At 47.2% G+C, this 142,834-nt stretch overlaps 3 protein-coding genes across 9 annotated transcripts in view; all 3 read right to left on the minus strand.

Moving 5' to 3' along the window:
* Positions 1 to 1,446: 1,446 nt before the first annotated feature.
* PRKRIP1 (PRKR interacting protein 1) lies at positions 1,447 to 27,508 on the minus strand. 3 transcript variants are annotated; one of them, XR_012468873.1, is made up of 7 exons: positions 26,803 to 27,507; positions 26,454 to 26,532; positions 25,423 to 25,523; positions 23,074 to 23,159; positions 22,056 to 22,123; positions 2,672 to 6,510; positions 1,781 to 1,863 (listed from the first exon to the last, which is right to left on the minus strand). XR_012468873.1 is itself a non-coding variant. In XM_074189473.1 (6 exons), exons 1-6 carry the CDS (start codon positions 26,926 to 26,928, stop codon positions 1,726 to 1,728), a joined length of 594 nt encoding a protein of 197 aa, XP_074045574.1. In that variant the 5' UTR covers positions 26,929 to 27,508; the 3' UTR covers positions 1,447 to 1,725. The 3 variants fall into 3 exon arrangements, 2 of the variants coding, with proteins under 2 accessions (XP_074045574.1, XP_074045573.1); XM_074189473.1 differs by lacking the exon at positions 2,672 to 6,510 and having other exon boundaries at positions 1,447 to 1,863; positions 22,056 to 22,119; positions 26,803 to 27,508; XM_074189472.1 differs by lacking the exon at positions 2,672 to 6,510 and having other exon boundaries at positions 1,447 to 1,863; positions 26,803 to 27,498.
* Positions 27,509 to 43,621: 16,113 nt separating this feature from the next.
* Positions 43,622 to 110,749, minus strand: SH2B2 (SH2B adaptor protein 2). Of its 4 annotated transcripts, none has more exons than XM_074189477.1 (9): positions 110,694 to 110,749; positions 80,502 to 81,371; positions 72,253 to 72,354; positions 60,091 to 60,182; positions 55,790 to 55,884; positions 55,507 to 55,677; positions 54,263 to 54,459; positions 47,295 to 47,466; positions 43,622 to 44,243 (listed from the first exon to the last, which is right to left on the minus strand). In XM_074189477.1, exons 2-9 carry the CDS (start codon positions 81,339 to 81,341, stop codon positions 43,909 to 43,911), a joined length of 2,004 nt encoding a protein of 667 aa, XP_074045578.1. In that variant the 5' UTR covers positions 81,342 to 81,371; positions 110,694 to 110,749; the 3' UTR covers positions 43,622 to 43,908. The 4 variants fall into 4 exon arrangements, with proteins under 4 accessions (XP_074045578.1, XP_074045575.1, XP_074045576.1 ...); XM_074189474.1 differs by having other exon boundaries at positions 55,507 to 55,680; XM_074189475.1 differs by lacking the exon at positions 110,694 to 110,749 and adding an exon at positions 109,714 to 109,998 and having other exon boundaries at positions 55,507 to 55,680.
* A 16,175-nt stretch (positions 110,750 to 126,924) lies between these two features.
* Positions 126,925 to 142,834, minus strand: part of CUX1 (cut like homeobox 1) — a 407,456-nt gene continuing 391,546 nt past the window's right edge. For both annotated transcript variants that reach the window (XM_074189479.1, XM_074189480.1), the window contains exons 20-23: positions 140,983 to 141,039; positions 130,506 to 130,586; positions 129,664 to 129,728; positions 126,925 to 128,824 (exon numbers count right to left, since the gene is read on the minus strand). In XM_074189479.1, the coding sequence (XP_074045580.1) occupies positions 128,764 to 128,824; positions 129,664 to 129,728; positions 130,506 to 130,586; positions 140,983 to 141,039 (264 nt within the window). In that variant the 3' untranslated portion in view covers positions 126,925 to 128,763. The remainder of the gene's footprint in view (positions 128,825 to 129,663; positions 129,729 to 130,505; positions 130,587 to 140,982; positions 141,040 to 142,834) is intronic.

Here is a 142,834-nt window from a genome sequence, read left to right on the forward strand (position 1 = left end):
CCATTTTCCCGTTTGTTAATGGGGGGCAGACATATGTGATGGTGGGAGAGACCACCAGGAGACCAGGGCAACAGGAGGGATGCCAATGACCAACTTTTCCTAAAATGGTAATTTCTTTGTTACTGTGCTAAGCAACAGGGCCTTGAATGTCACTGAATACTGCACAATGCCCAGCAAACAACTGGCACTTGATAAATGCTTGCTTCCCCAGTGATGCTGGGTTGAAGAGTATCTCAAAGGAACCACGGGGCAAGGTCGGGTCAGCAAAGTCAGCAGCAGATGCCTAGAAGCTTTCTTTCATTTCAGTGTAGTTTTTAAAGGGAACTAGCCCCGGAGAAGAAAAAAAAAAAACCCAGGCCCAAAACAGGACCCTGACGAGAGAAAAATGAGTTTCGCCACTGGGGCTGGGGGATGTTTGCCAATCAGTGTAGACATTTCTGTTTTGGTTTCTTGGGAAAAGAACAAAGCAGACCCGATGACCCAAACAGCAGAGACACAGTGGTTACCCCTCCAGCTGCCCGTATAGCCTGCAAGGGGCCATGGCCTCACCAGGTGGGTATTTACTCTTAAGGAAGAAAAAAATGGCCAAGCTTCACTTTTCTTAGCCAAGCTGCTCCCTCAATGCCAGTCCATTAAGTTTCCCGATGGAGCCACTGGCCCAGCTTTTCTCCATCCATATTGCTCTATCTCCCTCTAGTCTTAGCCCACTTTCTGTGCTCTTTGGGCTTCAGCCTCAAAAAGGCCCCCGCCTCCACCCTGGCTCTTTGCTTACCTGCTGAAACAGGGTGGATCTTTTTCAAAGGCAACCATCACAGGGCTTCAGATCTTCACACACATCTATTCATCCCCATCTACTGCGTTCTTCTTTTTCCACTGTAAATCATTTTCTCCAGAGCCCAACAACCAGGATCCCCCATCCCCCTTTCAGTCCACCTGGAGTCTTAACATACACTCCCCTCCATGTACCATTTAGCTGTGTCCTATTTTCATATCCTCAATTAGGGAATAACAATTCACACTTGAATTATTAAAGGCTATCATATCCAGGCTTGTTTCCAATTAAAATGTAAAACATTTGAGATTAAAAAAAAAATTTTAATACCAGAACCTCTTATTCAGCATCTTCATCAATCTCTAATAACTAATTGTCTGGGCAACTCGTCCATCTCCAAATAGGGTAGGCAGTGGTGGGCCTGGGGGGATCCTTTGCTAGAATGTCATCTTCCCCATTTCTCTAGCAGTTGAAAGAGCTGCTGGCCAAATCAGTCATCAACCAGCTTCTAGTCGGTGCTTGAAAAACCATCTGCTTTACCGGCCATCTCTACAAATGGTCTGGATACACAGCACCCCAAGGACAGACTACTTTTCTCTTCATCTGTTTATTATGTCTAAACAAAACTCAGACTTTCTGCCCTTTACCAAAAAAGAATTTTCTACCAGAGAAACTGATCTCAAAGGTCTTTGTTAAGGAGCCTGAAAACCTGCCTCCATAACAGGAAGTCAGGTGACACTGTTCCATGCCAGGAAGGACTCTGGGATGCCCTTCATTTGTAAGCAACCCTCTTGGGTTGGTAAGCCATCCTGGTCCAGGCCATGCTCAGTCAGATTGCAGGACTATGCCATGGCCAGGTTGGAATGGCACCCTGGTACATGTGTCTTTCCCAGGCCCCTGAGCCTCAGTAATTTGCATCCAGGACTGTTCCAGATTTCTGCGGATCTGGATCATCAAGCTAGTGACACACACATCTGCCTACTGCCGCCAACAGCACCATCGTTATCTCCCCACCATAAAACTGGGCTGATCCTCCTCTTCCTCCTCTTCTTCACTGTCACTGGATGGATGCTCTTGAGAATGATCAGAGCCTGTCAATAGAACAGAATGATGCTGTAAGTAGATCAGTACCAGGAAGGCATCTCAAGTACCTTGGGGGAAAAAAAGAATGGGGCCCAAGTTCAAGCAAAACCAGGAGGCTACAGGTGGCAGGAGCTGTCACCAACACCATCTGACCTCAATGAATTATCTACTGCAGACGAGGCCCCAGTTCTGGTGCTCAGGCTAGAGGCCTCCCCGCTCAAAGGTGGACACAAGGGGCAAAAGCTTTGCAGGGTATGTGAGTACACAGGGCCTGGCAGAGCGGGCCCTTAAGGCTAGTTAACTGACTGACTGAGAGATCCAGGTCAAGAGCTCTGAGGCACTTTATGAACAGAAAAGGCCCCCTCCTATTGGGTGGATGTGGTTGTCTGACAAGGCCTCAGGGAGGAAATGGTCAAGCTGAGCTGGGCCTCCAAATGATGGAGGTGTGGGAGTACAGAACAGGAAGGACATAGGGGAAATCCACTGAGGGCACAAGATAAGAAACCTATCAGGCAAATGGCATCAAACACTCTGTCCCCCAATTCTGCAAGAAACCAGGCTAAGAGAAAGCCCTGAGGGTGCTCTGAATTCCAGCTGCCCCAGCACCTGCACCCTCCAGGCTGGGATCTCTCAGCCTCTGCCCTGGTGACTGTTGCAAACATTCAGAGTTCTGCAGATGAGAACATTCTATCCTCCACCACAACCTCATCACTGCAGATAAGCCTGAAGTAAACGGAAAATAGAAAGTCTGAAGAAAGAAGAAATGAAGAAAATATGACTCAAATTCAGGCTACAAAGTGACAGAAGCATACAAACCAGGGTTTGTGATCTTCACTCTTTGTTGTTTGCTTCTCTTTTTTCCACCATCTTCACAAAGGGAAGGGATGGCTGCTCTTGTTACACCCCATCGCCCCTTCAGAGAAGTGAACCCAAGTTAACTTGCTCTAACTGCACATTCCATGTATTAAAAAACAGAATCTAGCATCCACTCAGGTCAGAATTCAGATTTAATCAAGAGTCACAGAATTAGAAGGAGCATCAGAGATCATCTCCTTCAGCTCTTCCCTAAACAGGCATTTTCCAGAGATTCCCGACAAGTGGTTCTTTAGACTCTGCTTACAGGGGTGGTCTATCCATCATTCCCTGATTGGAAGCATCTCCTCATCTAGAACTCACATCTGGTCTCTTCCATCTTTCACATCCTTCTTAGACCCCTGGAGCCTTTTCTTTTCTACACTGGTCTCTCTGAATGGGGTTGTTTTAGCTGGTCACCATTGTCTGGAATTTACAGTGTTGGATCAGGAAGCCAGTGCAGGTCATGGAAAGAGAATCTCAGGCACTAGGGATTGAATCCCACAGCTTTATTTAACTGAATGTGTGGCCCTGGCAGATCCTGAAGGGGGAAGGATGAACTTGGGATGGAAAATGGAAAATGGACAAGCTAACAAAACAATCTGTCTTGTTTGACTGTTTGTGTTTTTGATAAGGGCTTGGTTTTTCCTTTTCCCCACAAGGGTAGCAAGGCTAGAAGGGAGCCAAGGCACCTGTTAAAATAAAATCAGAGGATTGGACAATATGATCATTGGGGTGCTCAGACCCAGGATCTTGGGGGCTTTTGGAGTTTCCCAGTTTCCAGAGGGGCATAAAGCTGGTTTCAGAAAGTCTGACATCTTTTAAATCAGGTCATACTGCCTTTAGAAACAATGCTCCCACCCACATAGAGAAAAGCCAATGCTAGCTCCTGAAACTCCCATCATTCATCAAACCAAACTACAAATACCCCACAAACTGGCAGTGGCAGCTTATGGAGTGGGAAGGATGTGGCCCCAGAGAAAGAAGCAAACGTCCCAGTGTGAACCCCATTGCAGGGGAAGTCAATATTCTCTGGATTATCAATCTTGACCTCAGAAGCTCACTGGGTAGGGCTGGGGGAGCACACACAACCCAGTGCTGTAGGGGCTACTGCAGCAGAGCCATTAACGAAAGGATTTCAAAATGGGGGAGAAAGAAACAGATTGATATGCACTTTCACGGGGTGCCAGTCAGCATCAGGGAGATGGGAAAAGCCAACAAATTGGGATTAAAGAGGTTTGGAAAATGGAGGCTGCCTGGTCACAAATTACACTAGACAATTTATAGCTTGGACAGCAGGAACATAAAAGAATTTGTCATTATGATTCCTTTCTCTGTCCTACGATTAGCCCAGAGGTATAATGGATGCTCAGTTTTAGCTTTGGCTGATGACGAAAACCAAAGAAATTCTGCCCCCCCCCCAGCTCCCATTGCTGAAAATCTCACTTTCTGAGGCAGCATTCAAGAAGACGGTTTCAAAAAGCTAGTGATGGAAAATGCTGCCCACACCAAGACAAAGAATTAAGGAGTCTGAATGCAGATGGAAGTACAGTCTATTTTTCTTTTATTTTAGTTTTTTTCCTTTTGAATGGTTTTCCCCTTTTGTTCAGATTCTTCTTTCATAACATGACTAATATGGAAAAATGTTGAACATGATTGAACATGTATAAGTGATATCAGACTGTTAGCTGTCTTAGGGAGGGGGAAGAGAGAAAAGTTTGGAACTCAAAATCTTACAAAAATAAATGTTGAAAAATGATCTTCACATGTTAACTGGAGGAAAAAAATACTATTAAGTACAAAAAAAAGAGGGTATCACTTGGAGCCCAGATGTTGGCTTTGAGCTGTGCTGGAGGAATAGGAAGATAAAGGAGGAGATGGAGCTGACAATAGAAGAGAGAGGGCAGCAGCCCACTGTCATCCTGCCTCTGCTTTCTCTACTCAGGAGAATTACTGAACTGGGAAGGACAGACAAGGATGATGAACAGGGAAGTGAAACCCATAAGTGAGGCATTGAGACGAGAAGACTCTGGCTTCCCATGCATCCCCTGATGTTGGTAGATGAACTCTCAGCAAATTCTCTAAGGAAGTGTAGAAAACAGGAGAGGCTGTGCAGGGCCAGACCATGGCAATCAGACAGAACTTACAAACCCTCGAGGTCCCCAAGCTCAGTTTTAACTGATGGCAAACTCTAGAACTCACTATTAAAAGACTAGTTTGTGAACATGAGAAGTGGAGACTCCTGGCTAAGTGTCTGCGTGGCCACATTCACGGGGGCCCACACCATGCTGACCTTAGTTCCGGCAGGAACAGACCAGGGGGACACTGTAGCCATAAGAAACAGGGGGTCCTTAATTCACTCTTGGTGGAGTTTTGAACTGATCCACTATCCTGGAGAACAATTTGGAGAGAGAAATCAAATTGTGCAAAGCCTCTGATCCAGCAATATCACTAACCAAGTCTGTATCCCAAAGAAATCATAGACAAAATGTAGAAAAATATTGATAGATCTTTTTTGTGGTGGCAAAGAATTGGAAATGGAGGGATGCCCATCAATTGGAGAAAGGCTGAACAGACTGTGCTATATTAATGTGCTAGAAGACTATTGTTCCATAAGAAATCAAGAGCAGAAAAGTCTGGGAAACTTGTATGAACTGATGCAAGTGAAGAAGAACATTTTTCATATTAATAGCAACCTTGTATGATGATCAGATATGAGGGAATACTTGAAGCCACCACCAGGCTCATTCTGACTCTTCCCTTCATCAAACAAAATATGCCTCATTCTCTCAACCAATCCTTTGATGCTATGGATTCATGAGCCTCTACTGTCCTGGTCACACTTCTCCACATGCATCAGTTTACACTGCAGATATTATGAACATATTATGTCTTATAAAATGTGCCCCAAACTAAAAACGACAGTCCAGATAACGTATGGGATCATCTCTTTTCTGATGCTAGGCTACAGATCATCAATAACATGCATGAATGTACAGATGGCACTGGAAGAGGCTTCAGTGGTCTCCCAGTTGAGGCTACACTTATGATCATGTGCCCAACTACCATGAGACAATCCATTCCATCACTGGACAAGCAGAATTATCGGCAAGCCTAAATCTCTTTCACCCACTGCTCTTCTTCCTGCTGGGTCCCCACTACAAATCAAATACCTCTCGACAGTCTCTCTGGGTTAAACAGCCCTCAGAACCCCTGATCTTCGTTGAGAACTCAGGGTCCTTCCTATCTTCCCTAGATACTCTATTAAGTCAAATTTCAGTCCCCACAGAGCAGAGCAGGACGGTTCACAAAGTCTTGATCCACACCCATCTTGAAAGGCTAAAATAATGGCTGTGTCCTCTCACTGATGCTGGTGCTTTATTGCATGACACAAACCCTAAAACATGTGGACTAGTGTATTCCACAGAGGGTTCCTCTGGCCGGCACAAGGGTCGTCTGGCCATCCAATAGTCACATGACCAACTCCAGTTTCTTTTCTGATATTTGGTCGAACAACCTTTACTGCAACTACTGAATGGAATGACTGAGTAAACACTGATTAAATGCTTGTAACTTTTACTTAATGGCTTACAGAGGGGTGTGAAAGCCAAAAGATAAGATGTATGTTAAGGATAAGCTGTTGGAATGGTGACACCCCAGAGTCATGGATAGAGGCAGGGAGGGGGAGGGGCAGAGCTGGCCGCTGTGGGCTCCAGTCCTGTCGGCAACACCTCTTGTAACTGTTCAGTGCCCAGTGCCAGGACTGGACTGTCAGAGGAGGGTCCTCAGTGGAAGCTTCCCATCTACAAAATACCAAATCCAGTTTAAAAACAATGTATAGTAATGCACTTCATAGCCTTAAAAAGCACATTTCAAGGGGCAAACCTGAAATGTTCTCTTCTTTGAGGCTTTGACAAAGTCTCAGGGGGCACAATTTTGCCCCAAATCACCCCTTTACTGTGCTCCACATAGAGGACATAGAAATTAGACAGAATTGACACTGACTCCCAGGCATTACTGAGCACCTATGGGGTTTCCTTCTTGCTCAAATGGCTGCAGTGAGCTTGCTTTCTTGAAGTTTCTTGCTTTTGATTTAAAATGGAAAAGAGAACTTGAATCCTAACCCTAATCTTTGACTGATCCCTGGCCAAGCATTCAGAGGTGCACACCCTCACTCAGAATGCAAGTCAGCCAAGCCTTCTGGTTCTCTGCCATTTATGACAAAGCCCTTCCAAAAGAGATCTCCTGAAAATGCAGGAGGCATTCCCCTGGGTTTGGTTTTATAAAATCTCATCTATAGACTGGTCTTTATGAAGTCCTCCTTTAATGCTTCTTTGCGGGGGGGTAGAAATCATAGAGAGAGCAACTGGAAATTTAAGACTCAGCCCCTCCATTCTCCAGAGATAAAGTGACCAAAGGACACGAACAAATTCCTCAAAAGAAAACCTAACATTTTAATTAGATGAAAGATTGCTCCAAATTATTTATAAGAGAAATGCAAACTGAAATAATACTGAGATTTCACTGAAGAGCTACCTGGCAAAGTTAACAAAAGATGAGGATAATTAACATTGGAGGATCTGTAGAAAGAGGATCATTAATAAACTGTTGGGAAAGCTGTTAATTGGTCCAACCACTCTGAGAGGCAGTTAGAAATCATGCTAAGACATGACAAAAATGTCCAAACTAGATCTAGATCCTACTGTTAAGCATTTGTTTCAATGAGGTCAAAGCCTTAAAGGTCTCAAGTATTTCCAAATATTCATAGCAACACTTCCAGTCATAGCAAATTCCTGGAAAAAGTCGATGCTCGTCTGATGGGGTATTAGCTCAACAAAACCACCGCTCAGGAAAGTGATAGAATATTACTATACCATTAAAAACAATGAACATATTTATTCCCAAGGAGGCATGGGAAAACTTAAATGAACTGATGCAAAACAAGGAAAACAATATCCATTCTTACTAAAACAATAGAGGTGGGAAAACAAGAATCAAAATCAGTCACTGAGTAACACAAATGACTAAGCTGGCTTATGGTGGGTCCTAAATTCCCCTTTAATTGTTTGGTCTCTCCTTCTGAATGAGGGAAAGAGAAGAAAATGGATGAAGAACATTAGGTAAAAACAAAACAATTTCAAAACAGATTTAAAAATGAGAAAAGGAATGTGTAAAGAAGTGAGGGAAAGGGACTAGGCATTTTCGATAGAACTTCCTATGTGCGGGATCCTCTGCTAGGTCTGTGAAAAATTACCGTCTCATTTGATCCTCAGGAAAACCCTGGGAGGGAGGGGCCATTATTATCCCCATTTACTGGGGAGGAATCTGAAGCAAACAGGTTAAGGGACTTGCCCAGAGCCAAACAACTGGGAAATGTTGAGGTCGGATTTGAACTTGGGTCTTCCTGACTCCAGAGCTCTCTTCTCTGCACCTCCAGCTGCTGATTTCCTAAGCCCATCCATCCAAAATTGTCATCTCTCCACAAAAACCAGAGTGCACTTTAGTCTAAATTACAGGTAGAAGATTTCCTGATCATCCCTGGTCTAGAGAACTTAGGGAATTGCTTATTAACTACAATAAATAAAGCATTTGGTTTGGTAGAGCAATGCATCCCCGCTGCTGCAAAACATCTCCCCCAAACAGATGACAAGACCACCAAGATTCCTTGAAGTCTATAGCTGAGATTCCTCTGAAAGTTCCCAGAGGCTCTTAAGCACAGAGCTGTCCCAGCCAAGATTCTCTGTGGACAGTGAGACTCAAGTTGGAAACTGGTTTGAAAAGTGGCTTGGAACTGGATCCTCCCTGTCAGTCAGCTGCACCTACTCTCTGACCTAGTGACTTCAAACCAATACTTGATTTCTCCCCCCCAAAGAGAGCAAAGGAAGGGGGAAAGGGACCCGTGAAGACCCAAATACTTTTAGCAGCTCTTTTGGTGTGGAAACTAAAGGGGATATGACTCTCAATTGGGGAATGAATGAATTTTGGCACATAAATGGGATGACACACCACTGTGCTGAAAGAAATGATGAATGGGGATGGTTTCAAAGAAACCAGAGAAGACTTGAATGAACTGTTACAGAGTGAAGGAAGCAGAACCAGGAGAGCAAGTTATATCAATAGCAACACTGTAAGACTCAAGAACTCTTTGACCAACAACTCATGAAGGATGCTACTCTCTCCTACCAGAGAGATAAATGGACCAAGATATGGACTGAGACACATTGTTTGGACAGTCAATTAGGGAATCTGTGTCTGACTACATACATTTGTTACAAGATTTTGTTTTTGTTCTTTTTCCAATGGAGATGGGGAGGTTTGGGTGAGAAGAATGATTGTTTTTAACTTGAAACACAGCATAAAGCATTTTTTAAAAGATGTTTCTGTTTCTGAATGATTTGGTATTGATTGCATGAAGCCCTGAAACACCATAACGCCTTCCAAATGAGTCCACAATTATTCAAAAGTTTGGCCTGTATATCCCCACAAGAAAAAACAAAGAGGATGAAGAATGCCCATAGTCTAGACCCTAATATGAAGCTGGACAGAGCTGTACATACATCTTGGCCGAGATACTGCCAAAGGTCAAGGAACTAAACCCAGAATTAAACAGAAGAGGCTGGAATACTTTGAGGAAAGTCAGTGTTTCTAACCTCACTCACAACACTGAATCAACTAGAGTTGGAAAGAACCTGGCTATCTAGTTCAATCATTTTGCAGATGAAGAGCTGAGGCCCTGAGAGGTTAAGATACTTACAAGATCACACAGGAGGTCCAGAGCAGAACTGGGGTTTAAATTCAAGTCCTCTGACCCCAAAGATAAGATACCAAGGTTTATCATGTTCATGTCAATATTCTTATAGTGAATTGTGGAATACTAGTCTCCAAAGAATGATATGACTAATATAGAAATACATTTTACATCAAGGCTGTCCAAAATGCGACCTGCAATTTTATGTGGCCACCTGTGGGTTTACTAAATGTTTTAGTAAACAAAGCCGAGCTCTCACCAATGACAAATCAAAATATATTCTCTATTGTTTCAATAAAAACTTTTAAAAGTACGGTTGCAAAGTCCTGTTTTACATGATTATATATAGCATAATCCATATCAAAGTGCTTACCATCTTAGGGAGGAAGTGGTAATGGAGGAAGTAAGATAATTTAGAACTCAAAAATTTTTTTAAATGAATGTTAAAAAAATTGTCTTTACATGTAATTGAAAAAATAAAAAACTATTAAAAACAATCAGATAGAATAATCAGAAAGGTTCATGGTGGATGTGAGCAGCCTGCAACAAGCTGCTCCAAAGCACCATGCAGACCAAACAGAGGGACATAAGACCAGAAAAGGTAGGCCACAAAAACCCAGGGTAACCAATGGACAGTAATGTCACATAAATGCAAGTTACTGAACAACTTTAGTTGTTTCTGTTGGTGTTCAGGATTAAGCCGCTGATACAACATTACTTTCAAAGGTGATTAGAGGAAGACCCTTTGCAGGTACGGCCCCTCTAAGATGGGCAGGAACCCACAGGTGCACTGTCTGCACCAACATGGCAGACATCAACACTGCCCAATTTACAGATGGATCCTTGAATCATCTCTCACATTCAATAATACACGGACAGACCCAGTGTTTTCTTTCTGATCACAAATATTCTCCCTGACTTAAAATCTGGACAACACATGTTCTTCATAATTACTGTTATTGGGGTGGCTAGGTGGCACAGTGGATAAAGCACCAGCCCTGGAGTCAGAAGTACCTGAGTTCAAATATGGCCTCAGACACTTAATAATTACCTGGCTGTGTGGCCTTGGGCAAGTCACTAAACCCCACTGCCTTGCAAAAAAAAAAAAAACTTTAAAAAAACCCAATTACTGTTATCTATGGATTATGCCAATTTCTTTTTTCTCTTCTTTTAAAATATTTATTTGTATAATATCACTGTCACTCTCAATGACTCCCTCTGTTCTTGCTCCCCCCATAATGAATGAATAAATCAACACAGTGGCCATGTCTGACAAGGCAGCTTGCCAGTTTCTTTGGCCTTACTTGGAGTCGCATTGCTTTGAGGGCTGTCCTGCACAGACTGGAGCATCTGAGAATCTCGCTATGGATCAGAACTTCTCTTCCATGTAACTTTGACAAAACCCCATTCGTGCCAGGCACATTAATGAATACATTTCTCCCTATTTCATGTCTTGCCTGACTGCCAATCAAATGTCTGCCACACAGTCTCAGTAACTACAGGCACACAGCAAGATTTTACTGAGACAAAAAAGCAGCACAACTGGTAGTTATGGATGTCTTCCCAATTGCCTTTTAAAAAATAATCCTAACACCATTCAAACATTCATTTGGAATCTTTCCCTCTTTTGTGAATGCCTGAAAACAGATGCTCACAGAGCCTTGCCAACTGCATCACCCCCAATTTAATGTATTGGTCTCCTCAACTTCCCTTACCTCATTTCCATGCCATCATATACAGAGGTGTTGGAGCCCAAATGGGGCTAGTTCCAGAGCAAACAATCAAAAACAGATTGCCAGAGAAAGATTGGTAGAGCATCTCTCAGTCTCCTCCTATTTCACCCATCAATGCACCTGGAATGATCTGGTTTACCTGGCTCACGCACCCAGCTTTTTGCACTTTTGCAAGACAACACTCTGAAGATATTCTCCCACTGTCCTCTTTTGGGATATTCTAAAGAATGTCTACTTAGAGGTCATGTTGTCTCTTGGCTAGCTGTTTCTGGTTTTTCTTGGCCTCCTTCCCGTGGCAATTATTTTATGTCCAAAACTTTTCTCTAACAAACATGATTCATCAGTCAGCAGTCTGCCTCCCCCAGACCTGGCCCATATAGATACTTAATAAATACTGAAGAGATGGATAATGAAGACCTAGGTGAGAGCAGAGCCCCTAGAACTACAGGCACACCCTACTTACTGTGGTCCTTCCCAGAGGGGGTGTGTAGATGTGAATGTGCACGCGATTATGGGTGCAGTGTCCCTGGATTCCACAGCCTGACCCTCTCAAAGGCCTTTTCCAAGAATGACTGTGGCCCAAAAGCCCAAGGCTACTGCCTCTTCCACCATCCTCTGGCCTCACCCATCACTAAATATGGACTCAGTTTTCCCAACATGTGTTTATGAGTTTGTGTGTCTATTTGTGACTTTGTCTGATGAGTATGACGTCCACAGAAGGGCTACATCCAGCCCCCATCAACTCTATATCCAGAGTCAGCTCCTGAGAACAACTCATCCAATTGAACAAAAGAGGAGACCAGGTCAGACTCAAACACACAGGCACCATCTTCTGAAAGGCAAAGCCCATCCTTCCTGGTAACAGTCACAAGTGGAGAGTGGCACATCCTGCCACATTCACAATCACTCTGCTAAGTCTTTTGGCTTGTTTTTAGGGAATATAGTTTACAAGGAGGCATGGAAGGTGCTCATTCAGAAGAGTTATGTCAAAAACAGAATGAATCAATAAAATACTTCAAAAACATATAACCACCAGGACAAAAATGTTTCTACTTCTAAAAAAAAAGCTAGCAGCAAGTTCCTATTGTTTTCTAGAATATAGAATTAGAGCTAGAAAGAACTCGAGGCAGTCAAGTTCAGTCTCTTTCATTTCACAGATGAGGGAACTGAGACACCAAGGGCCTGAATGACTAACCCAGTTAGCATCTGAGATTGGATTTGGACTGGGGCTTTGTGCTGGGGCAAATTTTGCTCCCCCCTCCCCACTAATGGAGGGCAAGCCCTACTTAGTTCTTGATGTGAGGGATAGAAATAGGTGCAAATGTTTTCTAGTTTCAATAGCATGTCAATGAATTTCTACTAAATGGAACTGAACAATGTATCCTAATTGTGGGAGGGACAAGAAGGAAAGGGCAATAGATGCCATCTTTCTGTCCCCTTTTCCTCTTTAGAGAGAAAAACTTGTGGACTACAGCTGTGTACTGAGTCCACATCTCTGCTGGTATTTCAAGGTGTAGTCTTAGGGCCTAGTAAAAAAGAAATCACTGTAGGAAGAGCATGGGGCCCCCAAGTGGCCCAACTGTGTGTGGGCACATCCTCTTCTCTTTTGCTAACAACACAGATATGAGGAAGTATCTCCTCAAAACAACAAAAATATGGGTCTGTCTCAGCAACAGAAACCTGAGATTGAAGGACCTAGAGGACAGGAAGAGGCCAAAGGTGAAGGGGAAAGCCATAGCCCTTACTGGCAGCAAAAAACACTTGCAAATCCATCATTAATCGTCCACCAATCTCTTTGCAATCTCATCTACCTAACCCCTGAATGAGAATAACATTTTCAAGAATGATATTTCACAGTGGATCACATCTCTACAGTCACATCACTAATTAAAAAGTACAAGAATATAAGATCTCACTGTGCTCCTCACCTGAGAGGCTCTTCCCCCGCAAGTCTGAAATCACACTCAGTTACTTGAAAGGTACAACAGAGTGAACTCTTTGATTATTATTAATATAAGAGGCAGCATAAAACAAGGAGGAAGTTTTCCAGTGGCGTGTAGCATGGAAGAAGGGTGCCCTAGAGATGGTGAAGTCTGTTGGATGGTCTTGTTTCAGGGCGACACCATGCCAATTGCATTAGGCTCCAAAATAACAAATAATTTCCTAAATAAAATAAAATCTATAACCACTCAAAAGAGCTGCACCTAACTCTTCTGATTGGAAGATGAACAATTTTGATTACATAAAATTGAGTTTTTATACAAACAAAACCAATGAATCTGAAATGAGAAGAGAACACATTTCTCTGATAAAGGTCTCAATTCTAGTAAGAAAATCAGAGCCATCTCCTAACTGGTAAACAGTGAAAGGATATGAATAGACAGTTTTCAGAAGAAGAAAACCAAACTAGCAATAGTCACAGGACAAAATGCTCCATATCACTAATAACTAAGAGAAATGCAAATTAAAACAACTTTATGGTACCACTTCACACTTGTGAGGTTGGCAAAGCTGAGGACAGATGCTGGAGGAGTTGTAGGAAAACAATTTGAAACCATGCCCCCAAAGCTATTAAACTGCAGACCCTTTGCCCCAGTGGGAGGACTACTTGGTCTGTACCCCAAAGAGAACAAAGATAGAGCATTAGGACCCATTAATTGAGGGAAACACTTATCCATCCGTGGAGGAATATGGTTGAACAAGTACAAAGCGAGGTGAGCAGAACAAACATTTCTGGAAGACTTGAGAATATGACTAAGTGACACAACTCCAGAGGATTTGCAGCTGACCAAAATAATGTACTCAGAGGACAGACTGGTATGTATCCGTCCATGGGGGTCTTGTTTTCATCACTTTCTCAAAGGGTGGAAAGACACAGGTGGGAGGGAGAGAACTGAGAACTGATAGTAATTTAAAATGAACTTTTTCAAACAAAGAAATGGACGGAGATTCCCTTTTGTACATCTGGGATGTGCGAGTGGTGTTTTCTCACCACATCTGCTAGTCCATGACCACACAATGCTTCCAGTCCCCTAAGCTTCCCCCAAAGTTTGAGCACCTACATTTTTCTGCTAAGACTCTGGCTGTCAGTCCCAGAAGCTGAGGATCTCCCAAAAGGAGACATCCATGGTGTAGGCTGCATTATATTGAGAAAGGATGTGCCTGAAGAAGGGGGGATGGGAGACATCTCCAGAGAATCAGAGCAGAAGGGCCAAGACATAGTGTGAGCACAGGACAAACAAGGCAGGGCCCAGGAGTTTCTCAAATGCCCACAAGAGATCAAGAGAGCCTGAGAAGGCACTGTGACTAAGAGGCAGCATGGGTGGGCTATGACACATCTCACTTGGGTAGCTCACTGATCCCCTGGATGGTTTCAGAGTGGCAAGATGATTATTTTGGCACTTATTGGGTTGTTCATCTTCGGAGGCAGGTGTGCCATCTCTCCAGTTAGATGAGAGACTTTGTAAGGGTAGGGACTATACCCACACTTCTCTATGTATCCTCAAGCACAAGGAACAAAAGAAAATTGAAAACCAAGGGAAGAGAGAAAATAGTAAGAAAAGAACTGATGACTTTAGATAAGCTCAACTCTCCATAAAGAGATTCCAGTGTACTGAAAGATCTTGAAAAATGGTCACAAGACCACTCTCTCTAATCTTTGTGAATTCCCAGGAACCCATACAAATTTTGGAATTTTTTTTAATAAAGGAAAAAGAGACAGAAGCTACAGAGCGGTAAATCTGAACAGAAGGGAAATTCTAGAATAGAATATTAAATAAGTATTTAGAAATGTGAACATTTAAGGGAAAAAGAAAAAACCCAAACTTTTGATTTGTAGGAGCTGGCAGGGGTTCATTAACTCAAGTACAACTAACCTGACCTCTCTTAAAAAGGAAAAAAAAAAACCAAAAAGATGAGGCCACAGGACCAGGAGATGAGAAGGATCAAACAGAAATGGAACCTTGTCCTCAGCAATGGGAAGCAGGCTCACCAGTCCTATAATGAAGTACATCACAGTGGTGCTGAGGCGACCTCTGGCCTTCTTGAAGGCAATGCCAGTGGGTGTGCTGGAGGGAATTCTGGCAGCTTCTACTGCCAGTCTTTCTAGTTGTAAAAGCTTTGAGGTTAGCTCTGGGAAGAAATGTGGTCTGTTTTCCAAAGACCAACCTTGGTCCCAATCAGAAACAAGCAACAGTCACTAGGCTAGTCACATGATGATTTTTGGTTTTGTCCACAGCAACCCATGAATCAAAGAAAAATTCTGACATGGCCTTCAGTCCTTTGCATCACTGTTCCATTTTGATAGCAGAGTTGGAGAAAAGGGAGCAGTAGATCACAGTTCCTTGACATTCACCAAAATCTGAATTCAGATAAGTGCTGGTTGTCTAAGTGTGGGATCCTTGCCCAAAGACCAATGAGTCGACCACTACTGCAGTAGGACGAATTCCTATCAATCTGGCATTCTTGCCATCAACAAACCAGAAGAAAGCAGTCACAATTAAATGAAAAGCTGGCTCGCAGGTAGTCCTTGAAGAAGTAAAGGAATTGGCAGAATGGTTTTATTCCACACCCCAAAGTTATAAGAAATATTTCAGGGGACACTTGCTCATTACATATTCAATACTAAAGAAAAGTACATGAGAAAAAAGACCAATATAGAAAATAACTGCACCAACAAGGGGCGATGCTCCACCTTGACGGACTCGCTCCTTCCATCAGGGCAACAATCAGGGACAATTCGGGACTATCTGCCATGGAGAATGCCGTCTGTATCCAGAGAAAGAGCCGTGGGGTTTGAACAAAGACCAAGGACAATGACCTTCTATTTAGAAAAAAAAAGGTTTCTTATTGTGTAATTTTGCTATCTCTTATACTTTATGTTTCTTCCTTAAGGATATGATTTCTCTCTCGTCACATTCAACTTAGATCATTTATAGCACGGAAACAATGTAAAGACTAACAGAATGCCTTTTGGGGGGGTGAGGGGGAAAGGAAGCAAGAATGGGGGGGGGAATCGTAAAACTCAAAATAAATAAAATCTGTTTTTAGAAAAACCAAAAAAAAAAAAAAAGAGAGAAAATAAGTGCACAAAAGTGTTAAATGCTGTGGAAAACTTGGTGGGGGTTGTTTGGATGTTCATTCTTGTCCAACTCTCTCTTGGCAGAGATGATGATGATGCTTGTCCTTCATTCTCAAAGAAGACCATGACATCAGGGAGGTTATGTCATGACAAGCACATGGATTGGATTTGAGTCGGGGGGGGGGAACGGACGCTATGCTAAGTCACTTTCTCCTCCAGGGCCATCTGGGTCCAGTGGCCAGATATGATCAGGATGGCTGGAGATGGCCCTGGATGTGGGGCAGTCAGTGCTAATGACTTGCCCAAAGTCACACAGCTAGTAAGTGGCAAGTGTCTGAGGCTGGATTCGAACTCCTGTCCTCTTGACTCGAAGATCAATGCTCTATCCACTGTGGTGGTTTTGCTATTTCCTTATCCAGCTCATTTTATAGATGAGGAAACTCAGGCCAACAAGCCAAGTGACTAGCCCAAGATTATACTTATTAAGAGCTCAACGCACTGCACCACCTTGCCCAGAAAACTTGCTAAGAACCTCCAAATCAAAACAATATATCCTCTGATTCCTGGTCACTTAAAGGAAATGGTGGGAAGAAACATGGGAAAGTGTAGTTCAAGAGAAAGAAATAAGTGAGGCAATTCTCCAGCCCAAGGTTCCCCCTGGAAAATCGGGGTGGGGAAAACTGTTCCACAGGGGTGGAAGGGGTGGCAGCACAACCAGGATTATTGCATTAGAATGAAGGAGCTCCAGTCTTCCCAGAACAGCCCGCTGGGTGCCTAGACAGCTGGATCTCATGGTGCACTAGCTCCCAGCACCAAAAGTAGTTTCCTGACCTGGCAACCCAGGGAACACCAGTCACAACTTCCAAAATCAGCAGGGAAACCTCTGCCAGAGTGAGTGGGAGCCAACATGTCCCTCAGTGCAGCCCAGATTCCAGGAAACAGAAGCAGGCACACAGAGACCCCCTGGCAGCTGTGACCAGAGTGCTCAGTCTACAGAAGGCAAGGGGGTGGGGGGAGACTATCGAGGTCTGTCCTCTGTCCCTCAGACAGAACTCTGGGGCTTTGCCCATATTCAGACCCTGGTCGCAGTCTGGGAATCCCCTATTGCCATCCACAGACCAGAGCACAGGCAGGAGAGCAGTCAGAGCCTCACATACTGAGGTCTTTGTGGGGGTGTCCCAATAATACTCAAAAGCTCAAGAAGCACCCCAAACCAGTCACAGGCTGGAGAAATGAGTAAATTGAAAAAAAAAAAGGAAACTGATCACAGACAATTACTTTGGTCCCATGGAGGACCAAAACACACAATCAGAAGACAAGAAAAGTTCCAGCTTCTGCATCTAAATCCTCCAAGAAAAATAGAAGTTGGTGTCAGGCTATTTCAGAGCTCAAAAAAGATTTTCAAAATCAAGTAAGGGAGGTAGGAGGAAAATTGAGAAGAGAAATGAGGGAAAAGCAGGAAAAACATGAAAACCAACTCACAACTTAGTCAAGGAGATCCAAAACAATGCTGAAGAAATAATATACTAAAAACTAGTTTAGGTCAAATGAAAAAAAACAATTCAAAAATTAATGAAAAAAATACCTTACAAAGCAGAATTGGCTAGATGGAAAAGGAGATAAGAGCTCTCTAAAGAAAACAAATAAAAAAAAAATAAAAAACCTAAAAAAAAATCCTTCAAATGTAGAATGAAGCTAAAGGAAGCTGATGAGGAATCAAGACACAATAAAACAATATCAAAAGAATGAAAAACTAGAAGAAAACATGAAATACAGAAATAGAAGAAAACAGATCCAGTAGAGATCATTTAAAAATTATTGGACTACCTGGAAGTCATAATCAGGAAAAGAGCCTTGACCTCATTTTTAAAGAATTTCTAATGGAAAATTATCCTGCTATCCTAGCAGCAGAGGGAAATGTACAAATTGAGAGAATTTATCGATCTCTTAATGAAAAAGATCCAAAAACCCCCCAAAACTCCCAGGAACTGCCAAGTTCCAGAACTCCCAAGTCAAAGAAAATACTACAAGCAGCCAGAACAAAACAATCCAAATATTATGGCACTTCAGTCAGGATTACCCAGGACTTTTTAGTAGTATTCACATTAAGGGCTTGTAGAGCTTGAAGTATAATATTCTGGAAGGCCAAAGAGCTCAGAATGCAACCGAGAATCAACTACCCAGAAAAACTGAACATCCTCTTCCAGGGGAAAAGATGAACTTTCAGTGAACCAAGGGAATTTCAAATGTTCCTATTGAAACGACCAGAGCTGAACAGAAAGTTTGATCTTCAAGTACAGGACTCAGGTGAAGCATAGAGAGGGTGGATGAGAAGGGTAAATTATGAAGGACTTAATGATGAGAGTGTATTCTTGCATGGAAAGATGATACTGATAATACTCATATGAACCTTCTCATTTACTAGAGCATTTAGAAGGAGCATATGTAGACAAGGCACAGGAGGGAGCTGAATTTGGAGATATAATATATTGTAAAAATGGAGTCAATGGGTGAATAGGAAATGTACTGGGAGACGGGAAAATAGAGTAGGAATAGACTAAGATAGAGTAGGAATAGACTAAGATACTTCATGTAAGAGTCAAGAAATAGCTATTGCAATGGTATGGAAGGGGGGGAAAGGTGAGGGGGAATGAGGGAGCATCATTCCATCAGAAATGACTCAGAAAGGAAATAACACACACACACACACACACACACACACACACACACACACACACACAGAGGCATAGAAATCTAGAAGAAAAAGGAGAGAAAGGGGATGAGAGAAAGGGGGGAGGAGGGAGGTAGGGGACAGAGGAGAGGGTAGATCATGGGAGAGAATAATTAGAAAACATTTTCTTTTTTACTTTTTGCAAGGTGGTGGGACTGAATGGCCTGTTTGGGACCATGGGGCTGGGTGGGTGCTGGGTCTCTGGGGTAGGATGTAGGCTTGGGGCCTCTTGGCCGCAGGGTCAGTGCTCTGTCCACTGCGCCACTGTAACCCACAACACTTTTGATGAGGGACAGGGTGAAAAGAGAGAGTAAATATAATAATTGTTAGTGGGGAGAAATGGATGGAGGGAATTATAATCAGCAACATCAACTGTGGAAGGAACTTCTCTAATGGACTCGTGATAAAGAATGTGATTCACCACAAGACAGAGCTGAAGGTATCGAAACACAGACTGAAGCACTTTTTTTTTCTTTTTCACTTTATTTCTCGTGAGATTTCTTTTTATTTTTTGGGCGGAGGGAGATTATGTTTACTCTTATAACAAGACCATTTTAGTAATGTATAAATACATTTTTAAAATGGAAAAAAAAAGAGAAAGAAATAAGGGGCAGCTAAGTGGCACAGAAGGTAGAGCACTGGTTCTGACCTTGGGCAAGTCACTTAAAACTCACTACCCCACAAAAAGCAACCCTCCCCCAAAAAAAGATGAGAGAGAAAGAAATAAGAGAGGTCAAAAATTTGTAGATTATACAGAAGCCTCATGTCTATCATGAACACTTTCTCCAAAAAAGAAATTTGGCATGGAACACTATTGTTTTATTAGAAACCAGGAGGGATGGGAATTCAGAGAAGCCTGGAGGGATTTGCATGAACTGATGCTGAGTGAGATGAGCAGAACCACAAGAACATCCTAACAGCAACATGGGGGCAATGATCAACCTCGATGGACTCACTCATTCCATCAGTGCAACAATGAGGGACGATTTGGGATTGTCTGCAATGGAGAATACCATCTGTATCCAGAGAAACAACTGGGAAGTTTGAACAAAGACCAAGGACTATTACCTTAAATTAAAAAAAAACAAAACATTGATATCTTATTGTCTGATCTTGCTATCTCTTATACTTTAGGTTTCTTCCTTAAGGATATGATTTCTCTCTCATCACATTCAATTTGGATCAATGTACATGGAAACAATGTAAAAACTGGCAAATTTCCTTCTGTGGGGGACAGGGGGAGGGAAGTAAGATTAGGGGAAACTCAAAATAAATGAAATCTTTAAGAAATTAAAAAAATAAAATGCCATCCATCTCTAGATAGTGAAAATAGATGGACTCAACAATGCAAAAAAAAAATAAAAATAAAAAAATAAAAAATAAAAAAAAGAGACTTGGTAGGTACCAAACATCACCACAAATGATGTAACTGACTACATTTAACAGACAGAAAAAGACTTATAGATATTAGATTTATCCCTGAGCAAATTGTCTGACCAGACACACATACCATCGATTTGTTAGAGCCAAGATGAAAACTGATAATAAAAAAGAAAGGATGGTAATTAAAATACATACATACAGACATATCTCATAGAATTCGAATATAAATTCATCTGTAAAATCTTATGATGTGGAAGCACACAGACAATTAAAGTAGCAGACTCTCATAAAGCAGGAACAGGGAAAGTAAAGTCAGGAAGCCTGACATTGCAGAAGCCTCAATATGGCAGCAGATGCAAGGTGTTTACAAAAAATGCAAGAGGCACTTATGAACCATCAATTCAATTAAATACCACAAGCTCAAGGAAGAGATGGAGAACATCACCAATGACAAACTAGATGATTTTGATTACATTAAATTAAAAAGCTTTTGCACAGACAAAACCACTGTAACCAAGATCAAAAGAAATGTAGTAAACTGGGAAACAATCTTCACAATTAATGTTTCTGACAAAGGACTCATTTCTAAAATATACAGAGAGCTGAGTCATATTGAAAAAAAAAAGCCATTCCTCAATTGACAAATGGTCAAAGGATATATAAAGGCAATTTACAGACAAGGAAATCAAAGTGATCCATTGTCATATGAAATACTAGTCTAAATCACTACTTATTAGAGAAATATACATTAAAGCATCTCTGAGGTACCACGCCTCACACCTCTCAGACTGGCCAATATGGCCAGAAAGGACAATGATCATTGTTGGAAGGGCTGTGGGAAATCTGGGACACTAAGGCATTGTTGGTAGAGTTGTGAACTCATCCAACCTTTCTGGAGAACAGTCTGGAACTATGCCAAAAGGGCAAAAAAAAATGTTCATACCCTTTGATACAGCAATACCACTACTGGGTCTATAACCTGAAGAAATCATGAAAAAAGGGTAAAAACATCACTTGTACAAATATTCATAGCAGCCCTGTTTGTGGTGGCAAAGAATTAGAAATCAAGTGACTGTCCTTCCATTAGGGAATGGCTAAACAAACTGTGATATATGTATGTCATGGAACACTATTATCTATTAGAAACCAGGAGGGATGGGAATTCAGGGAAGCCTGGAGAGATTTGCAACCAGAAAAACACTGTACACTCTAACAGCAACATGGGGGTGATGATCAACCTTGGATGGACTTGCTCATTCCATCAATGCAACAATCAGGGACAATTTGGGTCTGTCTGCGATGGGAAATACCATCTGTATCCAGAGAAAGAACTGTGGAGTTTGAACAAAGACCAAGGACTATTACCTTTAATTTAGGGGGAAAAAACCTGCTATCTTATTGTCTGATCTTGCTATCTCTTATACTTTATGTTTCTTCCTTAAGGATATTATTTCCCTCTCATCACATTCAATTTGGATCAATGTATACCATGGAAACAACGTAAAGACTGACAGATTGCCTTCTGTGGGGGGGTAGGGGGAGGGAAGTAAAATAAATAAGAAAGATAGTAAAATCGTTTTTTTTAAAAAAAACTACAAGCTCTCAGCTCTCCTTAGGAACGTGTGCTTGGCTCCCTGCCCCACAAGAAGCAGCCCCTGCCCCCCACCACCTACCTTCCTTTGACTTCTGCTGCTCCTGCTTAGCCTTCTTAGCCAGTAATTTCTTCTCTTTAAACTTCTGCCTGGAAAGAAAAAGACAAATTCTCTATGGGTCATTAGTATCTTTTTTTTTTTAAGGCTTTTGCAAGGCAATGGACTTAAGTAGCTTGCCCAAGGTCACACAGCTAGGTAATTATTAAGTGTCTGAGGTCAGATTTGAACCCAGGTCCTCCTGACTCCAGGGCCAGTGAGGTCATTGGTATCTTAAAAAACTTCTTAAGCCTTTCATAAAGAGGGATCCTGCACCTGCACTCTTTCCATATGGAAACTCAGAACATCAAATGTAGATACAAGATGACACGGTCAGGAGGGGTTTCCCAAAATGTCCCAAGCCAGAACAAGTAGCCTCGGAGTCTTTCGCTAAGGGGATCCATGTCCAGGCTGAGGGTCCCTGGTCTGATTTCTCACAACCATGGCAGTTTCCTTCTTTTCTTGGATAATTAAGTAAAAATTGAGGTGAAAATGGGGCCCCTGAGGTATTTTTAAGTATCAAAAGTCTTCTGGTTTGACATTTGGGACTTGCCTGTTAATGACTGAAGTCTACATTTTAAAAACACAACAATGAAGAGAATACAGAAGTAAGTGTGCATGAATAGGGAGTAAATGCACAAACCGTTCAAAATTCTGTTTCCTGATTTAATAAAAGTAGAGACCAGTTGAGGGGGGGCTTTGCCCACTCAGAGGTTTGGACACAAAATTACAAGGATAACTACCCTTGATTTTTGTGTCCTCAGCACAATGATCGATACACAGTAAGTGCCTAATAACAGTTCACATTTATATCAATCAATTTATTAAGCATCTACTGAATCAAAAGACTGGCTTCCAGTCCAGCCCCGCTGTGAGAATTGTCTCACTTACTGTTTACTGCTGGTGTGATCCCAGTCACTGCCCTGAGAGGTTTCTAGGAGCCACCTCAACAGCTCTGGACTTCCCAGCCCTAAACCCCACCATCTGATGGGAAGCATCTCACCGCTTCTTCCGACGTTTTGCAGTTTGTTCCTCTGCTGCTATTTTATTCTTCTGCAGTCTCTCCTGGAACTCGGCATCCATTTTTTGCTGCAAAGAAAATGTGACTTTAGAAACATCTTTCTCTGGCCAAATTGAGGGGTCTCTTGTATAGGCAGCAGTCAGGCACACTGTGGTGATTATTACAGGTGCCTCCTCAACACTGCCCTGGGAGATAAGCGATGCATGTGTTATTATCACCTGTTTTATAGATTTGGAAATTGAGGCTCAGGGAGGAAGAGGGACTTGCTCACAGTGGGGGAAACAAGGACTAGATTGCAAAATGAAGTGCTGACTTCCAATGTGGGACTGCCTACCTCTAATATGATGTCTTTTTAAGGACACTGCTCTAGTAATTTGAGGGGACTCATACAAAAAGTAGCTTTGGGGGCCAAGTCTTTTCTTAATTCTTTCAAGTCACCAGAATACTACTTAGCAGATGAGTATTTCCTGTTAGTGAGATGACTTGATGGGTAAAGAACTCAGGAAAACTTGCCTCAGAGTCTTATGGTAAGTACTTAACCTCTGTCTCAATTTCTTCATCTGTAAAAAGGGAATAGTAGAATCAGAGTGATTCTGTAAATTAAATGAGATAACAAGAAAGCTATGTAATCACTTAGCTTTTACTAACAAACATACAAGAAAAGATACAAAAGGCAAAATGAACCAGAGGGACCAAGGGCAGGGGCTGGGGAGTCCCCAAGCTATTTCTATCTCTAGGCTGGCTCAGGAGGAAGAGAATGGCTTGAATTCCATTTAGAAAGAGTGTAGCAATGCTTTTGCCAAGAGTTCCAGGTGATGCTGGTTGAGAATCTCTGACCCAAGACCAGTGGATGGGGAAAAGCTGAGGCTAGGTGCAAATATATGAATAAGAAGAACCTATGATCTGCTATAATGTGTGTGTACTAAGACATCCTTGATGAGCTCAGAGGAGGCAACTCGGCTGTGGAATGAGACCACAAGTGACTACAGTGATGGTCTCTGTCTGGGCCTCTGCACTGACCCCTGTGCTGAGGCTTTCCCTCTTGAATACTGCTGCCTCTTGGAAGTACTGATTTCCTTCAAGGTTTAGCTCAAAGATCACCTTCTGCATGAAGTTTTTTCTAATGGCCCCCACAGCTAGCATCCCCACCCCAAATAATTTTGCCATTTCGCTATATATGTGCTTCTTGTGTCCTCAAATGAAAGACCTGGACCACCAGGTCTGCCCCGTGTCTGCCTTTGTCTCCCCAGCTCACAGGCAGAATAATGGTCATTCAGCAAGTGGTGAACGAGTATTTTCCAGCTGACAGCTGGAGGGTGGCACTGCCACCCAAAGATAGACAAAGTTCTCCAACACACTGAACAGGGTCTTTCAAAAAGGACTGGGGAAAATCTCAAGAGAATTTCCCAGGATGGAGATCCCAAATCCACCCTTGTATTAGCTCATCCCCAGCTCTAGCTAAGGAATAATTCAGGAGGAGGTCCAGGGTCTTTTCTCCTGGAGGTCCCCCCCCACCCCTAACCTCCATTTTAAGGAGAACCTGCCTTCATTCCCCTCCATGACCCATTCCTGACTGTCTAGACTTCAAAACCATGGTGCTCCCCATTAGATGAACTCATACTAACTTGATCATGAGCAATTATAGACACCTTTGATACCTGGCACAATGTTTGGCCCACAGTAAATACAGAGCAAATGCTTTTTCATTCAAAGAAAAAGGAATGCTTCTAATAGGGTCTTCTCTTCCCCTCAGCTTTGGGGGTCTTCCCATCCTGACCTGCTTCCCAACTCTGGCATATCTTTCCCACTGGGGACCCTCCCAGAGACCCCACATTGGGTGGTCCAGACCAGTCAGTCTGTCCTCCTCTCCTAGCCTTGCTTCTCTGTATGTGACTCCCCAGTCCCTGGGGGAGGCAGGGCTAGACCGTCTTTCTTTTGGATTGGATCATACCCCAGTATTTAGCTTGTCAATTGGCCTGGAACCTGCTTCTTTCTACAAGTGGACCCAGTGAAGCTCCCCTCCTTGTGCTTCCATCAGAGGCAGAGAAGGTGCCAACACAACCCAATGTGGGCAGCTCGCACCCACACCTGCTTCTCCATCATTCTGAGACCTCTTCCCAACTGATCTCCCTAGAGCAGACAAGATCTGTTCCTCTTCCTGAGACAGCCCTTCAGATACTGACAGAGGCATGACTTCCCCCACCCCATCTAAGTTCCAGATTCTTCAACTGGTTAGTGTCTTTCCCAAAATGTGAGGCCTGGAAATTGAGGAACTTCCCCCAGACACCTTGGCTTCCCAGACACAGGCCTCCCAGATGAGCCACAACCAACCTTCTCAGCCATGGCGTCCATGAAGTCCTGTCTCTGATACTCCCTGCGCCGAAGATGCCTGTAGACGTGGAATTCCCCACTGCCGGCACCAGCACTCGAACCTGCGGCAAGAAAGAAACCTTACTGAAACCAAGCTGTCAATGTAGCAGAACTCATATTACATGCAGGCTCATAGTTTGGTGGCCAGAAAGTAGATGGGAGACTGGGGATGTTGGAAATTTAAAAGAATCTTCCACTCAACTTGAATGAGGGTGATAGGCAAAGACTCAAAAGGTGTGGGCGACTGAGTCATGGAAAAGAAACTGGATGCCTGGCAAAACAGTGGTGTTAGCACAGTCTAAGCAACATCCAATATCAATTATCAATGGATATGGATCAATAGCAATTAAAGAGCAATGGCTTTAGGATTAAGAAAGTCAGGCTGGAATTCTGGCAATGACATTTACTGGTGGTGACTCTAAATTTCTCTTGTGATCTCAAACCAGAGAATGCTTAGAAGTGGGTCCAACCCCCATATTCAGAGGGGGGAAAGCAAACAGGAGGCAAAGGGGGGGATAATTACGATTCCAAAACCTACAGTACCAGACAGTTGTGAGGAAAGGGCTTTGAAAACTCTAGCACACTAGATAACCATGAGTCCCTGTGATTGTGTCCTGTGTCTCCTATTTCATTAACAGTTTGAGGTCAAGAAGCATCAAAATCAAAGGGGGAAGCCAGGTGGCACAGTGGATAGGGCACCGGCCCTGGAGTCAGGAGGACCCGAGTTCAAATGTGGCCTCAGACACTTAATAATGACCTAGCTGTGTGGCCTTGGGCGAGTCACTCAGCCCCGTTGCCTTGCAAAACACCCAAATAAACAAGAAGCATGAGGCCAGGTCTGCCCGGTCCGGCTCTGGGGCCCGCGGGGTCAGGCACCCCGCACCCTGGCCTTTGGGATCTGGCTGGCCAAGGCCTCCCGGCGGCGCCAGGCTGAACTGACCCTGCGGAGGGGCAGGTGCGGGCTCCGGGGTCCCCGCCCCCCCGGTCATTACCCATAACGTCTCTGACGAATTCGGGGGGCGGCCTCGGGGCCCACTCGTTGATCTTCTCTGGAATGGGCACGGTCTTGTCCTGCAACATGGAGGCGCCCGATTAGACGTTTCTGGGCCCCCCGCCCCGGAAAGCCCGACTGCCTGGAGCTCCGGCGTGGCCGCCCGGGGGGGGGGGGTCTCCCGGACCGTAAATGACGGAGGCTGGACTCCAACCCTCGGCCAACCCGCTTCCTGGCGCCCCCCCATATAAGGCTGACCTCTGACCTCCCCGAAGCCCAAGGCTCTTCTGCCCCCCGCCCCCCAGTCCGGGGCAATGGAGGCGGCGTCTCCCCGGCCCGCCTCCCCTCACCGGGTTCTTCATGAGCCGCTCCAGCTTGAGCCGCTGCTCCTCGGCCGCGTTCTTGGGGATGACGAGCGGCTGGGGCTCCTTCTTGGGCCGCGGGGCCCGCACCGACGACGCCGCCGAGCCCGCCATGGCGCGGGCGCTCTCCTTCCGTGCTCGCGCGCAGAGATGACGTCGGAGGCGCGCCACCGACCCCTCCTTTCTTTCCTTCCGTACGCGCCCCGGACGCGTTCACGCGTCCTAGCAACCAGGAAGGCCGGCACTCGGGTCCCGCCCACCACCGGGAGGAACGTCATTGGTTGCCCTCCGAGGGGCGGGCGGGGCCAAGATCGTCCAACCACACCGGCGGTTCCCGGAGCCCGTCCCCTTCCCCCTTTGTGGTTGGTCGAGAGGTCTGTCCGCGGGCTCCGGCGGAGCCGAACCAGGAACCGGCGACAATCAGACCGGCGGGTCCCCACGCCGCGTCCGGACTGAATAAACCCAAGCCGCCGCGGCGCCCCGAGGGCCTGAGTTCGAGGCTGCCCACAAACTCCAGGCCCAAAGGCAGCTGGTGAAACCAGAGAATAACGGGAGGGAGCCCTGGGTCCGGGGCGCCGCCCCGCTGCCGGCCTGGGGCGGGTTTCAAAAGGAACCGGGGGAAACAACGATTGGGCCCCGGGGGTCTGGCGAGGCAGAGCGGTAAGCGGCTTGTGCGCGGGCCCGCGGCCGGGGAGGATGGAGCGCCTGAGGGCGGACTGGAACTCGGCTCCTGCAGGCTCCGCGCGGCTGCCCCAAGGGGGCGGGGAGGGGCGGGGCCTCCGCCTGCCCATCAGCCGGAGGGGGCGGGGCCCGGGCGGGGCCCGCCCCCGAGCCCGCGCCTGCGCGCAGCCCGGGCCGGGCGGGGGAGGGGGCCTTCTCCCTGCAGCCCACTCCCACCCTTCCCTGGGACTCCCCCTGCCCCTTCCCCGGGCCTGAAAGGGCTTACCGCCACCCCCCGGCTCCCCACCCGATAAGGGGCGCCCCGGTGCCCCTGCCGGAAGACTTGCCCAAACTGGTGCCCTGCCATCTCTCCCCAGCCAGAAGGAAGCGGTCTCTGGACCCCCCAGAAGAATGAACAAAACAACATGGAGCGTGACAACGGAAACCATTCTAGTGAAACACCATGATCGGTTTTTTAAGAGTTCCCAGATACGGGTTTCTAAGTGGCCTCATGCGAAGAGAGTGATGCCAGTGCCCACGGCCTCCGTCTCTGCAGGAGGGCGCAACCTCCCAAGGCTCCGGGGACCACACCAAGGGAGACCGAGCCAAGAAGCGGCCGGGTCTGCTCATGGACTGGCCATCTTAAGAGGAACGTTGAACTTCAAAGAAAGCAGATGGTACCAGGGCATAAAACCTCCCCTCACTCAGACCCTGGTTTTGCTGGGGGTTGACTCTCTTACCTACCGGCACAAGTCTGTGGGACATCGTGATCATTTGCCTATGGGGGCTAAGGACCATCTAGCGCTTGAATTTTCCCTCGCTTGTCTTTTCTCTGTTTTCCAATTTGGACTCAAATTCAGTGCTTTGCTATTTTGACTTATGGTCCCGGCTCGATCCTCTTTGCAGAGTAAGCAGATGGAGAAAGGTTTGAATGGTGTTTACCCCCCATACTGAACTCAAGTGACCTGTGATTCCACAGTTGAGTGGGATACATCCATTCAAATTGCTATTACTTTGCTCTCATGTTCCAGTTCAGTTCTGGGCTCAGCTCATCTTTCTCTTTAGTGCCTGGCCAAGATTTACATCCTGATGAACCAGCTCAACAGCCTGGCCCTCCGACTTCATGTATAGTCTAGACAAGAGGCATTTTTCATTCATTCAAATTTTTATAAGTGGTTGACCTTTCAGAAACCATGGAACTCATCTGAGGAGTCACGATGCTATCAGCACAACAGTATCCAGAATAGAAGCATCTGGGAGACTTTATTATTCCCCAAGGATCTCCACCCATTCAGTATCAAAATTGGGCAGTGCTTTCCATGCTTCCAAGATGGCACTTGACCCCTAATTCCATCATTTGAACTCCAAGGTACTGGAGTTAACTCCAAGGTTCATACTACATTCTGGAACATCATATGAAGAATCAAAGTTGGGAATGAGCCAGAGAGCAATGGAGAGATACATGGTAGGGTATAAGGTTGTAGTATATTTCTAGCAAGTGACTTGCTCAAGGTCACACAACGAGTCAGTGGTCAAATCAGGATTTAAATCCAGATCTTCAAATGGTAAATCAAGTCCATCGTTTTAAGCATGATTAGAGTTAAGACCTATTGCTTTGGGGCTGGCATTGAGGGATAAAAGGAAGTCATAGCCTTTTGCTAGATTGTGCCCATTAACCCAGCATAGCATCCAGGGTTCACAAGAGAGCAACCGTGTTCCTCAATACCATTGATATAGATAATGACCCTCATTTGAAGGGTACCAGGAAGTCTCCTCTGATACTCCCCAAATTGTCCCCCCCAGTACTTGACACATTATCTGTCAACTCCACCATTACCAATTCATTCTTTTGGATTTTAAAGGTTTTCCCTCTCCAATATATATATATATATATATATATATATATATATATATATATATATATATCCCTTAGATGGAGGAGCTGCCTTGTATAGCCTGGCAGGTTGGAGGGGCAGAGGCAGTCAGTAAATCTTTATTAAACACTTTCTATGCACTAAGCACTAGGAATACAAAGAAAGACATAAATTGTTCCTTGCCTTCAAGGAGATTTCAGTCTAACAGGAGACACAAACATAAGCTGAAAAGGGGAGGAATATGATGAAGTCCCTCATCCAGGGTGGGAAATGATCAGAGACTGGGATCATACATCTAGATAGAACTGGAAAGGACCTCAGAGGCCAGAGAGTCCAAACCTTGGTTTACAAAGAAGGAAACTGAGGCCAAGGAGGGGAAATAAACTATGAAGCTAGATTCTGATTTTTCATGGTTTTCTATCATCTCCTACTGGAGAACAGGACACAGGACAGATACCTGGGCTGGGGCAGGGGGTGGGGGGAGCAGAGGACAGGAAGGAGCCCCCATCCAACTGGGTAAGGACAGCACAACTTTGATGAGGGTCTGCTCTGGTTCTTCATCCTGTGCAGGAGTAGGGCAGCACCTCTGATCCTGGGTCTGGGCTACTCTGCTCCTCTCTCCTGGCAGGAAGGGCCCTTTTCATCTCTCCAGATCTTTCCGCTGTATGAGGGATCTGACATCTGTTCATTCATAGCAGTAATTAGCCCTCCCTCTTCCACTTCTCCAAGATGCTAAAAGATCAAGAGGAAGCAGTATATAAAGAAACTGGGCATCTGGAAATCTGGCTTTGAATCCCAGCGTTACCACTTCTCTGAAGCTTAGCTTCCTCTTCTGTGAAATGAAGGGGTTGGAGGAGATGATCTCCAAGGCCCCTGCTAGCTCTGAGATTTCATGAGAGCCCCTGCCATGTTGGCTAGAAAGAGATGGACCTGAACTCTGCCAGGCGAGGTATCCTGCAGGGGTTGGAACTGGCTCTGACAAAATCACAGATCTGTGAAGCTTCCAATGAGACCTGGCTTCCCACCCACACCCAGCTCCAAGTCACAGACTTTGGGCACTGAACAGTGATGAATTAGAGATGAAGGGTTTCCACAGGCCCCCCCCCCTTTTCCTCTACCGCCACCTCCATCAGACCTGAGGCTGAGAGTGGGGAGCATCCTGGGGAGGGGCATCTCATCAGGCCCACCCTCTTCACTCTGGACTAGGCTACCCATTCCAAAACAGCCCAAGCTGTGAATGCTAGGACCAACTGAGAGAGATAACTGTCTTGGAAGAAGTTGATCGGATGCAGGCCAACCTCCTTCCTGGGGAGGCTTCCCCAGGGTGTCATGAAGGAGGGCAAGGGTTGGAGACAAAGAAAGCAAAAGTCAAATTCTCCCTTTCAACTCCCTCTCCCTAGATCCTGGCTCCAGCCTCCTCCCTTGCATCCCAGCCCATCTCCTTGGTACCCATTCCTTTAGGACCCCCCCTTTCTAGGCTATTTTCTAAGAGCTGGAGGTATTTCCTCTCTCAAGGGATTTTTGGTAAAGATGGAGTTAGGGTTGTATCAGAAAAGGCCCTGAATGGTGTCATTTCCAGGCTTCATAGAATTCACAGATCACAGAACATCAGAGCCGAACGAACCCTTAAAGACCATGGTGGGGCAGCTAGGTGGCAAGGTAGATAGAACACTGACCCTGTAGTCAGGAGGACCCGAATTCAAATCCAGCTTCAGACACTTAATAATTGCCTAGCTGTGTGGCCTTAGGCAAGTCACTCTTAACCCCATTACCTTAAATAAAATAAAATTAAAGACCAGGGTGGGAAGCAGCTAGGTGGCAGCTAAGTGGTATAGTGGATAGAGCACCAGCCCTGGAATCAAATGTGACCTCAGACACTTAATAATGACCTAGCTGTGTGGCCTTGGGCAAGCCACTTAACCCCACTGTCTTGCAAAAAGAAAAAATAAAAGGGGGGGGTCACCTAGGTGATGCAGTGGATAGAGCACCGGCCCTGGAGTCAGGAGGACCTGAGTTCAAATGTGACCTCGGACACTTAAAATTACCTAACTGTATGACCTTGGCAAGTCACTTAACCCCATTGCCTTGCAAAAACTAAAATAAAAATAGCGAAAAAGTAAAGACCATTTAGGCTGCCTCCACTCCCTCATTTTAGAGATGACCATGGGGGAGATGATTTTGGTCTTCCTTCCCAAGCCGGAGTTCTTTCCATCCCATCACCCCAAGCATCTTGGTCCTGGCCCACCATCTGAGGAAGCCAGGGGCTGCCAATCCTCAAAGCATCCTGTCCCTGGCAGCTGGTGAGCCAGCTACAAGCCAACAACCTGGAGAAAGACACAGATCCCTAAATTAACCTCACTCCAGGATGGCAGTTAATCTTAGGCTGGTCTGGAGTCTGCCAGCAGAGGGCAGGAAAGACTTACTATGAGCCCTTTTGGGGGAAGTTTGTTCCAGACGTGTCCCCCCCCCCCAACTGCCCCCTGGAGCCAGACCCCTTTAGACTGAGATGTGGGCCTCGATCCTGAAGCCACAGTAGATGGGAAGCAGTTGCCCCATCCCCTTTCATTAATACACACCCCATGTTCACAGCCTTCAGAATCCCCACATTCTTCAAATCCATACGTGCTGAATGAATGAATATGTGGGAATTTCATTCATTTAAATCTTCTTGGCAGGTTACTTGGACTGGAGACAGGGATGAAGGGATTTTAGCAGTCATTGAGTTTAATTCCCTCATTTTACAGATGAGGAAACTAAGACTCAAAACAGCTACCATTCATCTGGCTCTTTAAGGATTAAATGACTCTTTAACACATTAACTCACTTTATTCTTACAACAATCTGATGAGGAAGGTGGTATTATGATCCCCATTTTACAGATGGGGAAAACAGGGCCTGAAGGAAGTTAAGAGACTTGCCCAAGGCTACAAAAGGGGATTCAGGCAGGAGGCAGGTCTTGAAGCCAGGTCTTCTTGCCCCTAGATCCTTTACCTGCTCCACCATACTGTCTAATCAAAAGACATCCTAAAGGCTTGTCCTTGATAGTGGGCATCTGGTTCCAGGGGCTTGGAGCACCCAAAACTGAGAGTTGTATGCTTAGGGTCTTCTTGCCCACCTCCAAGCCTGGCCCTGAATGGTGTCATTTCCAGGCTTCATAGCATTCAGAGATCAGAGAATATCAGAGCTGAACGGACTCTTAGAGAGCATCTAGGCTGACCTCTAAGCCCTCATTTTAGAGATGAAACTGAGGTCCAGAGAGATCTGAGATCATACAATGAGTTAACAGTGGAGTTGAAACTCAAGCCTTGGTCTCCTGGGTACTAGGCCCTTTCCTCTATATTGTACTGCCTCTTGCTTAGTCTTTGGCAGGATTTGGAAGCTTTTGGAGTTTGTTTCTGGCCTTCCTCCTTCACTTCTTGGCCTCCTTCACCTCCACCCCCATCCCCACCCCAGGGTCTTTTCTCTGCCATGTGAAAGGTGCCTAGTTCCCTCATGTTGTTCACCTATCAGAGAAGAAAATACTTAGCAAACTGGGTCCCACCTACTGTACAAGGACAGAATGTGCCTCCCCTCAAAGGGGACATGGGTTACATTTTGAGAGAGACGCCTAGGGAGGGAAATGCTCAACCCTAGAACCCATCAGCAGCCAAATCTTGATGTGCCTCCACATCTCTATTCTCCAAACCCTTCTCTCTTATTCCCAAAGAGTTTTCTACCTGCACAGGCCCTCCTTACTATATCTATGCTCACATATCCTTGTTTCTGTCATGAAACCCCATGGGCAGTCTAGAGGACTCTGACAGTGCCTATGGTAGACCCTTCTCTGTACTGTGTTTTGTTTTGGGGGGTTTTTGCAAGGCAATGGGGGTTAAGTGGCTTGCCCAAGGTCACACAGGTCATTATTAAGTGTCTGAGGCTGGATTTGAACTCAGATCCTCCTGACTCTCTCCTCTGCTGCCTCTCTTGGTATTGTGTTTGTAAATAGTGTAAGAAAATACTAAACTGCAATTATAGGATAGTCATATTTTTTTCCATTCAAATTTGCAGACACATGATATCTATCCATGGGTCTCTCGGGGAGCTGAGGACCTCTTGTACCTCTTTGTGGGCCTTCCCATCTTCCCTTTCTTCTTCTTTCAATCCAAAAAACTGCCAAGATGAGCTTTCTCTGGAACTGACCTTGCTGCTTCTGTGCTCAAAAATCAGTGGCTCCCTATTGCTTGTTATGTTCATGCTTCTCTGCTTGGCAGTCAAGGCTTCCAAGGAGGGTGGCCCCAGCTTCATCTCACGGAACATTCCTGCAAAGTCTCTCAGCTTTAGGACAGAGATAGGATGTGTGGCTGGGCCTGGAGGCAAGAAGACCTGAGTTCAATCAGAATTCACACAGCTTACTAGTTGTGTGACCCTGGACAAGTCACTGAACTTGTTTGCCTCAGTTTCCTCATCTGTAAAATAGGAACAATAATAGCACCTACTTTGCAGGGCTGTCATGAAGATCAAATGTGATCATGTTTGTTTTAAAAAAACCTACTTTTATCAGGCCTGCCCCATAGCAGACACCTGATAAATGTTTACTCTCCTTCCCTTCCCTTTGGTCCAACTGTTCTCTGCCTACTGGATATACAGTAAGGTGTCACTGTGGTCTTTGCCTGAAATGACCTACTTCTCCATCTCTGTATGTTGAATTTATTGAACCTATGATTTTCTTGGTGTAAGAACATCCCATGGAGAAATCCCTTCTCCCGATGCAGATCAGTGTCTCCTCTGTTCTTTCTCTTGGAGAACTGCCTGGGCACTCTGAGAGATTGAATTGACCAAGGCTACCCAGCTTGCTCACCTCAGGGGCTGGATCTGAACCTGGATTTCCCTGACCCTGAGGCCAGATCTCCATCCATTACTTCTCACTGTTTCCCATTTCATTCTGGTTCCTCAGCCAAATGGTCCCTTCAGTAGGAAGCCCTCTCTGAACCTTCCAGACAGTCTTCCCCTTCCTGCCACCTACCAACTTCCAACTCTCTGATGCACTCCTATTATATAGATAGCTCTTTGTCAGTTCATCCTCAAAGTAGCTGGCAAGCTCTGGATGGGGAGGGACTATCTCTTTTCTAAATGTCACATTTCTCCCAGTGTCTGATATAATGCTTTGTATACAGTGGGCACTTAATAAAAACCTGTGATTTTTTTTCCTGGTTTTTTTTTTCTGCTTCTGTCCATTCTAGGTTATGGACTTCTTCCAATAGAATGTAAGCTCACCGAGGACATGGAGTATTTCCTTTTTGTCTCTGTTGCCAAAGTTGAACAAGGTGCTTGGCATAGAAATACTTGTATTTTAATGAACATTTCAATATTTTAAATGTCAATATTTGATAAATTTTTTTAGACCACTTCATAAATACAAGATGGGGGAGGCATAGCTATTGAACAGTTTGGATGAAAAAAGACCTGGGTGAGGGAAAGTCTGGAGTGAACTGCAACTCCAAATTGGTCATGGCGGTCAAAAAACCATATGGGACCTTAGACTGCACAGAGAACATGGGATCCAGATTACCCAGGACAGGCAACACCTATAATAGAGTGTTAACTAATCAATAAATACTTATTAAGCACCTTCTGTGTGCATGTCATTCTCACACATGTGACTTGACTCATCACTAAAAAAAAAAAATCTGCTCTCCATGGAGAGCTGGCATCAAAGAAGGCACATTTCTGGCATGAAAGTATGTACATTAATCAAAAGCAACCTAGAAAGGGTCATTTGTTGCTCCCTAGTGGATGCTACTCTCAAAGCGGCTCTCCATGTTGCCTACCCTTAGTCCTGGCTTTGATAGAACACTAAGCTTTTTGGAGTGTTTTGTTGCTGGTGTGATGATAGTGATGAAGGCTGATGAGCAGAAAAAAATTCCAAGATGAACAGGAGTAAGTCATCTCATATGATGTGTGTGAATGGGTGTGGGGGTGTCTTTGCTTTTCACAAAACGTCAAGATGTGAGCTCTTACTGGGGAACCATCCTTTCAGCACCACCAGGGCCTTCCAGTAGAGTAAGGGCTAGGGTTTTTTTTGTTTGTTTGTTTGTTTTTGATCATTCCTTGTATCCCCAGAGAGTATTGCACATAGTAGGGGCTCAATAAATGTTCATTGAAGAGGCAAACCAAGTACAGCTGGGTAGCAAAACTATACCTCTCTCTCCTCCCCGTATCCTGTCTTTTCTTTTTTACACATTCCAGACATGGGAGGGGTCCTCCCTGGATATGTCATAAGAATTTCAAAAATAACCTTGGGATTGGTGAGTCCTCTACAAGGTAATGGAGACTTCAGATCTCCCTTCTTGCCAATAAGCCCTTCAGGTTTCTCCTCACTTCTGTTGTCCATAGTGACTGAATAAAGCTACCTTCTCCCCCACTCATTGCTTCCCAGGGTCCTTCTCCTCTTCCCCCTGCCACCTCTAAATTCTGCGTCTGATTTTTGGTGTGCTCTCTCACAAGCAAAACTCAGATATGTACACAATTTTCACATGCTGCCTTACCACTTCTCATCTCAATCTCAAGCAATTATTTCTGAATAAGCCACTGACTTTTCTAAGGGAGATCCTTTCCCACCCAAGAGGCAGGCTCCTTTTGCTCCCCATTTTCCTCCTGTCCAGTTTGGAGGATTGAGTTCCATTCAGCTATCTTTAATTGACAACCTCTCTTCTTTTTACATTGATAGAAGGTAAGTTCAATGGAAGCAGGGACTTTCTTGTCTTTTTGCTCCTAGCAGCTAGTAAAATTTCTAACACACGGGAGATGATTAAGAAATGTTCATAGAATGACTAATTAATTTTTTTATTCCACCTCATCCATTCTACCATTATCTATAAAACCCCCCAGAATTAGCCCTTCCTTTGTTTTTAATGAACTCAACATCTGGCTTAGTTTTCCCTCTCACATTTCCTAAATATTATTCAATATCAAAAGCTTTTGCTTATGTGGGCTATATCCATGAATAGTTACATTAGAATTTAAAACATTTGTATTATTATGAAAATAGTTTCAACCTGACAGATCCCCTAAAAGGGTCTTGGGAACCCTTAGATTTCCTTGGACCATATTCTGAGAATCATTCCTCTAGATTGCCCAACCTCTCCCTAGGTTTCCAGGCTCTCCGCCAACTTTAGTCTTTCCTAATGTCCCCACCCAGGATAGACTCCATTGTCACAATTATTTCAGGGATTACATCATGAAGACCTAGAATCCATCGTTCCCTTGACCTTTCCCTTCCTAAATTTTGTTAATCTTGCACCTTTCCCCATGACCCATTCTGTTACATTTCTTCTGCTTGTCAGGCCCATAAGAAATGGCATTGATTATGCTCACCACAAATTCATGCGATACAATTGCAATTGGTTTTTCCTTGAAGCATGGAAATCTGATTTCTCTCTGGTGGCCTCCCAATCACATTTGCCACAGTAGCTGCTCCAAACACTTTCAACTTCCACCCTAATCCCCACTCCTCTTCAGCAGATTACCTCAGATTCTGATTTTATTAAGACAAGAGGCCATTTGTTGTAGTTACTTTCTCTTTACCATTTTACCTTGACATTATTTTTTTTTTTAGTTTTTTTTCCAAGGCAGTGGGGTTAAGTGGCTTGCCCAAGGCCATACAGCTAGGTCATTATTAAGTGTCTAAGGCCGGATTTGAACTCCGGGACTCCTGATTCCAGGGCCGGTGCTCTATCCACTGTGCCACCTAGCTGGCCCTTGACATTTCTTTCAACTGTCTATTTACCTTGTAGTCCCAGCCTTCCCAAGGCTAACCCTTCCATGACTGCTTTTGACTTAATTTCCATCTTCCTTCCTCTACCCTTGAGAAGTCCCAAAGGCATGTCAAACTCAACATGTGCTAAACAGAACTCACTGTCTTCTTTCTCCCTAAGTATAACTCTCTTCCATATTTCTGTCAAGGGCACCATCCTCCTTCCAGTCATTCAGGTTCATGACCTCATTGTAATTTCCAACTCCTTACTCTTCTCTTGCATATGTCCCTTTTTTTCCATTCACACAGCCAACACCCAGTTCAAGCCCTCATCTCTCACTTGGACTCTTGCCAAAGCTTCCCAAGTGGTCTCCTTGTCTCAAGCCTCTCCCCATTCCAATCCACTCTCCACACTGCTGCCAAAGGATCAAATATAAACTCTTCTGTCTGGCATCTGAAGACCTTCACAATTTGCCACCTGCCCACCTTTCCAAACTCATTACATACAAATCCCCTTCAGGTCTTTGATCACTCATCTATCATTGTTTCCATGCTCAAGATTCTGTTTCCTGTCTCCTTGACTTGTCCAGATCATTTCCCCCATGTCTGGAATTCACTCACTCCCTTCTTACCTCCATTTCTTTGAAACTCTAGCTTCCTCTAGAGTTTGTCTCAAATGCTTCCTCCTATATGAAATCTTTCCTATGCTTCCCTCCCCAATTATTAGTCTCTCTTGAAATTAGTTTATATATTCATCTTCTGTGTAAGGACATTTTTATATGTGGGTGAGGAAGTCATTGAGCCTCTCACTATATACCTAAAATGGCTCTCCAGTACCCTAAGATGCTGATGTGATTGGTCAAGAGAATTTCTCACTTGGCAGTACCTGGACTAGTCCCTAGCCTTTATATTTGGTATTTACCTTTCGTGGACTTCCATGTGCCATGTTATCTTCACTACTTCCTGCTCCTTGAGGGCAGGAAATTTCAATTTTGACGTTTGACCCTAGTTGGGGCTTAATAAACTCATGTTGATTGCTTATAGCCAACCCTTCTCTATTGTGGGTTGTTTCTCACTTTAGAACATCAGCTCCCTGAAGGCAGGGGCAGGGGATGTCTCAATTTTGTTTTTGAAATCTCATACCTGAGCAACACAGTTCCTGGCATATCTCAGGCTCTTAATAAATCCTTGATTAATCCTAAAAGCCCCAAACACACTTCTCTCTATTCCTACCCTTCTCCAGCTCCCATTTCATACTTCTTTCACTGCCAAGTGTATAGACATTTCTGGCTGAAAATGCCAACAGGGCCTCTTGTAAAACCAAATCTTCCACCTTCCCCTCCCCTTCCCAACTTCACTATTTTTATCATCCTAAACCATTCCCCCGTCACCCAGGTTCAAAATTCTGAGTCATCTTCATTTCCTTCCTCTCCCCGGACAGCCAATTACTGTCTATGGACAGTTAATTCTACCTACAAAAGCCTAATCCAATTTTCCTTCCCTCTCCACTCCTACTGCCTCCGCTCTGGTTCAAACACCCATTACCTCTGACCTAAGACTATTGCAATAGCTTCCTAATTGGTCTCCCTCCTCTCAGTCTTGTCCTCCCTGCAAGCCATCCCAGATTCCACTGCCAATTAATCTTCTCTAATTATAGCTCGGCTCACAACCCCTTCCTGCTCAAAAGCCTTCCATCGTTTCCCAAAGCCTCCCAAAGAAATTGGAAACTTCTTAATCTGGTTTTTAAGACCCTCAAGAGCTGGGCCAGATGTCGAGGTTCATCTCACACCATTCCCTGCTCCCAGGCTCGGCCTTGCTCCACATGGTTGTCAAAATAATCTTCCTACAACCCAGGTCTGGCTGAGGGGAGCCACAGTTGGTTTCTACTCTATTTTTCCCATCCTCTACTCAAACATTTATTTGTAACTTCCCCTATCAGTCTGGCCTGGAGTGATTTAACTTTGGGGGGGAACCTCCCCCAAACTTCATCTCTCTTGCCCAGGAATCTTTAGCACTCCTTTCTTTCTTACCTCTGGGATAAACTGCAAATTCCTCATTGTGAAAGCTAAAGCCCTCCACAGGGCTGTTTTTTCCCAAATCCATGATTTATTCCAACCAAAATGGCATCCTGGAGGTTCCCTGAATGCGCTATTTTGTTTCCCACCTCCATGACTTTGCTCTGACTAGAAATTTCTTATAGATTTGACAGGCAGAAGGAAAGTAAGAGAATGGGCCATGGGGAAGGGTGCAAGATTAACAAGATGAAGGAAGGGAAAGGTCATGGGAATGATGTGTACTCTTTCCATCTTAGAATCCTTAGTTCCCTTCAAGCTTCAACTCAATGACCTCCTCTTCTGTGTGTTTCCAGTGATTATCTTTTCCTTCTCAAATGATCTCTTATTTATTCATCTGTGAATATGTTTCATCCTTTAGTAGAATGCGATATCCCTGCAGGCAGGACTTGCTTCTTTTTTGTGTCCTTAGTACCTTGCTCATAGTATGGACCTATTAAATATTGACTGATTTGAAATCCTTGTAATCAGTCTTCCAGAGGAAGCTAAGAAGATCCAAGTTCAAAAACTAATTAAAAAAAAAAATTTTAGGGTTGTTTTTTTTTTTGCAAGGCAATGGGGTTAAGTGGCTTACCCAAGGCCACACAGCTAGGTAATTATTAAGTGCCTGAGGCTGGATTTGAACTCAGGTCCTTCTGCCTCCGGGGTCAGTGCTCTATCCACTGCACCACCTAGCTGCCCCTAAAAACTATTTCTGACAGATACTGGCTAGGTCATCCTGGGGAGTTTACTTGCAGTGTCCCATGTAATTTTCTTTTCTTTTTTTTTGCAAGGCAAATGGGGTTAAGTGACTTGCCCAAGGCCACACAGCTAGGTAATTATTAAGTGTCTGAGACCAGATTTGAACCCAGGTACTCCTGACTCCAAGGCTGGTGCTCTATCCACTGCGCCCCCTAGCCGCCCTCCCCATGTAATTTTCTGTGACTGAAAGTTGTAAAGCAGGAGCTACTGTGAATTGGTGGAGGGACTTTCCTCACCTGGAAATATCTTAGACCATTGAAATCCCAGCTCCGGGCCATATTACCAATTCAGGGCACAATCTGTTTGCTGGCTTACAGTATAGTCCACTGGGGTCATGTCCAAATGTAGGAAGAAGGCAGGCCAGGGGCTATTATTCTCCATTTGGCTCCTAGCACTGGGCAGGGTCACATTTTGGAAAAGGTCACATTTGCTTCATTAAAAACCCAGTTGCTCAAATATGAGGCACAGATTCTAAACCAGGTTGTTCCCTCTATCTAAATTATCCACCCCCCCATCCCACAGTTTGTTGATCCAAGAGATCTGTTGGAAATGACTTAGAGATGTAAAAGGTTCTTGAGTTGCAAGTCTGGGATGTGGCTTCAAACTCACTTCTTACTACTCCTGTCTTTGAGCAGGTCACTTGGCAGGAAAGCTAAAGTCCCAATGACCCCCCAGACTTGCTTTCCTATGTCAGCTAGCATGAGTGACCATGTGGTCTGGAAGGCAAAGATGGTCCCAAATAGTTCAAGGGGTCAAAGGTGAAAACTCTGGCCAGGGTTTGCTGCGGAACGTGGGGGTCCGTTGACCTTTCCCAAAGCCCCATTCTCTCCAGACTTTGTGGAGGAGCTCATTCTGAAGGACTATTTCCAGGAGCTGGCCTCCCTAGGGACACAGCCCCTCCACAGTTTCGGTGGCTGCTTGAGGGGAACAGCTGGCTCCAATCAAACCCCTCCCAACCCAGTCTTCTCTCTGCATCCGGAGGCAAAGACTGGTTCAGCCCCTCCCTGTTCCCAGACCCTCTTCTCAGACGAAGGCTCTTGGGGGACGTTTCTGGAGAAAGCCTGCCCTGGATTCCTCTAGATGTAAATGGGGATGAGGAAGAGGGCTGGAAACACCCAGATCCTGTGTAATGGGCAGGGAAAGTCCCTGGGGAGGATGTGGGGCAGGAGCCCCTGGAGAGTCAGAATCCTGGCTCTGCCGCTTCTGGCTGCTCATCTCGGGGAAGCCAGTGCCTCAGCTTCCCCTTCCAAAAGCTCAGGGGTGAGGACTAGGGAGCCTCCAAGGGCCTTACCAGTCAGACACCTGGGGATCTTTGTTCTATAATTTTTACCTCCTTAAGCATGACATTATTCCCATTATTTGAGTTAAGATACCCAGAGGCTGAGGGGAGCCACAGTTGGTTTCTACTCTATTTTTGCCAATAGTTATTTGCAACTTCTATCAGTCTGGTCTGGAGTGATTTAACTTTGGGGGGAACCTCCCCCAAACTTCAGCAAACAAAAATATCCAAATAAAAACCATCCTTCTGTCCTCTGATTCTTCCTTTGTTGTCTCAGATCTCTCCTCTAAAGCAGGCCAGGACCTCCACCAAGTCTAAGAGAAAGGAGGAAGGACTCACTGTGAGTGGTAAGGACAGCTCCCTGGCCTTGAGCAGGAGGCTCTGAGATTGGAGGCTGAAAAGGGGGAGGAGGGCGGGGAAGACAGGTAGGAAAGCAGCTGGAAGGTCCACCCCCGAGACCACTCTACTCCTGTTGACTTGGGGGCTCCTAACATAGTGTCTGTGGTGAAATTCCAAGGGGTCCTTGAACTTGGGTGGCAAAAAAATCCAATTATGACTTTTGCTAAACAGAGCTTTTCCATGAAGTAGGCAACAAATAGGTTTTTCTGAGAAAGGGCTTCACCAGACCCTCAAAGAGGTTCAGATTTCACCAAAAGGCTAAGGAATACTTTGATAGGTGGACAAAGGGGAACCTTCAAAATGGCGAATTCAACTCAGATGCCAACCTCTACACGAAGACTTGTCTGACCCCCCCTTCAATCTCCCCAATTATCTTGTTTTAATTTCATATACGTTATGCATATGTGTATACATGTCCATATCATCTCTCTCTCTTCCCCACCACCCTTTGAACTTAAGATCCTTGTGGTCAGGGCCTGGCCACTTTTGTCTTTGTATGGCTAACCCAGGGAAGGGCTTAATAGAGGCTCATGGATCGAGTGGTTTATCTCATAGACCAATTTGTGTTCTGGCTCCTCAATGACACTCAGAGCTGGGGGTTCAGCTCATCTCTCATGACTCTACCTTCTTCACCCTCTTTCAATCATTCCCCACCCCACCCCCATCTAGTCTGGATTGAGGTATTAGAAAATCACTTTCATATTCAGCTAATTATTGGCTCTAAAAGATCTGCTCAAGAAGGTCATAGAGCATCAAGTTCATAGGAACCAGGAGGTCCTAGAGTCATCCCCAGGCTCCATCACGGTAGAGCCAAGGAAGTCAAGATCCAGTCGGACTAAGGCAACTTTCTCAGGATCACATCTGATGTGGATCCAGGGTGAGAATCCAAGTTTTCTTCCTCTGAATCTACTTCCTCTGAATCCCCCCCCCAACAGAGTCCCTTGTATGGGAATGGACAGAATGGGCTATTCAGGTCACATTTGTTGACTGAATAACTGATCATAACCACTCAACCAGGTAGTTTAACCTTGGCCATCAGGCTCATCCATTTCTACTGGATTTGGGTTAAACTTGGATAGGGCTTCTCTGGATTTGGGAAGTGCAGGAATCCAAACTCCCCCATTTAAGGACTCCATTGGGAAGTATCCCCCGAGATCAACAGATGAGATCAGAAGAACTGGGAGGGAGACCCCAGAAGTCATTCCAACCAACCCTCTTCTTCTACAGGAATGGAAGGCCATGATGATGTTTCAATGGCTTGCCCAAAGTCACACAGCTACTAAATGACTGAGCAAGGATTTGAAGCAGGTCTCCAAATCTCAATGATTCATGGTTGAAGGCTAGACTTGGGAACCAGAAAAACCCAAGTTTGAATCCTGCCTCAGAGGCTTACCAACTGCCCATCCCTGGCAAATCACTAAAGCTCCCTGGGCCTTGGGTTCCTCCCCTGAGAAAAAGAAGGGATGAAGCTCAGGGGGGCCTCCAAGGTCCCAATCACTAGGATTGTCTGTCACCACTTCTATATCAGGTGCTTTTCTTTTGTCCTCCTCAACCAAACTCCAGGCTCCCCCCAAGGGAGGGACCTTCTCTTTCCCCCCCCCCCCCACCCGGCTAGCTTCAGACATGATTCTGGCAGATGCCCGGCACCTGGCCTGGCCTCTCTATTTTACAGAGCAGGAGCTGGAGGCCCAGAAAGCAGGCAGGGGAAAGGAGTTGGTGTCTGAGGGTGCCTGTTTCTGGCTCCTGGCCTCCACAGCTTCTCCCCTTGCTCAGACTGCAGGGATCTGGAGGAGACTCGGGATAAGGGGGGAAGAAGAACGGAAAAGATGGGGCGAGCAAAGAAGGAGGCCCGGAGTCCCGGGATAGCTGCAGTCCCTAAAACAGGCTCTTTTAATCACATCAATATCTTCACTGAAGAGCTTCTGATAGAGCACTCAATCTCACAGCCCATGGGCCACTCCATGGGGGGGAGGACTGGGAGAGGGGAGGGGAGGACTGGGGGAGGGGAGGACTGGGGGAGGGGAGGGGGGAGGACTGGGAGAGGGAGGGAAATGGGATCCTGGCCACTGGAAAGTGGCCCATACCCCCTCCCCCCAGACTGGGTTAGCGGGTAGGTTTCCAGAGCAGTAACCAAGGGAGGTGGGACCAAGGCAGAGAGAAACATGGGAAAGGGAAGGAAAAGGAAGAAGAGAGACCATGGCCAGCTCAGAAATTCCAGCCAGACTCAGAGGGATTCCTCCGGAGCCACGAGGGGTCCACAAATCCCTACACCCATTGGTGAAGGGGGTGTCCTGGCCCCAAAGCCCCAGGGGTCTCTGCTCCCTGGGGATGGGAGGCCTAGTAGAATGAGTACTGGTTCTCTACTGCCCGGGTCCTGTTGCGGGCCCCCTCACTGTCATGGTAGTCCTCGGTCCCAGGGCCTGGAGGCTCCAGGAGACGCTCAGCACTGTTGCTCCGGCTTCTGGCGCTCAATGTTCCCTCCGTGCGATGGTACTGTGACTGTGGGGCAGTGCCCGAGGAGGAGGAGGCTGAAGAGGAAGAGGCGCCCCCGCCCTCCGAGGGAGAAGCCGGCTGGAAGGGCCCAGGGCCGAAGCTGGAGAAATAATGCTGGGTGGGGGGCTCGTTCCAGCAGCTGGGAGGCGGGGGGACCGTGCCGGGAGCCGGGCCGGGGTCTGCCAAAGCAAACGCAGAGCACGTCAGTGGGCCCAGGACAAGACAGGCCGGAACCACTGACCCAGGCCTCATTCTCCATCCCTCCACCTGGAGCTCTGACTGTTGCCCAACTCCAGGCCACCATTTTGGGCAAAGACATCCACTCTTTGTCTGCTACATGCCCACCCCCATGAATTTGTTCAAGTAGCCTGAAATGTTTCCTCCAATCATCTCAGCTTTCATGAAGCATCCTTCAATCGCCTTGGACATCTGAATTACTCTAGCAGCCAATCAATCAGCATCTATTAAGCACCTACTGTTTAACAGACATTGGAATAATCAAATGCAAAAGCAAAACTCTCCTTGCCCTCATGAAGCTTATGTTCTATGTGTCAGAGTCCAGGTACCAGGAAATGGGGGGACCAGGAAAGGAGATGGCCCTGGAAGGAAGCGAGGGATGGAGATGGATTTAGAGTTCAAATTCTGCCTCTGAAACTTACAACCTGTGTGATCACCTCTCTACCTCAACTGGCTCATCTGTAAAATGAGAGGCCTTTATATTCTCTCTATCATTCAGTCTATGAGCTGGCATTGCTATTTGTCTTTTGTGTTTGGGTTCATTCTGCCCCTGAGCCCCAGTGAGGATAGGGACCTTATCTTTAAGTCCCCAACCCGGTGACGGCACTCATGGGTTACTTATTGATGCTCATGTCACAAGGTGGATTATTAGGAGCAACATTCATAAGAATACAAATTCACCGGCTCCAGAGCACTTTCTTCCCAGCAACCCCATGAGGCAGCAGTAAAACGATTATTCCCATTTTCCAGGTGAGGAAGGGCTAGTTCAGAGTTAAATGGCTAATTCATGGGAAAAACCTTGGACTGGAAGCCAGAAGTTTACCAAGTCTTGTTGCCTGAGGCTCCCTGCCAGCTTCCATGCAAGGATGCCTGGGACCGCCCCCCCCCCCCCCAGGATGAAAGCAGGGAGCTGGGATAGTCCTTAATGTGAAGGCAGCCCAACCTCTCCCATAAGTCATTCAGTCCCAGAATGGCCATAATGTGCTTCCCCCCAAGTCAATAATCCCATTTCCCTCTACGGGTTTCTCCCAAAGGAACTTGTTTTGTCTTAGGATGTAGATTGAAACTTGAGAGAAGGTCAGATGTTAGATGGTGGAGAAACTGAGGGCATAAGCTGGCAGCAACTTAGAGGTCATCGGGTGCAACCTGTATCCCCTCCTAACCATCTCTAACCCAAATGATTATCTGTCCTTGGCTCAAAGACATTCAAGGAGGAGAAATCCATTAGCTAAGGAAGAGCCTGGACCTGGGACTCAACTGGCAAAGGAAATCCTTCCCCTAATGCAGCATAGTATCTTCTCAGAAACTTTTTTTTATTTGTTTTTGTTTTTGCAGAACAATTGGGTTAAGTGACTTGCTCAAGGTCACACAGCTAGATAATTATTAAGTATTTGAGGTTGCATCTGAACTCAGGTCCTCCTGCCTCCAGGGCCAGGGCTCTATTTACTGTGCCACCTGGCTGTCCCATCTTCGCAGAAACTTAAGGGTATTAGAGAATAACTTAGAAGGTTAAGAAGTAAAGTTGGTATGTCCAGGGATGTGTCAAAGGCATGCCATCTGGTTGCCTCTGATAACATAAAATTCAATTCAGAAACAAAAAAGTAACTTCACAAGCCCAAAATGGCAGAGCCACAACTAAATAGTAAATTTTCTGGAAAAGATCTGGGGGTCTTAGTGGACCCTAAGCTCAATAGGAATCAGATCCCTTGGGGACACAGGATTCGGTTTAAGGGAGACAAGAATGTTCCTGAACTCTGTCCTGGCCAGACAACATTTATAACAGATGATACTCAGTTCTGGATTCTCCAGTTTAGGGAGTATGGGACACCCCCAAAATCTTCAAGCTTAAAAGCTGCACTAAGACTGAATATTGATTAGCTGGTAGCACCTAGAGAGGAGTGATCAAGACAATAAAGGGACCTGAATTTGTGCCCTTGAAAGTTTGGTGGAAGGAACTTGGGGTGTTGAGACTGGAGAAAACTCAGGGAAGAGAAGAGCCATCTACAGGGGGGAAAATGCAATTTCCAGGATGGCTGAGAGTTGACCCTCCCCTGGCTCCAGGATATGCCAGAATTCCCTCTCCCAGGGGGCAAGAAGGCCTCCCGCCTCCAGAGGCTGCCCCCTCCCCAGCTCTGCTCCCCAGAAGCCCTTTGTGCTGTTTGATGGCTCCCATGGCTTAGATGAGATAGGAGTCACCCACTGCCATGGAAGATCAGCAGGGGCTGCTAGGTGGGCCAGTGGGTAGAACCCTGGGCTTGGAACCAGGAAGACGAGTTCAAATCTAGCTTTAAACACTCCCTAGATGTGTGACCCTCTTGCTAGGGTTAATCTCTGCTTGCCTCAGTTTCTTCTTTTGTAAAGTGGGAATAATAATAGTTCCTGACTCCCAGGGTTGTTGTGAGGCTCCAAGGAGATAATGTTTGTAATGTGCTTAGCCCTCTATTAATGCTCCATCTCACGAGGCTGAGTTGGAGGTGGTCCAAGCATCCCCACTTTCCTTTTACATAAGAGGAAGGGTCACCCAAGCAGTGCCTTTCTCCTCAGCCCTGCTGTCTCCCAGGGTTCCTGGGCCAGAAGTCTGCACCTGCAGGTTCACTTTGGAAACCTCCACATACCAGCCTTTCAAACTTATGTTTCTCTCTTTACTTTGCTGGGACCTGAGGGGCAGGGGGAGATTTAAGCTCCCCCCAAGATCATGGTCCAGGAAAGGACTTTGGATATGAAGTATTGGGTGGGTGGATGCTTGAAACAGTCCGGGGAGAATATTCAGGGTTCCCACAGACATTGCCAACTCCTGTTCCTCCCATACCCACATGTGCTCCCTTGTCCATGAGCCCCAGTCTCCCCGGGGTGGGGGGAGGAAAGCAACTGAGTCAGACCAGCTACCCATCCTGATAGGGCACTGTCTGCTGACTGCCTCAGCACAGCCCAGGCTGAGGAGGAGAGGCCCTGGACCCTCAGCAGGGGCAGGAGCAAAGGGAGGTAACTCTTACCGGGCAAGGGGGCCTGGGCCAACACGTAGCTGCGAAGGGTGATGTCGGCTGCACCCCCAGACTCCAGGGGGATGGGATGGGTGTGGAAGTGCCTCAACATGTCAAAGATGGACTGGAACCAGAGGTGCTGGACATGACATTGACCGTTCTCATTCAAGGACAGGCGCAGGTGCTGTGGGAAAAGGCAAGGGTCAATAAAGAGGCAATGACAAGAAGGAAGGGAAGGGGGAAGGGAGGAAAGAAGAAAAGGGAAAGGGAGGAAAGGAGAGAGGAAGGAGGAAGGGAGAGAGTGAGGAGGGAAGAAAGGAGAGAGGAAGGAAAAAAAGGGAATGAGGAAGGAGGAAAGAAAGGAAAAAGGAAGGAAAGGAGGGAGGGAGGAAGGAGAGAATGAAGGAGGGAGGGAAGGGAAGGAGGAAGGAAGGAAACAAGAAAGGAAAGAAGAGAGAAAGGAAGGTAGAAGGGAAGGAGGGAGGAAAGGGGGAAGGAAGAAAGGAAAAAGAGAAGGGCAGGGAAGAAAGGAGAGGGGAGGAAGGGAAGGAAGTTGGGAAGGAAAGAAAGGATTGAGGAAGGAGGGAAGGAAGGGAAGGAGGAAGAAAGGATGGGAAGGAGGAAGGATCGAAAAAAAGGAAGAAAGAAAGGAAGGAGTTGGTGTGGTTTAGTAGCAGAAGTCCTGACTCTGGAGCCAAGAGGCTCTGGGTTCAAATCCTGCCTCAGGTTGCCTGCCTTTGTGACCTTGGGCAAGTAATTTAACTTCCATGAATTTTAGTTGCCTCATACATAAAATGGGCAGAGGTGGCGCTGACTCACTGCAGCTCTAGGTACTATGGTCCTAATTACAGCCCAAAGTCTCTGACATCATCATCTCTGTCTCCCCTCAATTTTTCTGATTTCAAACTATCTACCCCCATGGGGGAATCACAGTCCCCTTGAAAATGAGGGAGGTAAAGTACATAAGCATAATTGATATAAGGACACTTGGTAATGAAGAAAATGTGTGTTGGGTCACAAGACTACATAAGAGTGAATTGAGGGACAAGGAGTCAGAGATCAATTATTCTGGAACCTTGAAAGCTGACTCCCTCTCAGAGCCTCAGTTTCCCTTCTTGTAAAATAAGGAAGTTGACTAAGGTGCCTTCTAGGGTTTCCTTCAGTTATTCAATTGTGATCCTTTTGTCCAATAATGATCAGGAGGTCAGAGAAAGTTTTCTGGGGAAAGTAAGTCTGGAGCCAGTTAGTCTGGAATGACAGTGAGTGAAGGAAAGGGAAACAGGCAGCTGTGTGGATGAATGAGGAGGGAGAGTGAGCAGCAGCCCACACCTGCAGAATGGTCAGCTTGACTGGCATGTTTTTGTTTATTTTATTTTGATTGATTGATTGATTGCAAGGCAATGGGGTTAAGTGACATGCCCAAGGTCACACAACTAGGTCATTAGGTGTCTGAGGCCGGATTTCAACTCAGGTCCTCCTGACTCCAGGGCTGGTGCTCTATCCACTATACCACCTAACTGCCCCATTGGCTGGCATGTCTGACATGAAAGGGGAGGCCTTCTAGCCGGACTCTGTGGGCCCAGCTGGGCAAGCTAAGTCACTCCCATGGGCTGCTCTGAATGAGTGGGGTTCTTTCACTTTAGCCACTTGAACTTCCTCTCATCTCTTCTGGGTGGAGGCTGAAGGAAGGTCAGCTGGACCTTGGGTCAAGTCCAGCTTGGACAATGGGACCCTAAATGCTGCCAGCCTGCCTCATGTCCCTAAGCCAAAGCCTCTCTGAGCTCTCTTTGGGGTTCCTCCTAGGCCCAATCCTCCTTTAGTTTTTTAAGGGCCTTTCCCCCTTCCACCCAAGCCCTTAACTCTACTGTAGAATACCAGCCCTGCCCACTCCACTGCAACCCCCCCACACAGAGAAAAACAAATTACTCCATTTCCGCCTGGGAATTCATTAATCACCTGGTTATCAGAGAAGTTGCCTTGTAAGTTGGCTGGCAAGGGTGCCTTGGCTTCCAAGAGAAGAGCCCCTGGGGGGGAAAGGCATTAACTCTGAGATGATCTTTAAGATATGCAAACATCTCCAGAGCTGCCAAGAGGCTGGTGCAGCTGCACAGCAAAAGCGGGTAATGCCCACAGAGGGTGCCCCAGTCATGGGGAAAAATACTCCTTCCCAAGGAGAAGATGGGAGCATCTGAAGGGCAGAGGGCCAGATTGCAGCCATCAGGGAGGCCAGTGGACACAGCATCTACCAGCTCCTTCCCCTTCTGCTGGGAGGCTCCAGGGCTGCCATCTGTGGTTGCCCACAGAAACGCCTGTGCCCTCATTATGATCGACTAGGACGAGATGGCTTCTCAAGGGCCCTTCCCACTCCAGGTCAATGACTCGACATACTCACATACTCAATTAGCCTCAATAATGGGGGAAAGCATTAGTAAAGAAAAATGCAAAGAAAACCCAAGAAACCCCTGAGTCATTTAGGAAGTAGACCTAAGAAAGCAATGATGGTAGGCATTATCTACTCCCAAGGGACCAGCTCAGTGGACAGAGGGGCTCAGCATCAGCCAGTCAACCCCTATGTGATTGACCTGGGAAGCATTTTGCAAAAATACAAATAGTAACTCAGTGGGAAGGACTATAAGGATGATCTAGGCCAACCCCCACATTTATGAAGAAACTGAGGCCCCAGAGAGGGGAAGCAACCTGGACAGTGACTCTAGATAACAGCAGAGCCAAATTTGAGCCTGGACTTTGGACTCCATGCCACTATTTTTCCCATCATAGACACCCCATACAGTTCCTTTCTGCTCCTGCAGTGATGGTGGCAGAAATGGGGCAGAGGATGGGAAGAAGCAAAGGGTTTTTTGACTATCTCCAAATATTAATTTAACACTCATGATTCCAAATGTGAAACCCTTAACCAACAACAACCTCAACCACCACCACCACCACAATGCACATTTACACAGCACCTTCTATTTGCCAGTGCTTTATGATACAGTAGCTCATTTGATCCTTACACAATTAAGTTAATGCCTTCTGGGAGAAACTGAGGCACATCCATGTTGACGTTCTCATTAGGAATCATGAAATTAGGAATTTCATCAAAAATGAAACGCGAAGTTCAGGTTCTCCACAAGGGGGTGAGAAAAGGAGCTGGGCAAATTAACTTCTCATTGGGCCTCAGGGCAATGAACGCCTGAAGTCACAGAATACTTGGTCACCTCATTCCAGAGTGTTCATGATGAGCACAGGATGGTGCAGGGGAAGGGCTCAGAGACTGGGAAGCAGATACTGGGAACAGCAGAGGCACCAATAGGAACGGCACAACCAGCAGCAGCAGAAGCAGTAGCAATACCACCACGAGCAGCAGCAACACCACCACCAACATTACCACCAACACCAATTACCAGTAACATTACTACCAACATAACCACCACCACCAACATTACCACCACCAACAACATTACCACCACCACCACCACCACCAACATTACCAGTAACACTGCCACCAACATTACCACCACCACCACCACCACCACCACCACCACCACCACCACCACCACCACCACCAACATTACCACCACCACCACCACCACCACCAACATTACCACCACCACCACCACCACCACCACCACCACCACCACCACCACCACACCACCAACATTACCAGTAACACTGCCACCAACATTACCACCACCACCACCACCAACACCACCACCACCACCACCAACATTACCACCACCACCACCACCACCATTACCAGTAACACTGCCACCAACATTACCACCATCACCACCAACAACATTACCACCACCACCACCACCACCAACATTACTACCACCACCACCACCACCACCAACATTACCACCACCACCACCACCAACATTACCACCACCACCACCACCACCAACATTACCACCACCACCACCACCACCACCACCACCACCAACATTACCAATAACACTGCCACCAACATTACCACCACCACCACCACCACCACCACCACCACCAACATTACCACCACCACCACCACCACCACCAACATTACCACCACCACCACCACCACCACCACCACCACCACCACCACCACCACCACCACCACCACCACCACCACCACCACCACCACCAACATTACCAGTAACACTGCCACCAACATTACCACCACCACCACCACCACCAACATAACCACCACCACCAACATTACCACCACCACCACCACCGCCACCACCACCACCAATATTAAAAACAACAGCAGCAATAACAGAAGGTAGCAGCACAGCAATAGCAGGAACAACAACAGTAATAACAACACCAGTAACAGCAGTGACAAAAATAGTGACAATACCACCACTAACAGTAATGTTTGTCCTCCATTTTGTACGAAGACCACAACATCAGGGAGGTGATGCCACGATAAGCACATGTACTGGATTTGAGTGGGGGCGAGGTGGGCTAAGTCCCCAGCCTCACTTTCTCCTCCAGAGCCACCTGGGTCCAAGATACGAATCAGGACCACCAGAGATGGCCCTGGATGCGAGGCAATCAGAGTTAAGTGATTTGTCCAAGGTCATACAGCTAGTAAGAGTCAAGTGTCTGAGGCTGGATTCGAACTCCTGTCCTCCTGATTCCGGGGCCAGTGCTCTAACCACTGCATCCCCAGCTGCCAGCAACAGTAGAAACAACAGTAACACCAACCACTACCACCATCAACAGCAACAACAGAAACAACAATGACACCACCACCACTTGCAGTAGCAGCAGTACCAACAGCAGCAGTAGCACCAGTATCACAAATACTAGTAATAATACTAGCAGTAATACTAGTAATAATGATACTAGTGCTAATACCAGTAGTAATCCTAGTAGCTGGACAAGGATGAGCTAGCATTTACATGATATTTCAAAGATTCCAAAGCTCTTTACACATTTCCTCATTTGATCCTCACAACTTGCCCTATGAGTGCAGAGTCTTTCCATTTTACAGATGAGGAAACTGAAGCGGAACTCAGAGCAAAAGTCCACAATGAAATTTAGACGATAGGATAAAAATGAGAAGACAATGCAGCATGATTGCATGTTTACAACAGCCCTCAAAGAGACCTACTTAAAAGAACTGATAACTGTAAAATAGGAACTGGATAAAGACACTGACACTGATTTTTCTTCTTTCTTGACAGAAGCTAAACTCATGTAAAAAGAGTCACCACAATGGGGAAGTGAAGAGGCCCCTGTCTGATATCCCTGCTAATTTGAGTGACACGTCGGTAAAGGGCAACTCCAGCTTAGAATTCTAGCTTAGTTGTGGCCAAATGTTGGGGAGGAAAGGTATTGGGCAGGGGGTCAACCTTAGAGTCCACTGCATGACCCTGGGAGAGTCATTTAACCTGCGTCCGCCTCAATTTCTTCCACTATAAATGGACTTCAGAACAACTTGCTGTGAGGATGAAATAAATATTGTCATTGTTTGTCCCTGGTCCCGGAAGAGGACTATGACATCAGGGAGGTGATGTCATGATATGCAAGTGAACTGGATTTAAGCAAGGGAGGGCCATGCCTTAAACCCAAATCACTCTGGAAGATGAATTGAGATAATATTTGGACAGTTCTTGGCTTCTTTGTAACGGATTGTTTTGGGGTGAGAGGCAGGAGACGCCTAAAGGACATTTTTGTAATAAGATCAAGGGAAGGAGAATGTGTGTTTGAACTCAAGGACATTCTTCCTTGCCTCCCAATGGATTTTTATTCATGCAGCAGTTTTTAAATGGAGAGAGAAAAAATTATCTAATTATTGGGCTGTTTAGTTGTATCTGACTCTCTGGGACTCCATTTAGGGTTTTCTCAGCAGAGAAGGAGGGATTTTCCATTTTCTTTTCCGGCTCATTCGACTGCTGAGGAAACTGAGTCAAACAGTGACCTGCCTAGAGTCACTCAGGTAATAAGAGATGGAGGCCAGATCTGAGTTCAGCAAGATGAGTGTTCCTGAACTCTATCCATGGGTCACTGAACTGTCCTCTCCAATTATGTGTACTCATTAATTACAGGTTTGTGATTTTCTTTTTGGGGGTGAAGGGGTGGCACAAGATTTCTATCTCTCTCTTGGGTCAATATTGATAAAAAAAAAACTTGGCTTCTCTGAGCACATTATTGGCTGGGCAGTGGGTAGGACTAGACTTCTATAAAATATTCACCATATATAGAGCTTTCTATGGTCAGCCAAGAGATGACTGCATCTGATAGTCTCAGTCATCCTGCTCATATGCGACCAGTTGGCTGAGTCGGAGTTGGCTTCTGGGACCTGAGAGCTCCTGAAGAGGCCTGAAGTAACGCCAGCAAGAATCAGAGAAGACGAGAGCTCGACAGGGGTGAAAGCAGAGTTGTACTTAGAGTTCTCCTCCTCCCCTCCTGTGGATCACTGGAAGCATCTCTAGTACCAGGCAGACCACTTCAGTCAAGCCATGATCTCAGGGATAGAGATTAAAGCTGGAAGGGACCTCAGAAGCCAAATTTTATGTTTTACAGATAAGGAAATTGAGGCACAGATACCTCATAGGATCACAGAAGAGACAGTAGAGTTCACTGAGTCTAAGCCCCACATTTTACAGATGAGCAAACTAAGGCTGGGAGGCGTACAATGACTTGCCCAGGATCATAAACTGGGGATGGTCTGAGGTAGAATTTGAGCCCTGGTTTTCCTGACTCCACACCCCATGTTCTACTCATTGTTCTACCTGGCTGCCTGAGTATTTGGAGAAATCTTAATTTGAAGAGTCTCAGAGGAGGAGGTCCTAGCCTCACATTCCTGGTCAATCCCATTAAGTCTTCTCCCAGTCGGGAAGAGAAAATGATGGCTGCCCAGGGCCGTCCAGGCCCCTTTGTATTCCAGAGAAGATGGCCTTTCTCTCACTACACCCTGTCCCTTATCACCCTCCACCCCCAAACTCCAACACACACATCCCATATACCACCGACCCATACACACTTGCCTTGGCTTTGCCCTGGAAGTTGAAGGTCAGCACGTACTCGCCTGGCCGAGTTTCGCTCTGACGAATGACGAAGAGGCCATGGTTCCGGGCTCCTCCTGCCAGTACCAGCTGGGCTGCCTTGATCCTGGACAGCGTCCCATGGAACCAGGGGTAGTCCGAAAGGACGACCTCCAGATCCACCTGGCTGCATTCCTCTCCTGGAGAGAGAGATATGGTGCCATGAATCATCCCTCACGAGGATCCCAAGGAAGGGTTGTCTTGACTGGCCCAGTTAGGACAGACACAGATATGGAGTGAAGTGTGTGGCCAAGGACATCAGTTTGGCAGGGAGGGGAAGACAGGAAATCAGGAGAATCTAGGGTATTTAAGGTAATGAAGAAGTGCCATACAAACTCTGGGTGTGAGGAAGCAGACAAGGGGTGAGAGAGCTGGCCTAAGAGTGAAGGTGAGCTGGGTTCAAGGGCTCCTGGCGGTGAGGTCAGGCCCTGGGGAACTCTGGGAGACTATAGCTGCAGAGCAAGTGGTTGATCTGTCTTGGAGTGCTCCCTATAAGCCGTCATGTCCTCGATCTGGTCTAAAAAACATGGGGGGAACTGCGAGGAGACCAGGCTAATGAAACCTGGTGAGTAGTGGGAGAAGCCTAGGGTTAGAACCCAGAGGACTCTGAAGGCCAGGTCTCTATCATTGGAACTTTATCCACGGAAGATGACTTGTGAGGCCAGAGGAAAGCTGTAGGAATAATTGCCAGCAACTTGCAATAATAGTCTAGGAAGGCATTGTGCTATAGTGGAGACAGTTGGCTTCATAAACCAGAAGAGCTGGGTTCTGGTGACCCTGGACAAGTCATTTCATTTTCTAAGGTCCATGGAAGCCCAAGGGGAATGTGGACAGATATGAGGGGATCCCTGAACTGAGATGGGAAGAAAAAAAGGCCATCCGAATTTTCATAAGCTAGTTCCTTCATTTATGAATGTAGGGCTCCATGGGTTTCACCAGTCTGTCAAAGGGTCTCATAATACCAAAACCATTTGGAGGCCCTGCTATAAATAAGGCTCGGGGTGGTTGAGCAGGCACTATGGCACCTAGATCAGTCTGTGCAGATGAGAACCCAGGTGTGGCCCCTCCACTGCCCTCAAAGAGGAGTCCCCGTGTGAGGTGATGAGTCCAGAGTGATGGCCACAGGTGAGGAAAGGAAAAAGAGAGGTCATAGACTGCTAGCAATCCCAAGAAGGTGCAGTGGGTACCTGTGTGGCTGGTGCTGGCAGGAGACTCCAAGGTTTGAAGGAAGTTCTCTAGAGGGACATGGGTCAGGTGTTCCCCGGTGGAGTCCCTGGCCCTGCCATGAGGGGCCGTGACCACTGCACCCAATGAAGACTCAGGGACTCCCGAGCACCTCTCCGGGGGCCGGGGGACATCTGCTAATGTAAAGACGGAGAATGGCAGGTGAGCTTGAGATCATGGTGGAGCCTACCACCTTCTAACCCCACCAGCTCCCATAGGCTGCCACAGGGCTGCCCTTTCACGTACCCTCAGTGAGGAATTCACAGCTGCAAGAAGACACTCGGCCTGGGAGGCAGCCTCCCTGGGCACAGGAAGAAAGCTCGATGTCATCCCCGCTGTCTCTGCAAAGGAAAAGCAGGGACTAGATTCAGGCTCCCATCCTACTTTCTCCCAAGGCTCACACAAGCAGCCACTTCTTGTGTTAGCAGAGTAGGACTATGGCCAGGACTTGGGGGAAAGAGCTGCCTCCACCATCATGCCTTCCTGCACACCTTTGTTCAACCAGCCTCCTACCAGAATTCCCTCTCCAATCATGTTGTTGAGTCATTTTCAGTTGTCTTTGACTCTTCATGATCCCATTCGGGGTTTTCTTGGCAAAGATACTGATTTCCTTCTCCAGCTTATTTGACATATGAGGAAACTGAGGCAAGCAGGGTTATGTGACTTGCCCAGGGACTCACAGCTAGGAAATCTTTTCGATTTCAGGCCTGGTGCTCTAATGTACCATGGCACCATCTATCTACCCACTCTTTGATCACAGAAGCGCAGAAGTAGAACTGGAAGGGATCTCTGAGGTCTCTGGTCCTGTTCCTTCATTTTACAAGTAAAGAAACTAAGGCCCAGAGAGATTATAGGACTTTATATTTGAAGTTGGAAGAGGTCACTGAGGACATCTCATCCTATCTTCTTATTTTACAAATAAGGAAATAGAGGCATAGGAAGTTAAGTGATTTTCCCAAGGTCTTTCTTCTATGTATATCACAATTTGGAGCCTACTGTCATTTCTGGAAAGGCAAACTGCTTGTCTGTGTGTGTCCGTGTGTGTGTGTGTGTGTGTGTGTGTGTGTTTGTGTGTGTGTGTGTGTGTGTGTGTGTGTGTGTGTGTGTGTATGTGTGCTATATTGCTATATATTCTGCTATATTGACCAGGGTCAAATCCTTGCCCCAACACTTCCTCTGTGATGGTTTGTTACTTCCCCATACAATGAAGGGGTTGGGCTGCATGGTCTTCAAGCTCTGACTCTCTGATCCTGTTTTCTAACCCCACCAATATCTCCCATCACACACACACACACACACACACACACACACACACACACACACACACACACAAGCAGACTGAGGATAGGAAAAACTGATGCTAGGGATCCAAAAGGTGGGCGATTGACCCAAAGCTCTCCAGGGCCAGGCTGCACCATCTTAGCAGACCATGGCAGTTTTTCTCATCCTGATGCAGACACTTAAACTCCTCAGTTTCTAGAAGAGCAGGGGGTTGAGGAGTGGCTCCCACTCTCCCTGCCCTCTGAGTTTCCGGAGGTCACTCTCTCCTGGTTCTCCTGTTGGCCATGCCTGCTAACCATAAGCATCCCTCAAGGCTCTGTCCTGGGCTCTCTCCTCTTCGATCTCCATACTATCTCACCATCATCAGTTTTCTTGGATTCATTTATTATCTCCATGCAACTCACTTTTGACATCCATAGCCAGCCTCACGGCAAACATCTCTAACTGGTTACATCCCCTTCCCAAATCCTTCCCTCTTCTGAACCTTCTCCCTAGCCTGCTGGCCCCTCACTTCCCCCTCTGATTCATCCCCAATAGTCCATCTAGTGTCAAATTTTGCTTCCATCTTTAATCATCCCTTAAAACATGCGGCCCCTTCTCTCTATTCACCCGGACACAATCCCCTCTTGCTTGAATTGTGAATAGCCCTCTCTTTCTGATGCTAATATTTCCCCCCCTTCACTCTTTCACTCAGTTGCCAAAGTGGTTTTTCTAAAGTATGGGTTTAATCATGTTCCTCAAACTGCAGTGGCTCCCTATTACCCCTCAGAATCCAAAGGGTATCCCCAAAGTCTTAGTGTGCCCTTAAATCTGCCCCGAGACATTTCGGACCCCTATAAAAATGCTCAGCTTGGAATTGAAATCCCCTCACAACCTTTCCAATTTTTTTAATTCTTAACTCTCTGACCAACTACACCAGTCCATTTGCTGTTTGGGATAGCCCAATCTCATCTTTGTCCTGGCTTTCCCCTTACTCCCGCAATGTTTTCGTCCCTGGCTTCTTTTGAGATTCCATTTAAATTCTCCCTTCTATAAGAGACCTCTCCCTGACTTCCTTGGGCCTAATGCCACCCCCTAAGACTAGATGGTTATCTTGTCTGTATGGCTAGTTACATGTTTTTCCCATTAGAATGGGAGCTCTTTGAAGGCAGGGAACATGTTTTTTGCCTTTCTCTGCGTCCCCTGCCCTTAGCACAGGATTTGAATACACTGGACATGTTTCATAAATCTTTGTTGACTTCCTCTTCTGGGTCACACTCTGTGGTTGTTGCCTTTTCTCCCACTGAGGTTTCCCAGTAGACAATTAGAGGGAGAGTCTGCTCAGAACTGGTGACATTTAAATGAAGATTAAATCACTTAATAAAACTCACTGGGTGGCAACATTGCAGAGCCAGGGAGGGCTCTGATTTGGCTTTTCTGCCTCCCAGTTAGAAAAGGAGCATTGGTGGACAGGATGTTGGACGTGACATCAAGAAGACATGGGTTCAATTTCTACCTAGGCAAACCACTTAAAAAAATATTATGCCTCAGTTTCCTCATCTGTAAAATGAGACTGTTAGACCCAGTGACTTCTGAGATTTTTTTCAACTCTAAAAACTAGGACCCAGAGATATATTACACCCTATCATCACTCTAAATGTGTTCTGGAATCTCTTTCCTGAGCTCCAATCTCACACCATCAACTGATGACTGGATTTCTCCAAGTGGATGTTGGGCAGTGGGGCTCAGACTCAATCGAGTCCCTCTCTGGACATTCTAGGTATCACAGTAGGGAGTGTCCTGGATATTAAATGGCAGTGTGACCCTGAAGAAGTCATCCAAGTTCTCTCAGCCTCAGTTTTTCTAATCTGTAAAATATGGATTATAATTGCTCCACAGGATTGTGAGGATCAAGTCAGAAAATGGATGGAAAGCACAATTACTAGAGATGGAATGATTTCCCTCTCCCTTTTTCTAGACTGAATCTCTCCCATCATCTTTTCAAGCTCAATATCAGGAAACACCTTTTCTATAGATTTGCTTGATTACTCAGGTGGTTCATGACCTTTTTCACTTATTACTCACATGCCACTTTTCTTACATCCAATATTTTGTCAATATTGGGACCTATCTTCCTTTCTTCCTTTCTTTCTTCTTTCCTTCCTTCCTTCCTTTCCTTCCCTTCATTCTTTCTTCTTCCCTCCCTTCCTCCTTCCTTCCTCCCTTCCTTCCTTTCTTTCTTTCTTTCTTCCTTCCTTCCTTCCTTCCTTCCTTCCTTCCTTCCTTCCTTCCTTCCTTCCTTCCTTCCTTCCTTTCTTTGCTTTCTTTCATTTTTGGAAAAGCAATTAGGGTTAAGTGACTTGGCCAGGTTCATACAACTATTAAGTTTCAAGTATCTGAGGTCAGATTGGAAGTCAGGTCCTCCTGATTCCAGAGCACTTTAACTACTTTGTCACCTTATAGATTTATAACTGGAAGTTTTGAAGTCATTTAGTCAAGTCCCTTCTTGTTTTACAAAGAAGGAAACTGAGGCCCGGAGAAGTGACTTGTCCAAAGTTAGATGGTTGCTTGAAAAAAAATAGCATTATTTCCATCATTGAGTCAGCATTTATTGGGCACCTCAAGCACCATGGACCAGGCCCCATGCTATAAAAAATCTATAGCGTAGATGGGCCTCAGTCCTTGATCAGAACAAAGTTTGTGAGATTTGGGAAATTCGGCTGCTGAGCTCATTCTTAGGGAGGCCTCCCTCTCATCTGACTCTTTGTGGGCAAAGGGAGTTGTGAGAGAGTCAGGGTGGAGTCTGTCCCAGAGGCTGGGTTACAAAAAATCGTTGGCTTCTGGCATGTGGCGGACAAGAAAAAGGGAAGGAGCAAATTTTGCCCTACAGAACTCAGCTTGCCCTGCCCCCCCCAAAAAGAGTCCAGCTCCCCTCTAAGCCTCTTCCTCAGCCTATGGGCAAATGGCATGTCTGCCCCCAAACGTCAAAGTGACGGGAAGGATGAGTGTGTCCGGATGGGGTCTTGCCCATACCGGCCCAACATGACACAGCTGGTCTAACGTCACAGGAAATGTGAAATTCACTGAGGCCCAGGAGCTCGGAGGGAAATGAGAAGCATTCTCACTCTTAAGTGGGGGCCAAAGAGCTCTGGTCCTACCCATCTGTCTCAAGCCCAGGCACAGGGGCGTTGTCGCACTGACTAATGACCCCTTTCCTTATGCGTCTCCAAATGGGAACCCCCCCCCCACCTCCCTCCTGTCTCTGGCTCCCACCACCTGATGCTCACCCTGGATCTGTGCAGTCCTGGATATCGGCCACCCACGAGTGCTTCTGGAGGGAATCAATGGTTTCCAAGATGTATTCAGCTCCATTCTCCACCTAAGACCAATGGGAAAAAGAAGATGAAGGAATAAGAACAGCAGCGGCCGTGGCAGCAACAACTAGCATTTATGAAGTGCCTCCTATGGGCCAAGCACTGTGACACAGGCTTTACAAATATTGTCACCTCTGATTCTTGCAACGATAACCCTGGGAGGGAGATGCTATTATCAATCTCATTTTTACCGATAAGGAAATTAAGGCAAATAGAGTTAGTGATTAGCCCTGCACCTCAGGGTCTAAGTTTGACTTTGATCTCAGGTCTTCCTGATGCCAGATGCTGTGTCTGATCCCCTGAACCTCCTTAGCTTAATCGCCAGAGCATCCCAGTCCCCTCTTAATACAGAGTCACAAGGGACAAGGGGGAGGAAAACAGCCAGAGAGGGCGGCTGAAACCCATTCCTTGACCTTAACCACTGCTTTTTGATTCCTACAAATTACTGGACTGGATTGAGCTAGACAGTCTCTAGCCCTCCAGTTCTAAAATCCTGCAGTTTAATGAGGTTACCAACAAATCAGGAGAGGCAAGAGTCTACACCCAAGGCACCGTCAGGAAGTCATAATCATAGCTAAGATTTACTTGTGCCTAAAGGTTGCAAAGCACTTAACATTTATTATCTGATCCAAACCATATAACTGAAAAAGTTATCCCCATTTCACAGATGGGGAAACAGACTTAGAGAGATTCTATGACTTGTCCCGGGTCACACAGTCAACTAAGAATCTGAGACTGGATTGGAACTCATGTCTTCTTGCCTCTTGGAGTCCTACACTCCAGCAAAAGACTCCCACCGCTCCCATCCCCCAGTGCTACTATGAGCATCTCTCCAATGTCTTCAGGCTGTCTAAGAAATGGTGATTGTGACCTTGGAGGCCCCCGGGGGCTCTCTCAGGGGATAAGGATGAGGACAAGTCTGTTTTGAGAAAAGAAGGGAGCTGTGTTGTCTGGGTTGACTGCAGGCTGCCCAAAGTGAGGCGGGGCCTCTGGGAGGGAAATGGTTCTGGAGCCAGGGGCATGGGCTTGGGGCTTAATCATGAATGTCTCTGGCTGGGGACTAGGGGGCTGAGCGGTAACTAGGGCCTGGTGACCAAGGTTGTGGCTCAGGATGCCAAAATTTAGACAGTGTTGATGGTACTTGTAGTCCATCTGCTGCCTAGAAACAATTGAGTTTAGCACCTAATTAGCAAAAATAAATAGTTAACAGAGGGAGCTACCAGATGGCATCCTTGGGCATATCCAGGTGAGCTCTTCTTCCCCTTCCTACTTCATGGGGGGGGGGGCTCCCTTTTTTTTTTTTTGACTGCTCTTCCCAACAGAGTCTGAAACCACATTTGATTGTGTTTGGCTCAGGCACAATGGTTTCATTCTGGCTCCGATCGGGTGGCATCTAATCCAAGCTGGTCCTGAAGCTTTTTGCCCTCAGTCCTGAACAGGGGTCTTGCCCTGTGGCTGAGCCCTGGGAAAGGGAACAGCTGGGGGAGCATGCAGCCAGGAGGGGCCTGTTCACAAACAACCCTTTATCCGAGGGCCATAAGAAGGAGGAAGATGAGGAGGATGAGGATGAGGAGGAATAGCAGCAGCCACTGCCAGGACCACAGGGAGTCTGCCCCATTCAACAGGAAGTCCCATCACCATGGCAACTCGAGCCTGTCCAGGGATACCCCAGAAATAGCAAAGACAGGAAGATTCAGTGGTAGCCTGGGAAAGGGGGTGGATGGGCAACAAGAGGCAGCGGTCGCCAGCCTCCCAGAAGTCCCCTCCCCCTTTCAGTTGGGTCTTTTTTTACTCTTCAAGGCTGAGCTGCCGCCTCGCTCCTCTTCCTTGTCCCACTTCTGGGGGAGGAAGGGGGCTCAGGGCTGGCAAAAGCCTGGGAGGTTCCCACACTCTGGTGACCTGCAATAGGAACATTTGCATATCAGACGCTTTGTGGGTTCATAAACAGCATGCTGGCCTCCCTCTCCCGGACCCCACACTCCCCCATCAGCACCATCTTGGTTGACTTGCCTGGGAGAGCAGAGGAGCTAGGGAGCAAGAGGAACTTAGAGCTCTCAGTGGTTTTCTCCAATAGAACAAGTCGGAAATGGGCACCAAGAGGGAGCCCATGGGAACCTCAGCAACATCAACTGTGGCATCACAGTTAGCCCATATTACTCCATCAGGCTGTGACGCTGGGGAAGTTCCTTTTCTGGGTTACATTGGAGAGCTCTGAGTCGATCAATCACAAGTATTAAGCAGCTAATGTATATCAGACACCTACTATGTGCTAACCAAGCCCTAGGGACACAAAGAAGGGCAAAAGAAAGTCCTGCTGAAGGGTCTTATATGCAACAAATAACCTATACATGAGATAAATACAGGATAAACCAGAGATAATCAATAGAGGGAAGGTATTAGAGTAAGATCAGGGTTGAACTCTCTCCTCCAGGAGAGAATCGGCTTGATGGGGAATGGAAATGTCCTAGCCACACCCAACATTACCTCACAAGAACCAACTAGCTCTGGAGTTGGCACGCCACCTGGGCCACCAATGGTGCCAGGGAAGGGAGACAGGCTGGCGAAGTTTCAAACTCAAATAGAATTGGGAGCCGAGAGCTGTTCTTTAAGTTTCAAGAACTGTGTGTTAATTAAGAAAAGGCAAATATTAATATTAACTATGATTTATTATATTTTTATTTATTTTGTTAAATATTTTCCAATTACATTTGAATCTGGTTTGGGCAGCACTACAAAATGTTGCAGGCTACGTGTGACTCATGGGCTGATTTTATGACATGTCTGATGTAGGGGATGCAGGGCTGACCCGGAGTCATGACGACCTGGGTTCAAATCCTGCCTCAGACATTTGCTAACTGTGTAATCCTGTCCCCTTAGTTCCCTCATTAACAAAATGAGGAAATTAGGTTTGATGACCTTTGTGATTCCTTTCAGCTCTGAATCTGTGGTGCTATGACTCTATGGGTGAGCCAGATAGGCAGAATTTAGAGGTCAGTCTTGGGGCCCCAGTCAAGGAAATGGCCCAAAGGAAACAAAAATGGATCATGTATAGAATTTGAAGGGATCCCAGGGATTACCTAGTCCAATACCTAGTCCAACCTTCCCATTTTACATATGAGGAACCTCTGAGGCTCAGAGAGATAAAGAGACTCACCCATGGTCATACAGCTAGAGTGTCAAAAGTTAGCATTTGAACTCTGCTTGTCCTGACTCCCACTATCACTATCATGCTGTCTCTCCCGGTAAGCACTGAGGGTGGTTGGAGCTAAGAAGGTAGCCAGTCATCAGAGATAGGCCTGAGCCTTCACATCCTTTCTCCAATGTTCACTTCAATGCCCCTTTCTTGGGAGAAAAGGGAAATTTAAAAAAATGATAAGAATTTTAAACTGTCTGATTTCTCTCCTTACCACCCTAAATTGAAAAAGAAAAGAAAAATAAAACCCCTATTACAAACTTGCTTAGTCAAGCAAAACAAATTCCTACATTGGCAGTGGCCAAATGAAAAAAAAATATGAGTCTGCCCTGAGTTCATCACCTCAGGAAGTAGACAGCAGGTTTCATCATTAGTCACTCCTGGGACATGTCTCCCAGGTCTTTCAGAGTTGTCTTGGTTTATTTGTTTGTTTTGTTTGTTTTTGCAAGGCAATGGGGTTAAAGTGACTTGCCCAAGATCTCACAGCTTAGGCAATTATTAAATGTCTGAGGCTGGATTTGAACTCAGGTCCTCCTGACTCCAGGGCTAGTATTTTATCCACTGTATCACCTAGTTGCCCCAGTGTCTTTCTTTACAATACTGTCATTGTATAAACATTTCCTCTGGTTCTGCTCAATCTCCTCTATCTGTTCATACAAGTTTTCCTAAGTTTCTCTGAAGCCATCATCCCCTTCATCATTTACCTTAGCACAATATTTCATCACATTCATTCCCTTAGTTGTGGAGTTTTTCTTACCACAAAAGAAACTATTAGAATAATTTTTGTCTATATGGGTCCTTTCCCTCTTCCTTTGATGTCTTGGGGATATAGATCTAAGAGAATTATCCCTGAATTATCCCTGAACTTCCCTGGAATTTCACAATTATTTTCCAAAATAGCTTGGAACAGTTCCCAGAACCACAATGTACCTATTTTCCCACAACTCAAAAGAGGGATCATTCTAAAGCATCGCTTCTTGAGGGCAGGAGAGAATGGCCTCCCTGGTACATTCACATCCCCAGTCAGGGAGAGTGGGAACCGAGAGAGAGAGAGAGAGAGAGAGAGAGAGAGAGAGAGAGAGAGAGAGAGAGAGAGAGAGAGAGAGAGAAACAGAGAGACAGAGACAGAAAAGGAAGGGGGTTCCAGTCATAGTCTCATGTTGACCGTAAACTTCAGAAGGCTGGACTTCCACAAGGAAGTTCTGGAATGAGGGTCTGAAAGAGGATGTTGATTCAAGAGAGAAGAAATGAAATTTCGGTGACTGTAAATAATTCATGGGGGGGGAGGGAAATAGTTCGAGAGGCCACCGTTGCAAGTCGAGGGAGCTCCTCAATGAATTCCAATTTGAGAGAAAATAGTTTCTGCTATTGAGGAGAGAGGTCCAGCTGCTGACAGCAGCTTGGCCTTAGGGACTTCCAGTTGCATTACCTTTGGAAATTCTTTTCTTATCAGGAAGGTAAGGGCCAGCTTGGGAGGCTGAAGTAAAGCACCACTGTCCTGTGCTGACCCAGGCAAACAGGAAAAGCATCACAGGACTGGAGATGGGTCGCTACTGGCTTCTATTCAGAGGACCTGGTGTCTCAGCTTCCTCCCACATAGAATTGACTTTTCACTGGCTTCAGTACCTTACCCAAGTGACCTCTGTGGGGACAGAACCAACCCCAGGTAGATGCCAGTCCCCTTTCCTTCAGGTCTGGGGCAGCCTCCTTTCCTCCCTGCACATACTGTGCCCCAGATCCCTTTGTTCTTGGGGCAGTTGGGTGGTGCAGTGGAGAAAGTGGAGTCAAGAAGACCTGGGTTCAAATCTGAATGACCCTGGGTGAGTCCCTTAATCCCTGCTTGCCTTGGTTTCCTTATCTGAAAATGGTAATAATAATAGTTCCTACCTCCCAGGGTGGTTGTGAGAATCAATTGAGATGATAATTGGAGAGCACTTAGCTATTTAAGTACTTTTTTGTTTTTTTTATTTTTATAAAGCAACGGGGTTAAGTGACTTGCCCAACATCACACAGCTAGGTAATTATTAAATGTCTGAGGCCGGATTTGAACTTAGGCCCTCCTGACTCCAGGGCCAGTGCACTGTCCACTGTGCCACGTAGCTGCCCCAAGCCCTTAGCTATTTAAATGATAGCTACTTATTATTATAATTAGGAGATAATTAAAAATGCTTGGCACAGTGTCAGGCCCATTATAGGTACTATATAAATGCTAGATGCTATCAGAATCATCATCACCATCATCATCATTATCATCATTATCCTCATCATTTAGCTCGGCTATCCCAGGCAGAACATATTTCCTCTTTTTCTATATTTTCATCTTCTCTGAACTGGGAGTAGTTGGTGGGCAGAGCTGAGTTCTATTGCTTGCTGCCACAGAATGACGGGGAGGGGGCAAGACTTGGATTAACTGAGGTTGTAGCATCAGCACAGAAACTGCTCAGCAGATCCCCAATTCACAAGTATAGGAGTGGGCAGGGAGGGGATGCTGAAGGAGTCCCTTGGGGATCAGCCTTTTCTGCTTTTAAATCATCAATCTGCTCTTTTATTAGACAACTTTGTATCTTGACCTGCTGAGACAGCTGCAATTACTTTACTTGTTATGTATAAGTCTTCTTTGGGGGAATTTGGGGAGATTGGATGAGACAATGCAGGATGCAAAAAGGTCTCCAGAGAGTCCACCGATCCCTATAAAATGGCAACGTCCCAAGCTTGGCTTCCAAAAACTGAAATCAAAGGTATGGTGAGCAGGTGGTACAGGCCACAAAAAAGTTAACACCTGGGGCATGAGAGGTGAGGCTCTAGAGAAGGCTGAAAAGAACTCATTTGATTTGAGGTTCTAATAGGGCAGGCCAAGATGAAGAGGGTCCTGCCTACACCCTACTGCGGTGGGGACTGGGGAAAATATTATCCAGACCACACTGGGGGGGTGGCAGCAGGTAGAAGGCTCCTTCCTCACTCAGGAATCACTGCTGAGGAGGGGCAGATGCCCTTCCCTGGCCCTATCCCAACAGAGAGGGGGAAGATTTTAGAACAGGGGAGACTCTCAGAGCGGGCACACATAAATGCCATCCTTGCCAAAAAGGCTGGCCCAAGCAAAGGAATGTGATAGAAGAGTTGACAATAGGGACATTTCCTTACTGTGTGGAACACCCAGTCAGTCACAAGATGTGGGCACCGCATTTTAAGGAGGACACAGACAAATGAGGATAATATGACCAAGATCATAGAGAGACTACAAACAACATCACATGTTACAAGGAGGGGTCAGCGTAAGGAACAGAGGACCCCTAGCATGAAGAAGAAAGAGGCTGGGACACAGTGACATCTTCAAAACCATGAAACGTGGTTGGTCATCATCAGGCGGAAGGGTTAGACTCATGACAACTAGTAGAAGTTATAGGGAGGCAGGTGTCTGTTTAGCATGAAAAAACTCTTTAACAATTACAGTTATCCAAAAATAGAATGGGGGCATCTAGGTGGCTCAGTGGATACAGCACCAGATCTGGGGTCAGGAAGATTCTTACTGAGTTCAAATCTGGCCTCAGATACTTCTTGTGTACCTCAGTTTCCTCTTCTGTACAAGGAACTGGAGAAGGAAATGGAAAAGCATCGAGTGGAGTCCCAAAGACTCAGACAGGACTGAAACTACTGAACAACATCAGCAACAACAACATAAATAGAATGAGATGCCTCTGGGAGTAACAAATGGGCATTGAGTTCTCCATTACTGCACGTCTTCAGGGAGAGGCTGGAGAGCCAGTTGAAAGTGGGATGCAAGATCTGAGGATGGATTAGAATGAGGTTATGAATTTTGAGGTATTCTCCAACCCTTTTTTGTTTAAAATGGTTTTTTTTAGGTTTTTGCAAGGCAATGGAGTTAAGTGGCTTGCCCAAGGCCACACAGCTAGGTCATTATTAAGTGTCTGAGACCGGATTTGAACCTAGGTACTCCTGACTCCAGGGACGGTGCTTTATCCACTGCGCCACCTAGCCACCCTTAAATTTTTTTTTATTTGCAAGGCAATGGGGTTAAGTGACTTGACCAAGGTCACACGGCTAGGTCATTATTAAGTGTCTGAGGCTGGATTTGAACTCAGGTCCTCCTGACTCCAGGGATGGTGCTCTATCCACTAGCTGTTCCTTTTCTCCAACTCTTTAGGATTCTGTGACTTAGGGATTCTGTTAGCCAGACCCTTGTGACCCCCAAGAGATGATCATTTGGGAGTCCTGAGCTCATCAACAAGTTTTCATTGAGTACCTATATAAAACACATAGAAAGACCAACAAATCTACAAGTCTGTGTAGAATGAATGTATGACCACTGGCACATATAAGGCATGATGGAACTAGGGCTGAAGCAGAAAGAATGGATAACCTGGGTGGAAAGACTTGGCACAGTCTTCAAAGGGTGGCAATGGTTGGAAGAATCCTTGCTCACTCATGAGGGACAGATGTACCTCCCAAGTCCTTTATCCCAACAAGAGGGAAAGATTCTAGAATAGGAGAGACTATCAGAATGAGTATTCACAAAGGTTATCCTCACCCAAGAAGGCAGGTCCAGGGAAGGGAAAATGACTGAACAGAGCCTACAATTGGAATGTTTCATTATTGGGTGGCACACCCCAGCCTCAAGGTCTGATGCAAACACTATTTCCCTTTTTTCATAAGGTTGCTTTCACTCTGAGAGGTCCTTTTTGGGGGCTGGTGGTGTTGTCTGGGGAATTCTGGGCAACGCTAACTATGGATGCCTGAACCGGGGAGGAAAGTGACTTCCTCTCAGAGGTAACAGATGTTCCAGGATGGGGTAGCCTGCGGGGAGCATAATGTGAGAATGGGCGGGAGCCATCTAGTCTAACCTAACCTTTTCACAAGTGGTGAAACTGAGGCCTGGAGAGGTGATTTGTTCAAGGCTACATAGGGAATAACTGGCAGACTCTGGGATTTGAATTCAAGTCTCTTGACTCCAAAATCCATACAGCATCTTCAGTCATGCCATCTCCACCCCTTCCCCAATGGAAAACTACATCCTGCTCATGAACTTCCCTAGGCTTTAACAGATCTTATGCTCAGTTTCAGGACTATACCAAGCATCAAAAGACCATGCGTCATTGTGCATGGATGGGTCTCTCCATCCCTCATTTTCGTGTTCCCCTTCATATAGTGTCTTCTTTAAAATGCAATTTCCTTGAGGGCAGTGAGGGGTCTAGCTTGCTGTTATTTATCAGCTTAGTGCTTAGCATAGTGTGACTTTTTAATTAATGCTCTCTCCATCTATCCATCAATCTAGGAACCCTCCCCTTGACTGTTTTTGCTGGCTTGAAGTTACAGGGAGGAACATCAGAGGTTTAAATCCCTGGACACTCTGTCCAGAAGCCTGGCAGATAGCAGAACACAGATTCATCTGGGTCAGAAACTGGGACCCAAGTCAAGTGGATGGTTGAAGCTTTGATGGACAAAGAAGGGTGGATCTAGGCTCTCAGAAGCACCAAATTCAATGATGCCCAGTAAAAGGGAGCATATCCATGAAACCCACCAAACAATGACTTTCTCCTACTCTCCTCCAGTTTCTCTCAGCCACTTCTCCTAGCCCTCATCTTCAAAAAAGTGGCAGTTGTAACCTAGAATCTGTAAGGGAGGTTCTTTTTTTGGTCCGTTTAAATTTTATTATTTATTATTAATATTTATTATTTATTAAAGATTATTTTTAATTAATCTTTTTTGATTTTTATTTATTTGTGCCTTTTAAAATTATAACAATACTCAGAAAGTCAAACTGGTAGACATAGGAAACCCAGAGACACATCAGAGAATTTCCTTTGGTGGGAAAGGGAAGGATCAGTACAAGTGACCATCAAGTCCCAACCTCTCATTTTACAGAGGAAGAACCTAAAGCTAAGAGAGAACATAGAATTACAGAGTTAGAAGAGATCTTACAGATAGTTTTTTTAAATAAGTGAACAGATGAAGAAACTGAGGTGAGGTTAAGTGACTTACATAGAGTCACAAAGCTAGCAAGTATCAAAGGTGGGATTTGAACCCGGGTCTTTCTGTCTCCAAGGCAAGGCCCCTCACTCCAACACCAGTGGGCTAAATAAGCTGCATGAGATGGAAAAACCACCTTCTACATCTTCTGCTTTGCTCTTTCCCAAAGTTATTTTCACATCCATTTTCAGATCTAATCCTCCCCATTCCCAGAAGAGATGAGGAAGACCTAGCACTCAGAGAAAAACCATGATGCCTGCCCTTCCTATAGCAGCTCCTTTCTGCTAGTTAATGTGACCCACACAATGGCCCTGGGAGGAAGATAGTATAAAATATTATCATTGTGGTTTAGTTTTTTTCAGTCATGTCCGACTCTGTGACTTTCGTTGGGATTTTCTTGGCAAAAATATTAGTGATTTACCATTTCCCTCTCCAATTCATTTTACAGGTGAGGAAACTGAGGTAAGCAGGTGAAGTGACTTGCCCAGGGTCAAATAAGTATCTGAGGTCAGAATTGAACTCAGGTCTTCCTACCTTCAGGCCCTGTACTCTATTCAATGTACCACTTAGCTTACTATAAGCTATCATTATCCCCATTTTATAGATGAGTTAACTAAGGTTCATACAGGGAAATGAGGTATCTAAAGTTACAGAGCCATGGAACTTGAACTCCAGTCTCCCCACTCTCTTCTCTTTCTCCAGCACTCCCTATATCCATTGGTTGTCAGGTGTTCACACCTTCACAACATGTCACACAGCGATGCCTTGCCTGGGCTCCCACAGCCACCATCCTAGTCCAGGTCCTCATCAGCTCTCGGACTTTCGGCCTCCTAGCTGGCCTCCTTGCCTCCAGTCCTTCCCCCTCCAAACCTGCCCTTGATGTGGCCGCCAAAGCGATATTCCTAAAGTACCAGTCTGATCACATTGCTTCCCTGTTCAAGAAATCCCCATGGCTCCCTGCTTTTAAGATAATACACTAGGCCCCTTGGATAGTAATTTAAGTCCTTTCTGGGCTTTGTTTTACATCATCTCTCATCCCAGGCTCTATGGTCCAGCCAAGTCAGCTTCCTCGCTGCTTCCTGTACCCAACCTTCTGTCACTTAGCCTTGGCTGAGTTTGTCCTCCATGCTTGGAATGACTTCCCTTTTCACCTCCCTTTTTGAATCCCTAGCTTCCTTCACAGCAGAGCCCAGGGTGCCACCTGCCTCGGTGGCCTTTCCTCAGCCCACTAGCTGCCAGTGCCCATGCCTAGAAGGAAGTTTGAACTTGGATCCAATGTATGAACAGCCAGGATTATAGAGGACCAGAGAGGAAACACTGCCCACCTCCTGACAGTGTGGCCAGAGGCCCAGGATGCAGAACCAGAGCCACAATCTTGGAGCTGGCCAATGCACTTGACTATGCATATTTATTACAAGGGTTTTCTTTTTCCCCCCAAAGGGAGAGGAATATGGGAGAAAATAAATGCTCACTGGCTGAAAATACTAAATACAAATTAAATATAGGCAAACATTTTATATCTCTCTTATATTTAGGTACATTAGGTTCATCTTATATTTACTTAGGCAACATAAACTTAGACGTTTAGAGTATAAGCTCTCTGAGAACACAGAAGGTTTCATTTTGACTTTGGATACCCAGATCCTGGCATAGTGTCTGGCTCAGAGTAGGTGCTTAAGGATTGCTTGCTCAATGAATGAATGATTGTCCCCAAAGGACTGTTTTTGCTTTATCTTTGTGGCTCTAATGATTACTATAGTGCTGACCATCCCTTCATCCCTCTTGCCTTCTTTTTCTTTCTTCTTTCCTCCCTTCCCTTTTTCTACCTTCTCACCTTTCCTTTCCTCCTTTCATCCATATATCTCCTTCCTTCCTTTTTACCTTTCTTCTTTCCTTTTCTTCCTTTCCTCCTTCCTTCTCTTTCCCTTCCTTCCCTCTTTCCTTCCTTCTTTTCTCCTTTCCTTCCCTCCCTCCTTTTTATCATCCTTCTCTTTCCCTTCCTTCCTTCCCTTTCTCTTTTCTCTTCTTTCCTTGTCTCCTTCCTTCCTCCTCTCCTTCTCATCTTCCTTTTCTTTTCTTCCCTCCCTCCTACTCCACACTCACATCCAGCTTTGGTTTGGGTATAAATGGAGAAGCCTGGTCAGTGGATCTGGGCTCAGTTTCAGGTACCTCATAGGCGGTGAGGTAGCAAAGTTGATAGAGTGCTGGTTTGGAGTCAAAGGACCTGGATTCAAATTCTGCCCCTATCACCATCTCACACTCATGCGTGTGACCTTGGGCTAGACTTTCTGTGCCTCAGTTAACTCCTCTGTAAAAATGGTAGGATGAACCAGACTGCCTCTGAGGACCCTTCCAGCTTTAGAGCTCTGATATTCTTTGCTCTATAAGAACTTTCTGTCAATCAGTAAGCAAACATTTATTAAACATCTAATGTTTGCCAAGCAATGTCCAACAATGGTAATATATATCCCTGCTATTGAGGACCTTGCAATCTAACTCTCCCCCTTAATATCCTTGAGGAAGGGCAAGGAAAAGAGGCAAGAGAGGTATTGTACAAACGACGAGGAAGAATAGCTGAGGATTCAGAAACCTGGACCCTGTAGGATTTAGGGCATCAACACCCCCCAACATCTCCATTCTAGAAAGATGCCTTAGTTGAGGCTTTCCAAGGTCCTTCACAGAAGCTCAAAGCCCTTTCTAAGCAATTCTCCCCATTTCACAGATGGAGAGAGGGAACTCCAACAGGCTGGAGTTTGATTCATAGGAATGGGGCCCAGATTAGGATCTACATTCTTTGATTCTGTTAATTGTAAATGAGAAAGAGTGGTACAATGGAAATAGCATCAGACCCCCTTCTGATCCTCCCCTCCACCTCTCCCTCTCCCCAAAGGCCTCACCTTTAACACAAAAGTGTTGTCTTTGTCTGGCATCTCCAGGGGCATGGTGGTCCGGACCTCGATGATTGCAGAGAGGGGGATGCTCACCTTGGGTTTGGAGGCCTGAAAAGGGACACAGGAAATTATTAATGAGAGACACATCCCCGGTCATTCAGCTGTCCGACACATGTGTGCATGCACACCCACATGCTCACCCACCCATACCCTCTCTTTTATCCACATCTCCTTTTACCTTAGAAACCTTGCCCAGCATCACCTAATTTCTAAGGGACCCTTCTTAGACCAAAACCCATAGGATTTCAATCACTGCAACCTTGCCGTCTCTCCAATTTTCACACATCTTTTTATTCTGAACACATACGATACAAATGAGGGCAGATCTGTGATCAAACTCCCAGCAGGCCAGGTGCTGTGACCACATCCCTGTGGACAAAGAGATCACCAGATCAAAGAGTTCCCTGAGGGCAAGGGTTGGATCCTCCCTTCCAATTTTTAGAGCATCCAGCCCAAGGCTGCCCCTGTTCTTACTCAACTCATATAGGTCAGACCTCAAACCATCAGCTGCCATAATTCTAATGGAAAGACTTGGGGGAGAAAAAGAGACCAGCACACTCCTAATTTCCCCTGTGTCCCCATAACTCTACAGTCTTTTAATTAAACAGTACAGGGCCCCAATGGAAGACATTAAAGTTAATGTCTTTTGTTCTACATCCACAGCTTTGCTCTGCCTCTAGAGTCCTGTCTGATCCTTCAAATATTTCTTGGGCAGATCTCAGTCAATGCACTGGGCCCCCAGATCTAGCCTCTCTGCTCCATCACTGGTCACCCACTCCACTCATTGGGCATTCTAGCTGGGAATCCCAGGCAGTGGAGGCAAAGGGAACCAGTTTTCACAAAAAGGCTCTGTCCTTCAGTAGCTATTGGGTGGCCAACGCTTGTAGCAATTGGAGGCAACTATGGAAGCCATCACCAATCAAGATGACCCAAGGTAGACTCTGGAGACCTCTCTTAGGAATGGGGGGCAGTAGAGGTCTGGATCCCTAGATACTTGGTTCCCCAGGGAAAGGAGGGAGGACACAGACTATCCACTCCCCTCCCTTCTCTCTGGAAGAGTGTCCGACCCTCTCTGAAGTATGGAGAGTGATGAGGGAACCAATATGACCAATGTCCCAGAAAGCAACTCATCGAGGCTGGAGCCTTCCTGAGAGGCACCAGCCAGTTCACAAGAATATATTAAGCACCTACTGTTGACCAAGTCCCACCATGTGCTTCATGATGAAGATACAAGGACAAAAAGAAAGCAGGCTCTGCCCCCTAGAAGCTTATGTTTCCATGGCGGAAGTAGCACATACATATAGGGGCACATATAAGAAACACAAAACAGAAGGGAATGGGGGGAGAGGAGAGAGGTAACCTGTGGGGACCAGAGGCTCCTACACACACCCTTGTCCTGATGCACACTGTGCTTCCTCACCTCCTCCAACTTTTGTCTCTAGGACAATCTAACACTGGACCCGTCCTAAGGAAAGTCTTAGGAGCCTGGAGGAAGACATCCTGTGTCCTAGGCTCCTCTGACTGACCAGAGGGAGCTAGAGAATGATCCATGTCTTAAAAAAATCCTCAAAGACCAAAATGAACATAGGCCCAGATGGTAATCAGCCCCAGTCCCTCCCCCTCTCCCATCTTCCATCCCCACCCATTAAATCGGGAAGGTGTATGTAGACACATACTCCCACCCACATACACACAGACACACACAGACACACACACACACACACACACACACACACACACACACCAGCTATCTGCTGTCTGAGATCTGATGCTGACAGTGTATCACTGCATTAGAAAGTACAGGGTGACAAGAGGAAGAGACCAGATCTTAAAAGAAAAAAATCATCAGACCATTCATAAATCAATAGAATGGAAGCATGGTGACCATCGAGTCCCAGGGTCCATGGATAGATTTCAGAGAATCCATAAACTTCAATAGGAAAAAAATGACAACTTTATTTTCACTCACCTGTAATTGCAATTGAACGTTTCCTTTAGTTCTGAACATAAGCCACAAATGGAATTGTGAGTGGGGGTTCGCCATACACGGCCCGTGGGGCTCAGGACATAGGAAAGATTGAACCCTGTTCTACCCCTATGTCCTCTCTTCATGGGTACAGAGGTTAAACAACAACTCACCTATGGTTACACAGGCAGGGGACACCAGATGTGAAATTTGAACCCAGGACTTTCCTCTAGGTGCGAAATTCCCACCCAGAGGGAGAGGGTTGGTTTTAAGGGCCTCCAATATTTGCCTCAGTGATTCTCTCCCTCACTGATGGGAGCAGCTAACTGCTATATGACTTCAAATCTAATTAAGGAAAAAAAGAAGTCTCTCCTCTCAGTTGACAAAGGTGACTGTCTCTTTGTCCCCAGTCAGCTGCATCTCTGGATCCTACCCAGGTCCCAGCAGCAAAGGGCCCCCTCCAAAGGCTTGGAGACTGTTGTGTCACAGGAAGGGAGGAGGGTCCCCTCTGCTCTTCATCTTTGTCACTGGGTTTGATGTTGGTTTTGACCCAGTTCTTGGGGATGGAGAGTTGAATGCTTTCTCTGGAGGGCACTTTTGAAGTGGTTCAATTGCTCAGGGATTTGTCTCATGGAGCTAGGGGAGGCAGGAGATAGCTATGCTCTTGGGGGACACAGGACCCCAAGAATGAAGTGCAGCGAGGAAGCCTCTTGATCACTGGCTGATATGGACTTCCTGGTCATTGCCCTGATCCCTATCATTAAATGAGATCCTCTTGTAAAATATGCTTGGCATCACACCTGTACCTACTAAGTGATACAGAAAATGCTTTACTTTTCTTTCTCCTCCATCAGAAAACCCACCGCCACATGTTGACATTTCTGTAAATACCATTTCTTTGGGAGAGGGAGACCATATATTCAAGGTCAGCATCTGGTTCCACTGGGAAGGAGTCAGAGAAGGTGTTGGAAGAGCATTGTCCAGTGGGTCAAGCATTGTCTCTCTGGTCTCTGGTTCAGAGGACTAAAACCCTTCTTCTCTACTTACTATCTACAGGACCTTAAACTTTCTGGGCCTAAGTTTCCTTCTATGAAAGAGAAAAGGATTGGACTAGGTGTATGATTTTGGACAAATCACTAAAACTTCAGAGACCTCAGTTTCCTTATCTGTAAAACAAGAGGCTGATCCCTTAGCTGGCCCCTGAAGTCACTCCTGGCTTCAGAGTCCCAGCCCAACAGGATCCCCATCACCCCACCTGGCTGTCTTATTTAGCACATACCTGGGATCACGATATTTCCTCCTAAATAAAATGTAAGTTCCTTGAGAGGGAGCTTTACAAATTGTTCTCTATCTACCATCAGTACCGAGGACAGTGTCAGCCACATATCTAGGAGGCAATTCATCATAGAAGTAGAAACTTTAAGCTGGAAGGGGATCTCAAAGGTCATTAAGCCCAACCCCCTTCATTTGACATCTGAGGAAACTAAGACCTAAGGGACTTGCCCACTCAGGTGGCAAAGCCAGGATTTGTCTTCAAACCCCCATTCCCTTTAGAGTGTTTGTTGGTGGAGCCATTGAACATCTTCTCAGTGTACAAATCTTGTATCTCTAAACTAGCCCACAAGCTTCTTGAAGGCAGGGACTAGCTCAAATGAGGCACGAGGGCTCAGTAGACAATTTGATTTGATGGATAAGATGACTACAAAGTAGCAGTGGATTTTGTAATGAAGAAAATCATAACTTACAAAATGAAACCAATGGGGTCTCCTCCAAGTAGTCACCCTGAAGGGACACATACTTATTCCCTTTGCTGCTTTACTCAGAGGCTGGTGGTAGTCCTCTCTGGGAATTCTGTTTGGAGCCCTGGCATACCTACAATATATTTATTTATACCATGCTCATAGTATGCCGCATAAAGAGTGCACAAGTCTCCATCTAAGCCAAGAGCAGCTGAAGAGACAAGACTCATACATTCTTGATGGAGGCCAGTCTTTGCCCTCTGAGGCTAGAAGTGATTTTTGAAGCTGAAAAAATGATCAATAGCTACTGGAAAGGGACAGAGAATAGAGCGCCAGTTCTGGAGAGACCTGTGTTCAAATCTGGATTCAGTCACTTGCTATCCACTAGCTATGTGACCCTAGGCAAGTCACTTAACCCAACTGCCTTCAAAAAAAAGTCACTGGGAATCATCCTTGGATACTAAAGTGGGTAGATCAGGAAAAAAGGAAGATGGAGTTTCTTGTGGGATTGTTCTGGAGGGCCATGCCATGTCCTCTTTGGAGTAAGTGTGGAGGTGCCCACACCACAGGCATAAGGATGTATCCTCCTAAGAAGACAGAGCCAGCTTTAGACAATAGCTCTAACTGGAATGGGGAAGTGAAGATGTTGACTTCGGAGACTGGAAGCTCCTTGAGGGCAGGGCATGCTTCTGTTTGTACCCTTTGTGCCTTGGACCAGAGTGGTGATGTTCGTCCTTCAGTATTGAAGAAGACCATACCATTAGGGAGATGATGCCATGACAAGCACATGAATTGGATTTGAGCGTGGGGGGGGGGGCTGTGCTGTCACCGGTCTCACTTTCTCCTCCAGAGCCATCTGGGTCCTGTGGCCAGATATGAATCAGACCGACTGGAGATGGCCTTGGATGGGAGGCAATCAGGATAAAATGACTTGCCCAAGGTCACACAGCTAGCAAGTGTTCAATGTCTGAGGTCAGATTTGAGCTCTCATCCTCCTGACTCCAAGGCCAGTGTTCTATCCACTGCACCACATAGCTGCCCTGGATCAGGGCAGTCTCTTAACAGATGCATTTTACATTAAATTAATAGATTTTCTTAGGATTGCAGATGTTAAGAGAGAAGGGACCTTTGGCATTATCTCATTTTACTGAGGAGGAAACCAAGACACAGAAAGGTTAAGTGACTGCCTAAGGAATCCCCATTCTATTGAGTTCACTTAGATCTTTACTTTGGAGATGGGAGATGGAGAAGAAAAAGCATCTGCCTGTAGGGATCCCACAGTCAGGGCAAGGAAACAAGAATCCAAATCCTGAGGCAGAGCTAGGAAATGAATATGACTGGTTATTAAATGTGAATTATGAGTTGACACCAATGAATCTGGGTACAACCAGGCCTCCCAAGGGCACCTGTGGTCTGGTGTACACAGGGCTGACTAGATTCGGAAGACTTGTGGTCATATTCCTCCACTGTATCCTGTCCCATTTATTTCTTGTATTATTGTGGGCAAGTCACTCCACACCTCCCTGAGCCTCAGTTTCTTCCTCACTAAAATGAAGGGGTTGGAGGAGATGCTCTATAAACTCACTTAAAATAAAAGATTTAGAGCTGGAAGAGAGACCATCTCATCTGACCCCCTTATTTTACAAAGGAGGAAACTGAGGCTCAGGGAGATATGAAATGACTTACCTCTGGTTTACAGAAGGGAAGTGGTACAGGTGAGAGATGAATTCTAGTCCTCTGACTTCTAATTTTTAAAGATACTAATAATGAGTCCATAAGTCTAGGGCATAAATACCTCCATGAGTAAGGTCCTATTCTGGTCCAGCTGTGGAGGGAATTGGGAGAAGAAAAGGACCAGCTTCTGTCTGTGGAGATCCCACAATCAGGAGAGGGGGACAAGACATGAATGCTCCCTCATAACCCCGGAGTGGGGTGGAGTAGTATAAATATTTCCCACTTTATAGAATCCCAAAGGTGAAGTGACTTATCTAGGGTCACTGGGCTGGGAAGAGTTAGAGCCACATGGCCCACTCAGGTCTTCTGATTCCAGGTTCTTAATGAGCTGAGCATATACCCCTGAGTGGTTGGTCCATGGGGTTCTCTCCCAAGACACCCACACTACTGGTACTCCAGTCCTCCCTCCAGCTGGGATCTCCAGAGGCTCCTTCCTCTCACTCTGCTTTTCCAGTTACAGAGAACAGAGGCTAGGAAGATGAGAAGGACTGAATAGAGAGCAATCTGATCCCTCCCTTGTTTGACAACACCCAGCATCCCCTGCTGTGACGAGAGGCTCTTCTTGCCTTAACAGGTGGCCCCAATGGGATCAATGCCGAGCATCCTTCCCGAGTTTGCTCACCCAGAATGCCTGCTTGCCTCTCCTCTCTCCTCTCCATCATGCCTTTCTTTCCAGTTTGTATGGGCCCTCCCTGCCTGAGCCCACCCCATGCCAATAACTCCCCCTCATTTCTGCACCCCCTTCAGCTTCTCCTGTTTCCTCCTGCACCCACTTACAAGCATGCCTCAGGATTTGGCGTCTTGTTTTCCTGCCCTGCCTGTGGGATCCCTTCAGGCAGATGCTATTTCTTCTCCATCTCCCATCTCCAAAGCAGCTTCAAAACAGGTCTATGTCAGCTCAAGAGGATGGTGATTCCTAAATCATCTTAGTGAATTTTTAAAAATGTGCATTATTGTTTCTTCCTCATACCATCCTCACACCACAGATGGGCCTGTCTGAGAATACCTACAGAGTGCTACCTGGGGCAAGGGGTGAGAGAGCACTGTGCTGGGGTGCGGAGTGGGGGGAGGGTTGTAGAGAGGACGGAGGAAACCTGAAAGGATTTGCTTTTTCATTCAGTTCTCAACCACTCATTCATTCATTAAGTCATTCCTTACTTCATTCAACTATTTCTTCCTTACTTCATTGAGTTTTCCATTCATTTTTTCTTTCCCTCCTATCTGTTCCTTCCTTTCCCCCCTCTGTCCTCCCTCCCTCCCTTCCTCTTTCCTCCCCTTTCCTTCCTTCCTTCCTTCTCTCCTCTCTCCCTCTTTCCCCCTTCCTTCTCTACTCCCTCCTATCTCCCTTTCTTCTTCCCCCTTCTTTCTCCCTTCCTTCCTTCTTTCCCTCCTTCCCCTCCTTGCTTCTTTCCTCCCTCCCTCCCCTTTTCCCTCCTCCCACCCTCCCTCCCTCCCTCCCCCTCCCTCCCCTTTTCCCTCCCTCCCTCCCTCCCTTCCTTCCTTCCTTCCTTCCTTCCTTCCTTCCTTCCTCCCTCCCTCCTTCCCCTCCCTCCCTCCCTCCCTTCCTTCCTTCCTTCCTTCTTTCCTCCCTTCCTTCCTCCTTCCCCTTCCCCCTTCCTCCCCCCTTCCTCCCTTCCTTCCTTCCTTCCTTCCTTCCTTCCTTCCTTCCTTCCTTCTTTCCTCCCTTCCTTCCTCCCTTCCTCCCTTCCTTCCTTCCACCATTGAGCCAATGAGAGAGAAGCAAACTAGAACACTGGACTGAGAGTGAAGCCCTCCAGAGTGCTCAAGGCCCGCTTCAGCCACTGATGTGTAGACAGAGTGGGGCGGGCAGCTCACCAGACCCTCTTCCATTTCTGAAGACTTTACTTTTCTCCCCGAAGCACCTCCTATTTGTTCAGCCCTGTTCTGGTTGCCACTTAGCTCTCAGATCCCTCTGAGAAGTCCTCCTTGGTTAGTCCCACTCCATGAACATAAGAAGGTTCCAGATCCAGGACCCCGGAGAGCCTCATGATGAACACACTTCCTCAGTCTGCTATTCCCAAGCTTTAAGACAGAATTCTGTTTCACAGAGAGTGAGGGAGAAGGATCTTGTGCCCAAAGAGGGCCAAGACCGGCTCTTGGTCCCTGTCTCCAGCCCATCTGGGATCCTTCTGCTCTCCCTCACCCCATTTAACCCACCCCCCTTTTTTGGTTTTTGCAAGGCAACAGGGTTAAGTGACTTGTCCAAGGTCACCTAGCTAAGTATTATTATGTGTCTGAGGTTAGATTTGAACTCAGGTCCTTCTGCCTCCAGGGTCAGTGCTCTATCCACTGCACCACCTAGCTGCCTGTCATTCAATCCTTTTGTATGGCTGGACACCAGCCCTTCCTGGCTCTAGAGCTGAAAGGGAACCAAGAGACTTTTTAGTCCAGTTGAGGAAAATGGCACCTAGAGAGTTTACTTATCCAGAGTCCAAGGTGGTAGAGACAAGATTCAAGCCCACATTCTCTGACTCAGATTTGGAGCCAGTAGGGCCCTTGGAAGACCCTTCAATCCTGGTGTTTATATATGAACAAAACAAAGAGCAGAGAGAGAAAGTCACTTGTCCAAGGTTGCAAGTGACTGAGGCAGATTTGAACATAGAGCCTTGGAGTCTAAAGGGAAAGCCCCAGTTGGACTCCAGTGTCCATTCATGATGAGCCCCCTCCCCGGCAGACCATCCTCATCCCTTACTGCTTTCCCCATGAAGTTCCCTCACTCATGTTTTCCTCCTCACCTTGGGGGGGACGTAGAATTCCAAGAGAAATCTCTCGCCCTCCACCTTCACCGCCTTCCGGAGCATCAGCCGGCATTTCTGCCACTGGGAACCCCCTACACAACTGGAGTCGTCGGCCACCATGTAGCGGAGCGTCCCCTCTCTCTGGATGTCCGCCAGCTCCACCTTGGAGGCTGGGCTCCGGGAGAGCCTCAACCGGTGCGCCCACTTCTCCCGGGGTTCTGCCGGAGGCTCTCCCCCTCGAAGCCCTGATGACTGACTGGCATCAGGCTCTGGGGATGCCCTCCGGTGCCACATCTCCTTCACACCATCCACCACACACAGGCTCATATTGCGCAGTGAAAAGCCTTTCTTGAATCTTGGTTTGGCCGTGGAACGGAAGGACACATCCTCCGAACTTCGAGAGTGACCGTAGGAAGAAACCTTGTGGGCCTGAGCTTGTTGAGCCTGGCTCAGGTAGCGGGCCGGGGGCGCCCCAGCCACAGGGTCCATACTGTCAAGTGACTCGGTTGAGGTCTCTTCTCTGCAGGGCAGTGGCCCCCTGGCACTGGGCATGTGACAAGGTTGAAGCCCCACAAAAGGGACAATGTTGTACTTGGTGGGTGAGTCAGAGATGAAGACCCGGCTCACCTCGACGCTAAATACATCCAGGAAGTTGGCAGCGAAGTGGTGGGAGAAGGAGGCCTCGGCTCCCGGTGTGTCGTACTGCGGGTTCTCCCGGAGGAACCTACAGAATTTCTGGGCAAAGTCCACCGCAGCCGCCTGGGCGTGCAGCTCACAGAACTCCCGCCAGTCAGGGACCTGGGAGGAGGTGTCCTGACAAGGGGCATCACCATTCATGGCTCACATCCCATTCCAACTTCTGGTTAGCTGGAAAGGCAAGAAGGAGATGAGTTAGGGCAGCTGGCAAACAGTAGGTGCTAAATAAATGCTTACTTCCTTCACTAAATCCTGAGAGAAGTGAAGGCAGAGGGACCAGGCAAGGAGAGAGAATTCAGAGAAGAGGATCAATAGCATTTCTTGATTCCCAGGCCTCTTGGAATACCTAGATACCAATTCCTCTGGACGTATTTGCCCCCATCTTTCCTTCCCTTTCTTTCTTTTCTTTTTCTTCTTTTTTTTTGAAAGGCAATGGGGTTAAGTGACTTGCCCAAGGCCACACAGCTAGGTAATTACTAAGTATCTGAGGCTGGATTTGAACTCAGGTACTCCTGACTCCAGGGCCGGTGATCTATCCACTATGCCACAGGTTGCCCACTTCCCTTCCCTTTCAATTCCCTTGCATTTCTGGATATCTGGCCCTCTGGCACCTCAGCAGCTCACTAAACTGTACCTGAAAGGGTTAGGGTCCAGTCCTCTTCTTTTTCAGATGAGGAGGGTGAAGTCTGGGGAGGTTACTTGTCCAAGGTCACCTGGGCAGTGACAGATTCAAACTCAGGGCCTCTAACTCAAACATTTAGAGCAGAGAGGGAACATTGCCCCAGCCCGCAGTTTACAGATGAGGAAAGGCCAGGAGAGATAGAATGTTTTGTCTAAGAGTACTGGACAGTCTCAGATAGGGAACAAGTGACTTTCTTCCCTCACAGGCTGAGTCCAAATCCAGCTTTCTATCCTCTGCCACCTTGGACCCTACTGCCCTTTTCTTTCCATCTTCGCCTCTTTAATCCCTGGCATATCCTGGCACATGGGACCACATGGAGGCTGTCTTCTCTTCCCCAAATAGTTATTACTCTGCACTTCTGGAAATTTCACTTCAACCTCTTCCCCTTCCCCCCAAGAATCCTGCCTCTGGTTATCAAGAAAGTGAAAAGGTTAAGGGCACCGGAGTTGGGCTTGACCCAACCCATTCCTCTGCCAGGGCTGGGCCTTCCTAGGGGTAGCAGGACAGCCCTTTGCTTCCTGTTCTCCCTCCTGATCTCCGGCTTTCCCAGCTCCTCCCCAGATACATGCCTCCAAGAACAAGTAAGTTTTAACCAGCCACTAATATATTATTAGCCTCCACTCGGACTGAGTTGGCAAGGTTGCTAAGAGCCTTTACGCAGAAGGGAACTGGTGCCCAGAGACTTTCCTTTTCATTACGTGAAGCCTCCCCTTCAACTCACCCTCTTCCCCTGGCAGAGACAGCTAGGGGCGGGGGAGGAAGCAGCTGGGCAGTGCAGGGCTGGTCCCGTCTCCCCAGGTGCCAGGACAGGCCGGCAGCAGGGCCCATCCAACAGCCACATGGGGGAGGATGCCTTGGCCACCTCCGGCCAGAGGACAGATCCTCAATCCACCCAGTGTTGGGAGGGAATAACAGTTCCGACATTAATCATCCTAGCCACAAGATTCTCTCTGTGGGGGACTGGGTGGTGCTGGGCTCCCTGGTCCTAGAGAGAAAGAGAAGGATTCATTCTAACCTGAAGAGAAGATGTTCTGCCCATCATCTCTACTTGACAGGCCACCCGGGACAGAGAACAAGGAAGGGGTTTGAGTAGATCTCTTAGAGACACTTGCCAGCTTGAACCCCCAAGAGTTTTGGGGGGTGGAGAAGCAGAGCAATGACTTCCAGGGTCACAAGTCAACCAGAGCCAACAAGGGATGTTAGGCGGCAAGACCTCCATGACCTCCATGTCCACCACTGTGGACATCATTTCTATCTCCAACCTTGGATCCATGGGAAGGAGGCAAGCCAATCAATTGTGAGTCTGGGAAGACTTGCTCTGAGAGCAAAGCTATCTGATAAGGAAGATCTGAAAACTGTCCCCTCTACGAGAGAAAACAATTTAATTCAATAAAAAGCAAGGAACCCTCCTCTCAAGGAGCTTCCCTTCTAACGGGGAGATTCCATCTGCAGGGGAGTGGTGAGCAGATGGGCCTGGCTGCCGGCAGCAAGCTCACCGGGGGAGCCCTTCCCTACTACTGCATGTGGGAGGGAAGGGAGAGCTACCTGAGCCTGGCTGCCGGAATTCTGGCTCTGTGGCTTAGCAATTTGTTCCTCTGTCTCTGATCGGGGAATTGGAGAACTAAGATGGCACAGGGGACAGAGGCCTGGGCTTGGAATTTGGGAGATTCCTCATCCTGAGTTCAGCTCTAGTCTCAGACCCTTACAAGCTGGGTCACCCTGGGCAAGTCCCTTCACCCTGTCTGTCTCGGTTTCCTCATCTGTAAAATGAGCCAGAGAAGAAAATGACAAATCCCTCCAGTATCTCTGCCAAGAGAACCCCAACTGAAGAATAATGAAAGAGTGACTATGGAACTGGTTGTAGTTCTCATAGCTACCCCGAAAAGAGAAAATAGGGGATGGTAACAGTTGAGACCGTGATCAATCAAGAATCAAGTAGTTAAGGGCCTACGCTGTGCCAGGCCCTGAGAGTGCCAAAGTCAAAAAATGAGTCTGTTCTCAAGGAGCTTTGACCCCCTCCTGCCCTCTGGGAGAGCTTGTATCCAATGGAATGATGCTCATAAAGTGTTTAGCCAGGGGGTACACCCTTAGCTCCCTGTCACTCCCCCCATCGGTCCCTTGAATGAGGAAGCTGCAAGCTCCCCTCTATTCTTTGGCCCCCATTCTTCCTGTAAAGCCAAGCCAGGGCCAGAGGACAACATGTTCTCCCAAGGAGCAGCAAGTCTGATGAGTTAATTAAAAGCAGAGTGTTAAGAGCCAATTTTGTGGTGACTGAATTGTCCTCTGATGGACCTGCTACCTCTAAGGCACTAAAAAATATGTTTTTAATAATCAATTGCTATTGATTGAGTTTAAATCAGCACAAGTTGGACACAAATTCCTACCAGAAATTCAGCCACTCCCTAGAAATGAAGGCAGGTGCCCCCCCCCATGCCCCTGCCTCTGCCCAGCCAGGACTTTTGCAGACAGCTACAGGCTGTAGCTTCAGGGAGCCAGGGTTATCTTTGGGATCACCTTGCAGTCAAAGTCCCCAGTGGGCAGGGGGACCCTGAGTATACCACTTGCAGGTTGGCATATGGTTAGCTTGTCATTAAAGGGTCAGCCAAGCTGCTCTTGTATTTCTAGGCCCCATCCTCACAATGACCTGAAACCTTTTCTTCCCCAGCATGGTCAGCTGCAGATGGAGGGAGTCTTCATTTGGGGTAGTTGCCCGGGAGGTGGGGTTCTTTGCCTGGATAGACTCTCTTGTCAAAAGGACATATCAAGTCAATTCTGGAGAGAGCATTATGGAGGAGGGTGGTCAAGAGAGGGGTCATGGAGGAGAGCAGTGAGATTCCCTCTCTATAAGAGACTGAGTTGAGTAATGGGAGATAAGGAAAGGTAGGTTGAGGCCAGATTTAAGAGGGCCTTAAATGTCAGGTCCAGAGCAGGGGTGTGATCAGTGGTGTTCTAAGAAGATGAACCAATATCTTTCCTCATTTTGGACAGCGAGTCTTCAGATTGTGCCCTACTGAACATCATGATGCCCCCCAACCCCCCAAGGAGAGAAGTTGAGTTTTTCCTTGAAGGAGCCTAAGGTGGGAGCACCCCAAGGTCACCCACCCAGCTCAAACCCGGGAGTCCTGACACCCAGGCTTCTGCTGAAACCAGGCTCCTTGGGCCCAGCTCCCCACTCCCCCACAAGCCCAAGTGTGGGAGATCAGGTTGAGCACCACGTTGGCTTCACTTCCAAAGAAGGACCCATGGGAAGCAGGTGGCTTCTTGTCCGGGGGCCAGGGCACAGTTCTCAGTCTGACCTGGCGCCACTTTAACACCCCCACTGGGTGGAGGAGGAGCAGGGGGGTGAGGGCAGCTGCAGGCCACCCTGGCCAAGGAGTCTGGAGCCAGCAGAAACTAGAGCCCCTGGGGGACAGGTGGTTAGAGCCGCCTCAGTCCCCCGGCCTTGAGGCAGAGGCAAGAGGAGGAGGAAAACAAGGCGAGGTGAGCGATGAGGCCTGCAGGCCCCAAAGAGAAGCTAAAGATTTTCCTTCTGCAGAATGGGCTCATTGCTGGCACTGCCCCTACAGGAGTTGGGCAAAACTGGAAGGGGCAGACCCAGGGGTGGTGCCCCAGCAAGGCCTGGCTCCCATACTCCTCTCCTCCTTTCCCTGCCCTAGGCTTTCCCTTCTTTTCTCCCCTTCTCTGAATATACCCCTTCCCCTCTCCTCCCCTCCCCCTCCCCAGTGCAGGCTGCGGGATTCTCAGACACTCCAGAAATAAGGGGATGGGGGTCAGGGGGTGGGAAAGCCTTTCACAAGCCTGGAGAGAACAAATACACAAAGATGTTGACTTCTAGCCAAGTCAATTGTTTGCACCAACAAAAGGCTCCAAGCTGAAAGGAAGTGAGCAGAAATACCCAGCCCTCCATCTTCTCTGCCCCCCCCCTCACTTTGGGAAAACCCTTTTGCCGGAGGAAGCCTCTGCTAGGCCAGGCTTGTGCCCAGAAAATACCCAAGAGATGGCCTTCTCTGCCTTTAATGGAGGCGGCGTCCACATCCATCCTCTGAGGTTTCCTCTGAGTTCACTAAGGGGGAGAAAAGCAGTAGGTTGGGCCCAAATACTTGTGTGGGATGCATGGTCAAGGTCACTCCTGTTAGAGAAGGGTGTATGTGAATGTGTGTAGGCCCACTGGTAGGGATAAGAGAATCACAAATCTAGAGCCAGAGGGATCACAGAGGTCCTCAGGTCCCCTCCCCCCAAATTTTACAAGTAAGGAAACTGAGACCTAGGGAGAAGTGATTTGTCCAGGGTCACACTAAGTAACTGAAGTAGGAGTGAACTCGGCCTTCTTGCCTCCAAATCCAGTGTTCTAGCCCTACCCCATCAAACCTCTCAGAAATAGCGTTGTTGAATGTCAATTAAAGATGCCAAAACTCCAAGGATAAAGGGTGAAGGGGGCCCCAAATCTGGTAGAAAAGGGTTTGCAAATTGGCATTATGAAAGAAAGGCTTATCAAGTCCAGAGGAGGCTATTTTGGGGGATTACTAGAAGAAGCCTTCACTGAAGGGTGGTTGGACCCAGCCCAGTTGGGGAACCAACTCCCTAAAGTTCCACTGAAGGAAGGTGGGCCTTCCAGTGCCATTCTTAAAGGAAAATGCTTTTCAAGGAGAGTGTCATAGGGTGTTGGGGCTCCCCCACCCCCTCCATGGATTCCTTGAATATGGTTAACCAAAAATGATCCCAAAGGGAAGTCCCACAATCCCTTACCACTTGACTAGAGCAGTGAAAGATAAGACTAGACAGAGAAGAACTGGCATCCTCCATCCCTACGAGCGCCATTCCCTTCCCAGCAATGGCCCCAAGTGAAATCAACTCAAGGAATATTTCCTAGGGACCTACTATGTGCACAGAGCTATTTAATGGATCCATCATTCATCTCCATTTATGGATCTGCCTTGTAAGTCAAGATTTGTTGGTATTCATCTGTCTTACCCAACTGTTCTAGATCATTCATTACCCCCATTCCAATCCCTTGGTGCGGGAGGGGGTTGCTCAAGGCTGTGTCCTGGGTCCTCTCAATAAACCTACACCAGATGAGCTTCTCAGTCTCCAAGGGTTCAATTATTTGCAGTTGACTCCAGGGGCTTTGTATTCAGACCCATCTCTCTCTCTTGAGCTATTTGACTCTTTCAACAACTTGTGGGAATCTCTGACCCAATAATGAACATTCTCTTGTCCCCATTCCCCCTTTTCTCTGAACTTTGCTCTTTACTGTCCATTTTTCAGCCCCCCCCCCATAGTCACAGACTCAGTGTCTTCTTCAGTTCCTCATTCCAAACATCTCCTCCTTTCCACTCAGATGGCCACGACTTCATGTCAGGCCTTCATTACCTCTTGCCTAGATGTCCCAGCAGCTTCTTAATGGGCTCTTGTCTCAAATCTCTCCCCTTTCCAATCCAACCTCACATAGCTGCTTGGATTCAGGAAGACCCAGTTTCAAATCAGACCCTTACAGAATAAGTGGGACCCCGGGCAAGTCACTTAACTTAGTGTCTGGCATATGAGGATGATGATGATGATGATGATGATTACCTAAGATACTTGCTAGTTGAATACCTCTGGACAAGTCACTTAAAATCTCTCAGACTCAGTTTCCTCATCTATTAATGGGGATAACAGCACCTCCTTCACCCAGTGGTGAAACTTAAATGAATTATTATGGAAGGTACCTTGCAAACCTTCTAAGTGCTAAAATAAAATTCATTCATCCATTTACTTGGTGTCCACATATGCTCAGCAACATAGTAGGTCCTTAAGACATAGTCATTGTGTTGATTTTACTTGGGGTCATTGCTGGGGAGGGAATGGCTTACTGGGGTGGAGGATGCTGGCCCTTCTCTGTCCCAGTCTCATCTTTGTTGAGATGTTGAGCCAAGTGGGAGGGATGGTGAAGATCCCTTCTGGGATCATTTCTGGTTACCATACTGAAGGGGTCCATGGGGGGAGCCCTGACATTCTATGACACTCTCCCTGAAATAAACTGATGGAGGAGCTAGGGTCCCTATCCTCAGGTCACTTATTTAGGCACATTCCCCTTCGGACTTTATTTAAATGACTAGTGAAAAATGTGGAATGTCCCCATGGCCAATGAGAGCTCTCTCTGGGGTATTCCCTTAGAGATCTCTCCTGAGTCAGGGGTCTGAGGATAAATTTTTGGAAGTTCAGGACTTTGGATGGGGAAAAACATATGCTTATGTGTGTTTATATACATATATGTTTATATGTGCATAAACACAGATGTTTGCATACATAAAATGTGTCTCCTTATTTTCACTAACCTATTACTGAGATGTAGCACTTCCCCCAAGTATTTAAAATGTCATCCTAAAGAGGAGGTTCAGAGATTTCACCAGACTTCCAGGTGGGTGCAGGGAAGGAGAACCCTCCCTCTAAGTGGACCAGCCAGTCGCCTAGCTAGCCAATCCCCGTCCTGCCGGTCCTACTCTCTAGGACATGTCTTTCCATCTTGTCTCTCTAGATGCCACCATAGGATTTCTTCAATGCTTTGCTAAAACCCAGTATCTACAGTATTCCCCTGACCTGCCAATCCAGGGTTCTTTGGTTCACATTCTGGCTAGTGATATCATTGGTACGACACAGGGATAAGGAGGTCCCTGTACTGGTGCCCTCTCTGTAACTTAGTACATTTCCCGGAGCACTAAGAGTGCCCTAAGAAGTGACTTGTTCAGGGTCACGCAGCCAGCGCATATATTGGTAAAACTTAAACCCAGGTCTTCCTGATCTAACTTGAACCCTGATCTAATTTCTCTACCCACCATCCCAGCTATCCCATCCCAAGAAGGAAATGAGTCTCTGGCATGGGCCTTTTTTGAAGACACACTGGCTCTGAGTGACCGCCGCTTCACTTTCCAAATGTCTGCACAGCAAGTCTGCCACAGAAGATAAGTGAGTTTAGGAGGCTAGAACTGGAAATGACCTCAGAGATGAGCCCCCTTTGATCCGCTCATTTTGCAGATCATAAGACGACCGAGGCTCCGAGAGGGACAGTTGGCTGTTGACGGAACTGGATGAGAGAACAGCTGAATTTGAACAAAGGACTGAAACATGACATAACAGAATGGGGGGGAGTAGCTGTGCTAGAAGCAGTCAGCATCCATGAAGCACCTCTAGGCCAGGCACGGTCCTGGGAATACAAGGGCCAAAAAAGAAACAGTTCCTGCTCCCAAAGAATCCTGTCTAACAGGCATGAAACAAACTCCCTCTTCCCACCACACACACACACACACACACACACACACACGCACGCACGCACGCGCGTGTGCCCTCATTGATGGATGCTGAATGGGTAGCCCCTCTACCAGGCTGACCTTTGTTCCTAGGACTCTACTTCCTTGAGGTCAATATCCTTAATCTCCCCCCATCCAAGTGCCTTAGGACCTTTAAGATCCAGAGCTAGAAGACCCTCAGAGCCCATCTAGTCCTTTGTTTTTGTTTTTACAGATAAGGAAACTGAGGCCCAAGGGCACATAGGCAGTAATCCTCAGAGGTGGGACTGAACCATGGTCTTCCGATTCCTAAGTCAGTGCGCTTTCTGGGGTACCCTGGGAAGGGACTTGAAGCGTTGCCATGTCTTCTTGGGGGAGGACAGCTTTCAGACTTGTCTCCCACCCCCTCTCAGGGCAGAGAATCCATTCTTCCCCCACCCACCCACTAGGGAAGCCTCTAAGCAGGGAAAACAGGCTGGGCACCGGCATCCAAGAATCTCTATGGAAACACCGTATTTACCCAGAGAGCCTCAGCCTTGGGATCCCAGCAGCATCCCTCTCCGTGGGACGGCCAGGATGGCATAAGGAACAGACCATCGCTGGGAGGAAACGGGTCACCTGCCTCTACCAGAGAGCTTACCCTCCTCCAGACTAACCCTGTCTCCTGGAATGGCTCGGGACCAGCTTTTTTTTTTTATTTTGCCTTTATATTATGTCATTATTTGTTTGGCTTTTTCCTCTTCTTTTTCTTTCCTTTTTTTGTCAATGGATCTGCCTTCCTCATCATGCCTCACTAAGGCTAATTTTAAAGTCTGTTCGCATCTCGGAACACATGATGCTTGACAGCTGGGGGGGAGGGCCAGCAGGGGAGACCGAGGGGAGGGGCCCCATCCCTAAGTCACAATGGGACTGAGGCCTTTCCTGGTCTGCTCCAAAGGCACATAATCAAATACTGCTGGTAAACGGAGGAACTGAAGGAGGAGGCTGGGGGCCGAGGAGCAAGATCCTCCATTCTCCAGAGCAGGGGCTGTCTGACTTCCCCTTGGATCAGATGCAAGCTGAGCCCTCCCATTCTGGTTCTGGTGTTCTGCCTTTGTTCTCTTTCCTCTCCTACCTTCACCATCCCCCTTGTCTTTCAAGACCAGCCTGGAAACTCAGACCCTTCCTCCTCCTCCTCTTCCTCCTCCTCCTCCTCCTCCTCCTCCTAGTCTTCCATCCTTGGTCAGGACCTTAGCCATCCCTTATTGCCTGTACCCCTTTTTTGGTCTTATGTCATTACAGGCTCCACATATCCAAGTCTTTTCTCCTCAAGTAAGGGTCAACTGCCAACAGTTAGGGAAAAATCCTGTTTTCTCCCCCCCAATATATATTCACACATACACACCATAATAGCTAGTATTTATGTACTCTTTAAGGCTTACAAAGTGCCCTCGCAACAACCCTGGGAGGTATGTGTTATTATGAGACTCATTTTACAGATGAAGAAACTGAGGCAGACAGAGATGAAATGATTTGTCCAAAGTCAAATAGCCAGTTACTATGCTAGTCTGGATTTGAACTCATGTCTTGCTGCCTTCAGGTCTGGTGTTCTATCCAGTGAGCCACCTTTTGAAACTGCCTTTACTGATCATGGATGCATATAGAAATATTAGATATTTAGACAGGGAGAAAACAAGGGAAATAATCATTCCCTCTCTAGATGCACATTAATATGTTTTTCTCTAGAAGCATAGAGATAGGGTCTAGGTCTGGGAAATCACAGACCTCGAGAATTCCTAAAGGAGAATGCTCCCTCTCCTAATGTATCCCGGGACCTTCTCTCCCATTTAGAGTCTGAAGAGAATTGTCTGGGGCCTGCCAGGGAAAGTCACTTGCTCAGAGTCCCCCAGGACCCCCAGACTGAATTCTTCCTTACCTGAGGGGGCACCTATTATGTGGGCAGGTTCTCCTTCCTGAGAACATGAGTAAGTGAAAGGAGATAGGATCTGGGAATCAGAGGATCTCACTTTGAATTCTGGTTTCCCTATGCGCCTGACCAAACCACTTTGCTCTCTTGGGCCTCAGTTTCCTCAGTTGAAAGATGGGGGTGAGATAGTTAAGTCAGTAAAGGCAAACTCCATATGGAAACATCCTTACATAGTATGTCTGATTTTGAAAACTACATATTAAAATCACCTATGTTTATTGTATTTTATTTACTTTGTCCAATATCTTCCAGATACATTTTAATTTGGTTCAGGCCACACTTGGGCATGTTTGACACGCCTGGCCCAGATGAATCCCAGCTTCCTTTCAACTCTCAATCCTACATATGCATGAAATGCCATATGACTTCAAACATGCAAGCCTCACAGAGAGACCCCTAGCTCTTGCCTCATCCCAATAACACATTTGAGAAGGGAGCCAGAGATATTTCTGAGGCCAGACATAACCAGACAAGAAGATGGACCAGAAATGAAAGGATCCAGAAGGAAAGTTCCCATGCCTCATGACTGACACCATGCCTCTCTGAAACTCAACTTTTCTCTCTATAAAGTGGGGAGAAGAAGCTTGCCCCACAGCATGATACAGTGGAAGTGGTCCCGGGGTTAGAATCCCTGCTCAGCAGCTTATGACCTGGGCCTCAGTTTTCTTATCTGTAAAATGAGGGTTGAATTGGAGAGGTTTGGGGGTCCTTTTCAGTTCTGGTTTATGATTGTAAATCTCTCTTAGGATTCTAAGAGATGCAGAGAAAGGAGCCCAGTTCAAAGAGGAAACCCTTAAAGGAGGATGTACCAAGAGCCATGGACAAGAATCCCCCAGGAGAATCCATATTGGCTGGGGTGGGCACCAGTGGCAGGAGGGAAGGCCCACACTGTTGAATGATATCACCAAGACACTCTGTGTGGGGAAAGGTCTGTTCTTGCTACTACTCACGAGAAAGACTGGGAAACAAAGGAAGAAACACCACAGAGATCCCTGGCTTTTGTTCCTTTGAAAGAGAAGTGGCAGCAGCTCAACTGTCTAGTTCCCCCATTCCCCCCATACCTCATCCTGGGAACCCCCCAAGTCCCTGTCCTATAGAACTGAGAGAAGGCATACAGACAGAAAGGCTATAGCCCTCCCTCTCCATCCATCCATCCATCCATCCATCCATCCATCCATCCATCCATCCATCCATCCATCCATCCTCCCCAGGAACCAGGGCAGGAGAGCAAGGAGGGATGGGGAGACAGGCTAATTCTTCCTAGCTACTGTTTGACCTTGCTCCTTGCTCTTAAAGAGAAATGTTTATTCTTTTTGTTCCAAAAATCAACTGGGCACAAGATGGATGTGAGACATGATGGCAACTGATGGAGGGGGAGGGAAGGGGAAGGCAGTTGTCTCCCTGGGCCAGGAAGCATCTATAGATATAAACATACACACATACAGAAGCAGGCCCTCCCTCCTTCTGCTGCAAAGAGCTGAGACCCCCAGGCAGTCAGCTCTGCCAGAATCTGTGTTTGTTTAGGGGAGGAGGCAGAGCCCAGAAAGCTAGCTACCTGCTACTGATTCTCTCTTTTTAAAAATCTGTTGTTGTCGCTGGGATCTTTTGTTTTTGCATCACCTTCCTTCTAAATATATCCCTTGCCCCTCCTTTCTCCAGAAAGCTGCCTAGAAACATCTCATGGTGCCTGTGAAGGGATGGGCAGGATGCTAACTGCATGGAGGGGGTGATGGAGAAGAACAGCCCCCTCCCATCCCACCCTGAACTGGGATCAGTCTGAGGAAAAGGGAGAACAATAGGAAAAAGAAATCTCATGCCAGATGCCCACCAGATGCCTGTCGACAATGGCTCCCACTGTGCCCCAGGGAGCTTCTCCTGTCCTACCCAGGAGCTGCAAGCATCCCCTCTCTCCTCTGAAGACTGGGGCCAGACATGTTCAGAAGCTCACCATCCCGGCCCCAACCCTGCCCCTAAGAGAATGGCAATGATGACTAATATCTAATATCTAACACATTAAAATTTACCAAGTACCAGATGTGGGGGTATCCCATTTGATCCTCACAGCTGGCCTATGGGGTAACTGCTGGGGAACCACACAGCTAGAAAGGAAATGAAGCAGAATCTGATTTCAGGTCTTCCCAGCTTGAGTCCCAAATGCTGTACACATGGTAACGCAGCTGTCTCAGGAAAAGAGGTCAAGCCCCTGGGCAAGCATCCTGCAACAGGAAGTGCCAGGGAAGTTAGACCCATCATCGATTCCAGAACTGGCCTTAGGGTATTGTAAGGGAGCCACAGCAAAGGGGCTTGACCTGTAAAAGCCAGGCTCCTTTCTCAACCCTGCCACTTACTAGGGAGATAACTAACTACCTCAACCTCCTCTTCCAAAAAAGCGGGCCCAATAATATTGGTCCTAGCCACTTCCAAAGGTCATAGATCGATGGAAAGCATGCGCAAGATCCAGCTTTAGAATTCAGAAGGACCTGTGTCCAGGCCCATCCTTTGTCTGACAAGACCACTGATGTCGAGAGAGAGGGAAGTCACCTGCCCAGGGTCCCTTGGTGATGGAAGAGATCATTTGAGTGACTGAGACTCTAGAGGCACGACTTCCTCCTCTCCTAGAGGCTCTGGGTGGTTGACTCCCCTGGCTCCCAGTGCTCTGGACCACAGCCACGCTCCGGGCCACACTCGAGGCTCCAGCTAATGCTGAGGCTTTAAGGCCCAGAGAAGGGGCTGGTCTGTTTCCTCTGAGGGGCTTCTTCACCCAGGAGCTCCCTGTCCATACCAAGAACACTATAGGCCCACAACAAAGAAAAATGTTAGACTATAAGACCCTTGAAGTCAGGGATCACATTTGAAGTCATCCCTTTCCAAAAGAGCCAGCCACAGGGTGGTTTTTGCCAGAGCTGGTGTTGCAAAGGGTCTAAGTCAAAGAGTTTGTGCACGTGCGCATGGTGTACACACGCGCACACGTGTGTGTGTGTAATGCATATGTGTATAGGGACTGGGGTGCTATGGGTGAGGGTAAGTGTATATGGGGTGGTGTGGCAGTGGCAAGCAACATCTCTGAAGGGCAGCCCTTCCAGGCTGTGAGCTCTATCCTCTGGAGATGACCTTGAGGGTGAGGCCGGTGCCCAATCTCCCCTGAATTGATCACCAAATCCTATCACTCAAAAGGTCTCCTGGAATTCTCCCCCTCCCACCCCCTCCCTAGCCATTAGATTCTCATTTGGATCAGCATTTTTCTATTGGAATCATGTCCCAAGTCCCAATACATCCTGGTGAAAGAATCTCCCTCAAGTGACCCTTCCACCCCCCACCCCACCCCCACCCCCCATTCTGGCTCATGACATCAAGTCTAGGCTCTTGGCTAGCATTCAAGGAAGGAACAAAGATGAATAAAACACCTACCACGTACATTGTGCAAATATTATGTTCTATGATCCTCACAACAATCCTACAAAGTAGGTGCTGTAATTAGTATTCTCATTTTACAGATGAGGAAACCGAGGTAGACAGTGATAAAATGACTTGCCCAGGGTCACCCACCTAGGAAGTTTCTGAACAGAAATCTTCAGATTCCAGGTCCACTGGTCTATCCACTTTGCCACCTAGTTGCCTTCAAACAGCATTCAACTATTATTAATCAATCATCCTTCCCGCACCTCCGTTCATTCCTACCCTACCCAAACCTCCTTTTAAAAATGTTCAATGAACAAGCATGACTTAAAACAAATAATAGTGAGTTCCTCCACTAATCACACCCCCTAATCAAATAAATGAAAATAGCTGCAGAGTCCTTCAGAACAAATGGCCATGAGAACCATGAGGAATTAGCATTTCAAGCTCATCCCTGCTCTGGCTGGATCAGACCTCAGGTCTTTCAGAGTTGGTCTTCTCATAATATTGTCATCATGAAATTGGTCTTCCAGTTCTGCCTACTTCACCCTGTGTCCAGTTTCCTCCAGCATTGTCCATTTCATCATTTCTTTCGGTACAGTAATATTCCACTTTATTCATATACAACGTATTTAGGCATTCTCCAAAAGGACACTGCTTTAATTTCCCATTTTTGGCTAGCACAAAAAAGAGCTGCTCTACATAGTTTTGAGTCTATAGATGCTTCCTTTCTTTCCTTCCTCCTTTCCTTTTCTTTCTTAATTCCTTCCTTTCTGCTTTTTTTGTTTTTCCTTTTCCTTTGTATTCCTTCTTTCTTCCTTTTTTCTTTCTCTTTATTCCTTTCCTTTCTTCCTTTCTTCCTCCCTTCCTCCTCCCTCCCTTCCTTCCTTCCCTCCCTCCCTCCCTTCCTTCCCTCCTTCCCTCCCTCCCTCTCTCCTTCCTTCCTTCCCTCCTTCCTCCCTCCCTCCCTTCCTTCCTTCCTCCCTTCCTTCCTTGTTTCTTTTCTACTAAAAGCTTCGACTTTATTCAATTGGGACTCCTTAATTACACCTCTACAAACATACCCTGCTCATTCTCCCTCTTGTGCTCCCTCCCTTTCCTGGAGAAGACCGTCTCCTCTCCACCAACCTAACTTCTATCTATCCTTCAGGGCCCAAACTTAACTCTCACCTCTTCCAAAGTGCCTTCTTTCACTGCTAGAGATCCCTACAGTGAACTCCTTTCAGGCTGACCATACCATTGATCTGGCCCTTAACTGAGGCCTCAGTAGGACCCTTTCCAGCTGTTTCAGGGCTATGGGCCTTGTCCATGAGCAGGATGGACACCTGGCCATGAGCAGAGTCTCAGGACAAGCAAGTCAGCCTCATGTGTCCTCCAATCTCCCATGAGCCTGAAGAGACAGAAGATCCTTCATAAAGATCTGCTGAGTGACTGGTATCAGGATGTGGCCCAGGGAACGCCACTCCAAGCCCGGCTCCAATGATGTCATGGATGACATTCTTGCCCTGCCTTCCCCCACCAAGGCCGCAGCTGTCCTACCCATAAGATGCAGAGGAGAGGGAGTGGGCTGCCCTGAACCAGCTGCCCAGGCTAGGGATTAGAGGAGCTGCAAGAGACCTTGGAGGCCATCTCATCTAAACCTCTTATTTGTTGTAGGAAGAAACTGAGGCCTAAAGGCCAGTTATTTGTCCTAGGTCACAAACCCATTGCCTCTTCACAAAAGAGAAGAGAATGGGAGAATCACACAAAATTGGGGTGGGAATGGACTCCAGAGGTCATCAGCTAAACTTCCTTACTTCACATAGATGGAGAAACTGAGACCTGGAGAGACAAAATAACTTCCTTCCAGAAAAAGAGGGGCAGACAGAAGAGGCACCTGTGACATCCTTGTGCTGATCCCAGTCTTCAAGAACCACCCAGTATACTGTGCTCCCCCTATCCTCAGTTGGTGATGGGAACCAAAGCTTATTTCTATCACCTTTGGGGTGATAAATAGTAGGGGGCAGGGTAAAGACCCAAGATTTGGAGTTAGGAAACCCATTTCTGTAACTCCTTGTGCTGTTTCGGTGGAGGGGCTGCTTCCTCATCTGTAAAGAGACAGGTTGGATGGAGTCTCTTGAGTCCTTCTGACCTCACTCAACACACATAGCCACCATACTTGGCCATTGAGCATCTAATCACATCATTATCTGTCCTAACTCATGAGTTTGAGACTATTGCATCTGGGGGAAAAAGTATATGACCATTGATCAATAAACCTTTCCAGGCTTATTACTGATTACTTCCCCAATGGACTCTACATGTTCTGGCCAAACGGGCCAATTTGCTGTTCTGCAATCAATCTCCAACCTATGGACTCTTGCACCTGCCGCTCCCATGTCTGACATGTATTCCCTCTTCACCTCCCCAGCAGAATTCCACCTTCAATGCTCAGCTCAGATGCCAACTCCTTCTCCCAGGCTCCCCTGGGGTTTACCCTCTCCCTATGACTATTTTGTAATATTACTATCAATATAATAACGTAACATATCATATTACTATATATTATATTTATAATATATAACATATTATATTACTATCCATGTTGACCTAATCCCCTCCTCCCACAGAAAGGAAGCTTCTAGAAGGCAGGGCAGCCTTGGTTCCTGTTCAGTATTCAGCATGGGGTGAGCTCTGTAGTCATATTGGGTGGTGCCCAGAGACCCTCACCAGCTGGTAGGTAAGGCTCCACTCATCTGGAAGTCTCTATTTGTTCTAGGACACAAACCCATTGCCTTGTCACAAAAAATATGGGAGAATCACACAAAATTGGGGTGGGAAGGGATTCCAGAGGCGATCAGCTAAACCTCCTTACTTTGCACAGATGGAGAAACTGAGGCCTGGAGAGGCAAAGTAACTGCCTTCCAGAAAAGGGGGGCAGATAGAAGAGGCCATGTTTTCTTACTATGTAAAATGAGGGGATCAGGTGAGAAGATGGCAAAGGTTCAATTCCTTCAGAGTGTAAGCTCCCTGAGGGCAAGAGGTGTTTTTGCCTCTTTTTGGGCCTACCCAGAGTTCAGCACAGGCCTTGCCTCTTAGTACTTCCTAAAGATTGACTGAGGAATATTAAAGGGGTCTATGAGGAGTTGGGCTAGGTGATCTCTCCAGGCCAGGGGCCCTTGGGAGGTAGAGGGCACAGGAGATCTCCTCAGTCACAAGATCTGGGGGGGTGGGGGAAGAGGGGCTGCGGGGCTGTCAGAGTCGTGGAGGAGAGACGAGGAGCCCACGGCCCTGGCTGGCTCAGGACCCAGGAGTTCTTTCCTGGGTAAAAATAGCTTCAGTCCCAAGCTGAATGAGCAATTCCGGGCCAGCCCCTCCGGATGGGCCAGCCTCAAGGTCTGTCCCTTAAAATATTCATTAAGCCGCCTCCTGTCTTCCCTTTTAATGGGCAGGCTGCTCTCCCAGGGATCAATCACACGCTAAATGTTGGTTTGAGTCTTTGCCCAAGCTTCCTTAAAGGGCCAGCTCCGGATGAAGGGCAGCAGGGAGACGAAGGGGAAACTATCCAGGCCAGGAAGGAAGAGGTCTTGTTAGCTGGGAGGCAGAGACCCCAGTAGGCAGCCCTCCAGCTGATGACCAGATGGCCCGCTCTGCCCACTCTGGTCAGTTGGGAGGGCACAAGCCCAGATGCCATTTCCATAGGGCCTGACCATCTCTCCATCTTAGGGGGAGGGGGAGAACTGCACTGTCAATCTGAGGATCTTCCACTCCCTCTACCCAACTGGTGAATGGACGGGGTCATGTGACTCAAACATTCACAAAAACCGTCCATTTTTCAAAAGGTGTTTTTCCTCCCAAGGAGTAGTCGAAGAGCTGATTCATAAGCCAGGGAGCCATACAATGCCAGAACTGGAAGGGAACTTAGCAACTGGTTCATCCGATCCCCTTGTGTTTTTACAGAGGGGGAAACTGAGGCACAGGATGATGTGGGGTTTTTTTCCCAAGGACTTGGTAAAGGGCACAGAATGAGTTTGCAGTAAAAACCAAGGGGAGGACCCAAGACCTCTTGATTCATTGCTGAATGCTTCTTCATCTTCAGGAAGGAAGATTCAGAAGTAAGTCAAGTCACAACAGCAAAAAAAAAAAAAAAAAATCCACCAAGCTGAAACATTTAAGGAACGTTCCAGGTAATGGTCCATGGGAGGCACCATAGGAGACATGAAGATGACTAAGATGCAGCCCTTACTCTCTCCAGCTCCACCTTAATTTCTGAGTCACAGCTCCACTTGGGGAAGTGGGAGGCCAGGACTGGGGATGACTGATCCTCCTGCACACAGGCTGGGGGTGGGGAGGGACTTAAGTCACTAAGAGAGTCTCATGACTGGTGGAGATGTCATGAGCCCCTTTCTTTTTCTGGCTCTACTACTGAATATAGAGGTGTGGTGAATGGAGAGAGAGAGAGAGCACTGATTTGGAGGTCAGAAGACTGAGGTTTAAATCTCAGCTCTGCCACTCAAGGCCCAAGTCAGTGCTCAGTGCCTCAGTTTCCCCATCTGTAAAATGAGAGGTTGGACTAATTGGCCTCTGAGATCCCTTTCAGTTCTGCCTCCATGATCTTGGCTTCCCAGAGTCTCAATTCCTTCTGGAGACTCAACAATGATCCCCCACCCCCACCCCCAAGGGTGTTGATCTAGCTTCTCTGTGTATGTAGCCTGGTTAAGTTTAAGGAGAAAAAGAACAAAGGAAAAAGATTTCTACCTTATGGGCATTTAGTCTGATTCATGAGATCATCATTGATTTGGAATTAGAAAACCCCTAAATATCTCTCTCTCTCTCTCTCTCTCTCTCTCTCTCTCTCTCTCTCTCTCTCCTCATTTTACAGATGAGGAAACTGAGGCTCAGGAGTGCTTTGTCCTAAAGTGTTAGAGGTCCTAGCTGGACATCCCACTCTATCTATTCTTCCGTGTCAGCAGGGGAGACAGGACCCCGTGAAGACACACACACACACACACACACACACACACACACACACACACACGCACATGCACACACGCACAGGCACACACACACACGCAATATAACCAATTGTGTTCATGTTGCGAATGATTAGGTCAAAGAATGGCTGGTCTAGTCAACCTCCAGGAGGGTGAACTTGGCAACGATCCCACCACAAGTGAAAGGTAACCCCCCCCCCCCAGCTCAGCTGATCCTCACTGAGCTCACACTTGTTTTTCCATCTAGGCTGACAAGCAAACACAGAAACTCTTCAGGCTAGGAGGACTGGCGCTTGCACCATGGACCCCAACCACTCTCCAAAAGGGGCTTTGAGGTACTTTGGGTCCTAGCAGCTAGCCTAGAGTCAGGACAGGGAGGGTGAGGAATATCAACAGAGAGCAACCCCCACCTCTGGGAGTTGGGGAGGAAACAAGCAGAGTATGAAGCAGCCCGGTGCCATGATAGCACGTCCAGGTTTGGAGTCGGAAGTCCTGTATTCAAATCCTGGCTGTCACAGACTACCTGTAAGAGTGTGGGCAAGGCCCTTTCTTGGGCCTCAGTGAGAAGCCTGGACTAAATCAAATGGAAGATCCTTGAGAGAAGGGGATCATTTCATTTTTGTGCTTTGTCCCATCCTAATAGGAGAGTGCTGCCTGGCTAGCTTGAGCCCTTTTATTTTCTGAAACTGTGAGGTTCTAGCTCCATAATCCACCAATACTAGTCCTGCTAGAAGCAGAAGGGGGCAATCCCCTGGCTCCAGTCACCCTCCCGGAGCTTTCCAAACCAAAATGGCCTGCCCTGGCCAAGGTTTCCTTCTATGAGCTCTCTCTCTCTGTCTCTCTGTCTCTCTGTCTCTCTCTGTCTCTCTCTGTCTCTCTCTGTCTCTCTCTGTCTCTGTCTCTCTCTCTCTCATAAAATATAAGCTCTTTGAGGGAAGACACTGCTTTCCATTTTGTATTTTTATTTATTTTATGTTTGCTCCATAATCAATTCTTGTTTTTTCATTCATTCTTCATCCCATCACTCACTTACTATAGAGTCTGGCATATAGTAGGTGCATACTAAATGCTTTCTAACTGATTGATAAGATAGTCTCCAAAGTTCCATCAAGCTCTAAAAAGGGATGCTATAGCCCAGAAAGCAAAGCATAGACAATTTTCCTAATTCCCTTTCTTCCCATTATAACACACACACACACACACACACACACACACACACACTCTTAACACAGACACACAGATACCCACACCGCACATACAGACACGGATGCACACTCACATACATACACACACTCCAGACAGACCAGGAGCTGCCAGTCTCATTCTCTTGGCCACCATCCCTTCTCAATCTCCTTGGGATCGAACCCCCTGCCCTTATTCATTGAGGCCCTCCCCCAATGCCCACTCCCACATCTAGTACTCACATCATCTAGAATTTAGGAGCACACACAGTTCAAACACTGTTCCAGATCATGCCCCTGACCCAAGGGCTGCCCTCAAGACCTTCACTGTCACAGAAATAACCCTTTCACCCATGGCTGAGCTCCACAGCCCTGTTTGGTAGATGAACAAGGGATCTACCTTGATGGAGGATGTTCCATCACCTGAGAGTACCTTCTCATGAATCCCCAGGTCCAATTTCTATGCCTACATCATCTCAATTTCTATCCCTATAACCTCCCAATAGAATATAGGCTTCCTGAGGGCAGGGCCTCCTTATATCAATCATTTATTCTGTCCCAGACAATGCCCTAAGCTGGAGATACAAAGACAAAAACAATGTTTTCCATCAACGAACCTTTCTGGGCCTCAGTCTCCTCATCTGTCAGATGACAGGTTGAGGCCGAGTTCCGAGGTTCTCCTCATTCTAAATCTAAAATCCTACGGTTGGTTCCATTTCAAAAGAAGAGCTTAGAAAGACTACTGTTCAAACCGGAGAACAGATTTAAGCCTACAATGTGAGACTGGTTGGGTTTGGGCCAGATGTGATGAGATGATATACAAGCAAAAGGATACAGATAAGAAAGAAGACTGAGTGGATGGAGCACAATCTGGGAGGGGAAGGAGCTAGTATCTGGAGGGATGAGAGAAGGCTTTGCTTTTGTTATTGCCCAGTTATATTCGATACTCGCATGGTTCACCATTTCTTTCTCCAGGAAGGAAGGAACTGAGGCAAATGGGGTTAAGTGACTTGCCCACGGTCACACAACTTGTTAAGTGTCTGAGGCCAGATTTGAATTCAAGAAAATGACAGTCTTTCAAAGGAAGGATTTCCTTCCAGGATGCCTCCAGCCCACGACAACTTCTTCCTCTAATCTCCCCTTGCTCTGGAATGCTATTCCTCACCTGGGTACTTGCCTCACCCTCACTTCATATCTGAATATCTGGAGCTCCTCGAGAGCATTGGGCACTGCACAGATTTCTCTCCTCTCTTCCAAGACACAGACTGGCATGAAGAAGGTGTTCCATTAATATGGGGGGAGCACTGATATCTGCCACCTCCTCCAACACTCTGCCTGTGCCAATCACTTTGGTACCTTTCATTTTCAAACCCCTGGGGGACCTGTAGGATCATTTGGCAACAGCCTTTTCTTGGAGAGTGGAAAGAATGTGGATCTGGGTTCAAATTTCACCATTCCCTGTTCCCTTTTCTGTAAGAATGACCTCTTAGATTTCTTCAGGTTCTCGTCTATGACTCTCTGATCTCCTTAATTAGGCTTAATTAACTCCCTGAGGGCATGCCCCACAGTGGCTTCTTCTGCCTAACCCAGGTGAGACAGGAAGCAGGCAGAAACACACCTAGGCCAGAAGACACTAGTCAAGGGCTACTTCACCTGAAGCCTGCGCCTGATAACTGCACTGTATAATTGGTTTCTTTCATAAATGTGCATTATACTGAAGAACACAACACTGAGAATTGGTCCATAGACTTTGCCACCAATGCCAAAGGGCTCTATGATACAAAAGGTAAGAACCCCTGATTCTGTCTGATTCACCCCCTCACCATAGATGTTGGCAAAGAACCCAGAGATCTCCTAGTTCAATCCCCTCTTTTGACAGGTGGGGAAACTGAAATCTAGAAAATGAAGGTCAGAATATGAGAAGTATGCGGCAGAGAAGGATTTGGACCTAAGGCCTTGGCCTCCCAACCCAATGCTCTTGTCCTCTCTTTTATGGATGAAAAGTCTAGAGTTCAGAGAAGGGAATGAGTTCCCGTTGATCCACCAGCTAATAAGTGGCAGATTTGGGTCTTGAATCCCCTATTTTCAAGCCTTATGTGTTTGTATTCAATATATCTTTCTTTGGCTTTTTTCATAAGTATCCCCCTAGCCAACAGAGGGTCCTATGTACCTGCCCTATCCACAGCAAAACACTCTTGCCCTACCCACAGCAAGACACTCGTTTTTCTGCACAGGAAACTGTGGTTAGATGAGGAAAAAGAGACTGATGGCCAGGCCTGGTGACCTGAATAAACTGGGCCAACCAGCCAAGGTCTCTTAATGCCAATGATCTCTCCCACTAAATCTTTAGGTCACACTGAGCCTGGATAAGCTCAATTTGGAGATGGGCTCAATGCTAAGGTATAACATAAGGGATGAGGGAGTGTGATGGAAAAGAGATGGGAAACCCAATAATATTGAAGTCTGCTCAGGTCTGAAGGCTGACCTCGTTTCTCTTAGATCTGCAAGGTTTGCGGAATCCTCGAGTGTTTCTAGGTCCCCTGGGGCCCCAAATACAAGCTTAGGCATCTTGCTGCTAAATGGAACAGTCCTTTCCTTTCATCCTTCCCATCCCCTTTTTTAGAGAAATAGTATTGAGGGAATAATGAAAGAGATGGTTTTTCAACTTGATAAAAGTCAATAATACTCATGGCTGTAGACCCTCTGCCCTGGGGATGCCAAGGAACTCTATAGCCAATCTGTGGGCACAATCAGCTATATCAGTAGAAAGAAAAAATAGTCTCCTATAAGGGTTTCCTGAAAAACCATTCACCCCTTGTGATTCCCTTTGGAGCCCAAATTGACTCAGTTTCTTATGGTATTCTTAAAATATTTCTCTGATTTGAACAGTATTCTTTCTAAGTTCTTTTTAAATGGAATCAACCATAGGGTCTTCAATTTAGAATGAGGAGGAGGCCAGCTGTCCTCAACCTGTCATCTTACATCTTAACTTGCTCAAGATCACACCCTTCAAAATCAGCAGAGTTGAATTGGAATCCAGGTCTTCTGATTCAAATGTAACGGACTTGGGAGTCAGGAAGAAAGATCTGGGTTCAAAATTTGACTGATATTTCTTAGCTGTGTAACTTTACAAGAATACTCTTTCCTGGGCCTTCAATTCTTCTCTTATAAAAAGGAAGGTCTGGACACCATGATCTCTAAGGCTCCTTGTTGTCCCTCTGGGGTCTCTCCTGAAGGAAGTTCATATACTTAACTTCACTCACACTCCAACATTGGAGACTTGGAGATCTTACTTCTAAGAGGGCACCCAGAAGTTGGGTGAACATGGAATGGGGAAAGAAATGTCCAAGGAAGGGTGAATGGGAGCCCTAGAAACAATGGTTTCATGGGTCCCTGAAGAGTGATGATCACCACTGTTCTTTAAAAAAATATATACTGGGGGCGGCTAGGTGGTGCAGTAGATAAAACACCGGCCCTGAAGTCAGGAGGAACTGGGTTCAAATCCAACCTCAGACATTTAATTATTACCTAGCTGTGTGGCCTTGGGTAAGCCACTTAACCCTATTTGCCTTACAAAAACCTAAAAAAAATCAAAACAAAAAAATTAGACTGATAGCCTTTGTTATTTTCCAGTTTCCCCTCCCAGAGAACCACTCTAGCATCTCTTTATAACAAAGAAGAAAAGAGAAGGGAAAAAAACAGTTCAGCAAAACTAAACAACACATAAAAAACCCCACCAAAAATAATAGTGATATTACAAATAGTGTTTTACACCCATAATCCTCCCCTCCTGCAAAAAAGGGGAAGAAAATCACTTTGAGTTTTATCCATGCTGCCTCCCCCTCTCTCCAGCAACAACTTTGATTTTCCGTGTGTATAGTTAACTAAACCCTTGGCATTTCAGTCCTCATTTATGTAAAAAAGCATTGGTTGAGGACCAGATCAGTTGGTGGCCCAACCCTGTACTAGAACATCCAGAGCAGAGAGAGAGAGGGAGAGAGAGGGAGCCTGCCCACAGGAAGCTCATCTTCTGGTTTCGAGGGCAAGAAGACAAACCAGACAAAAAGAGCAACAAATCCACAGCAGGATGTAAGAAAACAACGCCAAGCACCACATTCCATGACTGAGTTTGAGGAACTAAGTAGAAGGAAGTTTGAGGAACTGCGGTAGAAATTCCAAGGAGAAAATGAGGAAGGGGGGGGGGCTGAAGCACCAGGAGGTTTCATGGTGGGGATGTAGGACCTCCCCTCCCCTTTAAATGATGGAAAGGATTTGATTAGCCAGCAGGAGGAAGGGCATGGAAAAGGGAGCAACTCAAGATTTGAAATGATCAAGGCATTCATAGGAATACCATGCCCTCTGCCAGGGTCACTGAGGCTTGCCAATCTGGGTGGACCGTGAAGGAATGCCATAGGATGGAGACTGAGGCAGTGAATGGGATCTGGGCTCTGACCATAAAGGTCCATTGCTTCAGCACCTGGATTCTATTGGACAGTTCCAGGCAGCAGTTTGAAAGGAAAGGGAAACTGTCTTGGAGCCAAGGATGGGAATTTCCTGTCCAAATCACCCTTGATGGGGGCTCTGGCTCCCTCTCCAGATGATACCTTGCACATGCCCGGTCTTCTTCAGGGGTCTTGGGGGAGGGGGACAAGGGAGGAGGAAGGGAGAGGCTTGAGTCCATCCCTTTACACAGCTCCTCCCGTAATGCTCTCAGGTGGCTTGGGATAGTTCTTTCTCACAGTTACATTCTGTTGGGTCAGTCAAGGAAGATGACAGGTGAACCAAGATGGGGCTGAAACAGGGCTGGGCAATATCTCTGTTCTGGCTAGTGTCAGGGGATACTACATCTCATCACTTTCTCAACTTTTTCTTCATCCCCCTCGGGGCTTAACCAACAGTTCCAAGGGGTCACTCCTCAACCCCACCTTTGGCCTCCAATGCGGACGCCCTAGGCTGAAGGTAAAGGGATGGGTTAATTCTTTCTCCATTCCCAGGCTCCAGTGTTGCTGCAGGAAGGCTTAGAACTCTGCTGCTGACTGGATCCATGTCAAATTCCTATCTTCAAGGCCCTTGCTGACAGTAATCCTTACATTGGCTTCTTGATTTCCCATAATTGCTGTTCCAGAGTTTTTCCATTGTCCTGGAATGGAAACTTACTGCTGCCCCATGAGCTCCTTGCAGATAGCCTCACACAGTGAAGAGATATGCTGCCACTCTCAACTCTTCCCCCACCCAAACACTTTATATCTTCACCCAGCCTCGCTTCCTTCCCTGCTCTATCTTATGAAGAGGGTCCCCCCCCCATTTTTCCCAAGGCCAGCTGCCTCTCTTTTTCTAGGCTCTTCTGGGATTCCACTCCACCAATTATCCTCTCAATCACTTAACTAGCAGCATCCCTGCCTTTAGAGATGTCTCCCATCCATTCTACACTCTGCTACGAGATTAATTAAAGCGATAGTTTGGAGCATGTTACTTCCCTTGTTCTAAAAATCCTCAGTAGCTCCTCATTGCCTACCGAAAGAAGTCCACATTTCTTAACCTGGTGTTCAAAACTCTCCAGAATCTTGCCCCAACCGAACCTCCCAGATTAGAGTGCAGCTCAGTTTGACTGCTCATCATGCCCTGAACGTGTCTTGTAACATCTCCAGTGCCAAACACAAACACAGATGCACACACATGTAACAGAGTTCATTTCAGATGAAAGGTCATTCTCCCATCTCCACTCAGCAAAATTCCTATTTAGAAAGCTTTCCCTGATTTCCACCCAGATCGAATCCCCCACACTTTCCTCCTATCGACACTTCATTCTTTTATCCCAGAGAATTACCATTATTTCTATTATTTGCCCTATCAGATTCATCAATAGTAAGGGATTTCTCTTTTTCCTGAGTCCCTTTTCTCTTCTCCCAGGCAGTCTAAAATGAAATCTGACACATACTAGTATTTTGTTTTGTTTTTTCAAATCAATGAACTAACTTGATTTCCCTAGGGTTAACAAAGGGCAGTGAGGAAGTCCAGAAGTTGCCTTTTGGGGAAGCAAAATTAAATGTGAATGCTCCTGTAGGGGGAAGGGTTTACGGATTGGACAATCCAGCACAGACCAGCATCAGGAGTCTTGAGTCTTTACTCCTTCTACAAAGTGAGCTCAGATGGAGAGCTGAAAGAGAGCTGGGGGAGGAGGGGGCATCTGGTACCACCTCGGATCAACTGATGATTGCCCAAGATTATACATGCACATAGAATGAGGCTAAACTGGGTCATCTGACTCCAAATTCAGCCTTCTTTCCCCAGTACCATAATTCAACAGGTAGGACAAAGGCTTTCAAGGCCAGACCGGGGGTTGGTCACAGTTTTCCGCAGCACCCATTGTGGCCTGGGGCTCCCCCTTCCTCCTCCTTCCTCTGCTCTGGGGGTTTCCATCCCCAGAGTCATCAGAGACCTGAGCCAGTCCTCAGGCCATGACCCAGAAGACTGTGGGTCCTATCAGGATTGTGCTGAGGATAGGGGAGAGACCAGAAAAGGAGATCAAATCACAGAGGGGCCTCACTGAGGAAGGAAGCCTCACCCCCAGAATGGTGAGCAAGAACAGGGAGTCTACAAATGCTATGCTGAGGGGCACAGGTAGTAAAAACAAGAGTCCACAGGACTGAGGCAGTCAGAGAAGTCTTCCTGGAGGAAGCAGCATCCTCTGGCAACAAAACAAAACATGGGGGGGGGGGTGAGAGAGAGCCAGTTTTTCTGTTTCTGCTTTCCTTCCCTCCCATAAACACTTTCCCCTTGCAGCCAAAGCACTAGTTCTCTAAAAACAGTTCCATGAGTTAATAAAACCAAGCTCTGGCAGAGGTGGAAGTGGTTTTCCCTCCACTCACCTCTAGCGTCAAAATCCTTCCCAACGGCCCACAGGAGCCTTGGGCAGTTGGCTGCCTTGCCTTCTCCTCTGCTTGGACACTTCCATTTTTTTTTTCTTTTCTGACTTCTCTATTCTTGCCAAGAAGGCATACTGGCCCGGGCTCCTCTGCAGGGCAAGAGCTGAGCGGAAACTGAGCCTGGTGCCTCCCCTGCTGGTGCCACGGCCCCCCTCCTTCCTGACCTCCTCCTATCCCCTTCCTGAGGATCTGCCTCCACACATCACCCATCTCCGAGAGAGAGACAGAGAGAGAGAGAGAGAGAGAGAGAGAGAGAGAGAGAGAGAGAGAGAGAGAGAGAAGAGATGAATGAAAGAGATGAGAAAGAGAGATGTGTGTGTGAGAGAGAGAAGGAAAGAGAGGGAGGAGAGAATGTGTGTGGGAGGGAGAAAGAAAGAAAAGGAGAGGGAGAGAGAGAAATGAGAGATGAGAGAGAATGCCTGTGTGTGTGTGTGTGTGTGTGTGTGTGTGTGAGAGAGAGAGAGAGAGAGAGAGAGAGAGAGAGAGAGAGAGAGACAGAGAGAGAGACAGACAGACAGAGAGACAGAGAGATAGAGAGAAAGGAAAGAGAGAGACAGGGAGAGAGAGAGGGAGGGAGATGGCTATTTGGGACCCTTCCGTCCACTCAGCCATGAGCCCCCCTTCCCTCCCTGCAGGCCAGCATCTCCCCTCCCCCCACCCCGAGTCCAGCCTCGTGACCGAGATCCAGATGTCGTCCATTTGTGAGCCACAAAGAAGGAACGCCCCCATCAGTCCTCAGAGGTAGCAGGGAACTCCCCGGGGACAGCCGGAGGTCAGAGGTCAAGCCAGCCACCAGGGCTTGAATTAAATCAAGATCCTTCCTCTGAGCCCAGGGCCAGGCCAGGGCCCCTTAGGTCTGTCTCTAAGTGGGGAGGCTTATTAAAGCAAGGGCACCTTCAGCAGAGGACTTCCTGGCAGGGCCTTTCTGCTTTGGTCACTGAAGTTCAGGAACATCTTGAGCTAGAACCCAGTGGAACAGGATGCTTTTCACTGAAATATACTTTTAGGAGCAAGGAAGATGGAAGTCAGGAAAAGCAGTAGGTGAAGGCAGCCCTTTAGTCTGGGGGTTCTGTCCCCAAGATCACCAGAGACCTGAGCCAGTCCGAAGCAGCCTCTAACCTCTCACTCTATCACCACACCTGGCTTGGGAGAACAGGAGGCTCCTGGGACCCTGAGATGCGCCTCAGATTTTTCTGAAGCAGAGACATGGAAATGATGGGAAAGGAAGACTTCCTAGTTAAAACAGCAGCAGCAGTTTGGAGTTCACTTAGTTTCCCAGAATTCCTGATGAAACCCCACCGGGTGCTCCTCACTTAGTCTTAGTGGTCATTCCAGAGCTTTTAGGTTGGCCAGTGACCAGTGGAGGATGTCCTTTACATTCATCCTTCCTCCTAGGCCCCATTGGCCTAGCTGGAGTTCCCCAGCTCCTTCCAACTCCTTCATTCATGTTTTTGCCCAGACCTGGGATATTTTCTCTCCTTTCTCTCTGTCTCTCTGTCTCTTTGTCTCTCTCTCTCTGTCTCTCTGTCTCTCTGTCTCTCTGTCTCTCTCTCTCTCTCTCTCTCTCTCTCTCTCTCTCTCTCTCTCTCTCTCTCTCTCTCTCTGTCTCTCTCTCTCTCTCTCTCTCTCTCTCTCTCTCTCTCTCTCTCTCTCTCTCTCTCTCTCTTGTCCTTCTTGCTCTCTTTGAGATCTACTTCAGAGGTGCCCTCCACCAGGGACCTTCCCTGATTTTGCCTCCTGGAAAGCATGGAAGTTTTATATTGACTTCTCTGTGTCTGTCCTCTCCTCCTCCCAAGCCGTCTCCCCCAGCGATTGCCAGTAAACTCCTTGCTGGAGGGCTTCATCTCTGACTCGGTTTCCCCAGCACCTAACCCAGAGGAGTAGGAACAGTCTGACACACAGCAGGAGCTCAATAAATGCTTGCTGAATCCGATGACTCACTTCCCCCTACCTCTGCCACCCTGAGTCCAGTTCACACAGTCACACATTCCTGAGGATGCCCTGTGGGTCCACTCCCTGGGGCCACCCCGAGACCTCTCCGTGACCCCTCGGACTCGGGGATCCGAGTCCTTAATGAAAGGTCTGTCCTCTCTGGGGACCCAAGTCAAAGGGACAGAGACTCACCACTGTTGGTCCCGAGTCGGAGAAGGAAGCAGTGGGAGGGGGCACCTCCTGACCTCCCCAGGGCTCCGGCCTTAAAGATGAGGGTCCAAACAGAAGGTGGGGCCGCGCTCACCCCTTTCCTCTCCAGGCTTTGCCACTCGGCCCATCAGTTAGAAAAAGGGCAACATTTGTTTTGGGGGCTCGGGGCTCCTGGACCTCGCTTCTCTCCTCTCCTCTAGGAGAGGGCTCTGGGAAAGCTGTGGAGGAGAACCGAAGCGCCTCCAGCCTCACCCAAGGGCCCGCTGCCCTCCCATGCCGGCTCCTTGTCTCAGCCCCCGGACCCAGCATCCAAAACACCACCTCAGGAAGGTGGGATCTGGGGAGGGAGGCGTGAGCCGCGGCCTCCTCTCAGACCTCCCCCACCTTTGTCCTCCTGGCCGGGCCAGCTGCCCCGGCGCCCCGCTTCACAAAAGGGGGTGCTCGGCCGCCGCCGACTCTCAGCCACTGACACCAAGATCTCTGCCCGCTGCCCCCTCCCCATGCCTGGCACAGTCCTGGACCCAGTCTTCCTTCTCCCTCCCCCCAGTCTCACACACGCACACACACACACATGCACACACACACACACGCACACACACGCACACACACACACATGCACACACACACGCACACGAACGCACGCACACAAACACACATGCACACACACGCGCACACACACGCACACACACACACGCACACACAGCAGTCTCTGGCGAATTTAAACTCTTTGGAGCACTGAGGCACGCCAGTGGGCACGGAGAGGAAGGGGAGAGGGTCCCGGTGCCCCCCGCTGGGCACCTGGGCTGCCAGCCCCGCTGCGGCTCGCAAGCCCCCGGGATGCTCGGGGAAGGCTGGGGGAGGGGCAGCCCGGGGTCCCCGCGCCCCATTGTCCCCTCGGCCGCGCCCCGGCCCCCGACACGCGCCCGGGCACAAAGGCGGCCCCGGGCCGGAGCGGCGCCTACCTCCGCGGCTGCGGCAGTCCTGGGCCCAGGCTGCGGGGCCCGGCCCGGCCCGGCTCCTCCGCGCCTCCGCTCCGCCAGGCGGCCCCGCCCCGCGCCCCGCGCCCCGCCGGGGTGCGAGGGGGACGGAGGAGGGAGGGGCGGCAGGGGGCGGGGAGGGGAGGGGGAGGGCGGGCGGAGCCTTAAAGGGGCCCCGGACCCGGCCCCCGCGGCCCGGGCTGCAGCCCCCACTGGCCCTGGGGCAGGGCTGCGGCCGGGGGCGGCTGGGCCCGGGCCGGGCCGCCCCAGCGTCTCCCGGGCCAGCCGAGAGGCTCGGGTCCTAAACGGACCTGGGTTCGAATGGCACCTGCCGGCGCCCGGCTGCCCCCTGCCTCCTTGGGCCCAGCAGGTGGCCCGCTCAGCGCCAGGCTGGCCCCGGTGCCCCCGGGCCCCGTGAGCTCGAAGGCCGAGCACCCCCTTCCCCAGGCAAGAAGGCCGGGCGTCAGGCGGGCGCGGCCGTGCCCAGCCCCTGGCCGAGCCCCCGGCCTCACTTGCTCCTCCAGGACCGCCCGGATGCAGTGGCCGGCTAGGAATCCTGGGCGAGGGGTGACTTGTCCAAGGTCACACAAGGAGGCATCAACTGCCTGAGGTCGCATTCCAACTCCTGGCCTCCTGACTTGGAGGCCAGCGCCATCCATGGGGCCACCCTTCACAGGCCCCTAGTCCGGACCCCGTGGCAGAGACCTAATGCGGGGCCCGGACCAGGCTCCTACCCGGGCGTCCTCAAGGGGACAGAGGCCTGGGCACAAATCTATGGAGAGACACACCTGTTGGGAAAAAAGGAAACACAAGCCAAGCGGGGGCCTCCTGCGGTAAAAGTGGGGCGAAGCCGGGAGGTGGGCTCCCACCAAAGGTCCAGGCTCAGCAGGATTCCGGAGTAGGTAGACCACCTCAGTCACTGCCCCCCACCCCATACCCCAAACCCGACCCTGAGCTCCATAGTCCTTTCCTAGAGTAGGTGAGTTTAAGGGCAGCTAGGTCGCTGGTGGATAGCGCATGGGCCCTGTAGTCAGGAGGACCTGAGTTCAAATGTGACCTCAGACACTTAATGATTAGCTGTGTGACCTTGGCCAAGTCATTTAACCCCACTGCTTTGCAAAAAAAACAAACCCAAAAATCTCATGAAGGTGAGTTTAGGAGGCTGCGGGCAAGGGGTGGCAATAGGGTTCCATTCCAACTGCAGGGGCAGCTGGCTCAGGGGGAGGCTACTCACTTTTTTGGAGCTCAGCTAGGATGCCTGTTCTTGTTTTGTCCCAATTTTTCCAAAAGCCTTCTCACAAATTTCTCACAGACCTCCCCAAAGCAGTGCAGAGGTTCTGGGGAGCTGAGAAATTCTGTAAGGGTGACTCACTTGCAATCTAATGTGACTTGTGCCCTCTTTTCTACTTCCCCCTCTGTCCTTTTCTTCCTTTCCCTCTCCTTCCCACGTTCTTCCTCTCCTTTTCCTTCTCTTTTTTCTCCTTCCAGTCTCCCCCCCCACCTTACCTCCTCTCTCTTTCCCCTCTCTACTCCCTTTCTCCTCCCTTCTCCTCTTCCTTCCCTCCTTCCCCCTCCTCCAATCCCTAGAGAAAAGTCTTGTTTCCCCTGAACATTGCTTTAAAATGAGAGGATTGGACTAAATGACCTTTAAAATCCTTTTCTCTCTGGCAGTGATCTTAAGGTTTTGTTGAAGGCCTACTGTGTGTCTTAGCCCTCTACTAGGCTGTGAGAGAGAGGAGACAGGAAAGGGGGTGGGAAGAGGAGAGAAACAGTGAGCAGTGGCCAGACTAGCCAGGCTGGAACAGAGGATAGCTATCTAGGGAGTGGTAGGGGATATTATTGGAAAGGCACCGTTTCCCTGGGGCTGTAGAGATGAGCCATGTTGCTAAAACTGTGACTGAGGCCACTGTCCGATCCAGGTGTCTCTGATGCCAATGGAGTGTTGGGAGTGGTGAGACCTGGTTGCTTTGCCCCAGCCCAAGCAGAGTGAGGGCTACCACCTTTCTGTACTGAGGGCTTCCTGCTCTGAGCTCTGGACAGCCGATGTAGCCAAGGGCTATTTGTAAACTGGCAAAGGTGCCCAACAGTCTAGGCATGTTGTTCTCTGCAAGTTATGGGCGAGAGGAGAAGTGCCCAGCTGGGTGACTTGGGCCGCTGGAATGAAACCTCCCTCGCCACTCCAGCCCACTATGTTCTCCAGCTACCATGACCTTCTTCTCCTCCATCTTCTCTCACCCGCCCCCCACCTCCCACCTATGTCCTCTAGATCCTGGAGCCCAAATGGCTCCTCGTCCCTTCCACATATCTGCTGTTTTCTCCCTCCAGACGTTTACTCTTGCTGTTTCCTTTCTCTTTGGAAAGCTTACCCACCTTCCAAGGTCCAGCTTAAATGATCCTCGCTGTGTGAAGCCTTCCAGGGTCCCCTTTCCCTTCTGCACCCAGCAAAAGAGCTTACTTATCTATCACAATTTCCACGACCCCTGTCACCCTCTGCTTTGTATTTCCATCATTGGCCTTTCTGTCTCATCTCCCTTAATAGATCATCAGCTCTGAAACAGGAGAAACTAAATATTATTCATCTTTTTGTTCCTAATTGCAACTCAGTCATCTGAAGAGAGGGAACATATTTTTTGGAAGACAGAACAAAGTTCTCTAACCCCATACGTCAGCCCCCAGGATCACAGACTCACCAGTGCAAAAGAGAAGAGTATCTTGTCCAACCCCTTCATTTTCCCTAGGAGGAAACTGAGGTCCAGAGAAGCAAAACCCCACAGAGATATAGCGTTGGAGGAGCCCGAAACACCCCCCTCATTTTACAATAGAGGAAGAGTGGCTAAATGACCTGTCCAGAGCAGTGAGGTAGTAATTGGCAGGCTGGATTCGAACCCATGTCTTATGACTTCCAAATCTAGCACTGTTTGACAGCCCCAGGCTGTCTCATCCATTTAGTCAATGATCATGTGATCTAACCTCATCCCCAACACTATCCCACAATTTCACACCCATAATAATGAGCAAGGTGACAACTTCTATTTTGATCAAATTTGCCTCCTCATCGGGTTCCCACATGCCTAATCCCATTTGATTCTTTGATGAGGCCATATGGTACAATGACTAGTGCGGAGGACTTGGAATCACAGAGTCTGGGGTTCGAATCCTATCGTAGACACTGTGTATCCCTGGGCTAGTCACTCTGCTAGAAAGATGTGATGGGGATCAGTCATTACAAGGCCTCCGAGGCAGGGATGCTTCCTGTGGTGTTCTGCTCTCTCCCCTAATTAATATGTGAACCAACTTGGTTTTCCCTTTGTTTCTGTAGCGCTTGGGTTGTTGTTCAATCCAAAACTTTCGTGCTCTAGTAAGCATATAATTAATGCTTTTTTTTAAATATCACTCTATTATTCTTCCGATTTTAAAACGGGGAAGACAAAATAAATGTGATACAGTTCATTCTTGTTTCCCAGAGTCTAATGTACATTCTAATTCAACTGAGTTCAGTTCAACATACAATTATTAAGTACCGACTGTATACTTTTGGGAGGCAGCCTAGGCAGAGAGTGAGGGACACAGGACCAAATCTGTCCTCAGAGACATACATCATGGCCCTGTAGAACTCTTGGAGTTTTAGTCAAGTCTGTAAGGCTTGTAACTCAGCCACCATCGAGTCACTGTATAAAGCTGGGTAAATAAAAAGAGACTATAGGCAGTCCCTGCCTTCAAGGGGATCCCAGTCTAACGGGGGAGACAACCTGTAGACAAATCGATACAAACAAGATGCAGACAGGATCCACTGGAAATCCTTAACAGAAGGGAGGCATCAAGGACCATTGGGAAAGCCTTTGGGGAGTTTAGCAGGGACTTGAAGGAAGCAAAGTCCTGAGGTGAAGGAGAGAGAACATTCCAGGGCTGATATTTCACAGCCAGCAAGAAGGCAGGGAATGTTTTGTTTGAGGAAGGGCCAGAAGGTCAAGGTTCATGGTTTGGAGAGTGAGGATGGCAGGGATGGGAGTAAAGTATAAAGAAGGAGACTGAGAAGGATCAATCTGATGGAAACTGAGGAAAACCTTGAGACCAGAGAGCTCCGAAGACAAGAGGGCATCAACAATGTCAAAGGCTTCAACTAAGCTCCAGAACAGTTTCCAATCTGCATTGGCAAAGGCAGCTTCTTCACCTGGAGCTCCTTACATCCATAAAACCATGGATCTAATACAAAGAAAAATGTGCCAGACACTGTACTAAGTTTACAAAGGAAAGATTTTTCTTCCCTCAAGGAGCTCATGCTCCATTGTGGAAAACAACATATAAGTAGAAAATGAAATATAAAATATAGATGAAATTAATTAGAAAACATAAATGATGCATCCGACTGAGGGAAAAGGGGGAAGAGATTAAATGGCCTCCTGTCCTTGGGCCTAAATTAGGTTAAAAACTGGACCCCACTCTTTTTTTTTTGCTTTTTGCAAGGCAGTGGGGTTAAAGACTTACCTAAGATCACACAGCTAGAGGACCACACTCTTTTGTGACAACTCCTTCTACCTTTGGGATTCTAGGGTCCCAAGGATCCACCTCTTGCCTTTTTATTCCTTTTTTAAAAAAATAATATTTTCTTTTTCCCTGGTTACATGTAAAAAAAAGTTTAGCTTTTGTTTTTTAAACTATGAGTTCTCATTTCTCCTTCCTCTTCCCCCTTCCCTTTGAGAAAGCAAGCAATTTGACATAGCTCATAAATGTGAAGTCATGCAAAACATCTCCATCATAAGTCATTATAAACCAATTATCTCTTCTAGGTTCCCTCTCCCCCTACTCAGATACCCCTCAGACTTACCAGCCTACAGTCCCAGTCGACCTCCTTCCTGATTTCTGTTTGGGGCCTGTACTCCATCCCAGCAGGAATCTGGACTCAGTACACTCAACCCCAGCCTTTCATAAACGTGTGGCTGTGTGGTGGGAAGAACCTGTCTGCCCCCCAATTCTATTGTTTACAGTACCAGTATCTCTTGATGTCCTTGCCCACTCTCCAAGCAGAAGCTTCAAAGACATGGAGTTTAAGAGTCCAGGAGACAGCGGTTGAATGACTGTGCCTTCTGGGAATGTGTGTGTGTGTGTGTGTGATTCTGTCAACAGGATTTATTAAACATTTTACTATGAGCTAAGCAGAGGGGATGGGGATAAGAAGAGAGATCCCATAGACATAGGATCCTTGGGAATGAGCGGGTGGACAGCATTCAAGTCTTCAGTCCATTGCCCGGGCCATTGATTCTCTTTCTCCCTTCTCTGCACTCTTCCCTCCCTCCCTCCCTCCTTCCAGCCCAACTTTCTGCTCTCATTCATGTGGCTTCTTATTAAGACTCAGACCTAATCAATAGCCTGGCTGCCTGCCCAAGGTTTCATTAAAGGTTTTCACAGATTCTATTGTGTCATATTGAAGGTGCCACTGGTATGGTCCTCACCTAAGCTTTTTGGGGGGAATAGGGGAGGAACAGGGAGGAGGAGGGAAGGGCAGGCTTAGAAGAGGGGCTATCTTCTTTCCCTACAAGTTTATTGGGCTGAAAAAACTCTTGGACGTCATCTGTTCCAGCCCTCTTATTATTTTGGGAAGGAGAGATTTAGGGTTATATCTCTAGAGCTCCCAGGGACCACAGAATTCATCTAATCTTTATTTTATAGAAAAAGAAACTGAGGCCTGGGAAAGCTAAGTGATTTGTTCAAGGTCACCTAGCTAAATGGATCCCAGGAATGGGATCTGAACCCAGATGCTTTAACTCCAGATCCCAGGTAAAGTCAGGAATCCCCAAGGGGGCCCTCCACAGAATGATGAGGTAGGGGCGGCTAGGTGGCGCAGTGGATAGACCACTGGCCCTGGAGTCAGGAGGACCTGAGTTCAAATTTGACCTCAGACACTTCATAATGACCTAGCTGTGTGGCCTTGGGCAAGCCACTTAACCCCATTGCCTTGCAAAAAAACCCTTAAACCCCCCCCCCCCAAAAAACCCCAGAATGATGAGGTAGAAAAAGCCCTAATCTGATAGATAATACATGCTAGCTGATTGATCAGGAGTTGGAAGACCTGGGTTTCCCCAGTTTTCAAGATGAAGAAGAAAGCAAACTCATCAAACTCCAGGCTGGTGAATCTGACTCCAGTCTTGGCAAAATTCTAGGATGAATCATTAAAGAACTCATTTGTAAAGCCTTGGAAACGGAAGCAGTGGTCACTGAAAGCCACTGTGGGTCCATTAAGAACAAGCCATCTCAAACTAATCTCATTTCCACCACCATCACCACCACCCTTTTTTTCCTTTTTTTTTTTTTTTGACGTTATTACTAGACGATTGGAGATGTCAGATACATCATATAGTCAGCATCTGGCAAGGCATCGACAAAGTCTCCTTAACCTCCTCATAGCCAATTCAATGAAGTGGGATCATCACTAGCTGACCAATACGGTGGCCACAGCTACTGGATGTGTGGGTACGCTTTGGGGAACATTCCATTGATCTCTCCCTTTCCCCTGGCAAGGAGCATCTTGAAGCAGTAAGGCACCTTGAGACAGAGATGTGCCATTAGACTGTGAGCTCCTTATGGGCAGGAACTGTCTTTTGCCTCTTTTTGTATTTTCTGCATAAGGCTTGGAACTTGAGTCCTTAATAACAGTTTATTGTTTAATCGATTGTTCTCTCCTAATTCTATCAATCTGTAAATCATAGTTATCAGAAATCTAAAGTTGGAAGAAACTCCAGGGACCACATAGGTCAAACCCTTTTGTTTTACATATGAGGAAACTGAGGCCTCACAAGGCTAAGTGACTCGCCCAACATCATATAAATAGTAAACGTCAGAGGCAGGATTTGAACCCAGGTTCTTGGCACTCTCAACACTCTAATACTAAGGAACAAAGTTTGTCTTCAGTCTTTGAGAAGAAAGAATAGTCTGGTGAGAGAACAAACCATCAGAAGGATGCTGTGTACCTCAAGCTTCCCCTTGAATTGGAGTGGGAGGACCCCTCCTCCAAACTTCTGCTTCTTCATTTTGAGTTCATTCTCCAAGATTGTCCTTTGTCCCTTGAGAATAAGGGTGATTTCATCTTTGGCACCTCACACATAGTAAATATTGGGTCAGATGAAAGTCAATAAATCTAAAAGAGAATTCAAATATTTATCTACTAAAACTGCCCTCCCTCCCAATTGCACTCGATCCAACAAGGGTAACAGGGTTCCCCCAGTCTTCTAGATTCAATCAATCAACTCAACCAATAACTGCTAAGCATTTTTCTAAGTGTCAGGCATACGAAAAGAGGCAAAAGATGGTTCCTGCCCTTAAAGAGCTTACAATCTAGTTGGGAGACAAGATGCAAACAGATATAAAACAAGCTACCTACAGGATAAATCAGAAATAATGAACAGAGCGTGGGCACTAGAACCTGGAGTGGGAAAGGTTTCCCTTAGGAGGTGGCATTTTAATTGGGGCTTAAAGGAAGCTGGGGAGGTCAGTAATGGCAGCAAATGAAGGAAAGCTTTCCAGACTTGGGGGACAGGGTCAAAATCTGGAGCTTAGATGTTATTTGGGGAATAGCTTGGAAGTCAGTGTCACTAGATCAGAGTATGTGTGGGGAGTAGGTGCCAGAAGCTTGGAAAGGTAGGAGGGGGATGGGTTTATGAAGAGCTCTGAAGCCATGAAGAACATTTTGTATCTGAGCCAAGTCATCTTTGTCTCTTATTCCCCATTCATCCAAATAGATGTCTCCACCCTCCACAGGACTAGCAAAATCACCTTTCTTCCTCAAGTCCACCTCTGAACACACCACTCTTCTACTCGCTGATCTCCAGTGCTCTCACTTCCTTTGCCAGACATTACCCATTACTTCCTTTCACATTGACCGTTCCAGCCAAACTGGCCCATTTGCTGCTCCCCAAAGTTGGCATTCTATTTCCCACTTGCCTTTGTTTTGGCATTTTTGCTTAGCTAAGTGCCTTGGCACATAGTAAGCCCTTAATAAATACTCATTCATGCAGCCATTCAACTTCCTTTGTACAGGCTGCCCTGAATGCTTGGGATGCATTTTTCACTTCCTACTCTTAGAATCCTTAACTTTTTTCTAGGCTCATCTTGGGTGTCACATGAGTCTGGGAGGGGAAGAGCCTCAGGGGTTCTGTAGAAGGAAGAGAAAGGAAGGGAGGGAAGAAGGAAGGAAGAAAGGAAGGAAGGAGGGAGGGAAGGAGAAAGGAAGAAAAGAAAGGAAGGAAATAGGGAGGGAGAAGGGAAGGAAAGAGAAAGAAAAAGGAAGGAAGGAAGGAAAGAAAGAAGGAAGGAAGGAAAGGGAGGGAGAAAGGAAAGAGACAGGAAAGAAGGAGGGAAAGAGAAAGGGAGGGAAAAAGAAAGGAAGGAAAGAGGGAGGGAGAAAGGAAGAAAAGAAAAAGGAAGGAAGAAGGAAGAAAAGAGGGAGAAAGGAAGAAAAGAGAAAAGAAGAAAGAAAAGAAGGAAAAAAGAAGGAAGGAAGGAAGGAAGCGAGGAAGGAAGGAAGGAAGGAGTTGTCTAATTAGCCTGCCTATTATTTATATATTGATGTTTTTTTTGAACTAGGTAATAGAGGCCATTCTATGCTTCATTTCTTTCTTACCTAACCTGGATCACTGAATGGTCATTGTTTCAGTCAAACTGAGACCTGTTAGACTTTAACTTAAGAAGGCCAAAGTCTCCTACTGCATCCAGGGCCATCTCCAGTCATCCTGATTCCTATCTGGCCACTGGACCCAACTGACTCCAGAGGAGAAAGTGAGTCTGGTGACTTTGCACAGCACCCCTCCCCCAATAAATCCAATTCATGTGCTTGCCATGGCCCTCTTCAAGAATGAGGAACAAACAAGAAAATGTCACATCCTATGGGAAATACTTTTTTAATCTTTTCTTTTCTCATTTCTTCTTCTTCTTCTTCTTCTTCTTCTTCTTCTTCTTCTTTTTAAGAAGACCCTGGGACTTCAACGGTTAAGGAAACTCTCAACGAGAAAGCTATTTCTACTCATATTTATTGGCAACTGCTTGCAATTTATGGTCTTAATGATGTACCTGGGAAGCTGAGAGACTAAGTGACTTGCCCAGGGTCACAGCCAGTAGGAGTCAAACACAACCTGATATATTGTGGATAATTCACAGATATTTATTGAATTGAGTATTTAGCTAGGGGAGATGAGCATAACTGTAATTCTTTTGCATAGTTTATGTATACAGTGCCTGTATGGCTGAGGTGGTATATGAGTTTGGGTTTTACTCATTCTGAGACCAGCTCTATTCTCTAGGGCTTCCTTAATAATAATTATTATTATTATTAATAAATGATGATGATGATGATGATGTTTAATATTGATACAGTAATTTTATGTGCTAGGTACAATGCTAAGCTCTTTACAAACATTATCTCTTTTATTTTCACCACAATTTAGCTAGGTGGATACTATTGTTATCCTTAATTTTTTACAGGTAAGGAAACTGAGACAGAGAGAGGTTAAGTGACTTGCTCAGGGTCACACAGCTAGGAAGCATCTGAGGTCACATTTGAACTCAGGTCTTCCTGACTTGAGGCCCAGCGCTCTGCCCACTCTGCCACCCAGCTGCCTCCAATGAAAGGAGATTGCTCCCCTTTGAAATGCAGACAAATTTCCTCGGTTCCAGTATGCTAAAGGACATTCTCCCCGTGGCTCCCTGCCACCACCAGGGCATTCCCAATAGAATTCTAAACAGCACCCTGCTTCCTGGGCAGTTCTTTGGATGATGCTCCTCATTGTTCTTGTTCGTTCATCCTCGGATTATTTCACCCCTGGTGAGCTGTCTCAGGGGAACGTAACCTTCTGGAGGTAAAGAATTCTATTTCATTTTTGTCTTTGCTTTGCCAGTTTCTAGCATGGTACCTTGTAAACAGTAGGTGATTCATATATATATGTCAAATGAATGGATGAGTGGGATCAAGGAGCAACAGCTCTCTGGCCTCTAACCTTTTTACTCTCAAAGATCACATACAGTCCTCTTCGCCCATGGCTTCACAATGCACAAGGGGGGTGGGAGTCAATCATGACCCCCCTCCCTGCCCCGGTTCAGACAGGGAAGCAGTCTAAGTGACTTTTCCAGAGTTAGCAATCAGGTCTGCCTGGGCACAGGGGCTTCTTGGGATGCCAGCTGTACCCAGAGAACTGCTCTTGGGATGCCAGCCAGAGCATCATTTCTGAGGGGGTTGGGTTTAAGGATACAGCCTCATTGGGTTTGTGTGTACCTGGATCCTGCAGGCACTCTCCCCAGGTTGTTCTGTTCCAGCATCCTTGGTGCTGAATGGGGAAGGGGGCAGGGGGAGGGTGGGACCTGGGGAATGAAGCTCTAGGCATCAGGAAAGATGGTCCATTCTGGAGTGCCCCAGACCATGGAGGGGAGCTTTGAGCTGAAGGAAATTGGTCCTAATAAAGAAAAGCTTCCAGTGATTCTCTTATGTTGCCAGAAGGATGTTCTCCCTCTTCTCAGGGTGGCCTGGCCTGTAACCATGGAAACCAATGAACTCCCCAGCTGGGGCCTGATTGTCTAGGCTGGCATCTGGCCTTCTTCCCCAGCCCCCCACGCCTCCTCCCTGGTCCCATTCATCCCTCTGCCAGTCCCCGCCCCCTGCACCATGCTCCAGAGCTCTTTCTAGCCTGGGGGGATTGGGGGTTTGGGACTCTCTGCCCCCTCAGCAAGCCGGGTTCTCTCCCCTTGGGGGGGGCAGCCATGTTTCGGCTCCACTGTGCAGGGTCCAAGTCTCTAGATTTAGAGCAGCAAGGGATCTCCCAGATCATCCAGGGCAATTCTCAGACTTTACAGAGGAGAAAACAGTCCTGAAGATCTGGGATTTGAACTTGCAGCCTCTGTCTACAAATCCGATGCTTCTTACCATTGTATAAGACCCTATTTAATCTCTTTAAGCTCACCACCACCCTCCCTCAGCTCCTCTTTCAAAATACAAATCCCCCAGGGAAGAGGGACCCGAGACCCTAAAATGTGATGAGGAGGGTTTGCCTTGAGTCTCCAATGAGATAATTTTCATAAGGTACTTTGCAAAGGTGGCACAGGATAAATGGCCACCATTATTAGAGAACACTGCATGCTGGAAAGGACCCTAGAGACCCCAGACTTCGACCCCCTTATTTTATTGAGACAGAAACTGAGGCCCAGAGATTAGTGGCAGAGCTGGGGGGAGACCTTGGCTTGCTGCCTCCCAGCTTCTGACTTTCAGAGATTCTCCTTGGAGGTTATTAGATAGTCTGAAGGAGGGGGGATGTGGAAGGGAGGTGTGAATCCCAAGGACCCACAAGGATCTGGTGATGTTCCATCTCTGGGCTCTGCCTCCTTCTCCCAGAGCCTGCGTGGACCCAGCCTCAACCAGAATCTCAGTCACCCTCACTTTCCTTTTCTCTAACAGGGGCTTCACCTGGGCCACTTCTGCTGGGCCACATGTGTTGTTGCTTCGGGCTGAAGAACTTGGCTTTATAATTAGGAAGTAAATCCTGGGTGGTCCCAGGGAGGTTTCACCCTCCCCCTACTCTGGTTGGGGGTGGTTGGTGGGGGGAGGGAACGTTTTGTCAAACCAGACCTCGTCTAAATCCTTCAGACTGAGTCACGGCCATCTAGAAGCAGCCCAGGGTCCCACAGATTGGGGAAGAGGATGATGGGAAGGGCCCCATGTTTGTCCCATTCCAGTCAATAGACATTTATGAAGGGCCTACGATGTCCTAAATGTGACTTAGGGAAACAACCAAAGGCAAAAGGTTCTCACTTTCTGCTGGGGGAAGACAGCATGCAGACAGCTACTGGATGGAAATGATGAACGGGGAAAGGTTCTAGAAGCAAGAGCTCCCTGGACGAGGTGAAATTTTAATTGGGCCTTAGGAGAAGCCAGGGAGGCCAGTCGAAGGAGTGGAAGAGAGAGAGTGTTGCAGGCCTGGACTGAAAAGATGGCCATGCCCAGGAGGTGAGTGTCCCCGGATTGGGGCTATGGAGTGCAAGAAACCAGGTGAGCTCTGAGGCTCCAAAGCCCAGGGTTCGAGGTGACTCGGGGACTAATCACGCCACAGGCTCCCTCATGTCACCACTATCACAAACGCTGATTTGGATTGCCTGCTCCCCAGGTGGAGCAGAGACCTCCATACTCAGAGTGGGAGGCAGAAGAGAGGATTTTGGGTGTCCTCACTCCATCTCTTTTTCTCCATCTTCTCTCTCTCTTCTGACTCAGAGGATTACAGCAGCCATGGTATTTTCTCTGGGGACCAGGGAAAGCTTTTGGGGATTCTCAGACTTTATCTTGGAGGATGAGGCAGATTGACAAGGGACAGTCTCCAAGAGACAAGGGTCACGTCTTATCTGGTAGGATCTCTCAGTGGCCCAGGACCCTAGAGACAACACTGTGTATCTGGGGACAGAACCCCAGGCATCGATCGCACTGTAGACCCGAGAGCAGGGCCTGTTTCTTACCTTCCTTTGTGGTCCTAGTCTTTAGCATAGTTTTTGAACACAGTAGGGTCTTCGTAGATGTCTGTTTTGGAAAGACCCGAGTTTTAATCTTGCTTCAGATGTCTGACCCTGTATCACTTCACCTCTCTATCTCAGTTTCCTGATCTGTAAAATGAAGGAATTAGACTAGAGGACCTCTGAAGGGCCAAAATCTATATTCTAATTTAAACTGTAGACTAGGTACTGATCTCTTTTGGGGGTCAGGCTTTCCATTTGTAGAGGGCCCCTACAGTCATGATCACAGACACAGTAATGAGAAAATGGGGGAGGGGAAGCTCTTTTGTGAGCACAGAGGGGCCGAGGGCCTTGTCCGAGATCCTCCAGATTATAGCTGGGCTCAGAGTGCAAGTCTCCTGGCTCCCCCTTCTCCCCTTGCCCCCACCCCAACTGAATACTGACCCTGAAATGAACTATTGACAAAAACCCGCCAGATGCTAGGTGGACATTTGGCGTGCCCAGGTGTGGCCATTCTGTGGCGCTTGGATCCCACCCTCTCCACGATGCTCTCCACAATGCTCTCCATGGCCCCCTGGTTGACAGGGAGGAAGGACTTCTGGCCAGGCTGGGATAAGACTCCCTCCCCCTCTCCTGGGATGGGTGAGTCAGAGATATGAGTTTTCTCGTCCTTCGGAGTCAGGAGGAACTGATTTCAGTTCCTAATAATAAAGGCCTCGTGTTTGCAGCGGGCTTGGAGATTTACTACAGACATTGGCTTATTTGATCCCTGAAACAAGACTATGAAGTCAGCGGGGTGTGTACATGGCAGATGAGGTCACCGACTTGCCCAAGGTCACCCAGTGGGTGCATGGCAGAGTTGGGAGAGAACTTGGGGTTCCTGCCTTCCCCTTCCACACCTAGACTTCCATTCCCCCCAAGACTACCTGTCATTCTTCCGAGACAGATACAAACTCTCTGAGGACAGGACATGGTTCATTTATACCTTTGTAGTCTCAGCACACAAATACCTACTGAGGCAAATTAGATTAAGTAGGGAGGGTAGACTATAACCTCTAATATTTTGGTTGTCTTTAAATTCTGTGAATTCTTTTGTGTATGTAAGCTCCCAGAAGGCAAGCCAACTTTATTTTGTCTCCATATCTCCAGGGCAGACCCATGATTTCATTGGTGTGATGACCTGCCAGTAGGGAAATGCCCTCTAAGGGTCAGCAGCAAGTCTACAATTTGGAAATGATGGGCTGCTTCATTTACAAAAAAGGTCAAATGAGGCTGGGTCTCCCTCATGATGAGGCTGGCCCTATGGTCCTAGCCCCAAATTTATAGCCATTCTAACTCTAGAGCTGGAGGAGAGCTCCAAGACCAAGATCTAGTCTAACCTTCTCATTTTACAGAGAAGGAAACTGAGGCCCAGACAAGGTAAATGACTCACCCAAGGTCACATAGGATAGCTAGAGGCCCTGTGACTCCAGCTGTAGAATTGTAGGAGAGGCTCTTCATTTTACAGATTAAGAAATGCAGGGGGCGGCTAGGTGGCACAGTGAATAGAGCACCAGCCCTGGAGTCAGGAGGACCTGGGTTCCAATCCGGTCTCAGACACTTAATAATGACCTGGCTGTGTGGCCTTGGGCAAGCCACTTAACCCCACTGCCTTGCAAAAACCTAAAAAATAAAAAATAAAAATGAAGGCACCGGAGGTCCTTTCCTTCAATAAACCAGATTCCTTTGGCAGCAGGGTCCTTAATTTTCCCTTAGCACATAGTAGGTGCTCTTGGGTAGGTGAGCTAACCTTTCTGGCCTTAGTGTCTCTTATCTGCACAGACATTTAATAATCTCTTAGCACCTATGGCAAGTAATTAAGAAACACTTTTTTGATTATGTGGATGAAGGAAAATTGGGCATCGGGGTCCGGATGACACCCAGCTAGGTTAGGGGGCCCGAGAAGGTCCTGTTTTCTCCCTAGTGAGGGGATGGATGCCAATGGCTAGATAAAGGTCACAGTGCCCAGAACCCTTGCAGAGCCCTGTCTGGGGGACGGGCTGGAGAGGCCAGAGCTCCGGTGTGACCAGTTCTCCCTCCCTGCCCTCCTTGTGGATATAAATAGAAGCCCCATTTCCCTTCTCCCAGAGGCAGCAGGGTTTGGTAGGGGAAAGAGCACCATTAGCCTGGGAGCCAGGAGCCTGGCTCTGAACCACTGAGCTGGGTGACCTTTGGCTAGGAATTGCTTCTGATTCCTCCCCCAGATCAAAATCCTTTAGCCTCGGCTCTTTTTAGCGAATGGGAGTGAAACAGAAACTTGATAATGAGCAAGAGAAATGGTGGTCTGGGTTGGCTTTTCACCATCTTGCAGAGTAAGATGAATGAGTAGCTTGGAGCAGAGGGGAAAGCAGAAGACCTGAGTTCAAATCTGGTTCTGCCAAGACTTCCATGACCTTGGGCATATGAGTTCCCTTCTCCATGGGTCTCAGTTTTCTGATTTGTAAAAAATAAAGTCTAGCTGTCCCTGGGGTATTTCTCAGGTTCTTCCCGATTTGACATGGATATGCCTGTTGCCTCACAGCAAGTAGTGATCAACCATCAAGCATTTGTTAAGCACCCACTGTGTGGCCCCATACAATTCTAAGCACCAATACAAAGAATACATTAATCCTTACCTGCAGGAATTCATTCAGGTGAGAGATACATAGTGGATTTGTGGCTCTTTACAAGCTGTGTGACCTAGAGCAAGTCACTTTACCTCTCTGGGATGGGGATCCTGACTTCAGTCTTCTCCGGTTGAACCCTCTCTTGTCACAAATGAGGAGTTATAAGTAATCAAAAGCTTGGCCATGTTTTAGCCTTCTCTATTATTTACCTGCCCCTTCTCCCACACCTCACACCTTCCTCCTCTTGAGAGCCCATAAGAACCCCAGTCAGGAGGATCTGGTCCCTCCAAATGGGACCTCGGCACCAGCCTTGAACACAAAAGATCCTTTCCTCCCCGCTTCTGTCCCCTGGGTCCACCCTGTTATTATGGTCATCACTCTCTGGGCAGGTGAGGCCTGAAAACCCTAAGTGTGACCAGATGTGACCAGCCCTCTCCTTCAGCGGAACAGCATCAGCATCATCACGGTCCATGTCATGAGGAACACGCCTTGGTTTCCCCACTCAGACTTCAGTGGCGGGGAGGGCCTAGTCCTCCTTGGAAATCCTAGTTTTTGCAAAAATCCTCATGTCTCTTTGTTGCACATCAATGCAGTGACTCCACATTTCCTCTAGAGCACCACAAACATTCACAGGGTCTGGAATGCAGATGTTTGACTGGGAGGTCACGCATTCCTGGTCCAGGAAATGGGGCAGAAGACAGTGAGGATTTTCTTTGAGGATTAATGTCCTTCCTCCATAATGTCCTCCATGGACAGTGCTCCATTCACATAGAGATGTCTAAGTCTGGTATTCATTAAGCTCCTAGATTTAGAGCTAGAAGAGACCTTGGAGACCATCTAGTTCCACCCTTTCATTTTACAGAGAAGGAAATTGAGGCCGGACAAAGTTAAGTACTTTGCCCAAGGTCAAAGAGGGAAGAGGCTGAATTTGAACTCGGGTCCTCTGCTCTGGAGCCAGTGCCCCTTCACATGGAACTACCTTGACTTCTTGGGCAGCAGTGTCCCTTTCTTGGGGTCTCCAGGGTGGCCCTGGGGGTAGGAAGGAATTGAGGGACACGGCTTGGGGCCTTGGGGAGAGCTCTCCCCCCTCTGGGTGATCAGATCACACATAGTGCACACATATTTGAATGCATGAATATATTTATTTTAAACTTCTCCAAGTACTGAGGGGAAAGTGCTGGAAGCAAGCAGCAAAGCAACTCTAATCTAGCAAATCTAAAATTCCAAGGCTTTGTTGGAATGTCCTTTCCAAATCCGATTTGTCCCGGATCCATTTGTCCTGGATCAAAACAACCCACACCCAATTTTAGCCAAATTGTAAATATCCCCAACCCGATTCTAAAGTGAAAGAGAAAAAAGTAACTACACTAATTTTCAGATTGGATGCCCTGACTACTGTTCCCAAGATCTCTGGTTAAGCTTGAATCTGTGTGATGGGCATGATTTCTTTTCTGCCTCCTGTGTCTGCCCGGGATGGTGGCAGGACCTCTTGGTCCTTAAGAGGCTGGGCCTCCGGTCTAGCTGATGACAAAGAGGGACAATGGACCCTGGATGCCAATGTCCAAAGAAAGGAGGAAGGACTGAGATACAATGCTCATGATAGAAGGAATCTGGAGGCTGAAACCCAGTGCCAACCTCCCGAGACTAAAGTGGCTCCTGGGTCAACCCCAAGGGTCTTTCACAGCCTGGCAGGGAGCATGTGAGATCTTTTGCTACCCTCCTTCAGGAAGCAAGTAAACTAGGAAGTCAAAGAAGGCAGATCTGGACTGAGCCTCCTTCCAAGGCCTCTCGGAGATGGTAGGAACACTCCCCTAACAGACAATTTGATGTATTTCCTGCTCTGATTGCAGGCCCTGCCCCTGTATGAGGTGGGCAAACACATGCATGGGCACTGTTATTGGAGAGACAGAGAACCGGGCTTGTGACTGATTGTCAGAGGCATCTTGTCTTAAACAACAGGAAAGCAAAGAACTAGCTACCAAGAATTAGGGGGGAGCAATGAAGCAAGGGGAAACTACCTCCAGGCAGAAACCAGTCAGCCTTCCAGTCTAGGCAGGCTTCTTCCGCCAGCTGGGGTCAAAGGCTGTATCATTGCCAAAGTGCCTCTGTTTCCCCCAAAGGCTGCAAGGATGGGCAGAGATAACAAAAGGGGCCATGGGGGTGAGCGCCCAACCTCTTGGATTTGCTCTGACTTACGTGGGGCCTCCCAGTCCACCAAGACCCACAGGGTCTTTCCCTTGCCTACTTGGTGGGGCCCTCTGGTCTGCAGCTGCTTTTCCCCAGGTGGGGAGCCCCAAGGTGCAGGGGGTGGGCTGAGCAGGGTTGCTCCTGGCTAGCCCTGGATGAGAGCCTCCAAGAGGCCCAGGAAAGGTCCATTAGATTAAGCCCCAGATGGCATCAGATGGTAACTTAATCAGTAGGAAGGCATTACTGAGGAAGCGTGTTCCTTCTGAACGCCCACTGGGGCTGAAGCTCAGGACCCAGAGACAAGTGACCCTCTGGGGCTGCTGCTCATCCTGGAAGAGGCTGTTTCTGAACCCTGATGTTGCCAATGACTGTGGACTCTCAGGGGGTCAATCTAGGGCTGCTGGGGACAAGGTTCTCTCAGGTCTTCACTAGGAGGATCAAGGTGGGCCTAGGGAGGAGCCCTGGGGCTGCTTGGGTGCTTGGGTCTGTGGCATCCTTGACCAGGAGCGGCCTGCTCTCAGCACAGCTGTTCATGGAAGGTAGGTGGGGGTGGCACTGAGATTGTCCTGAGACTGAGAGGAGGAGGAGGCTGGGGCTGGAGCAGCTGGTTTCTGCTGTTGGGGTGGTGGTTTGTTTTCTAGGGGAGCTGAAGCTAGGAGGAACATGCATGGAAGCTGCACATGCAACCATGGGAGGGGGAGGGGAGAAGTTGGGCACCACTTGGCCCTGGGGAGGGGAGGCCCTCCCCATCACTGCCACATGTCGCCATTGTCTCCATTCTCATGAAACTTGTGCAGGTGGTCGGCATATCTGCAAAGAATAAGAGAAACCATCAAACAGAGTTGGCAGGAGAGAGAGAGAGAGAGAGAGAGAGAGAGAGAGAGAGAGAGAGACAGAGAGACAGAGAGACAGAGAGACAGAGAGACAGAGAGAGAAATGGAAAAAAGAGAGACGGAGAGACAGAAACACAGAAACAGAAAAACTGAAATACACAGAGAGACAGAGAAATGGAAGAGGAGAGAGGGAAGGGAACAGAGAGCTCCCAAAGGGGCTAAAAATCCATGATGGGTGATGGGTGGGTGGGTGGCACACAAAGCTGTTTCCTTGTGCCTATTCTTGTCTTTGTTATCAACAGCAAATTAAACAAAACAAAAGGAAACATCCTATTTCCCGAACAGAGAATTTATCCATGTAGCTGCACCCCTCCCTTTCCTTTATTGAAATTTGTTAAAGGCTAACAAGTAGGTGTGAAGCTGAGCCAGGTATGATTTGGGGTCATTCTAACACTTTTGAGGTGATTATTTTCTTCCCTTCTCCCTCCCTTCCTCCCTCCCTCTCTCCTTCCTTCCTTCCTTCCTTCCTTCCTTCCTTCCTTCCTTCCTTCCTTCCTTCCTTCCTTCCTTCCTTCCTTCCTAAGGGGTAGCTAAGTGGCGCAGTGGATAGAGCACCGGCCCTGGAGTCAGGAGTCCCTGAGTTCAAATCTGGCCTGAGACAATAATGACCTAGCTGTGTGGCCTTGGCAAGCCACTTAACCCCATTGCCTTGCAAAAAAAAAAAAAAAATCCTTCCTTCCTGTCTTCCCCCAGTCTTTTTTCTTTTGCTTTCTTTAAGACATGGTTGTGATTGGCATGCTCTTGGATCATACATACTTCTTAGCACAGTAGGCTGCACAGTCTCTCTCGACACTCTCGCTCCATGCGGTCTTGTACAGCACCTGGTGGTTGAAAGGCACAATTAGTTCTGTAAGAAGCTTATTTTACCTCTGGGTGGTGCTTGCTTGATCCCTACCAGCTTCTCTGCTCATGGGGTCACTGGAACTGGACAGGTCCTCAGAGACCAGCTAGTTCAGTTGCCCCCATTTTATAGATGAGAAAACTGAGTTCCAAAGTGATTAAGTGATGTGCCTAAGGCCCTAGAGGCAGAAGGTATCAGAGAAAGACTTGGACCCAGCTCCTTTGCCTTCAGTGGAACCATGCTGCCCCATGGAACCATGATGGGCAAAGGGTTTCAGAATCATTCTTGCTGAGGACAGAACAAGGGGGAGTTATGGGCCCCTTCTGGATAGAACAGGGGGTATGGAAGAAATGGAGAAAGGGAGATCCAGGGCTTTCTGAGGAAGGAGTTCCTGAGTGGTTGGGATAATGGCACAATAATACAGACATGATCATAGCCCCAAAGTCGGGATGTGGCCTCATTGACTTCCCAGCATCCACAGCCCAGTGGAGCCCCACTCAGGCCTCAAACTAAAGGGAAATGAAGAACTCGGTACCAATGCTCTCAGAATGGAAGTAGAAGATCCATTGCCCACTTCTTGAACCCTGGACCCATGAAGGAAGTTTTGGGGTTTACGTTTTCTAAACTATTGCCCTCAAGAGCAAACATCTAAGCAGAAAACATTTCCTCATGAAGTCTTTCTCCCCCCTCCTACTGATGTGGGTGACTATCTCCCCTGGTGACTCTACAGGTCTCAAGTTCCTTCCCATCTACCTACCAAGAAGACCAGGCAATGCAGGAACAGTGTATAGAAAAAGCCAATGGTTCGGGCCATCTTGTTGGAGAGGATCAGTCGCCCCTGGGGAGGAAGAAAAGAGTGAGAAGAAGGGGAAGTCGTGGCTGATCCTATGTACAGAGCTGATCTACACCAGTCATCATAGTGACAGCAATAGACAACAATACAATGACACGGAGTCTTCACCACCTAATGCAAAGACTGGGCCCAAGAGTAAGAAGCTATGGATTAAAATTCTCCCTATGATGATTACTAGTTACATGATCTGATATGCCGCTTCATCTCCCTCATGAGTCTCAGTTTCCTTATTTGTAATAATGAGAAGTTAAGCTAGAAACACCTCTGAGGTCCCTTCTGACTCTAAATCTTTGATCATATCAACAACTGTCATTTGTTTATTGCTTGAAGGTTTGCAGTAATGTGGTATTTCTGATCCTAACATCAAATGTTATTCTATTATACTCATTTTTATAAGAGGAAACTAATGCTCACAAAGATTATTTTATTTGCCCAGGGTTATATATTAAGTACAGGTCAGGGGTGGTGCTCTCTTGATCAAACTACTCTCTCTCTCTCTCTCTCTCTCTCTCTCTCTCTCTCTCTCTCTCTCTCTCCTCTCTCTCTCTCTCCCTCCCCCCCCAATGAGCTATTATCTAATGACTACAGCCCAGAACCTTTGAAAGACTGTGGTTCACTGGTGGTAGACAGGGATCAATAAAAGGGGATCTGGGACAGGAAGTGTTCAACCAAATCAGAACCAAGGACAGCAGCCAGTCTTCTCTGAGGAAACACCATCTTACCTGAGTTGTTTCTGACCGAATGTTGACGGGCTAACATTACCACAGTGGAAAAGTTTTTTTTTTTCATAGAAACATATGACCATAGATTTGGAGCTGAGAGGGATCTCAGAGACCTCCAGTTCAACTTCCTCTTTTTATAATTGAGGAACTGAGGTCCAGTGACTTGCCCAAGGTCACACAGGTAATTAAGTGGCCAAGCTGGATCCAAAGAGAGATTCAGAGCAAACTTGGGTTTAGAGAATCCATTTCACAAGTTTGGATTAGGGGAGGCTTGGGAGAAAGAAAAGATTTGGCAGTTACAGTGGACCAGAAGTTAGTCCAAAGTGTCACATGGTAGCAGAAAATGGTGCTTTAAGAAAGGTCTGGCATCTGGGACCTGAGAGGTGGACATCTTTTTTTTTTTTTTTTTTTTGCAAGGCAAATGGGGTTAAGTGGCTTGTCCAGGGCCACACAGCTAGGTCATTATTAAGTGTCTGAGGTCAGATTTGAACTCAGGTCCTCTTGACTCCAGGGCTGGTGCTCTATCCACTGAGCCACCTAGCTGCCCCTAGGGGTAGGTTATTTCAAAAGAGAAATTCCCTCTAGGTCTGGTTGAAGTTCATTTCTGATTCTTCCTGAAGGGTAGGCCAGTACAGAATATTAAAGTGCCATCTATTATTTCAGCTGATCAGAACAATAATAATCACTGTTTAAATAGTGTTTGGGACGAGGGCTAGGTAGACATCTTACAATGCTGACAGGCAGGTATTATTAATATTATTGTCTCCATTTTATATATAAGGAAATTGGGGCCCAGATGGACTATGTGAACTCTCTGCCCATGGTCACAGCTAGTGAGTATCTGGGATTTGGACCTTTGATCCAAAATTCAGGGCTATACCTACTGCTTTCTCTCACAAGATTATTGCCTTAGAGTCACAAAAGATATTAGAAGCCATGTCATCCAGAGGTTCTTGGCATGCACACGTGTGTGTGTGTGTGTGTGTGTGTGTGTGTGTGTGTGTGTATGTGATAGTTTCCTTTGGGAGAATGATGAAGCCAGTGGGCTCATTTCAGAATCATGATTTGGGAGGCACAAAATTACATCAAATTACAAAGGAAAGCAATTATAGTAACGTTATCATGATCAACAAATCTTAAAAAAATAAATTTATAGAGACTAAGAAACTAAGTTCTAGTCTAACCCTTTCATTTTACAGATGAGGAAATTAAGGCCCACAGAGGTTAAGTGACTTGCCCAAGGTCACACAGCCAGTGAAAGAGGAAGGATTCCAAATCTAAAACGTTTCTGTTGGCTGTCCATGCCCCTACAGCATGCTGGTCAATAATTTTCATCTTCATGGATAGAAAGCAGTTTTAGGGTCTTTGTCCAGAGCTCTGTCCCTTTCAGGGGTAAGAATTTGGTCCTGGGCCTCCAGAAGATTTTCTTTTCCAGGATTTGGTAACTATCTGGGGGTGCTAATCCTGGCTAGAACCTTTGGGGTAGACTTATTCCATTCTGGCCTCTCTGATTCAGGTGTCTGTCTGCTTTATGACCTCAAAATACTTCTGGGCACAGGGGAGCAAACCTGAAGAAGGAAGTTCTGGAAGGAAGCTCTCAGAAGGCCTCCCAGGCAGAGAACAGTGGCGACTTAGACTAGTAGTGGGGTAGGGGGAGGATGGACCTGGCCACTGAGTCCTGACTATAGAAGATGAGTTTCTGGTGCCAATCTACAGCTTTCCATGACTGTAGGGGTGCAGGGGTATGGGATGGGATTGACAAAACCTCTTTAACTCTGCACTCATCATAGAAGACCTGGCTGGGAACACTGGCAAGGGAGGACAGGAGAGGACCCCAATTTCCTTCAAAGACCTCATCCTTTTGAAGAAAAGGAGGGCTATGAATGGACACCTGGTGACATGGGCATCTTTTTTCCTCCCCATGGGGAATCAGGGGTGTAGTAGAGACAGGAAACTCTCCAAATCCTGGGAGACATCAAGCCTGAAACTCTATTTCAGCTTGGTGAGGGAAGGAGAGAGAATTCTTTAATGAGGAGCCCCAGGGCCCAATAGAAACCAGAGCCAGACTTATTATTGCCCCCCTAAGCCCTCTCCCAAGCTGCCTACTGCATTCAGCTACCCAGGAACAGATGTTTTCCTCCAACCACCAGCCCTGCCTCTCGCTCCCTGGTCTAGGAGCTTATTAGCTTCCCAGCTTGGAGGCCCCCAGAAGAGGGAAGGGGGGAAAGAGAAGAGAAAGGAGGGAGGGAAGGATGAAGGCTGCATCATAGAGGAAACATGTTGGCTTCCATGTGTGGCCCAAACCTGCCCATCGAGCAAACCTGAGCTAGCTCCAGTGCTGAAGAGAAGAAGGAAACCCAGGGCAAATGGGGAGGTGGGGTTGCTAATAATGGAGAGAGACGAGGGAAGAGATGGAAGGCCCCAGATGCAGCCAATGGGATGCTGCCCTTCAACTAGCTCACTCAAATCTCTCCTTCAGCAGACGGGTTATTAGTTGTATTGAATGGATCTGAGTGTCTGGCGGGAAAGGAGGAGGAGGAGGAGGAGAGGGGAAGGGAGGGAGGAGGGGACTGGGGAAGAAGGAGGATGAGGGGGAGGCTAAATGGGAGAGGAAAGTGGAGGGAGAAAGGAGTAGGAGAGGTGAAGGAGGGGGACATGGTGGCACATTTATTTACTTTGAAATTTCAGATTTGCCAACTTATAGATATTTCACTAAAAGGGTGTGTATGTGTGTGTGTGTGTATGTGTGTTAGAGGTTTTTCTGGGCACTTATGATGCCATGAGCTCCAATGCATTGACTTGAAGGGATACCTTTGAAGTGGGGAGATGGCACTCGAGTAAGGATCAGCTAACATTCATTAATCACCTAATGTGTACCTGGCAATGGTGATAGAGAGGTAAAGGTAAAAATATTTGCTTTCAGGGAGTTTTCAAGGAGAAGACTGAGAGATGGAGGTCATTAGTCTAACTCTCCCCTCTAGAAAGGAAGAGACTAAGGTCCCAGTTGTCAGAGAATCCGGATTCAAATCTTGCCTCTGATGTTTATTATATGCATGACCTTGGGCAAGTCATTTTCCTGGGGCACAGTTTCCTCATCTGTAAAATGATGGGGTTGGACTTGATGGTCTCTGTGGTCATCTTTTAGCTGTTAGGTCTATGAACTCTATCTCAGTCCAGGTAAGTGACCCTCTAGGGAAAGGCTGCTGCTGCCCCTTCCTTCCGGCTGGCTCGGGGGATGAACATTTGATGCTTATTTACAAGAATGAGCACAGGCCCAAGGTTGTTACATCAATGCTGGCTGTGGCCTTGGGAGAAAAAAGGAAAACTCTTCTCGACCTGCTGTTTCCTTTAGATTAATGAACTGGCAGCATCCCTGGAACGCCACTCTTGGCAAGAGCCCTATTGTCCAGTTAAAGAAAGCCAGGCAAGTGAGCAGGGCCTTCTTTTGCTGATGCCCTGAATCTCAGTAGAGTTCCACGTCTGGGGTCAACATTCATAGGTATGTGGGATAGAGAAAGAATAATAATCACTAACATATGCACAGGTCCATAAGGTGTGATTTTCCGTGATCTCACTGTATCCTTACAACTACCCTGTGAGGGAGGCACCATTATCATCACCAAGTAACAGATGAGGAGACCTAGCTTGGGAATGTTAGCAGTGGCTCCTGATTCCAAGTCCAGGACTTATGTTCAGGCTGGGGCCCCAATGAAGGGTCTTTAGTCCCAGTGGGGAGTTAGCACCAAGAAGTTCAACTTGGGTAATTCCCATTCATTTTGGGGATCCACCTGCCCATGAGGACCCTAACCCAGGTACTCCATTGCATTAGCATCTTCTCTCTGGCTTTTCCTGCCCCGGCTGATAGAAGGCTGTTTAGGCTGGAGCAAGACAAATATGCAGCCATCCCCTCCTCTATGTCATCTGTAATATCTCATCACTCTCTTCTTCCTGAGACTGGAAGGATGGATTTGGCAATAAAGAGCCCTGCCTCTGATACTTAGTACCTGTGTGACCTTGGGTTAATCACTTCCTCAGCTCTGGCTTTTAGCATCAGCATGTGCAAAATGAACAGGTCAGACTGGAGCAGGGTGAGGTGAGCCTACCTAGAAGGACAATTTCATATCTGGAAGGACAATTTAAACAACTTTGACAACATTATAAAGGAAAAACAAATTTGAAAGACTTTAGGACTTGACTGGTACAATGACAAACCACAATTCCAAAGGACCAAAGATGAAACAGGCCACCCACATCCGGCCAGACAGTCGATGGACTGCGGAAGAGACAGATCTACAATCTTTGGACGTGACCCACTTGGAAATCTGTTTAGTTGAAAGATGTGTGTGTTTTTGTGTATTTTATTTATATAACATTTCTATATATATATATATATATCCAAATATGTAATATATGATACACACATATATTATCAGGGTCTTCTCTTTTATTTTTCAATGGTGAAAGTTGGAAGGAAAAAATAAATGCTTATAAAACTATTTAAAAATTAAACAAAAAAAAGAATGGACCTGGACTAAGCTGGAATGGAAAGATTCTTCCAGTTCACTGTAACATTTGAAACATTAGGCTATTGTGGTGGGAGGCAAGGGATGCCTAGACACCATCGGAAGCTCCTGGCACTTCCTTACTCAGGTGGGGGCCAGTCCCAGCCATTCAGAGGCCAACCTGATTCCAGTCAAGAGGCAGGTTTTGTTGCTAGGGGCCTGAGAGGCAAAAGTCTGAGAGTCGGGAGGTGGCGTTTGATTTTGTTTTCTGCCATGGCTAATGACCACAGATTAACTTCTGGATGGCAGACCCCTCCCTCAACCCCAGGCAAAAAGACCCCAGGGACTGACTATGTCTCGACCATACACTTGACTGCATTTAATTGTACAATTAACAAACTGTCTACGGTGGCTGCTCTGGTATATGTTGGTTTAGGCCTAAACTCATGGCCTTAGAGAGATTTTAAATAAGCCATCCAACAAACACGTATTTTAAACACTTGAATTGACATTTATGAAGTTCTTGGAGACTCTCTCGGTGCCCTGTAAGCCAGTTGCTGGCAGTAGAGGGCAAGACCACTTTGACACGTACGGCAGCCAGAGAATCATTGAGCATTAGAATGAGGGGATGTTGGAGAGGTGAAGTCTTCTAGCCCTTCCTCTTTACAGATGAGGAAAATAAGACCCAGAGAGTTTAAACCACATCCTTAAGGTCCCATAGCCAGCCAATGGCAGAACTGAGATTTGAACTCAGGTCTGTTGCTCTCCACACTATAAAGATGGGAAAATTGTGGCCACATTGAGGACTTGCTTAGGGAAGCCCGGTGAGGAGAGGGTGTTGGGAGGCAGTGGCACCACAGCTTACCTAGCCTCGATACAGTATTGTCCTATTCTTCTAACAGTTTCCCTAACCCTGCCCTTAATCTTTTCCTTTCCAGATCTACCAATTCTTTTCTCTAACTCTGTTCTTTCTACAGTTTGCCTCAGTTTGTCCCTACTGTCTCTAGCAAAAAATATGAACTTTTCAACCTGGCTTTTAAAGCCTCTCCATCTGATTCTTAAGCAGATTCAAGACCCCCCCCCCTTCTTGAAGCCGGTCTGCTGCTGTCTGCAGGCCTTGGGAGGGCCTCCCTCCTCACCTCCATCGCTTCAGCTCCTGAGCATCCTTCAAGGCTTGGGGTCCAGCCTTCCCTGCTTTTCTGAGTTATTACTGTTTCCTCCCTTCTCAAAACAGTTTATATCTATTTAACTGGACAATATTAAAATCCTCCCTCTTCCAAAGAATGGAAGCTCTTTGAAGACAGGGAGTTTTTTGGTTGGGGGGCAGAGTTCCCTTTGTATCCCCAGTGACTACGACAGAGCAACCATTTAACAAGTCTTTGTTGAACTGAATGGAATTTGCCCAGGTCCTGTGACATCTCACCAACTCCCATCACCATCCTCTTCTCCACTTCCAGAAATGCCCAAGTTGGATATTTAGGATGGAGAAGAAGCATGAGGAGAGCGCTGGACTAGTTTCAGGGAGACCCGGATTCTAATCCTGGTTCAGACATTTACTAACCCTGTATCTTGGTTTTGCAGTTTCTACATCCTTAAAATGAGGAGGGTTGGCTCCAAGGTGCTTCTAAGGTCCCTTTTAGCTCTAAATAGATGGGCCTAGGACTTCTTCAGGCCTCAGTTTCCTTACTGGCAAAGTGAGAGGGTGGGTCTCCATGACTTCTGACAACCCCGCCATCTCCTGGGCTGTCATTCTATGATCCTATGAACTGCCCAGAACTGAGTTTTGTGTATGAGGAAGTGCCACTGGCTGCAAGGTCAGGATGTTTGGACTCAGTTCTGAGCCACATCCTTGAAAAGGGCAGAATCTTATCATGGAAGGAGGTACAAGCTGTAGACACACTTAGGACCAGAAGAAACTTTGGATGAACTTTGGGTCACAGGACTATGGCTATGGGACCAGGAATGGGAAAGCCCTACCTCCTTCTGGGAAGCCTAAACCACCCTGAAGGGGGGTGGGAGGGGTCCTGGATCCATGGTATCGGGAACAGGGGTTGGGCTACCCATTCTCTTGCCCTACCCCCCTTAGCCTTGTCACCAGGGACCCTGGAGAATCCAATTAAGTTTCTTTCTAATCATTTAAGCAGGAAACACCAGAAAAAGAAAAAAAAAGGAGTGTGTGTGTGTGTGGTGGGGGAGAGTGAGAAGGAAGGAAGGCAGCTGGCCTGCTGAGGAGACAATCATTGTACTTTAGAGTGTGTTCTTTTCTTCTGTTCTGGAGGCTAGAGGTCATGGACAATGGCCCCAAAGTAACAGAAAACAGGGTGGAAAACCTCATAATTTCTCTGAATCTTACCCATCATGTAACTCAAGGGAACTTTACAAGGAAAGGAAATATCCTTGCCAGAGTTAGACCGATACCTCATGGAAAACGGGAAGGCCTGATGTATCACCTTTCCTCCTTTGGGTTGGACTTCTGGTCAGGAGAACTCAGAGTCTAGGGAATAGTATGCTAGCTCAGTCTGTCAACATATTAAGTGACAGTCACCGTGCCAAGAGCTGAGAATACAAAAAGAAGCAAAAGGCAGTCCTTGTCCACAAGAAACTCATACTCTGGAGGTAGGGTTTAGAAAAGGACTCTGGCATGCCCCTCGTAATTTTTTCCTTCCTTCCATCCATCCATCCATCCATCCATCCATCTATCCATCCATCCATCCACCTATCCATCAATCATCCACCTACCTATCTATCCATCCATCCATTCACCTACTCATCCATCCATCCATTCATCCATCCATGTATGTGTGAATTCATGGGATCATAGACTTAGAACTAGAAGATCTTTGTCTTTTCACAGATGAGGCACAAAGAGGTAAAATGAACTGTCCAAGGTCACAAAGCTGATAAGTGTCTGAAGCAAGATTTAAACCCAAATTTGCTTGAATCCAACTCCAGTGTCCTAGGTACAATACTGCACCCACCTTTCCCCTCCTCCTATCGGACTTGAGACCTGTGTTCTCTTCTCCCAACCTCTTTGATGGATTAGAACCATTTGGATCCCATCCAAACTCCTCAGTCTGACATTCATTTACCCATTTCCACACCCATAACCACCATTAATTTTCCATTCCTCCAAATTCATCCCCTTTGCTCCAACCAGGCCAGTGTCTTTCCTGAACCGTACACATTCCTACTGAAGTTCGTTTGCTCATTTGAATCCCAGACCTCTATTAACCTCCTTTATCTCACTTAAACCTGTTTATCCTTCAAATCCCAGGTTTAATATTTTGGGGGACTTCAGTTGAAGCCCCTCATTGTGAGATAAGGAAAAGGGAAGTAGCAAAGCCAGGATGAAGTCCCCATGAAGCCTTTTCTGATCAAGAAGCCTACACTGGTCTCTCCCCTCCTTAGGAAGCCAGTGGAGCACATCTTCCCCTTGACATGTGCCCTAGAATGGGGCCTAGGACAGTGGTTTGATCTGTATTTGTGGAATGGAAATGGAGTCATCACAATGTAGTGTTTGGTTAGAGTTTTTCTAACCAGGAGGGTGGCCTGGCCTAGACTTAGGGATCTCCTGGGAGAGGGGGCTGAGGGCTAGGACAGGGAAGCAGGGGCAAGACTGGAGTGGGATTGGAGAACAGACTTTCAGGAGCCCAGGAAGGGAAGTGAACTCAGGAGCCCCAGAAAGAAGAAGGCTGGATCACCCCCCTGATCCTCCACACCTTTTGGAGAAGGGGGAGTTGAACTAGCTCATGGCATTTAGGATGTGTAGAAAATATCAGGGGATGGAGATTGCTTCACCACTTATGACCTCCAAGCCGGAGAGGAAAGAATATGGGATAGAATGGAAGTCAGACAGCCCTGAGTTCAGATATGGAGTAGCTGTGCCCCCTGGCCAAGTCACTTAACTGTTTTCTACCTCAGTTTCCTCATTCACAAAATGGGAGTAATAATAACCCTCCTCACAATATCACCTTCTTCAGAAGGAAATCAAACAGTGCATCTAAAGAGCTTTGCAAATCTTAAAGTGACATCCTGTCTCTAATTTTTATAATTACCCAATGGGAATGGTCTTTGGTCAAGATGTGGTGATTATCTCCAAGCAGAAATGAAGGAGGGAGCGTGAGAGATGAGGTCATTGTTTTGAATGTGGTGCTAAGTGGTGGGATGATTAGGTGGACTTTGTGGGCTCCCAAGAGGAAAGTTTGGGTTTCATCAGGTTCTCTCTCTCTCTCTCTCTCTCTCTCTCTCTCTCTCTCTCTCTCTCTCTCTCTCTCTCTCTCATTTCCTTGGTGGGGAGAAAGCTGGCCTAAATGATGCAGGAAGAGTTGGGTTCAGGTCCAACCTTCACATAATGGCTGTGTGACTTTGGCCAAGTCCCTTAACCTCCCACCACCTCAGACCATCTTCTAAGACTCTAAGACATTTGACTTGGCTGATCCATCCTGGTGACTGTAGGTCAGCAATGGAGACTTGACATGGGGCCCTTCTCCGTTTCCCCATCTGCAAAATGAGGGGGTTGGGCGTTTGGTCTTTAATGTTCCTGGCCACCAACCAGTCCCATGGGACTATCTTGTCCTCCCAGTTGTGATGGAAATTCCTTGGAGACAAAGATTATGCCTTTTCTCTATCTTGTATACTCCTCCACCCCTCAGCTTGTGTTAGGGCACAGATATAATAATAGTAGTAGTAGTAATAACTAACATTTATCTAGCCCTACTATGCAATATGATAATATTATCCCATTCGATTCTCACATCAACCCAGGGAGGTAGGTGCTGTTATTATTCTTCCCATCTTACAGGTGAGGAAACTGAGGCAAATGGAGGTTAAGTGACTAGCTCAAGGTCAAACAGTAAACTCAGATTTTCCTAACTCCAGGCCCAGAGGTCCCTCCACTGTGCAGCCTGGTTGCCTCTGGTTGCGGAATAGACTTGTCAAGTGGCTGCTTTGTCCAATCTTGGTTCCCCCTCCCCACCCCACACCTCCTTTAGCATCATTTTTGAGAGAAGAGTGATGGACAGGTTGGATCCCCCTTAAGCCAGGGCTCACCCAGGCTGCATCTCTTCCCTCCAGCCCTCACCCTCCTACATGGCATAAGCCATTGGCGATGTTCTAGGCAGACAGACTGGTGTGGAGGGGGGCGAGGACTTGACTTACCATGCTGAGGGTGGCCTTGTCCCAGGGACTCAGGCTCAGGTACTTCCTCTGACGTTCCTGAAAGCCAAGACAGCCAATAAGACCCAATGAGACGCTTGCTGGTCGTTGCCTCCTCAAGGAAGGGTGGGCTCCCTGGGGGCAGAGTCTGCTCAGAGCCATGGGGGATGGGGGAGGCTCCAAGGACCCCAGATCTGGATGGAAGGACCTCAGGGGCCGCAGAGGCCCCCCCCCCCCCAAGCTCATCTCCAACCCTGGGAGGGGGAGGGACCCAAAACCATGGTGGGACTTTAGAAGGCATCTGGCTCACTCCCTCATTTTACAGATGGGGAAATGGAGGCTGGAGAAGTCAGATTGCCCAAGGTCACCTAGTTAGCAGGAGGCTTGAACCCACACCTCTGACCCTAAGTCTGCTGCTTTCCCCATTCTTGTTGTAAAGTTGTTTTCAGTCCTTGGCTCATTTGGGGTTTTCTTGGTGAAGATATTGGAGTAGTTCGCCATGTTCTTCTCCAGCTTGTTTTACAGATGGGGAAACCGAGGCAAGCAGGGTGAAGTGACTCGCCTAGGGTCACACAGCCAGGCAGCGTCTGAGTCTGGATTTGAACTCAGGGTGATGAGTCGCGCTGATTGCAGGCCCGGTTCTACGGCGCCACCTCGTGGCTCCTTTCCATCCAAACATGATCCTTTTCCACAAACTTGGGCTCAGAGTCCAAGAGCCGGCAGAGGCTCCTGGGACCCCAGCCCCTCTTACACGAAGGAGGCCTCCCTCTCCAGGCCCCCCACTTTAGAGTCATCTTCATTCTCCCGATGTTTCAATTCAACAAAAATTTAAAAATCTCCTTTCAAGTGGAAACACAAACGCGTTTCTTTGGAGATTTTGTCCTGAGGAGCCAGAGAGAATGGAGGGAGAAACTGGGGCACCAGGGGTTGGATGCCTCTCCCAGAAAAGCCAGGGAGACCGAAGGAGGCCTTGGGGCTAGAGATCCGGATTCAAATCCTACCACTGACTCTTACTGGTTGTGTGATCCTGTTTGCCTCATTTCCTCAACTATAAAACAAGGGTGAGATGAACTGATCAGTCTGCCTACTGGGGTGCCAGGCTCTTTCTGTCCCCTTGGTGGGGTCACAAAGATCCTTCACCTGTGGGGGCACAACCAGTGGGGTGTGAGGAGGCTCGAGAGCCCCTGGTCCTTTCACCTTCTGCTCATTGAGATGCTTTCCCCAGGGAAGGAGGCAGAAGAAGGCAGACCCTTTGTATCGGGGGTGGGGGGGGTGGGAGCTGACTGGAGATGGAGGGGGGCTATGGGAAACCCCAAGAATCTCAAAGGGGGCCCTCTAGCTCGACCTCCCGATCTTCAGCACCGACCCAATGAACAGCAGCCGCCTCTAACATCCTCTATCCAGATGTTGGCCAAGAGCTTTGAAGGGGTAGATCATCTCATGCAAGATGAGGAACAACCTCAGGAAAGAGGAGCCCGGGGGGGGGACCCCGGGCACAGCCGAGGGCATGGAATCTCTCCTAGAAGGGGAGACAATGGTCTCTCCAGAAGGAATGGTCTGGGCTCAAGCAGGGGCTGTGCTAGGGAGAAGAAACCAGATTTCCCCAACTGACCCAATGGCCACATTGACTGGACCTGGGGCAGTCTGGGTGGGAAGAACTGAAGTTGGGGAGGCGTCTGACTCAGGGAGTGAAGTCTTTCTCACCACCAGCCCCCCCAAACTAAATCACCTTTATTTTTTTATCCTGTATATTCACCTTCATGTACATGTCTCCCCTTCCTCCCAATATAAGCTCCCTGAAGGTAGGGGCCTTTCCTTCTTCCTCCCTCCCTCCCTCCCTCCTTCCTTCCTTCCT

The sequence above is a fragment of the Macrotis lagotis genome, chromosome 5 (genome assembly GCF_037893015.1).
Source record: "Macrotis lagotis isolate mMagLag1 chromosome 5, bilby.v1.9.chrom.fasta, whole genome shotgun sequence".
NCBI lineage: Eukaryota > Metazoa > Chordata > Mammalia > Peramelemorphia > Peramelidae > Macrotis > Macrotis lagotis.

Excerpts from the sequence above, each read along its gene's own strand:
- PRKRIP1 (XM_074189473.1), bottom strand. The coding sequence starts at position 26,928 with ATGGCGGGCTCGGCGGCGTCGTCGGTGCGGGCCCCGCGGCCCAAGAAG. Across the intron at positions 26,533-26,802 it reads AGCGGCTCATGAAGAACCCG|GACAAGACCGTGCCCATTCC; the intron begins GTGAGGGGAGGC and ends TCCATGTTGCAG. Across the intron at positions 23,160-25,422 it reads TGGACGCCATGGCTGAGAAG|CAAAAAATGGATGCCGAGTT; the intron begins GTTGGTTGTGGC and ends TTTTCTTTGCAG.
- SH2B2 (XM_074189474.1), bottom strand. The coding sequence starts at position 81,341 with ATGAATGGTGATGCCCCTTGTCAGGACACCTCCTCCCAGGTCCCTGAC. Across the intron at positions 55,885-60,090 it reads CAGGACTGCACAGATCCAGG|AGACAGCGGGGATGACATCG; the intron begins GTGAGCATCAGG and ends TTTCCTTTGCAG. Across the intron at positions 47,467-54,262 it reads ACTTCCAGGGCAAAGCCAAG|CACCTGCGCCTGTCCTTGAA; the intron begins GCAAGTGTGTAT and ends CTTTTCCCACAG.